Source organism: Myodes glareolus, chromosome 1 (genome assembly GCF_982192425.1).
Source record: "Myodes glareolus chromosome 1, mMyoGla1.1, whole genome shotgun sequence".
Classification (NCBI taxonomy): domain Eukaryota; kingdom Metazoa; phylum Chordata; class Mammalia; order Rodentia; family Cricetidae; genus Myodes; species Myodes glareolus.
In genome coordinates, this window is record NC_142026.1 from 56440052 (window position 1) to 56584230 (window position 144179).

Here is a 144179-nt window from a genome sequence, read left to right on the forward strand (position 1 = left end):
TTCAGAATATCCTCCATAGCGCAATTAAAAAAAAAACATTGAACTTTTGGATAGTAATATTTTCTGACATTTTCATTCAAAAGAAATTGTATGTATGTATTTTCAACCAAAAAGAAAAATCTTACCTGTAATGACCGTTGCTTGCCAGTAGGAGGTGGGGCACACCTGAATCCACGTGGCAATGGCGTTGATTCAGGAAGTAAACTCTAGAATATATACACTCAAATCCAGAGGTTAAATTAACAGATCACAAAACGTTAGAGAGCTTCTAGTGGCCAATAAACAAGGCAGCCTGGCCTACCCCAGCTGGGCTCTCCTGCCCTGTCGCTCTGTTCAACCCAATGCAGAGGGTCGTGACACAGCCACTGCACTGTTGCTAAAGAGGCCTAGTGCTTTGGGCCCCGTGTCCCTGTGCTGGGATTAAGGGTCAAGCTGCTTGCAGCACTCCCAATCAGTTATGGCGGATGGCAGGGGTTTCAAACAGCTTGCTGGAACTTCAAAGGGAGCTTGCACTGTGAGCTCTTTGACTTACGTTGCAAGGAAAAATTTAAAAATCCGTGCAGAACAGGGCAAAGTAGGCCGGCAGAGACTGTCCGGACCTGTGTATCCTGGGAGGTGTGGAGGTTATGGCTGAGGGAGGGCTCGTGCCAAGCCAAGCTGGCCAAGCCGAGCTGGTGGCAGGTAGCCAAGCCAGAGGCCAAGCTGGGGGCGGGGGGGGGGTGGGGTGGTTCTTAAACCAAACACTGGGCACCAAATAACGGCGAATCAATCCCACACCAGTTATGTTTTAAGGGGTTATTTATTTTGGGGGTAAAACTTACATACACCATAAACTGTTAGGAAGGGAGCCTAGTCGCTGGAGCAGGAGCCAGGAGCAGGAGCCGGAATCAAGCGCCGGAACCAAGAGGCCCGAGCCGAGCTCTGTGGCTCTTTTTAAAAGAGAAATATACCACGCCCCAGTGGGCTGGTATTTCAGTAGCTATTGGCTGATGGAGCGGAAGGCACTCCCACAGCACCGTGGGCTCGTGCTTCAGCGACTATTGGCTGAAGCAGCAGAAGATACTCCCGCAGCATAGCACTTGCCTCTTTATATTCAGATTTCATGAATACAAGCTTGAGGATTTAGAATCCAAGTTTGAAGATCTATCTATCTATCTATCTATCTATCTATCTATCTATCTATCTATCTATCTATCTATCTGAACATTTTGCCTCCGTGTGCATATGTTGCCCACAGAGGCCAGCAGAGTGCATCAGCCACTGCCCACCAGGAACTGGAGCGAATGATGGTTGTGAATTGCCATGTGGGTGCTAGAAACTGAGCCTGGCTCCTCTGCAAGAGCAGCTATTGCTCTTAACTGCTGAGTCCTTAACTGTCCTGAAACGTGCTTTGTAGACCAGGCTGACCTCAAATTCACAGAGATCCACCTACCTCTGCCTCCCAAGTGCTGGGACTAAAGGCATGCACCACCATCACCTGGCATAAGAACTAATTTCTTATTGCGATGAACCATGACTCAGAACCAGAAATGTTAACTTTCAGTGGTGTAAGTTTAGGATCCAAAGACAAACATAGAAATGTGAGAATCCAGAGTATTTACAGTACAGATTTTTTTCCCTGTTTGAGTCTTCTAGGACATTTTTAGCAATTTTTAAATGTACAAAGAGTATATTCTAAATGTTTTCATCACCTAAAGACAAAATAAAAGGCAAAGAGAGAATATTCAAATTAACAAAATCAGAAACAAAATGGGGCTACAACAACAGACACTGAAGAAGTCTACACGATTATTAGTTCATACTTCAAAACTTCTACTCCACAAAATTGGAAAATAGACCAAATCTAAGAACACATCAGAAAGGCCATCCACCATGATCAATCAGGCTTCATCACAGAGGTGCAGTGATGATTCAACATATGAAAATCTGTCAATGTAACCCACCATACAAACAAGCTGAGAGAGCTGGGATGCCTGCCATATCCTGGGGTATCTGGTTACTTCACTGTGACTTTGTGGAACTGTCTGGTGTTTCTTGGACCTGGTGAGGTGTTGATTGACTATCTAGACAGCCAGTTCCTAGGGTTCTTCATGGTCATTGAGGTTAGGGGCTTTTGGACTGCATTTGACTTCTGCTCTTAGTGTAGGGCCTGCCAGGCATTTGTAGTCAGTGTTGTGTTCAGTGATACAGTCAACAGGGAGTTGTGAAGTATCCTGGGCCCAGGATCCCCACATGCCCCACTCCGTCCTCTCACAGGCAGGAGGGAACACAGAGAGAGCCTGGCAGAGACACGCACCAATGCTATGATTTATCCTGGCTGATCCCACGGTGGTGTGGGAGACCATGGTGGGTAAGGGACAGACACGCCATGCAGAGAGAGCCTGAGTATGGAAAGTTTATTTAGTGGGTATTGGGAGGGTATAAGAGTAGGGGAAATAGAGAGAAAGAAAGAGAAGTGGAGGAACAGAAAGAGAGAGGGAAGAGGAGAGAGAAGAAGAAAAAGAGGGAGAGGGACAGAAAGCTGCCTCTTCATTTGTACTTCTGATCCTCCTCTTCACATGATGGCCATAACTTTTAATAGAAGTGTAATTACAGAATTAGCCTTTTCAGAACGCAAAGCAGTTGCCCATTGAAATCCTGAATATGTATCTATGGTATACGTGTTTTAATTTTCCAAATTCTGCAAAATGAAACATCCATTTTGCCAAACTTCATTTCTTTGTGAACTTTTAGGCTTTAGGGTTGCTTCCTATAGGCAATGGAATTTGATTATACAAGGAACAAGTAGGACTTTTTATTACAATTTCCTTGACTTTGCTAAGGGATGAAAAAATTACTACTGACATGATGTTTCTTTTTATTTATTTATTACATATACAATATTCTTTCTGTGTGTATGCCTGCAGGCCAGAAGAAGGCACCAGACCTCATTACAGATGGTTGTGAGCCATCACGTGGTTGCTGGGAATTGAACTCAGATCCTTTGGAAGAGATGTTTCTTTTTGAAATTCTGAGGCCTCCAGCATGTTTTCTATGAATAACTGACCAATTTCATCCTTACCTTGTGCTAGAGGGCCTGGCAGACTCGCATAGTATGATTTCTATTCCTGACAATTTCCTGTAATTCTATAAATAACAAAGTTAATTCTGATTCATCAGGAATAAATTCAGTGGTTTCAATGTGTAAAACAATTTTTTTCTGAATATTGAGAGTCAGTAACTATATTGAGAGGTTCGGCTAGCTAGTTAGTAGAAAATGAGACTCAATCTCATGGTCGTATGTTTGGGCCCCATGTTGGGCACCAGATAACCTGGAAAGCTTGGGGATTGTTTTATCTTTTATTAATATCAAATCCACGCACAATGATTACAAGGCAGAAGGAGAAATTTGAGTTGCACCACCACCCACTTCAACCATTGCCGCTGGGGAACCAACTCTTCACTGCTGGGTTGTAACCCCGTCTCCAAAGAGTGAATCAGATGAGAACCCAGCTGCTAGCCATGTGTGCTCCCGTGGCTCGCTGCCCGCTCACCTGCACTCAAGAGACTCTGCACCTCTTCTCTCTGGATTTTATTGGGTCATGCACCTCCAAAGAAGACCATCCACATTGGTCCAAGCCATCCCAATATCATTGACTTATCAGACCAAATTCCCACAACTGCCCACCTATTCACCTTAGGTAACTGTTAACCAAGAACATCAATCACTGACTTTCTCAGATTTTCCATTATTGAACCCTAATGCTCTCCAACTCTTTGCCTTTGAAAAAACACACTTGGCCCCAGACCCGTGAAGACTACTGTAACTGAACCCTTACACCCTGTCAGTTATGACATTTACAGAAACTTCATTTATTTCCACACATTCCCAACCCATAGAGTATCTGCCACCAATTCACGTGACCCTGCCCACCACCACAGGCCCTGCACCAGAATGAGACACCCATTCACACAATCTTTCGGTCTCCCTGACATTGGCACTTGTAAGTACCCACAATTGACCTAGTGGGGCCACTGTAGTCCCAGGTCAGCATCCAGTACAGTTTTGACTGTTTCCCCCTCACCAACCATTCCCATTTAGCCTGGATAGGCATCTTTAGTCCCAACTCAGCTGGCTCAGCTTCACTGTGGTTTAGATTCCTCCCAGCCTGAGCACCGGTGCATAGACTCAGTTGTGACTCTGAGGTTGTCAGCTTGTTCTCCACAGCGGCTCAATGAACAGGAGTCTGGGCATTCCGTGCTTCTAATGAAAGTATGATGAATGAGTCTGCCTGGCGGCCACTTGATAACAACCATGCTTAAATCCATATTGTACTATAAATCCTTTATTAGGCCAGGGGATTTGGCTATTTTAGGACAAGATAAGGTGCCTCTGTATCTCTAAACACAGATACTTGTACACTGTAGGAATCCAGCACTACTTTCTCTGTGAACAACATGGCAACTCCCACACCCTAAAGCTGAGCTTTCCTACTCTCCAACAGCTGGGAGGGTGGGGTTGGTCGCATATGTTTTTATTTTTTTGTTTTGTTTAATGTATTTGTTTTTGTTCATTTTAAAGAGGGTATGATGTAACTCAGGCTGGCTTTGAACTCTTGATCTCCCTGCCTCCATTTCTAAAGTGCTAGGGTTAGAGGTGTGCCCCCCATATCTGTCATCCCAGTCCCTTTCAGGCTGGGATAATAGTTTAAATGTGAACTGTCTGAGACTCAGTGAAAATCACCCTAGTGAAACCAAAGGAAAAGACTAAGTGCATGCATCAAAGACATCCACAATCAGATATTTCATCTTATAAATGAATTATACAGCCAGAGGACTGGACACGGCAGCCGAGAAGTTACCATGTGCAAAGAAAGCACAGAAAGCTATAATGCCCATAACCACTATTGCTTAGCCACTAGGAAATACATAGATAAGGGAACCTCAATAGTGTAGGTGGATTTTTATGTTCCACATGCCAGCTCCCAAATAACCACATGGAGACTCCTTCTCAACTGACAGCATAGGTTATTTCCTAATGAGCTCTTATAATTTAAATCAACCCATATTTTTATTTATCTACTCTCTACCACTTGGCTTTTACTTCTATCCCATTTTGTGTGTCCAACTCATTCCACATCTGTTTTACTTCTCTGCCTTCCTCCTTCCCAGCATTCTCTCTGTCCTGACATCCTGCCTAGATATTTGGCATTTAGCTTTTTATTAATCCAATCACAGTGACATGTCTTCACACAGTGTAAAGGAATATTCCACAACACAATGGAATTGATCCAAAAGTGTTCTGCCCCTTTATAAGTAATGTCAAGGTAGATTAAGCTCATGATTGACAAAGTCAGGGACAGTAAAGGCTGGAGGCCATCAGAGGAACCACTCCCGGGTAGGTACTGGACAGGGTGCACAACTTTTAACTTGCTATGATGCTGCGGTCACAAGACTGCCCCATGTTACTTCTTTCCTGTCATTGTGCAGGTCCCATGTTTGGTTACATCTTATCCCGAGGGGGAGTAGAGTACAAAATCATGAGCATCACATCCTTTTCCTCCTCCTTTTCTTTTGAAGCAGAAGACAAGGTCTTGTTATGGAGCCCTGGCTTGCCTGGTAGGTAGCCCAGATTACTTTCAAACTTGTGGCATTCCTTCTGCTTTAGCTTTAGAGTGCTGTTTACAGAACTGAACCAACCTTGAAAACACTCAAATGTGAAAGAACAGTCTTTTGTTGTGGGGATCTGCTGGGAGTGGGGAGGTGAGGGGCTAGGCCTCGGGGTGGGGCAGTGCTGGAGCTTGAACTCAGGGCTGTGTTACTCTTGTGCTCTACTGCCATTACCGGCCTAGTTTCAGCTGCAACAGTGGTTGCCTCTTGAAGTTGATGTGAATTTCTTTTCTGAAAAAGATGGTGAATGTGAGGACAGCAAAGGCATGCCTGAAGTAAGGAAGCAACTAATAAAAGCAAAACCAAACACCATTGTGATATCCTCTATCCTTTATTATGAAACAGTTTAGATAGAAAGATGGACAGAAGCACTAACCCAGACACCAACAAGCACTTTGAATTAGCTGTATTTGTGATACCCATGTTGGGCACTAAACGTAGCAGGCCATCTTTGGACCACCAGCCCACAAATAACAACCCAGGGGCTTATTATTAATTTTGAAAGGTTGGTTTTTAGGTTAGGCTTGTCTCAACTAGCTCTTATAACTTAAATTTTTAATCAGTTTTGCCTTGTGGCATTTTGCTTTTCATTCTGTATGACTGACTCCCTCTGTGTTTTGTTGACATCTGATGCATGCCTACATTCATGTCTTACTTCCTTTCTCTCTGCCTGGAAGTCCCGCCTATTCCTCCTGCCTAGTTACTGGCCATTCAACTCTTTATTAAACCAATCACAGTAATTTATCTTCGCACAGTATACAAATATCCAACAGCATATTTGCTTTATTTTTGCTTTATTTGTAGTTTTTCTTTGCATTCTTTCTTGATCTATTTTTTCTTTTCCCTCAAGGTCATCATTATTATGGATCTTGTGAGTATTTCCATAAATGCTTTTATGTTCTCCCTATATAGTATCTATTATGGAAAGTATATGAAGCATGTACTTGTATGTTTTCAAGCCTTGTGGTACTATGTCATACAAAATACTCTCTAATTTGATATTATTATTATACTTTTAAGACTTAACAATGTTGGTGGAAGTATCTTCCATTGGCTTCTATAATTTGCATTCTAAATTAAGCCTGCTTTTTAAGGTTACTTCCTTCATTCATATAAATACCACTGCAGTGGGCTTACATGTACATCTCATGAGACATGAAGACTTGGGTTTTTGTAGAGGGTTCAATGCAGAATTACTGGGTTCAAGACAACTCACATCCTCAACTTTACAAGATTTTGTCAACTGATGCTGCAGACAACCACAACAATGAATATCCACACATCTCTACACTTTTCCCATTAGTTTTTCTTTTTTAAATACTGGTTTCACTATGTATCCTTGACTGGTGTGGAACTATGTAGAGCAAGCTGGCCTCCAAGTCATAGAGCTCTGACTGCATCTGCCTCCTGACAGGCGTTTACCATATGCCTAGCTGCCAACATGATCTTGAAATAGCTCATTTTATTATGTTTTCATTTTGCACATCCCTTACTACTAGTGACATACAGAATCAATTTTTCTAACCTCCCCCTCCATGTCTACCTTTTGCCACCATCCTGGACCAACCTTTCATATGAAGTTTCCACCAACAGAGTCAATATGTTTCTTGCTATTCTTTTGGATTTTCACTTCCCAGCTGGGTGAGCGGTGGCTCACATCTTTGATACCAGCACTCAGGAGGCAGAGGTGGATGGATCTCTGTGAGTTCAAAGCCAGCCTGCTCTACAGAGTGAGTTCTGGGACAGCCAGAGCTATACAGAGAAATCTTGTCTGGAAAAACGAAAACAAAAAGAGATTGGATTTTCACTTCCCAGAATCTTGCAGGGCATTGTATGAAATTAAAGGCTACAGGTATTCCATTGAGGAATTGCAATGAATATTGTTGCAGAATATTTGTACATTGTGAAGATGTGTTTTTGACAAGGTGCCTTCTGATTGGTTTAATAAAGAGATGAATGACCAATAGCTATGTAAGAGAGGATAGATGGGATCTGGGGAGAGAAAGGAAGAGGAGAAATCTAGGTGCTCAGATTTCACCAGCAGACTTGGAGCAAGCAGTATGTGCTATAGTGAGGAAAAGGTAAAAGTTCCTGGTCAAAATGTAGATTAATAAAAGCAGGTTAATTTGAGTCATAAGAGCTAGTCAGGGGCATGCCTAAGCTAAAGGTTAAGCTTTCATAATTAATAAGGAGTCTCCATGTCATTAATTGGGGGTTGGCAATTCAAAGATACTCCAATAAGAAAATTTTCTATATGATATGAATTAGGAATAACCACCAACTCCAATAAATTTCCTGGGACTATACTATAGCTTATGCTCCTTAACTTATTTTCTTGTTATTTTACAGTTTTCTGGGTTTTAAAATGAAATTTTTTCCTTTTTCTTTTTTTTTTTAAATGTGTAACCCAGGCTGGCCTCGAACTCGTGATCCTCCTGCCTCTGCCTCCTTCAGCAAATCCTACCGGTGTGCACCACCACAACCAGCTAAAATGAATTTTTTTCAAGATAAGGTTTCTCTGTGTAATAGTTCCGACTGGTCTTGAACTCAGACATCTGCCTGCCTCTGCCTCCCAAGTGATGGGATTAAGGTGTGTGACAGCACACTGGGCACAAAATGTATTGTCTTTCTATCTAGTATTAATATTTCACACTGTGGAGGAGTAGCAACTCAATAGTTACAGAATGAAGGAGAACCTGTAGTTTTACTTTGGATTTCACTTTGAAAAGCACTGGATAAAAATTTGGAAACTTTATTTTTTTTCTAGGTATAAACAATTGACATGTTTTCAAAATTATCTCAATTAACCCATATAATGATTTAGGTGTAGTGTATTTTGATGGGAACTACTTATTTCTGCTTTACGTTTTTAGATTTAATTGTGAATTCTATTGCTATGATCTAAATGTAAGTGTTGAATTATTCTCAGTGAATTCTATCTTATTGGTTTACTCCATTCTCTTTAGAAACTTGATAAAACACTAATAATCAATTATTGTTTACTACCTGTGTCTATAATGATTATTCACCAAAAGGATGAAAACTCCCATTTATGTTCTAAAATGTTTAGGTTTTTCCAGTTCTGATCGGGTGCTTCCCAAAGAGGTTCAGTGAATCTTATTTCAGCTGTGAGAAGTAAATGAATTAAAGTATGCTACCTGTATTGAACAGTGCCCGTTGCCTAGCATGCACCTAATACATGTTAGGCATTACTATTTACTGAGGCTCTGCTATAGTTGATGTCCTATGTTAAGTACTCTGCATGTAAATTTCTCATCTCAGTATGGATTAATTTTCAACAGATACTTTCATTTAATACATTTCCACAATACAGTAGCCTTTAACATCCCTATTTTAAGATTAAAACCATGGGGTTTAGACAAATTAAATGAGTTGTTCAAAGTCACACAGTGCCACAGTAATGGCAGAGCTATGGTTTCCCAGAACTAAGCTCACAGTGTTGAGAAAAGTCTAGTGTCTAAAGCAGGCAGGGGGAAAATAAAACTGAATGATATGTTTGGATCATACAATAAAGAGTCTTATATACAATTTTAAGGGTGCTGATTGGTCTAAAAACAATAGCAGGAAGGGACAGTTTTAGGTGGAGATTTTTTTTATACCTTAAAAAAATTGCTGGGTATGGTACCACTCTTCTATAATCCCAGTACTTGCACTTGAGGGGCAGAGACAGGAAGGTAATGAATTGAGGCCAGCCTTGGCTACTTAGTGAGCCTAAGGTCTGCTTCCCCACCCCCCCCCACAAGATTCCACTTCAAAATAAAGTCATTTTGGGTACATTATTGGAATATCTCTTGAAGATAGTAATAATAGATACTGGAAAACCCATTAGAACAATATAGCAGTGATCAGCATTAAAGACAAAAAAGAACACAAATTTCAGAAATATTTAGGAGCTGGGATTTACAGGACTTGGTGATTGCCTGGATTGGGGGGTAAGAGTGACTCCCCGATGTGAACTCTCTGGTGATGAGCAAGATGTGCGTGCTGCCTGAAGGTTTTCTTACACTCCTTACACTCATAGGGTCTCTCTCCCGTATGGATTCTCTGATGCTGGGCAAGGGAACCACAGTAACTGAAAGCCTTCCCACAAACGTTACATTCATAAGGCTTCTCTCCAGTATGAACTCTTTGGTGCTGAGTAAGGGACGAGTCATTGCTAAAAGCCTTTCCACACTCAATACATTCATAAGGTTTCTCCCCCGTGTGAACTCTTTGATGTTGAGCAAGGTAGGCGATCTGGCTGAAGGCTTTCCTACATTCCTGGCATTTATAAGGTTTTTCACCTGTATGGATTCTCTGATGCTGAGCAAGGTGGGAATTTTGGCTGAAGGCTTTCCCACATTCCTTGCATTCATAGGGTCTCTCCCCCGTGTGTATTCTCTGGTGCACAGTAAGGTATGCACGAAGGCTGAAGGCTTTCCCACACACCCTGCACTCATAAGGTTTCTCCCCGGTGTGAACTCTCTGGTGTTGAGCAATAGACGATCTATTGCTAAAGGCTTTTCCACACTCGATACATTCATAGGGTTTCTCTCCAGTATGAACCCGCTGATGCTGAGCAAGGTAGGCAAACTGGCTGAAGGCCTTCCTGCATACCTTACACGCATATGGTTTTTCTCCAGTATGAACTCGCAGGTGTTGAACTAGATGCGCATTCTGGCTGAACGCTTTCCTGCATTCTTTACATTCGTAAGGCTTCTCTCCGGTATGAATCCTGTGATGCTGAACAAGGTTTGACCTCTGGCTAAAGGCTTTCCCACACTCCATGCATGCGTAGGGCTTCTCTCCAGTGTGGATTCTCTGATGGAGCCTGAGGGAGGAGCTCTGGCGGAAGACTTTCTCACAATCGGTGCACTTCAGAAGTTTCTTCTCTGTGTAGATGCTTTTGGGCTTAACAATCTTCAAGCTTTTCTTGCGGGCGCCTTGTTTAAATGCACTCTCCTCTCTGGGGGTTGTCTGTCGTGCATGAAGCAGTGTGTTCTGATAGAAACCTCCCCAGGATCTGTTATCAATCAGAGCTTCAAGAGCAGTGGTCTCTTCCTTGAAATATGCTTTTAGATTCTCAGATTGTCTCTCAAAACGATGCTCATAGCTCCATTCTCCCATCAAACTGGGACAATCAAGGCCAATACTTCTAAGTTCTTCAATTATCTTTCTGGATGACTGTTCTTCATAAAGTTCCTGCTTTGGGATTAATCCTTCAGTTACATACATAGACTCCCAATCTAAAAGGAATAAGAAAAAGTGTTTTCTTTATTATATACCAAGAAAATATGATCACGAAAGAACATTTGTAAAATGAAGCATGTAAACTTAGTATCAACCCCCCCCCAAAAAGAACACTTATTCTCAGAGTTCTGAAGTATATAACAAACTGAAAATTGGCCCTGAGAAATATGAGAAGTGACTAGAACTTCAAGAGCAGCAGCACAGCAAGCCACAGGGTGAGAAGGGAGCCTACGCCTGGACTCACAGGGTGAGAAGGGAGCCTACGCCTGGACTCACAGGGTGAGAAGGGAGCCTACGCCTGGACTCACAGGGTGAGAAGGGAGCCTACGCCTGGACTCACAGGGTGAGAAGGGAGCCTACGACTGGACTCACAGGGTGAGAAGGGAGCCTACGCCTGGACTCACAGGGTGAGAAGGGAGCCTACGACTGGACTCACAGGGTGAGAAGGGAGGCCTACGACTGGACTCACAGGGTGAGAAGGGAGCCTACGACTGGACTCACAGGGTGAGAAGGGAGCCTACGACTGGACTCACAGGGTGAGAAGGGAGCCTACGACTGGACTCACAGGGTGAGAAGGGAGGCCTACGACTGGACTTGGCTGTAATTATGGACACTGAAGTAGTCCGCATTCCCAGAATTGCTTTGTCGAAGGATATTCATTGAAAAATAATTATCTGATGTGAGATGCTCTTGTGGATGCTTTCAGTATCATGACCACTGCCTTCATTGATCTTGTCTCCTTAGCAGAGACAAAAAGCAATCAGGGAACTTTAATTGCATGTTAAATGTACTAAGTGCTACAGAAAATGGAAGGGAAGGCAGTCATGTATCTGTACAGAGTTCATCAAGGTCCTAAAATGACATTGACCATTTTCTATTTATTTTATGTTTTACTTCATTATAACTTAAATTTGTACAAAATAATCAACAGATAAAATTTTCTCTTACCTTGTTTAAAATTTTTATTACATTGTTAAACTTATTTTGCTGGTGGTGATGGCACATGTGTTTAATCCCAGCACTCAGGCGGCAGAGGTAGGCAGATCTCTGAGTTCAAGGCCAGAATGGTCTACATAACAAGTTACAGGGCAACCAGGACTACACAGAGAAACCCTGTCTCGACAAACCAAAAAAAAAAAAAAATTATCCACCATGTGGATGTCAGAGGACAACTTGCTAGAGTTAGTTCTTTCTGTCCACTATTTGGGTCCTAGAGATGGAACTCAGATTGTCAGGCTTGAAAGTAAGTGTTGCTCCCCACAGAGACATCTCAGCAGCCCCAGTTATCCATTTCTTAAGCTAAGAAGTAACTAAATGGGCTTTTGTTCTATTTAAACTTCATCTAGGGGATGGCTCAAGTGAGTAAGATCATTTACTGTTCTTTCCGAGGACCCAAAACTGGCTGCAAGCACCCAGGCTTACAACTGCCTGCAACTCCAGGTGATCATGGTGTCTCTTCACAGCAAGAGGAAAGTCACTAAGGCACGCAAACACATGTGCACACACATATACACACTTTAAAAATAGGATACTTTCTTGACTCCATATATGTGATGTTTCTTTATGTGAGGGATTCTTTAATAATAACACATACAATTTAATTCTGTATCATTTGATACTACAGTTACCCATCAAAATGTCTTCTCAGAAAATAGACTGTGGACATAAAACACTGGCTGAGGCGGTGTGGGATGAGAGAGGGATTTATGATGACAGAAAACTTGTCCTTCATGTTTCCTCAGTGTTTCCTGTCTGTCTGCAAATCCTTCCCGCACCACAAACCCAAGCTCTTGCTCCTTTGTTCCCCAACATTCTCCAGCTGCTATTGTTAAAGACGTCATCTTCCCCGCTACCAGAGTCCCCTCTCTCACCCTTTCTCTGGGGTTCCTTTTCGTCTATGCCATCTGCAGCTCTATCACATCTTTACGGCTGCCCGGCAATTGTTGAGTTATCTGTGTGCACATGCAACACTCTAGGACCCTGGGGTGGGGAGTGTGGGGGGGAGGCTGCAGCCTCTAGGACCCCGGGGTGGGGAGCGGGGAGGAGGCTGCTGAAGGTAACCATGTCTGAAGGGCAAGCTGAGTAATGCTGGTGTTGATTAGCGGAATGAGAATGCATGAACTGACAGAGAAGATGAGGCAGGCACTTGGGGAGACACCACTACCTCTGATCGAGGTTACAGCACATAGCAGAAAAGTCCACGGTACTTCAAATGTATTATTATAGCTGTGACAAAACAAAGAGGTGAAGCGACTGTCCTAGAATTTCACCACATGTGAGAACAGAATTTGAACCTGGTACCTCATTTACTCTCGGTATGGCCCCAGAGTTCAGCAAACCAGGAAAAGACTATTTAAAACCTTGACGTGAATTATGAAAGTGAGAAGCAACAGAAGTCGGAAAACAGATGGAGTAGGTCATTAAGAAGTAAGTCATCAAGAGGGAGGAGAGAGCAAGGTTGGCCAGTGGGGAGACTATCTGGGAAAGCCCCAGGTTTCTTTTAGGCCTAAGACATTTAGGAACCTGCCACAAAAAAGAACCCAGGGACACTTTCCTGAGCCAGGTTGAGCTGTCACCTTAAAAGGTCTCTGCCTTTCTAGACCCCACCCCCCACTCACCTGTGGACAAACTGCCTGTCAGTTCTGTCTTCACCATCCATGGCTCTTTTCCTTGTTCCAACAAGAATATCATACTTGGCTTGGCAAAGCAAAGCCCTAAGCATGTGGAAAGAAATGACTTGGTTATGCTGAGGGCAGCCCACAGCGCACATCTGGTACCAGCCATACCACAGGGCAGGCCCCATGCCCAGGAGGAGTTAGCCCACACAGAATAAATGCAATAGCAGTTTTCTTTCCTTTTGTTTGTTTTTGCCTTTTTTCTTACTGGTATTTTGTCTGTTCATTTTGATTTTTGTTTTTGTGGCTTTTTTTGTTGTTGTTGGTAGGTTCTTGATTGATCCTTTCTTTCTTTCTTTCCTTTCTTTCTTCCTTCCTTCCTTCCTTCCTTCCTTTCTTTCTTTCTTTCTTTCTTTCTTTGAATTCTCAGCTACTTCTCCAGGACCATTTCTGCCTGTGTGCCATCATGCTTCCTGCCATGATGTCAATGGACTAACCCTCTGAACTGTAAGCCATCACCAGTTAAATGCTTAACTTTATAATAGTTGACATGGACAGAGTGTCTCTTCACAGCACCAGAACAGTGACTGAAACAGAGGGAAAGATTTACTAGGCTTACATTTCTACATCTTAGTCCATCACTGAAGTAAGTCAGGGCAGGACTCAAACAGGGCAGGATCCTGGAGGCGGGAGCTGATGCAGAGGCCGTGGAGGAGTGCTGTTTAGTGCTCCACATGGCTTGCTTAGCCTGCTTTCTTATAGAACCCAGGACCATCAGCCCAGGGATGGTGCCACCAACAATGGGATGCTCCTTCCCCACGTCAATCACTAATTAAGAAAATTCCCTGCAGCCTGATCTTATGGAGACATTTTCTTAATTGAAGTTCCCTCCTTTCAGATAACTTTAGATTGTGTCAAGTTGATATAAAACTATTGAGCATACTTACCCAGAGACACCAGGATCCTGTAGTTCTCCAACATCACATGGCTGTACAAATGCCTTTGAGAAGAATTCAGACAATCCCATTCTTCCTGGGAGAAGTCTACCGCCACATCTCTGAAGGTCACCATCTCCTGAAGTGAAAGAAATGAAAGGAAATGACCTCCTCTCTCACCATGTTCACCTCGCTGACCCAGCACTGGGACAGTGGGCTCTCCCTGAGATGACACCCCAAAGACATCAGCCACGTTCCCTCTCGGGGCCCCTGTATTTCTCAGATCATTCCGAACAGTGCTCCGATGTAGTGGGGACCTAGCAGAGTCATTGCGTCATGGCTGAACATTAGAATGAAACGTCCTTTCTCACGGTATCTAACAACATTAGGATGTGATAGTTGGAGGTGCTTAGACCTGGAAGAAATCACAGCAGAGAACGGCGATCGCATTCTATGATTTACAGGGTTGTTTTTCTGAGGGCGTTCCCCATCTGTTGCATGACTGTGGTCACAAGACTGACCTGGCACACGTGGAGCACCTTGAATTATTGGGTATTGCAAACAGTGCACAGCAAGGGCAAACAGCACACAATAAGGGGGGGGTGATGATTTCCTTCAGAGAACATATAGATCAAAGGGACTTTGGTAAGAGGAACTTGTTTAACACACACACAAAAAATGACCTTTGTGTGGCAATCAATAATATGCTCTGAACGGCAGTTGAAGGTTCAGTCCATCAGAGGCTGGGCTTGCTTGCTGCCAGAGAGCCTAGATTGTACCCTGGAGTGAGTCTCCTTCCTTGATCCTCTTGAGCAACACAGAACAACAACACACCCACCTCAATTCCCTACTCCTCTAGCTATGCTCACTATATTTACTTATAGGTTATGTGGGAGAGGGCTTTGCCTGCATGTATGTCTGCACATCACATGAGTGCAATGCCCTCAAGGCCAGAAGAGTGTGTTGAATATCCTGGAACTAGAGTTACATCCGGTTGTGAACGGCAATGTGAGTGTTGCCAGTCTCTGCAAAAGCAGCCAGTGCTCCTAACCACAGAGCCATTTCTCCAGCCCCAGATCAGAGGTGCTGGGTTTGAACTCAGAACTTTGCATGTGTGAAGCAAGGTTCTTCAGTAAGTTACATCCTCAGCTCTGTACTTTAATTTATTTTATTTTTTTTGTGTGTGACATAGTTTAATGTATCCCAGGCTGGTTTCAAATTCTGTGTAGCTGAAGATGACCTGGAACTCCTGATCCTCCTGCCCTAACTCTCAAGTGCTGGGATAACAAGTATGCACTATCACACCTTGTTTCTGAGGTCTTGGGTTTAAGCTCAGGGCTTAGTGCATGCTAGGCAGACGCTGTTCTACAACTCAGCCCTCTGCTTGCTTCATTTATTTCCTGTCCCCTTCCCTGGTGACCGAAATGTAAGCACCACGAGGTCAGTGTGCTTTGCTCATGCTTCATTCCCAGGGTTGGGGTGTTGGGGGCTGCAGACCCCCGGCCCCTTGACTTTCTTTGCCTGCCTCAGACCCTTTGCCTGCCAGAGTGAACTGAGCAAAACAACTTGTTTACCTGTGCCTGCAGATGCTCTGAGCACAAGACCTTGATGGCAGGGGAGTAGGTTCTGGTGAGGCCTGCAGCTGAAAGATTCCAAGAGCTGGGACATGGCTATCAGTTAAGGATCCCTATATAAGCTTCCCTGGATCACAATAAAGTTGGCATTCTTGTTTCAAGGATGATCCATGTCCCCGTGTCTCTGTCTGTCTGTGTGCGTGTGTTTTAAACTCTCTAGCCTGGTTCCCTGCCTGGTTCACATATCATAGAGTGTAGAACAGATGCTGTGTTTTACAATGGAACAGAACTGGTACTTATGAGACATTCAAATACTCAATGGTCCAGCCAGACACATGCCTGTAATCCCAGTGCTTGGGAGGCAGAGCAGGCAGCTCTGTGAGTTTGAGGCCAGCCTGGTCTACAGAGGGAGTTCTAGGACAGACACCAAAGCTACAGAGAGAAACCTCCAAGAACAAAACAAGAAAAAACAAAACCAAACAAACAAAAATACTCACTGGACCATTTGAATGAAGAAGGAACATTTCAAGAATGGGATAAAAGATGGCCCACAGTTACGTGATACAACTCTGAGAATTGTGCTAGACTGGACAGAGTAAATAGTTTTTGTGTAGAGAAATAGAAGTTTCATTCATAATTTTTCTTCTGTCTCCGAAGCAGGGCAAAGTTCTTAAAAATCTGGAGCTAAGCTGTGATTCATTTGCAGTCCAGTTTTCTTTATGTGACCGCTGCTGATGAACCAAATATCCGTTCCATGTATGTGTTCTGAAACAAAAGTTAATAGCTCACCAAAACAAAAGCTGTGTGACCTGTTGTCAAAGCAGTAGAAAAGGATGTGACTTGTTTCATATTTTGTATGGGGTGTGTGTGTGTAACATAGAATCAAACTAAGGGCTTTGTGAATTCTAAGCAGTATTCTACCACTACCTTCTTCAAATTTGATTAAATTTTGTCCCCATAAAAACAAAACAAATTGTTTTTGTTTTAATTTTTAAACAAAAATTAAAATTAAACATACTTTTAATCCCAGCACTCAGGTGGTAGAGGTACTGTGATTTTTGAGGCCAGTTTGGTCTACATAGCCAGTTTCAAGACAGCAAGGGCAACAAAAAAGACCCTGTCTCAAAATAAAAACAGTAAAACCCAAGCAAACAACAACAACAACAACTACAGCAACAACAACAGACCTGTCTCAAACAAGGCAGAGCAGCACAGGCCTGGAATCATAATACTGCAGGGGCAGAAACAGGACAGAAAGTTTATGGTCAGCTTGGGTACACAGAAAGACCTATGTCAGCACACCAAGGGCTGGAAATGTAGCTCAAGTGGTACAGGACACGTCCAGTACAGGAAAGGCACTGGTTCTAATGCTCAGCATTGCAGTGGTACAGGAAGTGCTCAGCACAGGAAAGGCACTGGTTCTAATGCTCAGCATTGCAGTGGTACAGGAAGTGCTCAGCACAGGAAAGGCACTGGTTCTAATGCTCAGCATTGCAGTGGTACAGGAAGTGCTCAGCACAGGAAAGGCACTGGTTTTAATGCTCAGCATTGCAGTGGTACAGGAAGTGCTCAGCACAGGAAAGGCACTGGTTTTAATGCTCAGCATTGCAGTGGTACAGGACACGCCCAGCATAGGAAAGGCACTGGCTGTGATGCTCAGCATTACAGTGGTACAGGACACGCCCAGCATAGGAAAGGCACTGGCTGTGATGCTCAGCAGTTAGGAAAACTCCGAGTTCTAGGCTAGCCTGGGGCACATAAAAAGCTCATGTTTTTGTTGTTGTTTAGGAAGAGAGGAAAAGAAACTGTCTCAGAAAGTGAAGGATTCTAGAGGACCCAACATTCAGTAACAGTCCTTCTCTTATTTAAATACATGAGGTTGTAAGGGAACTGCTCCTGTTCTGCTTCTGCCAACAGTTGGGTTGGTGAGGTACATAAGCTCCCCAAGAAGTTTGCCTTGTCTCTATAAAACCATATAATAAGAAAGAAAGGGATACAGGGGTGACTCAGCAATTAAGAGCCCTTGTTGCTCTTGCAGAGGACCCAGGTTTGGTTCCAGAGGACCCAGGTTTGGTTCCTTGCACCTCCATGGAGCTCACAGCTGTGAGTAAGTCCTGTTCTAGGGATCCAACACCTTCTTCTGACACCTGGGGACACCACATGCACATGACACACATACATACATGCAGACAAAACACATATGTATGTAAAATAGTCATATCTAATAATGCATATACGACATCCATAGTTCTTCAAATCTTTTTAAGGATTTAATTGTGTGTCTCTCTGTGTGTGTAGACGAGTGCAGGTGCCTATGGAGGCCAGGAGAGGCTGTTAGAAGTCTCTTAGAGCTGGAGTACTGGCAGTTGTGAGCTGCCTGACACAGATACTGGAGACCAGACTTAGGTCCTAAGCAAGAGCAGTATATGCTCTTAGCTGCCGAGCCATCCCTCCAGCCCTCACCCTCTTTTTCCCAGGTTGTTCATCTATATAATCAACAAAAATAATCGCAAGGTCAACTGCAGGCATAGCTCAATGGTAAGAGTGCTTGCCTCCCTGTGCAAGGGCCTGGATTTGAGCGACGGCACTGCAGATTCAAAGAGGGCTTAAATCCCAAATTGAAAATTAATTTGACCCCTAACAAATGATGAAGTGTACTTGGCCTCTATGTTTCCATGGTCTACACATGCAGAGTCAACAAACTGTGATCAAAATATCAGAAGAAGCTGGGCATGGTGTGTAACATCTGTCATCACTGCACTCAGGATGCTGAGGCAGGAGGATTTCAAGTTTAAGGATTCAATCACGGTCAGAGAGAGGGGGTGAAACCCAAAAGGAGCAGGAAGAACGGAAGTAGAGAGTCATGACAGGAGAATATAGCAGCTATCCATGTGAGAGATGTCAGTTCAGAACAGAACAGAAGCTGGCTGATTCTGTGCTTTAAAGGCTGAACAAACCGCTCCGCGATGGAAGAGCAAGAGCTCCTGAGTTCACGTCCCCATTTTATACGCAACCCATTCCGTTTATCATCAACAGTGGGAGAGTGATCCTCCTAAACTGAGAATCAGACGTGACACTCTCCCACTCGTGGATTTTACTCAGTTTGAAAGTTGCTTGCATTTGAGGTGGTGATCACGCAACCTCATGAACACGTTCAGTAGGCGGTCAGAGATGAAAGTCGGGTTCAGGGATGCAATCTAGTCACTTGTGGTGGCGTGCACCTTCAGCCACAGCCCTCAGAAGGCAGAGGCCGGTGGATCTCTGCAAATTCAAAGCCTGCCTGGTCTATGCAGTGAGACCCCTTATGAAAATAAAAAGGTTTAGATGCACAGTCTGGAAGCTGTGGGCACACACATACACATACTCATGGTGTTTTAAGCTATGAGACAAGATGACATTCCCAAAGCAGCGAGCGTGGATGAAGGAGGAAGAGGGTCGAGACTACATCCTGTGGTACCCACTGTCAACAGGAACTTAACATTTGTTGATGCGTGGATGTTTAGAAGTAAATAGAATTAATCTGGCCTTTATCTTGTATACAGGGGAATAGCATGCTAGGAGGAGGGAATGTATGTGTAAGAGCACACATTAAAAATGTATACAGCACTACACACCTTTGATCCCAGCACTCAAGAGGCAGAGGCAGGTGGATCTCTTGTGATTTCTTTTACCGTTTGCTATATAATAAAACTCAGGGACGAATATAAGAATAACCCTGAGACAAACACGATGACCACAACACACACCATCACTGTCGGTGTCCTCCCACCCCCCCCCAGGCTCGAAAAGTTCCACTGTGCTGGAGGCCTTTCTCCCCACTGGGGAACTCTCTGTGAATCCCGCCTATTGGACCAATGACTGACTTCACTAACAAAATTCCCACAACAGATCTCCATGAGTTCGAAGCCAGCCTGGACTACAGAGTGCATTCCAGGACAGCTAGGGCTACACAGAAAAACCCTATCTCATGTATATATGGGTGGGGAGGTGGACCATAGTTAAGAGCATTGGTATGCTCTTCCAGTGGATCCAAATTCAGTTTCCAGCATCCAGGTCAGCACCTCCCAGTGCCTATAACTCTAGTACCAGAGGATCTGACTCCCTCTTCTGGGCTCTGTGGGCAGTGCCACATACCTGGCATACACTCACACAGATAAACACACATACACTTTAAAAAAAAAACTTTTGAAAAGGACAAAAAGATTAAATAAAAAATTTTAAGGATGAGTGAGCTGACTGAAAGAATTTCCCACAGAGTGAAAGAAACCAGATGCGGTCAAATGAGCTAGTCAGAATCGGAGTATTGGGAATCCCACCCAAGGGCTGTGGATGGCACCTGCTGGCTTCCTGAAATGGGTTCAGGAAGAAAGTTGATGCCTATTCACTTTGAAAGCAGGAAGGTAATGAAAGGAAGAACACACCACCTCACCTAACACACAATCTTAAGAAGCCAAGAGCCATTCTTTTTTTCCTCTCGACCCTCTCTTAAGAACTGGCAATCCCCAATAACTGAGATGGGGAAAGAACGTGAATAATTAGGTGTTCCTCTCAGCATCCCCAATAACCTACCATTTTAGGAGTTTTTCCCTTCCTGTTGCAACCTTCCCTCCAATAAAACCTAGCAACTTATTTGCATATAATATAATTCATGTCTAAGTCATTTCCAATTTGTTACTTGGGCAGCAAATATAAAAAGTTTACAAACAAAGAGAAATGCAATTGATTAAAGATACATACACCTCGAATAAATAAGCCATTAAGATTAAATGAAGTTGCTGAACTCGACCATTCTTCTGCACAATATGAGAGTGATTCAGAAGCCTGGTAGCATGCTGTCACCACTTGGGTAGCTTGACAAAAAAAGACACTGGGTGACAGTCTCAAGACCCTCACATACTCAAAGTCTCAAAGGCGATATTGCCAGCCACTGCCACACATATGCCACGATTAAAGACCCTGGGTGTAAACAGTATCAAATGTTCACCCTCTCCTACATTCCCAATTCTCAAACATTCGGGTGCCACAGGCTGGCATCACGAACAACGGTTTCACGCTCTAGTCACAAAGAAGCTGCACGTCCGTGCACAAGGGGGTAAAGAGAAAGGTACCAGATGTGGATTCACTCGCACCCTGTCACAGAGTGGACTCGCACATCAGGTGACAGTCTCGCCATACCGTAGCCAAAACTGTCCTTTTCCGAGGGCACCCAGAGTACCTGATGACCGGTGTTCGAGAGATGCGCGCTGGCCACTCCCAGGCCCACTCCTCACCAGCAGAACCAACTGCGGGAAGATTCCGTTCCTGCCCGGAAGCCTCTGGAATCTCCTCCAAACCCTCTGACCTTAGGTTGACGGAATCTAGCCTCAGGGGGAAAGGGCCGGGGAAGGAAGAGCCTCGGTTACCTGGGCTCCTGGAGGACACAAAGGGGCGACGGCCCAGCTCCCGCTGGGGCCATTGGGAAATGTAGTTCGGACCGAAAGTGCAGCAACACCAAGGTGTTTCGTTGCCCTGACAGGTTCAGTCCCAATGTCTCTATCACTGGCTTTCCATAGCCAAACCACATGTATGCAGACATTCATGCAAGCAGAACACCTATGCACATAAAATAAATTGAAGTATTTATTTATTTATTTTTACTTTGTATGTGTTTTTGCCTATATTTATGAAGGTTCACCAGGTGCCAAGAGAGGCCAGAAGAGGGCACTGGTCCCCAGAGTGCTCTTAATTGCTGAGCTATTTCTCTAGTCTTTCATAGATCTTTTTGCGGGATGAAGTCCAGGTCCTCAAGCATGCCAGGCAAACACTTTGCCACTCAGCCACGCCCTCAGTATCTTTTTGATCTGACTCTACACTTCATTTGAACACATAGCATTTTTCTTCAGGAAAAAATTCTTTCACAACTGGGATTTTGAGAACAAATACCAGATTCTCTGTGTCTTGTGTGTGTTTCTCCGAGTGTAACTCTGGAAAACATGATGTGCGAGGTTAGGCATACATTTCTGTGATCACTGTGTGATTGTGTTCACAGTATAATATTTGTGATGTTTAAATGTGCTGTGATGGGAACAGATCTGTGGGTAGTGCAACAGGACGAGTGTGGCAGATGCTGAAGGTTTAAAATGATGGATATACTTTTGTGTATGAAATTCTCCTCTGTAGTGTCTGGTTAGAAGCCAGAAAACAAAAGCAAGAATAAAATAAAATAAGGAGTAGGGCTGGGCATTGTGGTATACACCTTTAATATCAGTACCTGGGAAACAGAAGTAGGCTGATCTCTGTGAGCTTGAAGCCAGTCTGATCCACAAAGTCAGCAACGGCAAATTCAAGAAGCTTCTATTAGGCAAGGAAAAAGAAGTAAACTACTGCTTAGAATTCTATGCTCTATGTGAAGTAAAATAATGTTGCTTAAATACGGTGATAAAGGAAATATGTACACTATAATACCTAAAGCAAGGCCTGGAGAGATGACTTTGTAGTTAAGAGTACTTGCTGCTCTTGAAGAGGGCCTGTCTTCAATTCCCAGCAATCACCTGGAGTGACTTACAACCACTTGTCACTCCAGTGCCAGGGAATCCCATGCCCTCTTTTGGTCCCTCCATGAACTGCATGCACCTGGTGTAGAGGTACCTGGGAGCAAAATACTTACACAGAAAATAGAAATAAATAATCCTGGCCTAACAGTGCTGGCACAGGCCTTTAATCCCTGCACTCGGGAACTGGAGGTAGGAGGATCTCTGGGAGTTTGAGGCTGTCCTGGTCTACAGAGCAAATTCCAGGAGAGCTAGGGTTACAAAGAGGAACCCTGTCTCAAAAACCCAGAAGGGGTAGGGCTTAAAACAAAACAAAACAGAACAGAACAAAAACTTGTGCATCAAAGGGTATTATCAATAAGTGAAATGTGGTGGAATATTATTTTAACTGGGCCGAGATGTGTCACATTTGTTTATGTTTTGGAATATTATGTTAACTATGAGAAAGTGTTTTACTTTTATTTCTGCTGCATTGAACAATATCAGGTTGTGTTACATTTGTTTATACTGCATTTGGTAAATTTTGAAAACATGTTGCTGTTTCTACCTTGCCTTCGTAAGGCACCTGATTATTGGTCTAATAAAAAGCTGAATGGCCAATAGCTCGGCAGAAAAGGGATAGGTGGGGCTGGTGGGCAGAAAGATTAAGTAGGCGGAGAAATATAGGCTCGAGAAAAGAGGACAGAATGAGGAAGAAAGAGAGGGACTGGCTCGGGGTCAGAAGTCAGGCAGCCATCAGCCAGACCTGGAGACAGTAGGAAAGTAAGATACAGAAAGAATAAAAGGTAAAAAGCCACGAGGCAAAAGGTAGACAAACAGAAACTAGTTAAGTTAAAAGAGATAGCCAGAAACGAGCCTAAGGTAGGCCAAGCATTTATAATGAATAATAAGTCTCCGTGTCATAATTGGGAGCAGGTTGGAAGACTAAAAGTAAAAGCCTGCTACAATGAAAAGACAACTTACTCCTACAGCATGGGTGAGTGTTGGAGAAGCATGTATCTTATAAGTTTTTTTTTTTCCAAGGTGCTTGTTTTGTGGTACTGGAGATGGATCCCTGGGTCTTCTGTACACAAGAGAAAGTCTCTACCACCTGAACCCCCCCGTTAAGGGTTTAAATAAATATATGAAACATATGAAAAACTCCAGCCCATAAGACAATTACAACCAACTTAAAGAGAGCGGTGAATTTGAATGGACGTTTCTCCAAAGAAGATGTGCAATGTTCAGCAAGCAGCTGGAAAGTTGCCGGATCTGATTTGTAAGTAGATTACTAGAGAATAAAAGGTGTGGAGAGCAAGGGGAAAGATGGCGAGAGGATGGTCAAGTTGTTAGGAGGGTCAAGTTGCAAATGCAGTCTTGAAAGGCACCGAACCTCAGTCCCTGCTCACAAGCCCCACCCAGCTCATAAGTCTCCTTTTTCCCCTTTCCGTTTAACTCTGAAAATCTTTCCCGCGACGCTTCTTCCCAAGGGGTCCGCCTCTTTCTTGCTCCGCAGGGAGCCTAGCATTGACCTTGGCAAGTCAAAAGGCACCACAGCGACCTGTTATGGAAGAGCCACAAGTTTCTCTTGCCAGAGATAAGGAGAATGACTCCCTTTCTAGCAAGCAAGAACTTTCTTCAAACCGCTGACGGAATGGGGGCTTTTGTCTAAATGCCAGATCTTGAGAGAAAGACTTTCTTGGGCGACCGGACACGTCGGGACTAAATAAACTCAACCGTGCTTCCTGTTTAGACCAGACTTCTTAGCCCTGAGATTCTCAGCAGGAGCAGGGACTGCTTTTCCTTTGGGTGAGCGACAAGTCTCGGGCCGCGAAGGCTTCTGGGAAATGTAGTCCGGATCAAGAAAGCGGCGGACCCGTTCGGATTCTTCTCAGTTGCAAGCAGCAGACCCGGGCTGTGAAAACCAGGCGGGAGAGAAGCCGCTGCTCCAAAGACGCTGGGCCGTCTTGGCCGGTGCAGGCCTAAGCCGATCTCCCTGCTGGAGCGGGGCGCCCTCACCTGGGCACTCTCCGGGTTCGCTCACCGGAGGCCAGACCCACCCGGCGAGCCGCGGGGCCCTCTGGGAAGTGCTACCCAGCTTCTAACGGACCCAGGTTTGTGGCGCTTCTCCCCCGCCAGCCTTCTCCGCGCCGGCTCATGGTCCCCCCCGGGCTGTGAGCATTGGGCGGCAGTGGGGTGTGGGATCGCAGCCGGTGACCCGGTTCGGCGGTGATTCCCGGGAAGCCGCGAGCCCGGAGGCCCGCACTCTTTGTGCTGGGTGGGAGCGGGGCCCTGTGGAGCCGGGTGTGGATGGAGGAGGCGATGCCGGCCGTTTGCAGCGGCCATGACCTGGGCGTGATGTGGCTGCAATTTGCTCGTTATCCTTTATGTGCTTTTACGAACGTGGGTGCACATGTGCATGACTGAGATAACGAATGAAAGAGAAACTCTTTGGGTTCAAGTTAGGTAGGTAGGATTGTGTGTGTAAATGTGTGGAGACCGTGTTTGAACGAGTGTTGCATTTAGTCGTTTATAATAATGGAAAATGCGTTTCTATACGAAATAGTAGTAGCCCCAACGCTTGAGTATTTAACGATTTATTTTCGTGTATTGACAAGCTGTCTGTGTCATTCGCCTTGCTGCCCCCACTCCATTCCCCAAATATCAAGATACAGAAAAGCCCAAAGAACAAAAATTATTCAGTTCTACTAGTCACATAGGTCCTGTTAAATTGACTTTTTTACACTCTGTGAATATAAACACTTGCATTATGTGCTCATATAACGAGCATAGTGGCTTAAACGAGCAAGCGTATATATACAGTTATGTAGCCCACGTTTCATTTTATAATATGTTGTTAACCTAACGACATCAACAATTTCAAATGGCTACCGTTTCCATTTTCCTTGGTATACATATATACATTTGTCTCCCGAATAATTTGTGTCTTCTCAACCTCTTGAAGTAATAAACCAAGTTCATGAAGAACTGTTTGGCAATGCTCTAATATACCTTCTTCCTCCCTCCCGTGCTCTGGTAGGCTTTTCAAAGTGGAAGTGATATGGTAATAATCCTCATTAAAACCTCCCTCAATCTAAACTTTTCTTCCCAATGCAAGGTCCTAACATCCTACAATATTACTAAAATAATAGATGCATCTCTATCATTTCAGTAATATTGGAGTAGAGATACACCTTGGATAGCAGTAAATGCCATAAGTGATGGTAATCTTTATTAACTTTGTAGTTATAAAATACAATTTAGGCTGGGCAGTGATGGTGCACACTTTTAATCCCAGCACTCAGGCAGATCTCTGTGAGTTCGAGGCCAGCCTGGTCTACAAAAGCTAGTTCCAGGACAGGCACCAAAGCTACACAGAGAAACCCTGTCTCGAAAAACAAACAAAAATTAAATTGAGTTTGCAGTACTTGTTACCAAAATCAAGCATTTTGTGATTTGTTCTTCTAAAGTAGTGTTCTATTTTCAGCTTTCATTTCCAGAGTTCTTCCTCTGCTGAAAATCCTTTAGAAACTGAAAATTGATTGAATGTTGGACACCTATCAGTCACAGTTTTTGGTGCTTGGGATCTAGTAGTGAAGAGAAGAACCAGCCCCTCAGCTACCATGATACTCACATCACTGTGGACCAGATAATAAACAAAGTAAGTGAACCAAATATATCAAATGCTGAAAAACACTAAGAAAAAAGTCAAAATAGGAGGATCTTTAGAATCAGGTATTTAGTTTTTGATGACGTGGCCAGGGAGGGGATGTTGGAAAGGAGCGGTGAGGAGAGGATGGGAGGAAAGGGGGTGGGGACCCATATAGCCGAGGAAGGATTGCTGCATACAGGGCAATTGCAGCTTACAAGTTTTGAGGTTTTCCTGCCTGCTTGGATGAAATGCTGGTGCTGGCTGAAACAGCAAACAAGGAGGAAGACGAGTTCCAGATGTGAGAAGAAAGCTCGGTGGAGGGAGGAGCGCAGAGGAAATTGGGCTTGGCGCTCCATTGTAATGATTTTGGCTTTTACACTGAGTATTTTGAACATGGGAATAAATTTATCTGCTTAATGGCAGCTTTGGCTGCCCTGGTGGCTGGACAGCTGGAAAAGGAATGCAGAAAGGGTGGGGACAGGGTGAGGGAAGGAGCAGAAAGACCAGTTAGGAAACTTAAATGGTCCGAGGGAAAGACATTGGAGGTTGAGAGCAGCAGTAGTGAGAATGAGTGTTGCCTCTCACTCCAGTGCTCAAGCAGAATTGATGCAGAATGTAAGTATAGCAAGGTAGCACAATGTTTATTTGGTTAAGAATTTGATTTTTTAAGAATAGGCTACCCTTGAACTCATAAAGACCCACTTGCCTTTGACTCCTAAGCATTGTTATTAAAGGTGTATACCACTATACCAAGCAAAAGTGTATCCCATTTTAACCTCACTTTTGCAAAACTTTTTCAAAGTCACAACAGCCATTTTATATTTGGCAAAGACTTTCTCAAACAATAAATATATATTTAAAGTAAAAAGAAAAGAATTTGATTTTGTTGTTGTTGTTTTGTTTTGTTTTTTGGAGACAAGGTTTCTCTGTGTAGCCTTAACTGTCCTGGAACTCAATCTGTAGGCCAGCTGGCCTCCAGCTCAGAGATCCACCTGCCTCTGAGTGCTGGGATTAAAGGTGTGCACTACCACGGCCTGGCTAAGAATTCAGTTCTTGAGAATGGAGGCGAGTCTTATTCAAGGAGCTAATGAGATTCTAGTTTGGGATATAGTGTGTAAAGTGTGATATATCACGTTGGCAGCTGCATATACAAGTGTGACGTTCAAGAGACCTAGAATGGGGGAATTATCAGCGTATAAATCTTTCTGAAAATCCAAAGGATAAATGAGATCACTTAGAGTGGATGGAAAAAGACAGAGGTGAAAGACTGATTTGGGCGTTACTCTAATGACTGACATTTGAGGGTTAGTGGAGAATTAGCAACAATGTCTGACAGAGACTAGCTAGAAAAGTCAGAGGAAAAGAGGTGGATGTATTAGAAATGAGTCTATCTTAATAAAAACTGTCACACACTACAGATGACAAAGGTACTGAAGACAAGAAAGAGTCATTGAATTTAGCAACATAAAATTCATTGGTGAAAAAAATTCAGTGGATTATGAAACCAAGGAGAACTAGAGAAGAAAAACTGGAGAAATCAAATCCTGGTAGTTCTTAAGAAATCTACGTCCCCACATCCCCCAAAAATCAAAATATGCTGGATGAAAGAACTATTAAAAACCGAGGGAGGAATGTGTATGTGCTTAATGAGACAGAGCTGATAGGATCAGATGGCAGAGTACGCCTTAGTGTGAAGCATGCTCACACTAGTAGGAGGAGAGAAGGAACTGGACAGGAGACAGGCCAGCAAGCAGATGGTTGACAAGAGCCTGCAAGCTTTATCTCCACACTCCTTCAACTTTATAGTCAGCTGAAGAAGACCCGGCCTGACCCAGCTGAGAGACTGGAAAGAGGTGTTAGGGGTTTGAAGAGAAAGCAAAGCAAAGCAAAACAAACCCAGATCAGCACTGAAGCCAGCAGGAGTGATGTGAAAGAGAACAAGGAGGCCTTGCGTTAAAGTGAGTTTATTGTATTTTCTGAGTGTGAACTTTTAAAAAAGCTTTATTTTTATTTTATGTGTGTGGGTGTTTTATCTGCATGTATGCCTGTGTATCACGTTTGTGCAGTGTCCTTGGGTCCTCCGGACCTTGAGAGCTGTGTATGTGCTGGGAATCCAACCTGCAAGAGCAACAAGTGCCCTCCCTCTGAGCCATAACACCACCACCACCACCACCCCCAGCCCCGATTGACAGTTTTGAACTGAGCAGATGAAATGCGAGACTAGGAAGGCACTGAAAGACATTGAGAGATTGGTGGAGCCACGGAGGGGTTGGGATGGGCAACAGGAAGGAGATTTTTCAGTTTTGGTTGTCAGACATCTCATAAACAGAACAGAAGGAGCTGGACGTGATGGAGGCAGGGAGATGACCCGTTTTAGGTTAACCTGGGCTACATGGCAAGACTCAACAAAACAAGTAATGATTGGCCTGTCATTGTCACTATTATTTCTTCTGCCTTTACAAACTGAAATATTTTCCTAAAGAAAGAAAGCTCCCTCATCAATTATTTAGAGACAGTTTGTACAAGAGAAAGGGAATAAATGGACTATACCCTCCTCCTTTATAGGATTTAGGGACATTGAATTGTTTCCAAAGTGTGTCTGTTTGTCTGTCTGTCTTTCTCTCTTTCAAGACAGGGTTTTACTGTGTAACAGGTTACCCTGGAACTTGCTCTGTAGTCCAGGCTGGCCTCAAACTCGCAGAGATTCTTCTGCCTCTGCTTCCTGAGTGCTAGGATTAAAGGTGTGCCACAATCACCAGGCTTCCCCACCCCAAATTTATTTTTGGTTGCCTACTTGCCTTTGTGCTCCCAGGTGTATGCAAGTGCCTTTAGGGGCCATAGTCCAATTCCTTGGAACTAGTTATTTACAGGTGGTTGTAGTTACCTAGTCTGGGTGCTGGGAACTGACCCTGGGTCCTTTGCAAGGGCAGCCTGTGTGCTTAACCACTGAGCCATTTTCTGGCTAGCCTCTGGCATCTCTTCCTAAGCTTTTGTTTGTATTACCATTATATGCTCATTGATTTCAACATACTAGTGTTTCAAGTTTTTGCAATTACTTTCTATCTGAAATTCAAATTCCTTATCTTCAGCAACCCCTCAAAATGGCTTCTGAGTCCCCGATAGATTTTTATAATTTCCTGTATTTGTGTTATCGCCAGCTATTTACTTTGAACATTTCTTGCTCTAGGCATGAAGTCAGTATTTTATGCATGGTGTCCCAATTTCTCTTAATGAGAAATAGCATTTAAGACTGTAATTAGGGCTGGAATGATGGCTCAGGGAGAAATAGCATTTAAAACCATAATTAGGGCTGGAGAGGTTACTCAGTGGTCTATTCTTGCAGAGGACCTGAATTTGATTCCCAGCACCCACATCAGGCAGCTCACCACTGTTTGTAGCTGTAGCTACAAGGGATCCTACACTCTGTGACCTCCTTCAGTGTGCATGCACAGCCTAAGTAATAATTAAAAAGAAAATAACTTTTAATCATATTTTTAAAAAACCATTGTTTTTATGATTTAGACAAAACACTGTGGTTTCCAGAGGGGCACAGTGGCAGAAATGCTGCAGGTCCCCGAGTGGTGGCAGTGGGCAGCCGGCCACGAAGGCAGCTGGTCTCAGACAGGGAGCTGCATGGCGGGTGAGAGACAAGAGACCTCTTAGACATGCCATACAGAGAAAGTGGGAATTTATTTAGTGGGTTATGGGGAGAAGGGAGAAGAGCAGAGAGTGAAGCAGAGAGGGGGGAAGGGAGAGAGGTTGGTGGCGGGGAGGAAGTGGGCACGGCTTGTCTCTTAAAGGGACAGGACAGACCATTACATTTATTATAATGCTTATTACTATTGGTATGGTCATTATTTCTAAGTGTGTGTGTGTGTGTGTGTGTGTGTGTGTGTGTGTGTGTATGTGTGTGTGTGTGTCTGTGTGTGTGTCTGTGTACAACACTAGGATTTAAAAAAAAGTTTAAGATATCTATATGTATATTTACCCACTTACCACCTAAAGTATATAATTTATTTTTAAAATACAAGCTAGGTGTGGTATTGCAGTCCTTTGATTCCAGCACTAGGGAGGCAGAAGCAGGTGTATTTTTGTGAGTTCCAGTCTAGCCTGGTCTGCATAGTAAGTTTCAGGCCATGTTTTTTGAGATAGGGTTTCCCTGTGAATTTCTCTGGCTGACCTGAAACTCACTATGTAGTCCAGGCTGGCTTAGAACTCAGAGATTCTCCTCCCTCTGCCTCCTGGGTGCTGGGATTAAAGGCATATGCCACCACTGCCTAGCCTAAATTTTTTTTAAATAAAATATATACAAAGGTTGTGTTTCACTATAATACAATTTTAAGCCATTTTTTGTTCCTGCTAGAAGAAACATACATGCCATGTGCAAGTGTTACAGCTCTGGAGGGAAAGATACTTTGACTGTCAGAAGTCGGGCAGTACCTCCAGATGTGAAGGGAAGGGATCCTGGTTACCTGCAGCAGGGAGGAGGAAGGCATCCTGACTGTCAGAAGTCGGGCAGTACCTCCTGCTGGGAAGGGAAGGGATCCTGGTTACCTGCAGCAGGGAGGAGGAAGGTATCTTGACTTCCTGACAAGCTGTGTTCTGGAGAGGGATGGTCTCTCTGCAGCATCTCTGTGGCAATCCCGCTCACTCTCTACCAGAGTCTGGAGCAGTTGAGCTCTGCTCCACTCTCCTAAAGGGGTTTCCCAGCAGAGGTGTCCATTGCTTCTCTGTTCCACTCTACAAAGAAAGTTTCCTAGCAGAGATTCTGCTCTACTCTGGTTAAAGAAGGTCTTTACTCAAAACTCTTTCAAGAGATTTATTTGGGAAAAAGGAATTCAGGAGAGCGACTGACTCTACCAGGGTAGAGAAGGGCAGCTGCCAACTGATTATAGGGCTTCTTAGGAGTGGAGATTTTTTTTCAAGGGAGAAGATTTCAGGGTGGGAATTGGTCAGATTTTAATCTCCTGGATCTTGGACAAGCTCAGGCGGGCTAGATTTTGTGTTCGGAGATTGGTTGATTTCATCCTCGGTTGGTCAGGGCAAACTTGGCTCTGGTTATAGCACCAAAGTATGTTTTTTTTTCACTAGCCCTTTTGAGCCATTTGGCTCAGGAGTAGGGTGAGTTTCCTTCACTGGCTCTGGTTTCCGGACTGAAGTTTGTTTCTTTGACTCTGGTTTCAGGATTGGGTGTGTTTCTTTGGTTCTGGTTTCAGGGTTAGGGTCTGTTTCTTTCTCTGGCTTTAATTTCAGGAACAGGGTATGTTTCTTTCATTGGTTCTGGTTTTATGTTGTGGTCCCAGACACAACATGAGGAATGGGAATAAAGACACAACTCACATGACTTTATCGGGAGGGAGTTTTCAGGGATCCCTCATGGAATCCTGAGTTCACATCCTGAAAATTTACCCACATTTATTCTCCAAACAGCTTTTATACCAAAATATAAACTGAGGGGAAAATTCATTAGCATTTTGTTTCCTAGGTAACCAGGAGAATGACTGTGGTCACGTCCACACCTTTCTCTGCCCATTTTGTCACATCTTCCTATCTATGCCTGCTCTGTCACATAGACTAAATTAACACCTCTTTCCCAGGCAACCTCCAAATTACAAGGAGAGAGCAGCCTGACATTGCCAGATCCTGACCCTTTGTTTAGGATGGCGTGACAGGTGCAAACTGTGGCCTGAAAGTCTGGCCGCCATACAATGTAAAAATATGGGCCTGTATACTATGACCCTACAATCCACTCTGTCTTATTAATTTTAATAAAAACTGTGCTTCTGTAACAGGACAGTGATCACATCTGCCTTAGGCAAAGACTCCTTCACTTACCAAGACTAACCCATCAAGGGAAACAGGCATTCCATTCATGCGAGCTCCTGTCTTAGGCACCTGGGGAGATGCTTCAAAACCTTGACTGCCGACCTCTGTGAACAAAGGAGATTAGGGAGAGAGATACCTGTGGGCTCTGTGTCTCAGAGCCATACTTTCTAGTCAGGAGAGATCATAATGTTTTATGAACAATCATGCTCCTAAAGGCTGTAGTCTCCTAATTAAAGGAGAGGGGAATGGTCTGAGTTGAAAATGTTTCTTCAGCTGCTCTAGAGCACCTCTTAAATTTCTTTACATTGTATCAAAATCTAAAATCTTAACATATTCATTAAACCCAAACATTTACAGGGCATGTCAAACTTTTCTCAACATCTTGTAAGCAATTACAAACATTATCAGGTCAATACCGTAATTCTAGAATGGGAATTAACAATAAATCCACAATTTAACATATCACAATCTTCTTAAATCCATATTAATCAAAAGACAAGAAAAGCTTTTCTGATGGGTGAGAACAATGACATTGCTGCTATCAGATACCAGTTCCAGTCTCTGAGCAGCAGTTAAATCCTCAGGCTGCCCCCCTCTTGAGTGAAGTGCGCCTTCAGTCATTAAGGAATTATTTTGAGTCTTTCTTTCCCTGAGGGGAGAGCTTAGGTCTTAGTTCTTAGGTCCAATATTTTAATCAAAACGAGTTTTGTGTCCCAAAGACTAAGCAGTCAAATATTCAGTCTACATTTCAACTCCAAAACAAACAGGATTCAGGCTGAAGAAAATTGCAGTCATCACTGTCAGTCATCTCAGTAGGGCCTGAATGTCTGGAAGCAGCTCAGCATCCTTCCCCCAGTGCAGCATGGCTCCCTGCAGTGCAGAGTGGAAGCAGCAGGTCCCGCAGACCAGGCACTCCTCTCTGTGGGGGTGGGGAAGGCTGGACCATGGATTCCTCTCCAACTCCTCTGTGGGGGCATAATCAGCTATGATGTCATCGGGTCTGCCACTCCTTTACTGTATATGCAGTCATCTCATCCAGCTTTATTTCTTTCTGTGAAAAAGCACAAACACACCCTCGACCCCCAAATTAATACAGGGTCAGATCTTTTTATAATTCATTGCAAGGTGTCACCATGCCAGCTCTGTCTGCAGCGTTTATCCTTTTCAGTTGTTTTCAAGGAGCCGCGGGCGCGCCCCACAGTGCCTCCTCATTACTAACCATACATGCAGTCCTTCCATTGGCTCCACAGTGCCTCCTCATTACTAACCATACATGCAGTCCTTCCATTGGCTCCACAGTGCCTCCTCATTACTAACCATACATGCAGTCCTTCCATTGGCTCCACAGTGCCTCCTCATTACTAACCATACATGCAGTCCTTCCATTGGCTCCACAGTGCCTCCTCATTACTAACCATACATGCAGTCCTTCCATTGGCTCCACAGTGCCTCCTCATTACTAACCATACATGCAGTCCTTCCATTGGCTCCACAGTGCCTCCTCATTACTAACCATACATGCAGTCCTTCCATTGGCTCCACAGTGCCTCCTCATTACTAACCATACATGCAGTCCTTCCATTGGCTCCACAGTGCCTCCTCATTACTAACCATACATGCAGTCCTTCCATTGGCTCCACAGTGCCTCCTCATTACTAACCATACATGCAGTCCTTCCATTGGCTCCACAGTGCCTCCTCATTACTAACCATACATGCAGTCCTTCCATTGGCTCCACAGTGCCTCCTCATTACTAACCATACATGCAGTCCTTCCATTGGCTCCACAGTGCCTCCTCATTACTAACCATACATGCAGTCCTTCCATTGGCTCCACAGTGCCTCCTCATTACTAACCATACATGCAGTCCTTCCATTGGCTCCACAGTGCCTCCTCATTACTAACCATACATGCAGTCCTTCCATTGGCTCCACAGTGCCTCCTCATTACTAACCATACATGCAGTCCTTCCATTGGCTCCACAGTGCCTCCTCATTACTAACCATACATGCAGTCCTTCCATTGGCTCCACAGTGCCTCTTCATTATTAACCATACATGCAGTCCTTCCATTGGCTCCACAGTGCCTCCTCATTACTAACCATACATGCAGTCCTTCCATTGGCTCCACAGTGCCTCCTCATTACTAACCATACATGCAGTCCTTCCATTGGCTCCACAGTGCCTCCTCATTACTAACCATACATGCAGTCCTTCCATTGGCTCCACAGTGCCTCTTCATTACTAACCATACATGCAGTCCTTCCATTGGCTCCACAGTGCCTCCTCATTACTAACCATACATGCAGTCCTTCCATTGGCTCCACAGTGCCTCCTCATTATTAACCATACATGCAGTCCTTCCATTGGCTCCACAGTGCCTCCTCATTACTAACCATACATGCAGTCCTTCCATTGGCTCCACAGTGCCTCTTCATTACTAACCATACATGCAGTCCTTCCATTGGCTCCACAGTGCCTCCTCATTACTAACCATACATGCAGTCCTTCCATTGGCTCCACAGTGCCTCCTCATTACTAACCATACATGCAGTCCTTCCATTGGCTCCACAGTGCCTCTTCATTACTAACCATACATGCAGTCCTTCCATTGGCTCCACAGTGCCTCTTCATTACTAACCATACATGCAGTCCTTCCATTGGCCCCACAGTGCCTCTTCATTACTAACCATACATGCAGTCCTTCCATTGGCTCCACAGTGCCTCTTCATTACTAACCATACATGCAGTCCTTCCATTGGCCCCACAGTGCCTCTTCATTACTAACCATACATGCAGGCCTTCCATTGGCAGAGCCATTTGAAAATTTAGCATAACATCCTTTAAGGGATCTTTAGCTATACTATTAGCAAAGTATAGTAGTGCAAATAGCAGCAGCGGTCAGCTGGGAAAAGATTATTACTCTGGCTTTTTAATTGAACAAATGCAATTGTCCAAGAATCACTATTTAAAAAATATCAGTTATCTATTGCTTAGTATAAGAAACATTGACCATAGTAAGTTCTCTGCTAAAATATCTCCTAGGTTCATCCTGCTCCTCTGTATTCAACGAGCTACTGCTTCAAATTAAGAGTTTAATATCTTAACTGGCAAAACCAGGAAGATGCAGCCATAAAAACATTCTGTTTTTCCATAAAACTGACGTAGAATAAGTTTTGTACTTAACATACACACTTGCCATAGCTGAATTATGATTAATTTAACTCTACCAGCTTGAGTACCTGTCTATAGTTTTTTTGTAAGCTGTCTATTGGAAATTGGGTCATTGCTCCCTTTAAGAATTTTACTTTGTAGTTCAAGATCTCCCATAAGAATATTATAATTAAGACATTAGCCATTGTATGTCTAATTAAGTTTGTAAACTGTCTTCCTTTTAAGTTGCAAGACTGCCTAACTGATAGGAAAGCATATTCAACTAATGATGCTGGCATAACTTGATATTAACATATAGAAGAATGAAAATAGATCCATATTTATCACTTGGCACAAAACTGAAATCCTAATGAATCAAAGGCCTCAACCTAAAACTAACCACACTGAACCTCATAGAAGAAAAGTTAAAAGTACACTTGAATACATTGGCACATCAAATACGGCCCCAGTGGCACAGACATTGAGAGAAACAATAAATAAATGAGATCTGAAACTGAGAAGCTTCTGCAAAGCAAAGGACATGGTCATCAAGACATAATATCAGCCTATAGAATGGAAAAAGATCTTTACTTATCCATTCCAAAATATACAAAGAATTCAAGAAATTGGTCATCAAAAGCACAAATAATCCAATAAAAGTATATGGTACAGAGCTAAACCAAAAACTCAACAGATGCTCAATATCCTTAACCATTAGAGAAATGCAAATCTAAACAACTCTGAGATTCCATCTTATCCTTGTAAAAATGACCAAGATCAGAAAACACTGCTGATAACTTGTGCTAGAGAGGTTATAGGGTAAAGAAAAACTCCTCCGTATCTGGTGGGAGTGCAAATTGGCATAGTTACATTGGATAGTAGCAGGGCAATTACTCAGAAAATTAGGCAGCAATCTACCTTAAGACTCAGCAGTACCACTTTTGGGCCTATACACAAAAGATGCCCAACCATACCATAAGGACATGTGCTCAACGAGATTCACAGCAGAAATTATTTTGTCATAGCCAGAACCTGAAAACAACTCAAAAGCTCCTCTTTTACACAAATGATAAATGAGAGCCATCATTCTTTACAATAGCCACAAATACCACAACATATCTTGGAGCAACTCTACCAAAACAAGTGGTATGATACGAACTTTAAATCTTCGAAGAAAGAAACTAAAGACATCAGAAAATGGAAAGATCGCCCATTCTCTTGTGAAGGTAGAACCAACATAGCAACAAATGGCAATTTTATCAAAAGCCATCTACAGATTCAATGCAAATGCCAATTAAAATTACAGCAAAATTATTCATAGACCTCGAAAGAACAATCCTCAACTTCATATGGAGAAACAAAACTCAGGATAGCCTAAATAATCCTGAAATCCTGTACCTTCAAGGAACTTTTGAATGCCTGACAATCTCTGACTTTAAACTTCATACAGAGTCACAGTACTGAAAACAACTTGATATTGGCATAAAAACAGATATGAGGACCAAAGGAACTGATGTCAATCCACCTTGGATATCAGTCCACATGCCTACAAACTACAGATTTTTGACAAAGGAGAAAAATTGTGAAATGGAAAAAAGCATATTTAACCTGATTTTTTTTTAAACGTACATTTAACTGTTCTGAAACTGCAGTACGCGGAGGCTACCTTTTTCAAACCTGCCTGTCAGCTTGTAGCTGAAGAGGGGCCACTGTTGGGGAGCAGGTCATGCGCCCTCCCTCTGCCGGCCTTTCTGCGATACTAGGGACCAGGCAGTGACCGTTCCTCATTCCCCGTTCTGCCTAGGCACAGGCCATGCTTTCTAAGTTTATAAGTCCCATCAGAGGCCAGTGGCTTACACATTTACAGGCTCTCTGGTGTCTGCCATCGTGGCTGCTCTAAGGTTGTAGCATGCCATCACAAGCTCTGGCAGGTGTAGCCATGCCTGTTTTTAACTATCTTTTTTATTTTAACTTGTAATCATAAAATTAGGAAAATTCCCGAATCCTCTCCTCTGTTCTATTGACCAACTCTGAGTGCTGACTGTGGGAGGTAAAGTTAGCTCTCTCAGCTGTCTCCTGCTTGTCTTTCACCCACAGGTGGGTTAGATTCAGCTGGCTACAGTGTGGTGGGTCAAAACTCAGCTACAGCGCATGTGCATGGAACTGCAGTGGTAACATAGGTGATTGTAAAAGGAACGAGCAGGCTGCTTTCCACCCGGCTCACAGCTAGCTTTACCTGAAATAATTACACAAGAACTGTATTCATTTAAACCTTGCCTCGCCCATTAGTTATAACCTCTTATTGGCTAGCTCTTACATATTGATTCAACCCATTTCTAATAATCTGTATCGCCACTTGACTGTGGCTTACTGGGATGAGTCTAACCATCATCCATCTCGGAGAGGAGAGCCATGGCGTCTGTCTCATTGCCTTCTTCCCAGCATTCTGTTCTGTCTACTCTGCCCACTTAATTTTCTGCCCTATTAAAAGGCCAAGGCAGTCTCTTTATTAACCAATGAAAGTAACACATAGACAGATGACCCTCCTACATCATTTCCCCTTTTTCTGTTTAAACAAAAAGGAAAGGCTTTTGCTTTAACATAGTAAAATTACATATAGCAAAAGTTATAAAGCAAGAATTACAGTCACAATATTTATATTTATTTTATCTTTTATCATAACTAAGGAAAACTATAACTATCCATTCTTCAACTCCATCAAAGACTCAAGAAAGGATATAATATTACCTAAGTAAACAATAAGTAAGCAACTTCCAAAACTCTAGCAATGACAGAGACATCTCGCTGCCTGGACAGTCACCCAAAGTTCTTTTGTACCATTGGTGCATCCATCTTCAGCCTACAGACCCATAGTATCCAGCAGACATTTTCCTGAAGCAGAAAATTTCAAAGACAGTTCAGTCACTTTCTGCTGTGTCCTGCAGAATGTGTCACAGACTCTTTCATGAATCAGGAACCCCGAAAGACCATCTCACCTTTAGGCAAGTTTAGCAGTCCTCTCTCTGTGGGTTCTCTGTGTCCAGTTTATACAACAGTCCAGGCAAGAGCAGTTTCTTGCCCAAATGTCTAACCAACTCCATAAGGAACCTCTTTGATGCCTATCTTCCTCTTGAAGTAGCTGGTGCTGCCAGGAGCAGACGTGTCTCATTGTCATGAAAAACCCTAAGTTATTAAAACATTTAAAATGCCATATTCTGTAGTCTTTGAAAGATATGAAGAATGCCTATCTAACTGAAATATATCTCTCTATATATAGAAAATCTAACTAACATGACTACAAGCTTGACTATTATTGATGATTATCCATTAACAACCTATATTTCCTAATTATACATTACATTTTTAAATGCACTACACAATCACAATACCTTAAGATCAGAAATACATATACATGTAACAAAATTGACCTTAAAATCCATACCAATGCAAAATTATCCATATCTATATCATATCCCCCTTTAAATGTAAAAGAACATTTATAAACAATATTTGGGAATATGAACGTAGTTATTTCTCTCCAAACTTCTTCCTGCTGTATAGGGGCGCTGTTAATCAGGTCTTTCATGGTATAACTTGTCTACTAGTTTCATCTCAGTCGGCAGTTGAGTGAAGTAATTTTTTGTAGGTGTTCACAGCAATCTTTCAGGAGGGTGTGGTCTATCATACCATACTGGGATAGAAGCAATCCACAGGGTCTCATCCTCTGTGAAAACAAAAGAAGAACCTCTTTTCCAAAGCATCATATCCTTAGACCCAAATTCTGAAGTCATAATACCCTTATGATATCCATTCTGGTTTAGCTTGGCAGCCCATACAATGAAATGTCTCTCTGTACTTAGCTCCTTCACAGTCAAAAATTTTAAAGAAAACACAGTGTACATAATCCAGATTCTCTGTGAATTTTCCATTTTTACGTGGCTTATTTTTCTTTATTTCTTTTAATCTATAACTATCTGTATTCTGTCTCTTTAAAGACTTTACCCTTTATTCTCTTCTTTTTCTTTCTTTTCTTTTTTTAAAAATTTATTTATTAAAAATTTCCACCTCCTCCCCGCCTCCCTTTTCCCTCCCCCTCCCCACTTCCCCCTCCCTCTCTAGTCGTAAGAGCGGTCAGGGTTCCCTGCCCTGTGGGAAGTCCAAGGTCCTCCCCCCTCCATCCAGGTCTATAAAGGTGAGCATCCAAACAAACCAGGCTCCCACAAAGTCAGTCCATGCAGTAGAATAAAAACCCAGTGCCATTGTCCTTGGCTTCTCAGACAGCCTTAATTGCCAGCCACATTCAGAGTGTCCATTTTGATCACATGCTCCATCACTCCCAGTCCAGCTGGCTTTGGTGAGCTCCCATTAGATCAGTCCCACCATCTCAGTGGGTGGACGCACCCCTCGTGATCCTGACTTCCTTGCTCATGTTCTCCCTCCTTCTGCTCCTCATTTGGACCTTGGGAGCTAAGTCCAGTGCTCCAATGTGGGTCTCTGTCTCTATCTCCATCCATCACCAGATGAAGGTTCTATGGTGATATGCAAGATATTCATCAGTGTGGCTATGGAACAAGGCCAGTTCAGGAACTTTATTCTCTATATTCTTTTTCTTCTCTCCCCCAAGCCTACGTACAGTCATCCAACACTGTGACCCATTTAGAGGTCTTTTATGTCTGAATCTGTCCTATTGTGAATCTGTAATTTTTTACTGTCCAGGAACATTTTTTGCTTTGCGCTTTTAAATCGCTAAGTGCTTAAGAATCTAAGCTGTGACATTCCTAGGTCAAAAACAGGTACTGTGGACTTGCCCCGCCCATCCAACATGGCGGAGCTGCTTGTGACTCTGAATCAGTTGCGCCTCTGAGCTGCAGAAAGGCAGGCTGCTCTGGATGTTGGCTCCACCTCTCTTCAATTCAAAATGGTGAATGTATCATTTCTGCTAGCTCTGGGGCCACCAGGTAGGAGCCGCACTCAGCGGTTTAACTCTGAGACTGAGCGTGCAGCACAGAAACTCTTTTCATCCAAGTTACAGCCAAATTTGCCACGCAGAGCACTGCGCAGGCTGGAAACCTCTCTCTGTATGGCAGCAGAAATCCGCCATGCTCTCCCACCTGCCTAAGCCTGATCCCACAGTCTGCCCAGGCGGGGAGCGCTGAGCCATTGGCATGGTCTCAGAGTACTTTAAAATGGCTCAGCTTTTTTTCTGCCGCTATTGCTGAAACAGGAAATCTCTCTATGGCACGTCCTAGCAAACAGCAAAAAGCTGTGTTAAATTCTCTTTCCCTTATTTTTAAGCCCTCTCAGGTTTTTAAGTGGATTTAGTTACCACGTTGGGTGCCAATCTGTAGTGATAGGAACGGCGGGCTGCGTCCTGCCACCTGGCTCCCGGCTTACTTTACCCAAAATAATTACACAAGAACTGTATTCATTTAAACCTTGCCTCGCCCATTAGTTATAACCTCTTATTGGCTAGCTCTTACATATTGATTCAACCCATTTCTAATAATTTATATTGCCACTTGACTGTGGCTTACTGGGATGAGTCTAACCATCATCCATCTCGGAGAGGAGAGCCATGGCGTCTGTCTCATTGCCTTCTTCTCAGCATTCTGTTCTGTCTACTCCGCCCACCTAATTTTCTGCCCTATTAAAAGGCCAAGGCAGTCTCTTTATTAACCAATGAAAGTAACACATAGACAGATGACCCTCCTACATCATGTGATCACTGGGGGGGGGCTACATTTCCTTCATTCTTCCTATCCATTCAGCAGCTGCATCTCCACTACCATGACAATTACCGACTCTAAATACCTCTGCCTATGTTTCTGCTCCACTTTAACTTCCTTTCACTATCAACATATATAACTGGATGCACTTTCCTTATCCCATATATGTAACTTATTATTTACAAATTTTTACTCCTGATTATTATTTTCCTGCTTCTATGCTTTAAATTTTATATTTCTGAGCGCTCATTTCTCACCTTTCCACCTGTGGTGCAATTTTCTCTCGCAACTTCCTCATGTTCTCCATATGTCTGATCATTTCTCTGGTGTTTTTTAGGGTTCACTGGCCAGTCCCACATTGCAGGGTGCCACTATGTCATAGTCCAGGGCCAGCCCAGACCTAAATTAGTTCTCGGACCAGAAGGGAGTTGTGGAAATAAAGATACAACTTACATAACTTTATCGGGGGGAGTTTTCAGGGATCCCTCATGAAATCCTGAGTTCACATCCTAAAAATTTCCTGTATTTATTCTCCAAACAGCTTTTATACCAAAATATAAACTGAGGAGGAAATTCATTAGCATTTTGTTTCCTAGGTAACCAGGAGAATGACTGTGGTCACATCCACACCTTTCTATGCCCATTTTGTCACATCTTCCTTTTATGCCTGCTCTGTCACATAGACTGAGTTAACACCTCTTTCCCAGGCAAACTCCCAAATTACAAAGAGGGAGCAGAGCCACATTAGTGTATCCTGACCCTTTGTTTAGGATGGCATCAGTTTGTCTGGAAAGGCTAGGTGACCACTTCCTGTGTGGCCAGGTACGAACTGTGACCTGAAAGTCTGGCTGCCATACAATGTAGAAATATGGGCCTGTATAATATGGCCCTACAGTTTCAGGGCCAGGTTGTGCTTCCTTCATTAGCTCTGGTTTCAGGGTCAGGTGGGGTTTCTTTGGCCCTTTACCCTACACCTTTCTAATTGTGTTTGTTTTTCCTTTGGTCACTGTTTTCCTTTTCTAACTCCTTTATTTGGTATTCATAAGTATAAGTAATCTCTGGTTTTACTCTTTGATTTATATTTTTTTAAAAAAACGTAAGAGTATTGTCCCAAATTTTCAATATGTATTTTTTAACTCATCTTGGTTTACTTTGAAGCAGAGCCGCCTTGTCCTGTTCCCAGCACAGGAGCTGTTTAACTGAGTGGTCTATCTCTTCTTCCTGCATTTTATGGCACATTGGTCACTGACTTCATTCATCCCTGTGCTATAATTAGCTAACACAGTGATATAACTGTTGTTTGAAATAAGCGTTTTTCTCTAGATCAGCTAATGAAGGACCCAAGGAAGTTTTTCCCATCATATGGTTTTCCCTTGTCATTTTCCCATCACTACTATAAGCATTACAGCTTGGATGAAAAGGTTTCCTGGCAGTTGGAAGCCAAGGAATACCAGAAAGTCACACTGCACAACAAACCTCACACAAGAGGTTTGTTCGGAGGGGAAAAACAGGAGGGTGACTGCCTCTGCTTGAGTGAAAAGGAGCAGCAGACTGAACAGGATACAGGGCTTGTATGAGTTACGTGGGAAGGGGTGGTGGATCTTTTCAGGGTGGAGATTGGTGAGATTTCATATTCAGAGGTTGGGCTTTTTACTCTGTAGAGTAGGGGCAGAGTCTAGCAGTTACGGGGAGTTAAGAGTGTTCTCTAGGTGGAATCTGGCAGTTAGACGACCTTGGGCGAGGGGCCTGGCCACTTGTCTGGCTTAAAGGGGCTTACATTCCCCCTTTTTGTTTATTATTGATAAACAATCGGGCCATGGAAAAGGGGGTAATGTTATCATTAGACTACTTCCTGGTGAATCATTGCCTCAGAGTCCTTTGGGTGAACTTGATCTTCACTGTCGGTATAATCGGAGCTACTGGCCTCTGGCTCTGTAGCTAGGGACTAGTAATCCTGTAATAGCAACTGATTAAAATTCTGGTTAGAGATCTATTAAATCTGTTTTTGAAGAAATCTAGATAAGAAGTTTGTCAGGCAGGGTGCAACTAGTAGGAAGCAGGAGAAGCAGGAGAAAGGGGGCTAAGAAGGTCGTATTCAATTCCATGTTGGACTGTCAATGTATGAGGTATGTCAATGTCTGAGGTATGGAGCTGTTTCTTACATTTTTGGAGATTCATCTGGAGCTGTCAGATCTTGTCTTTTACTAAACCTGACTGGTTGACATAGAAGCAACATTCCTCCCTGAGAAAGAGACAAAGACCTCTTTCTGCTCTTAGTGAATCTAATCCTCATCGATTTTGTAGCACTTAGGTAGCCCAGTGAATCTATGTGGCCCTGGAGGGTAAGGATGCTCTGAGTCACCCGTTGGAGATCCCGATGAACTCAGAGTAAAGTGATGGTAGATAGCTAGGGAGGTAGTCAGTCCTGGGTTTCGGCACCAAAATGTAAGTGTTACAGCTCTGAAGAGAAAGGTTATAACCCAGCTCGGAAGGAAAAGTTCTCCTGGCTGTCAGAAGCCAGGCTGTACCTATAGCTGTGTTCTGGTGGGGGATGATTTCCCTGCAGGAATGTTGCAATCCTGCTCCTCTCTGAGAAAGGCACTGCAGCTCAGCTCTGCTGCACTCTGCTGCACTCTGCTGAGAGTGTTTCCTTGTGGAGATGTCTGTGGATTCTCTGTCGCTCCACTAAGGGAGTTTCCCTTCAGAGATGTCTGTGGATTCTCTGCTCCTGCAAAAGTTGTTACTTCTCTGCTCCACCCTGCTAAGGGGACACCCCCCCCCCAATGTAGCAGCTTGCTCCTGCTCCGGTGGTGAAACTTATTATTTCTCTGCCCTGCTCCACTCAGAGGCAGAAGGTCTTAACCCAAAATTTATTCAAGAGACTTATTGTGAGGGAGGAAGCCAGGAGAGTGTTTGCCTCTGCCAGGGTGGAAAAAGGCAGCTCCCAACTCAGTAGGTACAAGGCTTTTATAGGGCTTCTTAGGGGTGAAGTTTTTCCAGGGTGAAGAATTTTCAGGGTGGAAATTGGTCCAATTTCAATCCCTGAGCCTGGACAAGCTCAGCGATTGGCTGAATTTTGTGTTGAGGGATTAATTGGCTTTCATGGTCAGGTGCAGAGTGTGTTCCTTTGGCTCTCGTTTCAGGGTCAAGGTGTTTTCTGGGATTTTTGGTTGTTTGTTTGTTTGTTTCTTTTTTATATCTCTGGTTTCAGGGTCAAGGTGTTTTTGTTTTGTTTTTAAATCTCTCTGGTTTCAGGGCCAAAGTGTGTTTCTTTCACTGGCTCTGGTTTCAAGGTCAGGTGTGTTTCTTTGGCTGACCCTTTTACCCTACAACTACAGTGTCCAGGCTGGTGTCCACCTTCAGATCTTCTTGCCTTTGACTGCAAGTTCTGGGATTTACAGGAGTATACCACCATGACCAACTGAGAAACCTTGCCATGCTTGAAGGAAGATCTGCTTAATAAACTCCCTCAGTTTTTGTTTGAGTTTCTCCATGTCTGTCACTGTTGAAAATGGATAGACAGTTCTGGATTGGTGGTTTCTTCTTCAGGCAGACATTCCCTGCACTCTGTTTTATGTCTGTGGTTACTTTTAAGACAACTATAGTTCTTTCCTTTTTTCTGTAGAGATATGGTATTGGTGTTTTGCTGGCCTTCTTTTTATTTTCAGTATGCTGTGTTTATGTATGTGTCCCCCCCCCGCCACACACACACATTCTGTTCTCTGAGCTTTTTAGAGTTGTGACCAGATCTGCTATCAGTTTATAGCATTCCTATATATTATTGCTTAAAATACTTTTCCTTTTGGCAATCCATTTGCATTCATAATATCTATGTATCATATGCTTTAATATTGCCTCATAGTTTGGTTGTTTTCCATTGTTTTGTGTTTATGCTTAGAAAGTACCTATTGACATATCTTTAAAATCACTAATGTTTTCCCTTGGCGTATTAATTCTGCTGGTCAGCACAAAGTCATTGTTTCTGTTGAATGTTTTTTTTTTATTTATAGCATCCCTTTTCCCCTAGATTCCATCTCTTTGCTTGTTTCTCCCAGTTCCCGTTTTTCCATTAGCAACCTCAACATACTAATCATGGAGCTTTAAAACTCATTTCACAAACTTTTCCTCATCTTTTCCTTTGAGTTATTGTGCTGTGTCATGAAATGCTGAGTCTTATAGTAGTCCATACCATAAATGCTTTGTAACACTAGGGAGCCTAACAGGTCAACAGATAATACTGTTGCAGAGTGATAAATGCCACAGTGTGGGAGCTTAAGGGATACAGGAGTATAAGTAAGTCCACATAGAGGAATATGCCTCCCCAAAAGTGAGGTGATCTTGACTTAAGAACAGGGCTTTGGTAAAGGGGCAGCAGACTGGTTGGAAGTCAGGGTGTGGTTTCTAGACACGGGAACAGGATGTGCAGTTTGTTTAAAGAAGGGCATATCCTTGTATATAGCTGGAGTTTACCTTCAGGAGTGAAAGAGCCTACAAGGTGTTTAGAAACAAATCTATACAAGGAGCCACTGAATAAATTTAAGCAAGAGGACATTTTATAAGTATAATTTAAAATGTATGTATATTTTAAACCTCATATATGTATGTATGAGGTTTTGCATGTATGTACATGTACCATGTTTGTGCTTTGTGGCCTTGGAGGATGTTGGAGCCTTTGCAGCTGGAATTGCAGGCAATTACGAGTGCCCAATGTGGGTGCTGGGAACTGCACCTGGGTCTTCTGCAAGAATAGCAATGCTTTTAACCACTGAGCTACTTCTCTAGACACAGTATAAAATCCTTGATTAAATCATGGATTTAAAAAATTAATTTTGGAAAGGGTGGCATTAAAATAGGGATGTCTGAACTAGCAGGTTTAAAAAATATGAGCATATGTGTATGGGTTGTGCCGTTGGGGGGCTGCTCACAGAGGCCAGATGAGGGCATCAGCTTCCCTGGAGCTGGAGTTACAGGCAGCTGTGGGTGAGCCGCCTGCTGTGGTTCTGAGAACTGAACCCGGGTCCTCTGGAAGAGCAGCAAGAATTCTTAACCACTGAGCCATTTCTCCAGCCCCATGACTGTATGGATTCTATTATCTCACCAATGTTTAGCATTACATTTTGGCGTACTAGTGGTGCTGTGTTAATGTGGGAGAATTTCTTAGTTTTTAACAGGTACAAGAGTGAAGTTCAAGTATTTTAGAGAAAGTACGAGAAGAAATGTATCAGATGGAAGCAAACACTCTGAGTGAATGTTTCTACAAGCACTTGTGTAGTGTTTGTAAAAGTGAGATTGAGCCAGGTGGTGGTGGTGCACTCCTCCAGCTCTTGAGAGGCAGGCGGATCTCTGAGTTAGAGGCAGCCTGGGCTACAGAGTGAGTTCCAGGACAGCCAGGGCCACAGGGAAACCTTGTCTTGGAGAAGAGTTAGTGAAAATGAATACAAATGAAGGGGAATTGAGCAAAATACATATATAAAAGTTCATGACATAGCTAGAGGTAAGGAGGAGACATGTCAGCTATTTTAGGAAGCCCACCCTCTTTTAGCCTCCCATCCGGAGGGAGCACTTTGCACTTTGGTTAACAAATATAAGCGGGAGCTTCCTTCTCAAATGCAAGGACTCTGAGTATCTCTGCAGGGCAAGAGGAAGCTTATAAGCAGACTCTTGTTCTTTCATGTGAGCTTTGTTTCGAAAAAATATTTCTGTTTAAAGAAGAGCTTTTCTTTTATTGCTGTGGATTGACTGAGTGAGTGAGCAATCGAGAGATGACCTCATTCTACAGCCAGGGTGACCTTGACCTTAAGGAGACCATCCTGTCTCAAGTTCCCAAGTGCTGGGAATACAGGCATGTTACCACTCTCACTAAAACAGCACGAATAGACATGCTTATGTGCGTGGTGCGTATACATATAAATGCATGTATATATTCAAAGACAGACAAGTGACGTCGAGTGAGAAGGAAGCCCATTTTCCGCCCCACACCTGTTCCTCTTCTGCCGAGGCCAGTCTGTTTTTCCCAGATGCTCCCTGATGGTGTTTACCAAAGCTCTGCACTGCCCCTGACACTGCCGGCTTTGTGTAGCAGGGGAAGGTATGGGGCAATGCACAACTCAAAAGTCAGGCACACCCCATCATTTAAAAGTTAACTCAGCTCATATCTGTTGTTAATGACGGGTGGAGTGGCCGGGGTGTTATCTTAGGGCTAACTCTCAGTTTGCAGAGGGATGCTTGGTCTTGTAAACAGAGCAGCCAGTTGTAAAATGAAATAACCCACTGCTGTCAATAGATCCTTAAGCAGCTGAGAAAATAACCTACTGTGGATAATCGATCCTTAAACTGCTAAGGAAGCTGTTGGTAGTTTGTCTAGGTTTACAACTTTATATGTCTTTCTTTCTACATTCTAATTTCTTGTACCTATATTTCTATATTCTTATTCTTATTTCTAGACCCTTCAAGGGGTCTGCTACCCAGCTCCCAAATCAGTATCTCCCCCCCATACACACACACACACACACACACACACACACAGAGAGGCTTATGGTTACTTATAAATGCCTGTCTGTAGTAGCTTGACTTGTGTGTAGCCAGCTTTTCTTAAATTATCCTGTCTACCTCTTACCTCTGGGCTTTTCCCTTTTCTTACTTCTGCACATCTTACTTTCATTCATACTCTGTGTCTGACACCTTTTCTCTCTTTTTCTCCTCCTATTCTCTCTGCCAGTCCTGCCTATCCTTTCTCCTGCCTTGCTATTGCCCATTCAGCTCTTTAAACCATCAGGTGTTTTAGACAGGCAAAGAATCACAGCTTCGCAGAATTAAACAAATGCGCCATAAAAGAATGCAGCACATCTTTGCATCATTAAAACAAATGTTTCACAGCATAATCAAATGTAACACATTTAAAAATAATATTCTCCAACAGAGTACTTGGGACCAGACTAGAAGACAGCCTCACTTGCCTTTCCAGAATGAAAATGCAGAAACCTGAGGAACTGTAGTGGGCCATGATGTGTCCAGTGCAAAATAACTGAGTGCTGATGGGCTACAAATAGGATGAGAATTTGGCACTCAGTTATTGAACTTCTGGGCCCTTCCCCCCTGTGTACAGACACTGTTTTCATTGACAAGGAGATCAAATTATGTATATGGATTCAGTACCTGTGCTGGTGTTTGTTTCTCTGAAAGCATAAAAATAAATCTGGTCATATGACAGCAGCCAGGTTCAACAGTTCGGGTGTGATGTTCAATTAATGTTTTCAACCTTGATAAGATCTAGAACCACCTGGGACATGGGCCTCTAGGCACACTTTAGGGGGCTCTCTTGATCAGGTTAATTGAGGTGGGAAATGTTTGAGCTGGGGGGGATGGGAGGAGAGGGTGTGAGGGGTTCCCTGCGGGTGTCATACAGGAGCCGTGCAGAGATGAGAATAGAAAATCAGTGCAGATTGACTTCTTCAACCTAATCAGACCTCGGAGAGTCTGAGCCAGGCTGTGCATTGCCAGGATATTTAAAACAGTGCAGTTTGGGAGAAGTTTCCAGGCAACAAACAGTTCAGTTCCAGGTGCACAATAAAGCTTAAGGGGTGACTACATCGGGACTCCACGGTTTGTGTGACCGTGAGGGCTGGTTCTTTAGCTAAAAGGCCTAGAATCTGGTGTGGCCTCTGGCCGATGACATAGAGGTCACCAGGCCACAAGGTACCAGTGACAGCTCGCCTAAGGGAGGAAGGAGTCTGGAATAATCATTCTGGGGAATTAGGGCAAGGTCTGTCACTCAAAGAGAGCAAAAAAGAACACTCAGCTTTGTGGATGGAATACAGGTATTTGATTTTTATCTCCTCCATCTGGGCATGTTTAACATTCTGGGTTCTCTTAGTGCTTCTCTGTGGGTACAGGGTCCTCTGTGCCCCCAGCAGTGCCTTTAACTGAGCACTTGGGCGGCTGAGGCAGGCAACAGAGAGCTCACATAGTGAGTTCCAGGACAACCAGGGATATACAAAGAAATGTTGTCTCAAAAAACAAACAGAAAAAGGAAAAAAGTTTTAATTTTTATCTTTTATTTTTTTTTGAAACAGGGTTTTACTATACAACTCTGGCTATCCTTGAACTCACTGTGTGGACCAGGCTGACTTAGAACTCACAGGGATCCACCTGCCTCTGCCTCACAAGTGCTGGGTTCAGAGGTGTGCACCACTGCACCTGCTGAAAGTTTTAAGTCACAAAAATGAAAGGGACCCCTGTTATGGTTTAAGTAAAATCTGAGTCACGATACCAGTGTTATGGTAAAAGTAAAATGCTGCAGGTCCCTGAGTGGCTGCAGTAGGCAGCAGGTCCCCAAAGTGGTGGCAGGCAGTGGGCCATGAGACCACACCACAGAAGTGGCGGCAGGCAGTGGGCTGCGGGCCCTGAGAGCAGTCCCAGGCAGGGAAGGCACAGTTCCCCAAGTGGCTGCAGTGGGCCACGAGGGGCAGCAAGTCCCAGGCAGGGAGCTGCATGGTTAGTGAGAGACCTTGATGGGTCAGCCAGTCCCACGAGGAGAGACAGATAGATGGGCACACCACGAGACCACACCACAGGTCCACAAAGGCGGCTGTCCTGGGCAGGAAGCCATCTACAGGGCAAGAGATAGGCATGCCATGCAGAGTGAGGTTGGATATTTATTTAGTGAGTTATGGAGGCGAAAGAGGAGGAGGGAAGAAGAAGGGAGAGAGAGAGAGAGAGAGAGAGAGAGAGAGAGAGAGAGAGAGAGGGGCAGGAGCCACACCAGCAGCTACCTCTCTGAGAGAGACAGAAAAGGGAGGAACTCAGACTGGAAGCCGAATAGAATATCAGCTTGCCTAGGCCAAAGCGGGGAGGGAGTAGGCGTGACTTGTCTCTTAAAGAGACAGGACAGATCATTACAGCCACATGTAGTGGCTCATGCCTTTAATTCCAGTTGGTATCTCTGAGTTAGACATCAGCGTGGTCTACTAGCATGGTCAGGCTAGCCAGGGATAGTTATTTAGTGAGATCCTGTCTTAAAAAAGAAAAGGTGGGGGGGGAGCGACATCAGCAAGATGGGGGAGTAGGAAGCCTTGGGTCTTTTCCTTTCCTTTCCCCCTAGGTCCTGTGGGACTGTGAACGATCTGTGTCTCAGCAGTCTCCATCAGTTCTGGAAGAGGCTAGCTACGCAGGAAGAGAGGAATGGCAATTTAGGCTTTAGGTGTCTGACCTAGGGGAAGCAGACAAAGACTATATTCCTTAGAAGGACAAGAGTCAGAAGGCCCCAGATTCCCTGGCCAGGCTGTCTATCTGTGTGTCTGTCTGTCCCAAGGCCAGTCCATGAAGGCTGGGAGTGATTCTTGCTTTGTCTGATGCACAGACATCAGAAGACAGAGTCAGAGAAAATGTAAAGTCAGCAAAGATTTTCACAGAGACATACAAGATTAATTGCCTGAAACCAATTCTGGGGAATCAGAGCTAAATGGCTTATCTGACACAAAATTAAAAATAAATCTTATAAAGAAGCTCACTAGGGTCAAGAGAACAATGCATGCATAAAGAGAATTTAAGCAGACAGAAATAAGAGGTACCATGGAATTTCTAGAGTTGAAAAACATAGCAACTACACTGAAAAGTGTACAGTAACAGGGTTCATACTAGGTCAAGAGGAAAGGATCAGCAGATGCAAAGACAGGTCCCTGAGAACAGTTCCAGCAGAAGCAGAACAACCTAGAATCAAGAAGCCTGGGTAGTAGTAAGGAAATCATGGAATCTCAGGAAGCCCCCTGACTAATGTGTGGGTATATACTCATTGCGTGCGTGCGTGCGTGCGTGCGTGTGTGTGTGTGTGTGTGTGTGCGCGCGCGCACCTGTGTGCTAGAAGAAAGGGAAGGGTAACTGGGTGTGGTAACACATGGTGTGTGTGTGTGTGTGTGTGTGTGTGTGTGTGCGCGCGCCTGCATGCTAGAAGAAAGGGGAGGGTAACTGGGTGTGGTAACACATGATGTGTGTGTGTGTGTGTATGTGTGTGTGTGTGTGTGTGTGTGCCTGCATGCTAGAAGAAAGGGGAGGGTAACTGGGTGTGGTGACACACACCTTTAATCCTAGCACTCAGGAGGCAGAGGCAGGTGGTGCTCTGTGAGTTCAGGCTAGCCTGGTCCACAGAGTGAGTTCCAGGACAGCTGGGGCTATCCAGAGAGACCCTGCTCAAACAAACAAATAAAAAATAAATTAATTAACATGTGAAGCTGTCAAAAAAAAAAAAAAAACAAACCCAAAACTAGGTAGCTCTGACTGGCCTGGAACTGACTCTATAGATGAGGCTAGCCTTGAGAGAACCACCTTGTCTCTGCCTCCCGAGTGCTGGAATTAAAGGAGTGCATCACCACACCCAGATAAATCTATTTTATTTTTACTGGAGCACATCACTAGATAGCATATTTGGTACCTAAGACTCTCTTCCCTTATAGGGAATTCAAGAAGTTTGACAAACCCAGCAAGAAAAAAGTGTTCAGCCAGGGGCTGTGGGAGACTGAGATCAACCCAGTCCAGGCTTCCAGTTGCCAAGTCCAGAAAGGAGCCATGTGGAAGTGCTGGGGCTGGAAGGCACCTAGGGCCATGGTGATAGGAAGGGCAAGGTGTAGCATGTCAGTGATGAGGGGGACCGGCCACAGACGGGTGACTCAAGGAGAAGGGGGGCTGCTGGAAGTCTTCCCTAAATGCCTTATGAAGACAGGGACCCCAGAAGGGGCAGATAAGTTAAGTGGACACCCTGGAGTGTGGGAGGCCCATTCTGTGCAGGTAGAGAATTGCGTACCCTCTGGGTCAGACTCCAGCTGGGAGCCTCCTACCTAAGGAAGGAGAGGCAGCCAAGGGTGAGCCAGAGAGCATCTCTGCGCCTATCTGCTGCTGTCCTGGTGTCCCTGGGGAAGCTGCCAATCGCCTAATCCTTGGGGAGCATCTTTCTCCTGCTCCTCCATGCCATTCATTTCTTCCGCTGTCCTTTGGGGACTGTTCTGGCTCTCACCTCCTGCCCCACCCTGTACCTCTGCTTTATGGGATGAGGTGAGGCCAGTGTGTCTTTCTGCTTAAATCTGTTTCTCTGGATTTATTAGAGTGACTTACAGGCTGGCCCAGCTGGTCCAATAATGAATGGCTAACTAGAGAAAGTCCAAGGATCCAGTAGCTGTTCAGTCCACAGGGCTGGATATCTCAGCTGGTTTTCATTATGTGCCAGAATCTCAAGGAAGTAGGCTCTAATGCCAGTGAAGGAATGAACTTGCTAACAAGAGCAAGCACACGAAGAATGGCAGCTTCTGTGGCCTGTGTAGGCTGCCAGCAGAAGGTGTGGTCCAAATTAAAGATGAGTCTTCCCTCCTTGAAAGATCTGGATGAAAGGTGCATCTAGACTCTGGGCTGGGTTGGGTAGGTGCAGACAGGATGGAGCGTAAGCATCAGGGTTGGGGTCCTGGGACCTGGAAGGGGCAGTCCTCCACTTGAAGGAGGAGAACAGGAGTGGCGTATCTTGACTGGCAGTCCCCTTCCCATATTTATTTTGCCATCTGTCTACATTGAGGAAAATAAGCCTGTGAGAGAGGTTCCCTTCCTCAAATCCTTGATGATTGTCAACACCCATTCTTCCTTTCGTGTGTGTGTGTGTGTGTGTGTGTGTGTGTGTGTGTGTGTGACCAGAGAAGGCCACTGGATTCCTTGTCATGGAGTTGGAGTTACAGGCATTTGTTAATCACTGAGTCAAATTTTCAGCCCCTCACTGTTCTAATCCTGTAATTCCCCTAGGATATCTAATTCCTTTCTGGTTTAGATTTTTTTTTCTTTTTCTTTCTGTTTTCCTATGGAAAATAAAGATTTAATTCTCTGAACTGCCAGTACTTCTGATACACCTAACATAAACCTTCCAGTCCTGGAAATACATCACCTTTCTTGGTACGTTCGCGTTTAATTAATTCTTTTGTAAATGTCTCTGTCCACTGAGAGAGCCTGTGTGTCTTAGCAGTTTCCCAATTGTCCTGGCCTACGCTTTTGGAGCTGCAGACACAGTCCCGGGTCTCCTCACAGATGTGGCCCTGCTCAGCACACCCCACTCTCAGCCCCACATTGCCTGCCTAGTGACCCTTGTGGTATTGGTCCCTCGCCAGTATGACTATTGTCCCACTTTCTCTTGGATCCAAGAATGATTGTAAGTTGTAGGTACATAATGCTGAACCCACAAAGGCAGCTCTGCTCTAATGACTTCTGTTCTTTTTGCCAGCTCAGCCTGCTCAAGTCGCCCCCAAAGAAGAGGAAATGACAGAGTCCGAGGTAAATCCAGCATCTTGTCCTCTGCCTACGGGCACAGTTCAAGAGCACTCAGTCACCGTACCATGCATTTAAAAGGCTGCATACAGAAGACAGAAACATTATTTTCTCCAAAGGAAGTAGTGTCAGAAGATTAAAACTATGGAGGATCAAATGTGGTTGTTTGAAGTCCATTCAGAGAGGCTAAAACTGGGCCTCACGTTTTGGTTTCATTCTTCTTCTTCTTTTTTTTTTAAATTATTCTTTTTTGTTTTTCAAGACTGGGTTTCTCTGTGTAACAGCCCTAGCTGTCCTGGAACTTGCTCTATAGATCAGGCTGGCCTCCAGCTCAGAGATCCTCCTACTTCTGCCTCCTGAGTGCTGAAATTAAAGGTGTGTTCCACCAGGGTACAAGCTGATGACATCACTTTCATTATATATAAGGCCCAAAGCAACAATTTCCTCGCAGAAACAAGCCTTTTGTTGTCACATGGGTCAATGAGAACAATGCTGTGTGTGGCTCCTTACACTTGATAAACCTACATTTTTGTTTGTTTTGATTAAAGATAAAACAGTATTGTCAAAGTAGTCCAGAATCAGAAGGAACACAAATAAACATCAGTAGCAAAATAAAGACAGCCTGGCGTCATGTGCAATGGGCACTGAGCAGTGGTAAGGGAGTGTATCTAAACACAGTGTGCAAGAGCTGTGCAGCAGTAAGGGAGTGTATCTAAACACAGTGTACAGTGCTGTGCAGCAGTAAGGGAGTGTATCTAAACACAGTGTACAGAGCTGTGCAGCATTAAGGGAGTGTATCCCTATGCTCATCAACACAGAGAGAAAGAATTTGGAGACATCAGTACATACCAACTGCCTCCATTCTTATGACATTCAGACTTGCAAAAGGTGTTAGAAGTCAGAATAGTGGCCCGGGTGTCAGGTATATGTTCATAGTCAGGTACTTGGGAGGTGAAAAGAGCAGAAGGTCAATGTCAGCTTTGGCTGCTGAGCAAGTTCAAGGGCAGCTTGGGTGATGAGAACATTTCCTGCTCAACATCAGCACAGTCAGAATAGTAGTTAGCTCTGAGAGGGTGGAAGGTTACCCAAGAGAAGGCATTAGGTCGCGTGGAGTACTGAGGACAACTTTGTTTGACTTTATTTGGTGGACAACCGTGTTGTAATTTATAAAATTGTCAGGCTGAGCACACAAGACTTTCTGCTATTGAATTGTCAGATATAACCCTCCCTTCATAGCATCTTTATTTAAATTGAGGTAAATACTGAAGGATTTTTTTCCCCCTCAACTGTGTTTCTTCTAATTTTTGCCTCAGGCACAGTGAGATAATTTTCAAGTGAACACAGTACGATGAGGAGACAACACTAAAGCCATTTTAAACCCAGGTCCCATTTTTGTGAGCATCTAACCTAGCAAGTACCCCACCCCAGGCATCTTACCCCATATACCTGAAAATTCTGAGAAAGGCCACAAATGGCCCAAATTCTGCCTGGCTGTCCGGATACCTGAAACAGCCAATCAGAAGCTAGACAAACAAGTTTTAACAGTTACCAGGTGTTTTTGTGGAAAGTTACAAAAATGCACTCTTGACTTAGAGCCACCTACAACATAAGCATAACTCCAAGGCATGTAACTCCCCGCTTTCGCTTGTGGTTTCTCCCTTTAAAGACCCCCTGCACTGAGAGCCAGGGGCCTTTGTCCCTCACCTACTGTGTTGGTGTGTGGGATGAAGCCCCTGTTCCCAAGCTTGTAAAACTATAAAGAAACCTTGTGTGATTGCCTTGGAAAGTCAGCTCCGTGGGGGTCCCATTGGGGGTCCCACAACTCAGGCATAGCACAGCCAGCACAGGGTCAAGAAATAGAACGAGAGGGCTCAGAAAGTAAAGGCACTTGCCACCAGATTTGAAGACCTGATTCAGTCTGGGCCCCATGTGCCGGATGGAAGGGACTGAATCAAATAATCCATGTGATCTGTCTGTATCTGGCTTTATTTACTTAATATTATGATTGTCAGATTTATTCATGTTCAATTGTTATATCTAGTTATAGCTCACATTCTCTCAACTAACAAATTAGCTTGTATTTATGCATATTGCTGATAGCCATTTAATTGGTTTTATTTTTAGAAATTATAAATATGAAAAATGGGAAATTTCTTATAAATGGCAGGCTGTGTATAAAGTTCATTGTTTTCTAAAGTGATTGTCCAAAATGACATTGTGTCGAAGAGACTGTCACCTCAAGTAACCTTCTTGATTGTTGTTGTTGGCTTGTCTGTGGTGTTGGGGGTTGAACACAGGGCATCATACATGAGCACTCTACCCCTGAGCTAGGAGCCGCCCCCTTTAAAATTTAAATAGAAGGTTCAGTGTGCGTGGGCATGTTAAGGAGCCCATAGAGTCTCAAAGAGGGAGTCAGGTCTGAGCTGGTATTGCAGGCAGTGTGAGCTGCCTGGTGTGGCTGCTGGGGCTGAGCGTGGTCCTCTGTGAGTTCTCAGTCCTGAGCCTCCCCCAGCCCTGATGAATAGTGGTCCTCTGTGAGTGAGTTCTCAGTCCTGAGCCTCCCCCAGCCCTGATGAATATATTTTCTCTATTTACAAGCTTGCCTTTTCAACATAATAGGGATTCATTTGTGGTAAAGGAGAAACTCAAAATTTAAATACATAAAAATCATATTCTTGTCAGGCATAGTGGCTCATTTATACCTTTAACCACAGCACTCAGGAAGCAGAGGCAGGAGGATCTCTGTAAGTTACAGGTTACCTTGTCTACATAGGGAGTTTCAGATCCTGTCTCCAACAAATCAAAAGTACAGCAAAACCAGAAAACAAAATCACAGTCTTCTTTTATTATAGTCACCCAAATTAGTTAATAAAACATGACAGTGAGCCCAAAAGTAGAGTTCTTCTAGAGACAAATCAACATCTCACATGTTACCTCTTTCATAGTAGTTGCCAAGGCCATTTTGCTACAGCAAACTTAAAAAAAAATTTAAGCTTATTTGTATGTGTCTGTATATGTATGAGCATATATTACATGTGTGTGCAGGTACTCAGATGGAGTAAGAAGGTGTCTGTATTTTGTGTGTCTGAGCATGTAGTACATGTGTGCAAGTACACGGATGCAGGAAGGTGTCTGTATATGTGTGTCTGAGCATATATTACGTGTGTGTGTGTGTGTGTGTGTGTGTGTGCAGGTACACGGATGCAGGAAGAAGGTGCCTGTATATGTGTGTCTGAGAATGTATTACATGTGTGTGCAGGTACACGGATGCAGGAAGGTGTCTGTATATGTGTGTCTGAGCATATATTACATGTGTGTGCAGGTACACGGATGCAGGAAGAAGGTGTCAAGTGTGATCCCCTCTGTGTCTTGCTGTCTGTTCTTTTGAGGCAGGGTGTCTCCCTGAAACTGGTATTCTCTCAGGTGGGCTGGAGCCCCTGGCTTTACCCTCCTCAGAGCTGGGTTACAGGCATGTTTGGGATATCTGGCTTGTTATATGTGCTGTGGAATGTGAACTCAGATCCTTGTGATTGAGTAGTAAATGTTCATAACTGCTGAGCCAATCCACCAGCTCTAATGGAGATTTTTCCCCTTTTATTGCAAATAGATTTTTTCTCATATAATATATCCTGGTTATAGTTTCCCCTCCTCCTCCTCCCAACTCCTCCTCACCTCCCCTCCCATCCAGGTCCACCCCTTCTGTCTCATTAGAACGTAAACCAAGCTTCTAGTGGATTATATATGATATGATGTGATAAAAAACTAGCACATTGAAATAGGACAAAACAAACAGGAGGACAAGAGCCCAAGAAAAGGCACAAGAAACAGGTATAGACACAGAGACACACTCATTCACACACTCATGAATCTTGTGAAAACATTGAACTGGAGACCATAACATTTACCCAAAGGACCTGTAGGGTTAAAAGAGAGAAAAAAGATATAAGTAAGATATACATAAATAAATAAAATAAAAAAGTAAAATTAAGTTGGTCATGGTGGCATACACCTTTATTCCCAGCACTCAGGAGGCAGGCAGATCCCTGAGTTCAAGCCAGCCTGGTCTACAGAGTAAGTTCCAGGAAAGCCAGAATTACATAGAGAGACCCTGTCTCAAAAAACCAAAACCCAAAAAAGGCAATAAATAAATAAATAAATAGCAAGAAAAAAAGCAAAAAGCCCTGACACAACATTATGAGCAAGGAGCCAGCGGTGCTGTGGGTTCCTATTCTGTCCGTTGTTTACTGCTGGGCGTGCTGCTGCCCCAAGAGCAATTGGTTTCTGCAGTGCGGCGAGACCCTGGGAGATGTAGTTATGATAGATAATAAATATGCATATCAAAATTTATCCCTGCTTTTAGGTTTTCCTCCTGAGTGCTTTTGAGGGATGAACTAGTGACTTTTTGGATTTTGTTTGCTTTTACCCTTTTGGCACCCTCTGTTGGGGAAACCCCCTGCTGAGCTTTCCATTTGGTTGCTCTGTTCTTCATTTCCAGATTTCAGTTTGGGTTTTCTTTAGTACTTCTGTCTTCTTGCAGAATCCCTCTCTTATGTCATGTGTCTCCGTCCTTATTGGAATCAACTGTTTGTGTTTTCTTAGAATTCTTTTCAAAAGTTTATTTTATTCTCTAAGTTCTTTGAACATACATATCCTTCTTTTAAGTTATTTTTGGGGTGATTTCATCCAGCTCACTTTCATTGGATGCCATAACTATAGAGTAGTAATTTTGAAGGAGTTAGATTGCCTTGGTTTTTCATGTTACTTGTGTGTATATTGTGTTGTGACTTGTACATCTGGAGCTAGATTGTTGGTTGAGTTTATTTCTTTTTTAACTTACCCTTATTGTTTCAGAGTGGGCATTTGTGTGTTATGAATGTCTCTTTATGGTCTTCACTGTGAAGGATACTAGGTTATTGTTATCACCTGGTAGAGACAGGGGTGGCGGCAAGCGTCTGGGCAGGTGTACTAACCTCACTTATGGAAGGTGCAGGCCAGTTGCTTCCCAGAAACTGTGGTTACTGGTGTGACAGTAGGTAGGAGTGAGGCTTCCCGGACATGCTGAACTCACCAGGACAGCAGGAAAGGCTAGAACCTCCCTAAAATGCTGTGCCCACTGGGGGAGCAGGTAAGGCTGAAGTCCCAGGCACACTTTGCTCATCAGGTGTGATGCCATTTTTCTTTATGACTGAACAGAATTCTACTGTGTATACATACCACTGACTCTACTTTCTGTTAAATGATCATAAATGGACAGAATGTTGCTAATATGGTATTTGTTTTATTTTGTCTAGAAAATGGGCACTGTTTTTATAACCTCTTTTTTCTGAATGATTTCTGAATGAGATTCCTTATGTTTTTTCTGTGTCTTTAAAATGGATTAACTTCAGGTTGAGTGTTCGTGTGTTGTTACAGGGAACCGTGACATTCAAAGACGTGGCTATAGATTTCACAGCAGAAGAATGGGAGCGATTGGACCCTACTCAGAGGAGCCTGTACCGGAGCGTGATGCTAGAGAACTACAGCAACCTTGTCACAGTGGGTGAGATGGTGTCCTTTCCCTAGTCACAGTGGGTGAGATGGCATCCTCTTCCTAGTCACAATGGGTGAGATGATATTGTTTTTCTAAAATAGGTGAAACTTCAGAATGTTGGTGAGGTCTGCCTTGAGATGCCTTTGTTACTGGTCCCGTCCATGCTGTTACTTCAAAGCAGAATCCTGATGATATTTGAGGGTCTAGCATTCCCATAAGTTGGAACACCTGGCTTCCCCAGGCCTATCTCATTTCCTGGGTAGGTTTTTGTTACTGGTTTATAAACCAAAATTGGTGTCATCTCCCTCAACAGGCTCTCCACTCACCAAACCTGAGGTGATTTTCAAGTTGGAACAAGAGGAAGAACCATGTGTGGTGGAGAAAGAAGTGTTAAAGAGATACTGTCCAGGTTAGTGGGAGGGAAGCAGCCCAAATGAGGAGAGAGGATCAATAAATGGTTAATCAGTCTAAGATGTTTCCCAAGGTGTTTTCCTAAAGCATGTAGACTTGTGGAATAGCAGTTAGCGTGAACTTGCTTATAACTGTGATGTCATTGCCCTTTAAAACTTTTAATTATGTTTTTATTTGTGTGTGGGGGGGGGTATATGTATGCATGCACATGTATGTGGGTGCATGTGTGCTGTGGTGCACATGTTGAGGTTTTAGGACTAGTTATACAATAGAACTTGGGTCGTCAGGCTTGGTAGCAAATGCCTTTTATCTGTTGAGCCATTTCATCAGCTCAAGGTGTTATTTTCAATACTATTTATTTGTGTGTGTGTGTGTGTGTGTGTGTGTGTGAGTTGTTTTTGAGTGTATGCAGGTGCATGTATGTGTGAAGACAAGCATGTGGAGGCCAGAGGATAACCATATTCTAAAGTTCTGGAAGTTAGTACTGTATTATATCTTTTTGGCAGCACACAATTGAACTTATAACATCTTTCTTTTCTATTATTGTTCTTATTGTATTGAGACAGGGTCTCATATAACCCAAGCAAGCCTTGAACTTGCTATATAGCTGAAACTGACCTGTCTGCCTCAACCTTCCAAGGGCTGAACTTTTAGGCATAGTCTACAATGCTTTGCTTTTATGTGTTCATTTTTGAGTTTTCGTGCAGTGTTTGGATATTTCTTACTAATTTTTTCTTAGTCTTTTGCAAATTACTTGATAAATATAGTTTTCTTTTTATGTTCCCTAAATAGCTATTTATGTATATAAGAAGGTTGTTAAAATTAATATTCCTTTCTTTCACATAAAACAAAGGTAATTGAATTTCTAGATATCTGCTTCTATTCATATTTTCTTTCCTGGAATTTTCTTGTAAAAACTGAGGACATAAGAGATACATGTCGGGTTGGAGTGATAGCTCAGCAGTTAGGAGTACTGGCTGCTTTTCTGGAGGACCCAAGTTGGATTCCCAGCACCCACATGGCAGCTTACTGTGACAGGATCATGGGCCCTTTGTTCATCCCGCCCGGCTAGCATACACCCGAAATAATCACACAGAAATTGTATTAATTAAATCACTGCCTGGCCCATTAGCTCTAGCCTCTTATTGGCTAACTCTCATCTTGATTAACCCATTTCTATTAAATCTGTGTATCACCACGTGACTGTGGCTTACCAGCAAGATTCTAACCTACATCTATCTCAGGCAAAAGATTTGTGGCATCTGTCACTCTGCCCTTCTTCCCAGCACTCAGTTCTGTCTTCCCCGCCTACCTAAGTTCCTGCCCTATCAAAAGGCCAAGGCAGTTTCTTTATTCAACCAATGAAAGCAGCACATAGACAGAAGGACCTCCTACACCAGCTTACAACTGTCCGTTAACTCCAGTTCCACGGGATCTGATGCCTTCTTCAGGCATCAACAGGCAGCAAGCATGCACACGGTACACTTAAATGCATACAGGCAAAACACCCATATATATACAGTGAAAACATTTTTAAGATTAAATTAAAATAGGAGATATGGATTTGAGACTTGTTTACTTGTGGGAATATGTTTTCAAGTATACTTGGTATTTCAATATTGGAAAAAAATCTTCAGTGATATTTATTTGCTATTTATTTTAGGAGAAATTTGGGAAGTTGATGAGCACCAGAAAACCCAGAACAAACTCTTGAGACAAGTTTTCAAGGAAACAGTGACTGATGAAGCCAGTGAATGTCCTAAGAAATTTGCAAATACATTTTCTCCAAATGCAGATTCCATTCCTTCCAGACACAATCTCTGTGAACATGACTGCTTTGGAAAGTGTTTAGAACATAATCTTGATGATCATAATAATGCAAAATGCCCAATAACAGAGGAACACTTTGAATATGATGATGCTATGAAATCATTCAATAATAGCTCACCCTATTTTGTAGTGACCCCCTTTAAGTGTAACCATTGTGGAAAAGGCTTTAGTCAAACCTTGGACCTTATTAGACACTTGAGAATTCATACTGGTGGGAAACTCTATGAATGCCACCAGTGTGGAAAAGGATTTACCCTCAAGGAAAAACTTATTAATCATCATAAACTTCATAGTAGGGAACAGTGTTATGAGTGTAATGAATGTGGGAAAACTTTCATTAAAATGTCAAATCTCATTAGACATCAAAGAATTCATACTGGAGAGAAACCGTATACATGCAAGGAATGTGGGAAATCCTTCAGCCAGAAATCTAATCTCATTGATCATGAAAAAATTCATACTGGTGAGAAACCCTATGAATGTAATGAATGTGAAAAATCCTTCAGCCAGAAACAAAGCCTCATTGCACATCAAAAAGTTCACACTGGGGAGAAACCGTATGCATGCAATGAATGTGGTAAAGCCTTCCCTCGAATTGCTTCCCTTGCTCTTCATATGAGAAGTCATACAGGAGAAAAACCTTATAAATGTGATAAATGTGGAAAAGCCTTTTCTCAGTTTTCCATGCTTATTATACATGTAAGAATCCATACAGGTGAGAAGCCCTACGAATGCAATGAGTGTGGAAAAGCCTTCTCTCAAAGCTCAGCACTCACTGTGCATATTAGAAGTCACACAGGTGAAAAACCCTATGAATGTAAGGAATGTAGAAAATCCTTCAGCCATAAGAAAAACTTCATTACACACCAGAAAATTCACACTAGAGAGAAACCTTATGGATGTAATGAATGTGGAAAAGCTTTTATTCAGATGTCAAATCTTGTTAGGCACCAGAGAATTCATACCGGAGAAAAACCTTATATATGTAAGGAATGTGGCAAAGCTTTTAGCCAGAAATCAAATCTCATTGCTCATGAAAAAATTCATTCTGGAGAGAAACCCTATGAATGTAATGAGTGTGGGAAAGCCTTCAGCCAGAAACAAAACTTTATTACACATCAGAAAGTTCATACTGGAGAGAAACCTTATGATTGCAATAAATGTGGTAAAGCCTTTTCTCAGATTGCATCCCTTACTCTTCATTTGAGAAGTCACACAGGAGAAAAGCCTTATGAATGTGATAAGTGTGGGAAAGCCTTCTCTCAGTGCTCATTACTTAATTTACATATGAGGAGTCACACAGGTGAGAAACCTTACGTATGTAATGAATGTGGGAAAGCCTTCTCTCAAAGAACTTCCCTTATTGTGCATATGAGAGGCCATACTGGTGAGAAACCCTATGAATGTAACAAGTGTGGAAAAGCCTTCTCCCAAAGCTCATCCCTCACCATCCACATACGAGGTCACACAGGTGAGAAGCCCTTCGACTGCAGCAAATGTGGAAAAGCCTTCTCTCAGATCTCATCTCTTACTCTTCATATGAGGAAACACACGGGAGAAAAGCCCTATAACTGTATTGAGTGTGGCAAAGCTTTCAGCCAAAAGTCACACCTTGTTAGACACCAGAGAATCCACACTCACTAGATATTCCATGAACACTGTGAGTGTAGGAACTGCCTTCCAATGAAATGAACACCTGATAGTACACTACATGATCCATTCTAGAGCAGAAAGCTATGAGTACAGGAAAACCTTGTGAAGAACCCACATATTTATTAGAGAATTCTCAGTGAGACCACCAATTGTATGAGGAAACTGACTGAGGAACTGTGAATAAACTGATACCTAAATCTCATTTCAATCTGAAAGTATCTGCTGAGTATCAACATACTTGAGCTCCTTGTATGAAGCAAGATAAGAAGATAAGCAAGATAAGAAACAACTTTTGGAGGCAATATGAGACTATGAAAAAGTAGGTTTTGTACAAGAATGTGTCAATAAGAAAACCTAATAATTGGGTGACATGTCTACAAAGTTGCAAAACTTGCTGATGGTTACAAAAGAATACCTGAAAAATCAAGTTAGGAAATTATAAAAATACAAGTACTGTTCCAATTTTCTACCTCTGTTATACTTCCACTCAAAATTTACACATCGGTTGTTATGAAATTCATAAACTGGTTTCAGAGTAACACAGCAAGGGTAAGGACGAAAAATAAGAACCAAACTTTTTTTTGACAAAACAAGTAGGGAAGATGCTCACTCCTAGATATCATTACATTATTTAAAGTTTTCCTCATTTAAATTCTTTTGAGTGAATAAGCAAACTATTGGAAATAAATTAAGGATTAGCATAGAAATTCAAGACTTGGCCATTTCATGTGTGGGTAATGCTACTGAAATCATTGGAATGAGTCTAGCCTATTCAATATGTATAAAATTTATATGACCCAAACATGTTACCCCCCTCAACCATACAAATATGACTCAGCTCATAGGGTGCTTGCTGCCAAGCCTGACCCCTGACTTTGATCCCCAGAATCCACATGGTAGAAGGAGAGAACTGACTCCCATAGTTGTCTCATGACCTCTAATGGCATACCATGTCATGCATGTCCACACACATACATACACACACAGACACACATACACACAAATAATCCAAATAGATAAAATCCGAAAACTATGATAGAAATTAAGCAGAATATGTCACTTTAGATTAAGAGTATTAAAAATAACCCCACAAAGATGGAATAGTCTATTTTCTTTTAGTGTGTAACCCATGTATGTATGCAAAGAGAAATGTATCAGTATGTTCCCAGAGTCATGGTTTGTTTTGCTCTGAATTGTAACATTTCCATCAGCAAATAGATCGGTATGTTTATTTCTATGATAGGATACTATGCTGTAAAATATACAAAATTCACATGTGATTACATGGATAGGCCACAATATTTTGAGAGGAAAGAGTAAAATACACAATAAATAATGGTATAATATTTATAACTTAATAAACTAGTTCAAAGAACAGTAAGGATATTATTCATGATCCATTTATGGTATTAGTTGCCTTTGAGGATGTAGAAGGGTTTTGCGGGAGTTGTTACATTGATCTGTAATACTTCTTTAATAAAAGGATGAAAGCGAATATTACAGAGCTGACAAGTCTGATTGTCAAAATTTAAGACTTTAAAGCTTTAGTTGCCTGCTTTTTCTAAAGTAAGTCAATAGGTGCAGGATGCGTGGCCTTATAGAATTGATTTTAAAATATCATTTATGTGTTATTTTTATTTAATCTTTATATAAACAAGACTGATTGAAGATGCTTTGTTTACTGCAATGGTTGGATGTTTCCTTAAAGACTCATGTGTTGAGAGCTTGAACTCCAAAACATGTATTCAGGAGTGATTTGATCTTCGTGTTCAGACCTCTTCAAATGTTTAGCCCACTAATGGATTCCTAGTTGATAATGGATGGTGGAAGCTGTAGGAGGTGATACTTAGTAAGAGGAAGTAGGTCTTCTGAGGCATGCCTAAAAAGGGGGTGATACCTTCCCCTTCAATTCAGTTGATTTTCTTAGGCCTTCTTGTCATAGTAACAGAAAGCTGGCTCAGAGTCTTTGTAACATTAATTGGGATAATGAGAATCATCAGTATATAACATTTAAGGCCAGCTGTAAAACAGTAAAGCCTGCTGTCTTTTACATAGTTCTTTCCCTAGTTGAAAGCAGTAGAAAAGCAAAAACAAAATATTTTCTGGAATATTTGACTCTCAATTTTAAAAAAGAAAAGTCCAGTTGCATTTGGGTTGGTTTTGAAGAGGAGAGGAACTGTGCACAATGCCAGATAAGGACTGGTTCCCGGATCACAGCAGGAGCAAAGTTCGGTGTATCGCAACAAAGCTTTTTCGAGTGTCTATATTCTTGTTTATTTTTATTTTTATTCTTGTTGTTAGAGGTTTTGTGGGTAGTGTTAAGACACCTCTGTAGCCCAGGCTGGCCTCAAATGTAGGTAGGCTTTTTCTTTTCCACCTGCCAGTTCCCAAATAACTGCTATTCAGACTCTATTAATTGTAAATGCTCAGCTGATATCTCAGGCTTATTACTAACTAGCTCTTACAACTTAAATTAACCCATTTCTTTTTGTTTGTTTTTTGTTTATTATTATTATTAAAAATTTTCACCTCCTCCCCTCCTCCTATTTCTCTTTCCCTCCCTCCATTCCCCTTCCCCCTCCCTCTCCAGTCCAAAGAGCAGTCAGGGTTCCCTATCCCGTGGGAAGTCCAAGGTCCCCCCCCCATCCAGTTCTAGGAAGGTAAGCATCCAAACAGACTAGGTTCTCACAATGCCAGTACATGCAGTAGAATCAAAACCTAGTGCCATTGTCCTTGGCTTCTCAGTCAGCCCTCATTGTCAGCCACGTTCAGAGAGTCCGGTTTGATCACATGCTCCATCAGTCCCAGTCCAGCTGGCCTTGGTGAGTTCCCATTAGATCAACCCCACCATCACAGTGGGTAGGCACACCCCTCGCAGTCGTGACTTCCTTGCTCATGTTCTCCTTCTGCTCCTCATGAGGACCTTGGGAGCACAGTCCAGTGCTCCAATGTGGGTCTCTGTCTCTATCTCCATCCATCGCCAGATGAGGGTTCTATGGTGATATGCAAGATATTGATCAGTGTGACTATAGGATAGGGCCAGTTCAGGTGCCCTCTCCTCAGCTGCTCAAGGAACAAGCTGGGGACATCTCCTTGGACACCTGGGAACCCCTCTAGAGTCCAGTCTCTTGCCAACCCTAAAATGGCCCCCTTAATTAAGATCTATACTTCCCTGCTCCCATATCCACTCTTTCTCCATCCCAACCATCCCATTCCCCCAAGTTCTCCCCATCCTCCCCTTCTCACTTCTCTCTACCCATCTCCCCTTACCCCCACCCTCAAGGCTCTGGAATTTTTGACTAGTTATCTTGTCTACTTCCAATATCCAGGAGGATAATTACATCTTTTTCTTTGGATTCACCTTCCTATTAGGTTCTCTAGGATCACGAATTATAGGCTCAATGTCCTTTATTAATGTCTAGAATCCACTGAGTGAGTACATACCATGTTCATCTTTTTGGGTCTGGGTTACCTCACTCAGGATAGGGTTTTCTATTTCCATCCATTTGCATGCAAAATTCAAGATGTCATTGTTTTTTACTGCTGAGTCGAACTCTAATGTGTAGATGTCCCACACTTTATCCATTCTTCCATTGAGGGGCATCTAGGTTGTTTCTAGGTTCTGGCTATTACAAATAATGCTGCTATGAACATAGTTGAACAAATGCTTTTGTAGTATGATAGGGTATCTTTTGGGTATATTCCCAAGAGTGGTCTTGCTGAATCCTAGGGTAGGTTGATCCCGAATTTCCAGAGAAACCACCACACTGATTTCCAAAGTGGTTGTACAAGTTTGCATTCCCACCAGCAATGGATGAGTGTTCCCCTTACTCCACATCCTCTCCAGCAAAGGCTATCATTGGTGTTTTTGATTCTAGCCATTCTGACAGATGTAAGATGGTATCTCAAAGTTGTTTTGATTTGCATTTCCCTGATCGTTAAGGAGGTTGAGCATGACCTTAAGTGTCTTTTGGCCATTTGAACTTCTTCAGTTGAGAATTCTCTGTTCAGTTCAGAGGCCCATTTTTTAATTGGGTTAATTAGCATTTTAAAGTCTAGTTTCTTGAGTTCTTTATATATTTTGGAGGTCAGACCTTTGTCTGTTGCAGGGTTGGTGAAGATCTTCTCCCAATCAGTAGGTTGCCTTTTTGTCTTAATGACAGTGTCCTTTGCTTTACAGAAGCTTCTCAGTTTTAGGAGGTCCCATTTATTCAATGTTTCCCTTATTGTCTGTGCTTCTGGAGTTATACATAGGAAGTTGTCTCCTGTGCCCATATGTTGTAGACTACTTCCCACTTTCTTTTCTATCAAGTTCAGTGTGTTCAGATTGGTATTGAGGTCTTTAATCCATTTGGACTTGAGTTTTGTGCATGGTGATAGATATGGATCTATTTTCATTCTTCTACAGGTTGACATCCAGTTCTGCCAACACCATTTGTTGAAGATGCTTTCTTTCTTCCATTGTATACTTTTAGCTCCTTTGTTGAAAATCAGGTGTTCATAGGTTTGTGGGTTAATATCTGTGTCTTCTATTTGATTCCATTGGTCGACTTCTCTGTTTTTATGCCAGTACCAAGCTGTTTTCATTACTGTAGCTCTGTAATAGAGTTTGAAGTCAGGGATGGTAATGCCTCCAGAAGTTTCTTTATTGTATAAGATTGTTTTTGCTATCCTGGGTTTTTTGTTTTTCCATATGAAGCTGACTATTGTTCTCTCAAGGTCTGTGAAGAATTTTGTTGAGATTTCTATTCTATGTGTTGCCACATGGCTCGTGGCTTTATCTGTCCTCCAGCGTGTCTTGCTCCCTCTGTGTCTCCTTGCAACTCCTGATTCCACCCTTCTTCCAGCATTCTCAGTTTGGCTCTCCTGCCTAACCTTATCTTACTCAGCTATTGGTTAATCAGCTGAAGATGGATGCTAAAAGAAATCCCACACTAGCTCAGAATTGAGTATAATAAAGAGTTATTTATTTAGGGGTAGATGCACAGATCACAGTCCTCTGCACGAATGGGCAACAGAAACTGAATACAGCAGCCGGAAGAGAGAGGGAACATGTACTTTACATCAGCATTTATAGTATAAGAGGCCATGCCCAAGTGGGCAGGTAACTTAAAGGCTGCTGGCTGTAGGATTTCCTACAGCATATTCCCTTTTTTAAAAATAAGAGTGTTCTAAGCCTAATACAAAATTATATACAATAAGAACAAATATCAGGCATAAAAATTAGAATTACAACCAGCATAAACAATATCAAGCAAGAAACATTTGATAAATGTTTCAATAATTATCCTATCCTGAGGAGTTTAAGTCTTGTATTATAAATAACTTGGCCAAGTTATGAGGGGAAAGTAACTAATGACTAGTCTTCAACCCCATCAAAGACCCGAGAAGGGAAACAATATTACTTGAGTAAGCAGGAACTGCAATCAAGCAACTTCCAAAATGTGCAACAAATGACAGAGACTACCTGGGCAATCACCCAAAGTCTCATTTGCAATGTTGAAATAATCAACTTTAGCTAAGGCTTAGAGTAACTGACAGACCAATTTCAGAGGCAGGAAAATTTTCAAACCATCTTGGCAAGATTTGACAGCCTTTTTCTTGTATCCTGCTTGTCCCATCCGGACATCATGCATTTTGTCAGTGGTCGAGGCATGGGCAGTTCCTTGCCCGAAGGCCACTTTTGTCAAGAAGAAAATAACCTCCAAGTGAAGTGTCTTCACTGCTGAACATTCTCTTGGGAATAGATCGGTGCTGCCAGGAGCAATCATGTCTCATGTCACCAGAGCCCTAAGTTATTTAAATGCCATATTCTATAGTTCTTTGAAGTGGTTGAAGAGTACCTATCTATGCAGAATACAGTCTCTATATCTGAAGAGCCTGATTAGTCTAAGTATGACAAACATGAATGACTATTGACCTGTAATTTTAAATACCTATATAATTTAAAGACTGAGAGTTCATATTAGAATACTAAACAATCTTTAAACAACTGTGCAACAAATGAGGACAATGACCTCAAAATGTAAACAATATATGAGTACCTTGATCAGAGGTAAAATGTATATTGCAATATGATAAATATATCCTAAAATTGTATCAATTTACAAAATATCTTAAGCAGAGGTAGAAACATGCATGCATACAATATGACAAAATAACTTTGCCTAGGTACACAAATATTATAAAAAATAGGAACATATTCAATATAATTTAAGTTTGTATCCATATATAAGGATCTATACAAATATAAATTGCTTATAAAAAATAGCTCACAATTATTCACTAATCTATTATCCCATCCAATTTCCTTTTTTTCGAAGAGATCCCTGAGACTACATAATTTCCCCCAATCCCTAACTCTATACTAATTATAATCAATCCCTAAATGATGTCCCTCACCCTGAGGACAAACTTTGTTGGGAGAGAGCACGGTGTCTTCTAGAATCACTTCCAGCAATAATGGGGATGATATTATTTCTATGGGATCCTGTGAAAGTAAAATGATGGTTGAGTTTCAAGATTACTATCTGGTATAATCGCACATAGTCTCTGAGTTTTTGGTAGGGTTTTTTGAGGTTCCTGTTTGGAGTTCTGATTAGAACATTGTAAAAAAAATTGCACCATTTCAGCTAACCAAGTTGGAACCAACCATCTTGAGCAGATGGTACCCAAAACAGGTCTTATAGTAGTGCTATCAGCATCATGACGTCATATCAACCAGGTGGAGCCATTGTTGTTGGGCCCCATCTTCCTGGAAACTTCAAAGATTAATGCAGGGAAATTCATTGTTTATTGTGGAAAGCTTAAACATTATTTATGTAGACATATTCAATGAAAGGTATGATAGAGACAAAAATAGATATGAAGAAAAGTAAAATTTTTTCTAAATTCTTTATTCTTTCTGTCCAATACCATGGCTCCTGACATGAGACAGAAACTCTGAATTTTTATTTTAACAACATGTTTGAATTCAGAGGACAGAGCTGTTGTTCACCTCCAAAGCCAGCTTTGATTTTTAAGTGAGTTATGACTATTATTCTAGTTAATATTCAGAGATTCAGCTGGGCAGTGGTGGCACATGCCTTTAATCCCAGCACTTGGGAGGCAGAGGCAGGCAGATCTCTGTGAGTTCAAGGCCAACGTGGTCTACAAGAGCTAGTTCTAGGACAGGCTCCAAAGCTACAGAGAAACTGTCTCAAAAAAAATCAAAAAAAAAATTTCAGAGATTCTTACCCTCAAATGATCTGTCCTCATAAGTGATAATTGTCTTTGTTTGGTGATCCTATTTGGATCTTTTCCTCTTTAGGCATCTAGATGTCCAGAGTCTCTTGACTTTCTGAAGATAACTATTTTCCTGCAAATACAAGAACAGAACCCTGCCCCAACCCTTATGAGGTTTCTTTACTACCTGTATGGTTGTCAACTCTGTGGATGAGTCATCATTTCTCTTTCTAAAGAGATTTCTCTTTTTCAAACCAAATTTTTATTAATTTTGATTTGATCTGTAACTTTTCTTCTCCTGTGGAAACAAGAACAAATCCCTTCCCAAATGTAGCATATATGGCTTCCATTGTGAGGTCAACACAACCTTGAAATACACCCACTGGTTTAATTCAGAAGACTTTTCTATTATCCAATGTCTCTTTGCTGCTGTTGTTCCTTTCTCATTAGCATTATGAAAATTCAAGGTTAGTAAAGCATCATGTAATCTATTTCTGGGAATATTTTCCATCCCTTTCTGTTTGTTTAACATATCCTTTATATATTTGATTTTTTTATAACTGCCTGACCTGTAGGATTGTTTGTTATACCTGCAACATGCTTTATATTATAATATGCAAAAAACTGTTTCATTTTCTTAGAGACATATGTTGGACCATAGTCTGTCTTATTTGTACAGGTATACCCATGATGGCCATAACTTCTAATAAATGTACGATTACTGGATCAGTCTTTTCTGAGCTCAGAGGAGTTGCCCATTGAAAATCTGAATAAGTGTCAATGGTGTGGTGTACATATTTTAATTTCCCCAAATCTGCAAAGTGGAACACATCCATCAGCCAGATTTCATTCCTTTGAGTACCCTTTGGGTTACTCCCTGCAGGTAGCAGTGTTTGGTTATAGAAAGAGAAAGTAGGACATCTCTTTATAATTTCCTTAGCTTGTTGCCATGTAACAGTAAACTCTTTTTTAAACCTTTGCTATTGACAGGATGTTTTTATGAAATTCTTAGGCCTTCAACACACTTCCAATCAATAATCAATTGATGTCTGCTTTACCTTGTGCTACAGGACCTGGCAGACCCATATGGGATCAAATGTGTGTTATGTATATGGTACAAAGCCTATTCCTGATTATATCTTGAACCTATATGTATAATGAAGTCAATTCTGTATCATCTGGCATAAATTCAGTGGTTTCAATATGTAAGATAACTCTTTCTGCATATTGAGAATAAGTAACTATATTAAGAGGTTCATTAAAATCCCTTAGAATCATGAGAATAGCATATAATTCTGCTTTTTGGACAGAATTAAAAGGGCTTTGTTCCACCTTACATAAATCTTCAGATTTGCAACCTGCCTTTCCTGATTTATTTACATCACTATAGAATGCATGGACTCCAATTATTGGTGTGTCCCATACAATGTGGGGAAGGATCCATGTAGTTCTCTTTATAAGGTTAATTCTATCACTTTTGGGATAATTGCTATTAATCTCTCCTAAAAAATAGCACAAGCTCTTTGACAAGGTTCATTGTCATTTAGTTTTATCAGTAGTAAATGGCACTATAATCTCTGCTTGGTCTATACTTGCTAGTTGATGAAGTCTCAATTATCCTTTTATAATTAATTCAGAGACTTTTTCCACATAAATTTTTAATTTTTTACTTGGTTTATGTGGTAAAAATATCCATTATAAGATAATGTCTTCCATTTACATTAAAATTCCTGTAGGGGAAATTCTGGAAGCCAATATGGCTAGAATGCAATTAAGATTTGGATTGGCCCTACCCACACGTGTCTCCTGTAATTTTTCTTCAATGACAATTCCTTTTCTGCTTAGGCTGTTAATTCTCTGGGACTATTTAAATGTTGGTCACCATCTAAGGTTTTGTTTAAATGAACTATTAGATTAGGTGTTATCCCAACAGCTGGTTGTAAACTGAAAATGTCTCCTAGCAATTTTTGAAAGTCATTAGGAGTCCACAATCAGTCTCTCCTAATTTGTGCTTTTGTATTCTAATTTTCTGTTAACCTATTTTATAACCTAGGTAACTGACAAAATCTCCTCTCTGTATTTTTTCAGGAGCAATTTGTAATTCCCATTTTGGCAAAACTTTATTTCTTCAAACATTCTTTATAAAGTATGTGTGCTTGATTTAGGTAGAAAATGTCTTCCATGTAATGGTAAATTATAGATTTAGGAAATTTTTTATGTATTATTTCCAAGGGCTGACTTACAAAGTATTGACATAGGGTGAGCTATTGAGCATTCCCTATGGAAGGACAGTCCACTGGTACCTCCTAGTAGGCTGAGAATTATTATAAGTAGGCACTGTGAAGGCAAATTTTTCTCCATCCTTTTCTTGTAAAGGTATAGTGAAGAAACAATCTTTTAAATCAATAACTTTAAGTAGCCATCCTTTTAGTAATAGAGAAGGCAGAGGAATTTCAGATTGTAGAGGGCCCATCAGTTGAATTGCCTTGTTGACAGCTCTTAGATCTGTCACCATTCTCTATTTACCAGATTTTTTTTAACAACAAATACAGGAGAATTCCAAGGGCTAGTTGACTCCTCAATATGCTGAGCATCTAATTGCTCCTGTACCAATTGTTCTCAAGCCTGCAAATTATCTTCAGCTAGAGGCCATTGCTTTAACCATATTGGCTTTTCAGTTAACCATTTTAAAGGTAGGGCTGTTGGTACCTCTAAAGGTTTGCTAGCTGCTTTATGTTCTTGTACAGCCTGAATGGCTGATGACCTTTGTGTATAGTACCCTATAATATCCTTCCCAGAATTATGAGTTTCTGGGACTGCAGGAATGTTAATCTGGGTTCCATTGCTGCAGCAAGTCATGATCCCATAAATTCACTGCAATATTAGCCACGTAAGGCCTCAGCCTTCCTCGCTGTCCTTCTGGCCCTATGTATTCAACCTATCTTGTGCTTTGTTTCACTTGAAATAGGGTTCCAATTCCTAGAAATTGAACATCTGTCTCTTGAAGAGGCCAATTTGGATGCTAAAATGGAGTAATGATACTCACATTTGTACCCATGTCTATCAAAACCACAATTACAATGCCATTTATATGCACTTTTAGTTTTGGTCTTTGATCATTTATAGAAGTCTGCCAGATTATACATTTTCTATTTTCTATTGGAATTTTTTGATTTATCTTCCATATTTATTCCATCATCCAGAACAGTATTTTTTTTACAGAAGGCTCTGAGTTTTTTTATTTTCCTGGTGAGACATGTCCTCCACAGTGACTGGGAATGACTGGACCACTTTTGACTTGGGGGCCTGCGAGAGGCCCTCCATGGACTTTCCCGATGATATTGGGTTGCCTTGTCTGTCTTTTGTTGATCTACATTCCTTGGTCCAATGTTGGTCTGTGCCATACCTTCCACATAGTCCAGAAGGTTGATACCTTTTTTGCCATTTCCAGAGGAGATATTATTTCTAGAAATTCCTTATCTACAACCCTTCTCAGATGTTCTATTCTACCACAGTTAAAACATTTGGTATTTTGATGTCTCCTCATATCTTTAGAAATGGCTTTTCCTAACCAAGATTCAGTATTATAGTCAAATGTCTCAATGTTCATTGTATGCATGATCCATTCATCCATTGGTGCTGATATAACCTTTAAAGGCCCAAGTATCTTTTTGCATTCCAGGTTGACATTTTCAAAAGCCAGAGATTCAGTAAGTACTCATCTAGCATCTGGGCTTGTTACTCCCATTTGTACAGCCTTAGTTAGTCTTTGTAAAAAGTCACTAAAGGGTTATCTCTGGCCCTGTTTAACTCTGATATATGATTCAATTCTTTTTTTCTAGTTATTGAATCCTGTGCCAATCATTTAAGGCTGTTTTGTGGCATTTGTTCATTGTAAAGAGCTTGAGTCTGTGGATCAGCATAAGTGCCTTCACCAAGAATTTGATCTTGGGAAGTCTCAAGGCCTTTTGCTTTTCCCTGTTGTTCTAAAATTTTTGCCTCTTCTCTGAAATAACATTTCCACAGCAGTTGGGGCCCATCATCCAAGACTGCTGAAACTAACTGAAGCCAGTTGTATGGGGTAACCTTAATGCTAGAAGCCCATGTCTTTACCATCTCCCCCCAAAAATGCAGAATGCAAGCCATGAGTTACTACTGCTTGCTTAATTTCTTTTAGATCATTTTAATCATTCCTATAGGTATCCATCTACCTTCTTTGGATACTTTTGGGCATTTAGAACTTGATGCTTTGTCAGAGTAGAGTACAAGATAGGAAGCTGAAACCCTGGGTAAGTCATCTCTGACAAGTACTGGCAATGTTAAATCCTGTCCTTGTACCTTCTCTCCATGCTTGTCAGCTCCAATAATTTCCTCAATTGTTTCAAATCTTTTTACTTTTGTCTTTTTTAAAAACCAAAATCTTCTGACCTGTATATATTTCTAGTGATTTCTTTGAGGCACCTAGGCTCTGGTTCTCATTCTGCACATGTGATTCCAAGGTCTGAAGTTTTTCCTTTAAAGATAACATCTCATCCTTGGACATTATTTGGATAGTGTGCAGATTGCCTTCCTGGAGAGATACTCTATCATAACTATCATAACCTATCATAACTCTTTTAACAGATTTTGATTGTCTAATTCAACAGTATGAATTCTTTCAGATAATTTCTCAGTACCCTTTGACCTGGATTAAATTTTGTCAAAGTAATGTTATCCTTTTCAATAGTTTATTTTTTTCAGGTAACTTTTGATTTTTGATGGTATCAAATCCTGTCAGCTAGCTGTTCATTATTAGTCTGTAAAGACTGTATCATTTATAAAAGTGCCTCATTCATGACTCTGTTAGTAAACTATTTTCTTAAGGATATAATATAAAGAAAAAACTGAGTTACAATATCCAATAAATAGATGTGTCACAATAACCATATGAGCCTTGCAGAAGACAATTTATAGTATCAACAAAAAGATTACTAAAATTTTCTATGATATTGTTGTGTGCCATTTTATAACTTTCAAAGTTATCGATTTATTAATAAAAAATATTTACCCATGTTGTGAGGTCTGGTAAATTGTTTTAGGTATAATAATCTTTATTGTCCAGCAGGTGTCATGGTTGCAGAGAAGTGACCAGCAGCAGCACAACGGGAGGTGTCACGAACAGTTCTGTACCACTTTGGTTTTCCACCTTGTTGCTGGTTAAATTCTGACAAATATGCTTTGGTTGACAAATTAAAAGCAAATAATCAATTCCATACATGAAGCAAGGAGCCTAGAACTCAGGAGCAGAGAGCACAAACCGGAAGCTGTGCAAGTCGCCATGTGGCAGAGAATGCGGCAGTGGGGTGGGGGAATGTGTGTGAGTCACCACGAGCACTTAGCTCTGCTGTGGTGGGGTTTTTTCAAAAAATCGCTTAGTAGGTGAAAGTGAGCCAAGCAGGCGGGGGTGGGAGACCTTCTTGTCTGTGGAGCATTTGGGCCTTTTAGACCAATCCACCCAGTAGGTGTGGAGTTCGGATCCACGTGGGGCACCAAATGAAGATGGAGGCTAAAAGGAAATCCCACATTAGCTCAGAATTGCACATAATGAAGGGTTATTTATTTAGGGATAGATTCACAGATCACAGTCCTCTGCACAAGCCGGGTGGTGGTGACACATGCCTTTAATCCCAGCACTTTGGAGGCAGAGGCAGGCAGATCTCTGTAAGTTCGAGGCCAGCCTGGTCTACAAGAGCTAGTTCCAAGTCAGGCTCCAAAGCAACAAAGAAACCCTGTCTCAGAAAACCAAAACCAACCAACCAAACAAACAAACAAAAAAACAAACAAAAAAAACAGTCCTCTGCACAAACGGGGAACAGGAATTGAATCTAGCAGCCAGAAGAGAGAGGCAATGTGTGCTTTACATCAACATTTATAGTATAAGAGGCCACACCCAAGTAGACAGGTAACTTAAAGGCTACTGGCTTTAGGATTTCGTACAGCAATCAGCTTCTTTATTAAAGCAATAGAAGCAGCACACAGTTCAGAGGAATATTCCGTATTTCCCCCTTTTGTCTAATTTGTCTATAAAGGAAGGTTTTAACTTCAACACAGTAGGATTATATACAACAAAAGTCATCAAGTAAGAATTACATTTACAATATCCAGTCCATTTTTATTTGGCAAATTTAGAGAAAATACTCTTATTCTCTCTTGATGAATCCAAAGCTCTGTACCTAATTTACTTTCTAGCATAAGTAATGAAAACTATATCCCTATCTGGTCTTCAACTCCATTAAAGATTCCCGACTGGTGAAATGTTACCTAAGGACAGGGACATCTGGGTACCTGTACAATCACCCTAGGTTCTTCTGTAATGTTGGGATATCCAACTTTGACCTATAGATCTAGCCTATCTGACAGATATTTTTGAGAAGCAGAGAATTTTGAAGCACTGTCAAACCTTGTCTAGACAAAGTTTGGTAGTTGTTTTGCATCCTTCTGGTCCAATTTTTAGATCATACTGTTAGCAATTGAGGCAAGATCAGTTTCTTTGCCCACATGACTACCTTTGCCATAAAGAAATCTATCTCTGGGGACTGGAGAGATGGCTTAGCAGTTAAGAGTACTGGCTGTTCTTCCAGTGGACTCAGGTTCAATCACCAGCACCCACATGACAGCTTACAATTGTGTAAATCTAGTTTCAGGGGGATCTGACACCCTCAGACACCAATGCAAATAAAATATTTTTAAAAAAGAAATCAAACTCTATATGGAGGCTCTTCAATGCCCATCATCTTCTTTTAAAGTAAATGGGTACAGTCAGGAGGAGACTTGTCTTGCTGTCATGAAAAACCTTGGGTCATTAAATGTACTCAATGCCATATTCTGTAAATCTTTGATGTGTTGAAGACCATCTGTCTAAAATATTTGTATGAACTTGAAAACATACCTAACATGACTATGTAACTAATTTAGAATTTTTTTATCTTAATTATTTTTATTGCATATCTGTAATCATTTTTTGACCACATGAGCCTTTAAACTGCTAAGCAGTGTGGCTAGGATCTCTGCCTCTATTTTGGCAGTTGGCTCTGACTGTTTTAGTTCCCCAAGAGCCTAGCTTCATGGCAGAGTTATCAGGTGACAAGAGTCACATTTACTGCCCAAACTCTGGAAAATTTTTGGGTCCATGCTGTCACCAAGTAGTGCCCCGCCCACTGCTCATTTATATGGGTCAGCCAATGGCTTAGCAGAGTAAAGCCAGGCAGGAAATCTGAACAGAGATAGAGAGTAGGCTGCATTGAGGAGATTCCATGTAGTAACATGATGCTCCAGTAAGATACAGCCTTGTGGCAATACATGTATTAATAAAATGGGTTAACATAAGATGTAAGAGCTAGCTAGGAATATGCCTGAGCCATTGGCCAAACAGTGTTGTAATTAATATAGTGTAACCAGAGACTGCTTGTTCATTTCCTGGCCACTCAGACCTTAATAATCACATAGAAACTATTAATTACAACATTGCTTGGTCAATAGCTTACGCTTCTTTTTAACTAACTCTTACATCTTAAATTAACCCATTTCTATCACCATGAGGCTGTGGCCTACCAGTAAGATTCCTAAGATTTCAGCATGTCTTCCTCCTTTGGCAGCTACAGGGCTTTTCCCTGACTCCACCTACTCTCTATTATATATCTCTCTTCTGCCCTAATTTTACTCTGCTAAATCATTAACCCAAAAAGCTTTATTCATTAACCAATAAAAACAACACATATACAGAAGGACATCCCACATCAATATAGTGTGATTATTTGGGTCTGGGTTACCAGGAAACGGAAGTGCAGTCTCTGTTTACAGCTTACAAACCCCATGTATGCATCTGGTATCAGGGCCAACCCATTTTTTTTTTTTACCACTAGCACTGAGCTTGGAAGTAATCTCTTAAAGGATCTGTGTCTCTGCTTGTCTATCTGAGAAAATGCAGTTACCAAGAAGCCATGTTTGACTCTTTTTTGTGTGTGTTTAGAATCCTTTTATAGCTTATTCATGTCTTATGTGGAAATTTCAGTCCCATGTTGGAATGCCATTTGTAGGCAGACTTCTCTTTCCCACCCTCCAATTGCAAAATAACTGACATGGAGACTCAATATTAATTATAAATGTTTGATGTAGCTTGGAGTTATTACGAACTAGCTTTTACACCTTAAATTAACCCATTTCTATTCATCTATGTGTTGCCATGTATCTTGTGGCCATACCTATCCTCCAGCTTGTCTTGCTCCCTCTGGATCTCCTGGTAACTTCTGACTTTGTTCTGCTTTCTCCAATCATTGTCAGTTGGGCTCTTGTTAGGGGCTGCAGACCCCTGGCCCCTTGACTTTCTTTGCCCACCTCAGACCCTTTGTCTGCTGGAGTAAACTGAGCAAAACAACTTGTTTACCTGTGCCTGCAGGTGCTCAGAGCACGAGACCCTGATGGCAGGGGAGTGGGTTCTGGTGAGGCCTGCAGCTGAAAGATCCCAAGCGCTGGGACATGGCTATCAGTTAAGGATCCCTATATAAGCTTCCTGGAGCACAATAAAGTTGGCATTCTTGTATCAAGTATGACCCATGTCCCCGTGTCTCTGTCTGTCTGTGTGCGTGTGTTTTTAAGTCTTCAGCTTAGTTCCTGGCTCGTGTACCGTCCTGTCATGCTGGTGCTACAGGCTCTCCCACCTAACCTTATCCTGTTCAGCTTCTTTATTAAATCACAGTGACATATTGTCACACAGTGTAAAGGAATATTTTACACTCACACTGACAGCAATTCTACTGCCTCTACCTTCTGAGTGTTTATGGGCATGCACAATTGTACCATGTGGTTTCTACAATGGATTTGCCACGGGTCCCCAGCAGCTTGCTGTGGGGTCGAGACCACGGGGCAGGTCCACAAATCAAGGTGGCTGGTCCCCAACCATGTGGCAGCTGACTGGTCCCCAGCGAGAGGTGTGGGCAGGCAGCGGGTGGGAGGCATGGATGCTGTGAGTCTCCAGGACTGCTGGGGACCCAAAAGCAGCCAGTCTCAGAGACCATGCAGTAGGGAAGGTGGCTGGTCCTGAAAGGCCCCCAGTGTGGGGAGACTCTCACTCAAGTCTCGGGATAACACAATCCCCCCCCCAGTAACTCTCGAGAGACCATCCTTGCTGCAATCACACGAGGTTTAATCGACAAGGTGGGAACCAGTGCACTGGGGCCGAGACTCATAACCCACGCAGGGGAAGAGTTCAACCCCGAGTAGCTGGGAGAAGGGGTTTTTAAGGGATGTTCTTTTTTAAAAATAATGATGATGGGATGGCCCCGCAGCTCGCAGAGTCCGGCAAGGATGGCCGTGAGTCCCTGCAGCGCCATGTGGCCGGGGGAGTCAGACAGGCGGTTACAGCGGATAAAAGGCTCATAGGACATAGTATTATTTAAAGAAGAGGGAGACATTTATTGCTTAAAGGAGAGAAAACAGAGAGAAAACAAAGATACACGTACATACGAGATGAAACAAACACACACGCATGCATACACACACACACACACACACACACACACACACACACACACACACACACACACACGCGCGCGCGCGCGCGCACAAAGTAGAAGGTTAGACATTACAGGTTGAAGGAATTGGGGCGGCGAATTCTCAAGACTGCTTCCGGCTGATTTGTGGGCGTCGTCTTTGGGGGGGTGTGGGGGTGAGGGAGATCCGAGAGAAGCTGGGTGCTGGTCACGTCTTGGCATAGCTGGTCTCTGTTTCCGACAGGACAGGTGTCTGTGGCATGGAAATGTCTGGTGTCCCTTGGACCTGGTTAGGGTATTGGCAGGAAAGAGGACAAAGTTAAATTGAGAAAAAATTTTAGGACCAGGGTACTGAGAGGTTTGTATCTGACCTGATTACGGTGTTTTTTTTTTAAATTTGGCTCCCTGTAACTTATAAGAAAAACAGAAGTTTTAGACATATATATTATATTAAGAACTCCTTGGGTTTGTAAAAACAGAAATTATAATGAAAAATATTTTTATTTGGTGAGACAACCTGGCAAAACCTCTCAGCTATCAGACTGTCAGAGATCTTTGAGAAGGATAAGATTTTACTTGAGTTACTGATTAAAAAATGACAGAGAACTTACTTGGTTGGCACCCAGAGCTACTCTTTGGTCCTCCCTGGTCGCTGAAGGTTGCATTTGACCTTTGTTGTTTAGTGCAGAGCTGCCAGGCTTTTGAAGACTCTGTGGACCAAGAAATCTTTAGGAAGACAGGACTACCTTACCTGCGCAGCTAGACTGTCGATTCCAGGGATTATGTCCACATTTGGAGGTCTCCAGTTTAGGTGATAGGCAGTTTTTGCCTAATGGTCAGCGCTTGGCAGTCAAAGCAAACTGCAGATGGACGGTGGTCAGTGACGTGACCGTCTGTCTTTTGTCTTCTTGGAGGAAACAGAGTGTTTGCTAGGAGCCAACCTGTCTCTTTTGGTTATGAGAAGTTTTTTAAATAATTAAACATTTAAATATTGCATTCCCCAGATCTTTGAGCAGTTGAGGGCTGATTATTAGGTATAGTTGTATTATAGAATCTGTCTGGAAGATTGGGTTTGAGTTTGACTGTATTGACTCTTAATAAGTAAGATCCACATTTGTAAAAAGACAGACAGAAAGAAAAAAAAACTGTTTGTAACATTAAGATCAGTGGCAGAACTGACAATGGTAAAAAACAGCTTAAAAGTACATACCAGTTTATGATTTTGTAGTCTGAAACGAGATGAAATGAACAATCATTATATATAGAGAACAGGAATTAGGCAAAGTTTATGTTTCTGATGGGCCCTATCAGAAAGCATGTCACTATGCAAAACACCTGTAATCACAGCTAAGGAGGGGATTTTAGTGAACACTGAGGAGGGGGAGGGGAAAGCGGGACATACATAACAGTGGGAGGGCCTGGTGATCTGGCTCTCAGTGAATCTAGCAATAAAGTCACCTGACCCCAATGAACATGGCGGCGGCCACATGTTGCGACTTGAATGGAAAGACCGCGGGAATTTTAAAAGCCAGGGGCCGCCTGGTTGTTATCCAGAGTCTGAATCGTGAAAAACCCGCATAAACAGACAATTTAAGGCATATTTAGGCTGGTACAACTTGCTTTCCCAGGTCAAGAGCATGAAAAACCTGCAAAAAACCATGGCATCACCCGCAAAAAACCGTGGCATCTCGAGCCTATGGGGAACGGCTCCCCGTTTAGGTGAGATGCAAATCGACCACCCAGGACATGTGGGGGAGCGTCCTCAATTCCACATGTGGTGGGTATTGGCCGAACCGGATCAGCCAATTACGACCGCGAGAAAGGTTGGAAGGAAGAAAAGACTGAAATAAAAAAGAAGAAGCCTGAGAACCCTGGGTCCCCAGGTGCAGGAATGCACGGGCTTAACAGAGGACACAAGCCGTAATGGATGCCAGCGACGGGGCAGAAAGTACCCCTCCCCGAGCCCAGAAACACTGGGAGGACCGGTCAATCACGGGTTAAAAGGCTCAGATAAGCTGGCTGGAGTGAGGAAACTTACAATTAGAAGCCGGTGTTGTTTGTAGAAATGTGGTCCAGGCAGTTGGCGGGGTTGTGAAGTCCCTTGGTCCAATTCAATCCCGGAAGTTGGTGGTCAGAGTCCCGAAGGAAAGGTGAACTCTGGCCTTTGGCGGGTGAATATCCGAGTCACGGCACCAAAATATTGTTCTTTTTAAAAAATAATGATGATGGAATGGCCCCGTGGCTCGCAGAGTCCAGCAAGGATGGCGGTGAGTCCCTGTAGCGCCATGCGGCCGGAGGAGTAAGGCAGGCGGTTACAGTGGATAAAAGGCTCATAGGACATAGTATTATTTAAAGAAGAGGGAGACATTTATTGCTTAAAGGAGAGAAAACAGAGAGAAAACAAAGACACACGTACATACGAGACGAAACACACACACACACACACACACACACACACACACACACACGCATACACACACGCGCGCGCGCACGCGAGAAGATGGCGGCGGGAGGAGGGTCAAAAGTGGCTGGGATGGGCGTGGTTAGTTCTTAAAGTGTACCAATGGAATAATAGAAACCACAGCCCATCATCTGAAAGGGGTAGGGAGGGTGTCACAGAAAATTCTGAAAATACCAGTGAGGATCACAAGGGGGGCAACTCCCTATTCCTCAAGGTTATTCTCAGGATTACAATCTACTTTTTTCTTCAGCTAGTTCCTGAAACACTGAACCAGCTAATTCTAGATTTCTGATTCTTCTCTCCCTGCTTAGATTTTTGGCTCTATTTTTTCCTGCTGGGGGGGGGGTCTGGATTTATCCAGGTCTTTCAGCTACGGAGGGCGAGAGGGACGAATAAGCACATCATGTAGAGTAAAGTTGGACATTTCTTAGCGGGGTTATGGAGGGGAAGGAAAAGGGGGAGAAGGGGGGAGAAAGACAGAGAAAAAAGAGAGAGAGGGGTGGGGAGAAGAGAAGAGACAGAGAAGGGTTAAAGGAAAAGTGGGGAGAGAGGCAGAAGCTGCCTCTTTGAGAGAGGGAGACAGAAAGAGAGAGCTCGGGCTGGAAGCTGAAGATCAGCCTGCCTCAACAGATGGGGGAGGGAGTGGGCGTGGTTTGTCTCTTAAAGAGACAGAACAATCATTACAGTTTCTGAATTCTTAAATAGAAAGGCATATCTTGGAAATTTATGTGTGCCAGGGAAAGGCTTGGCGATTGTAAAAAACAACAACAACAAAAAACTCTCTTCTTGCTGTTGTAAGTTTTGCACTGAACCTTAGGAAGAAGCTTGGATATTCCAACTTACTTTTTAATTCAGACATTGCAGGATTAAGACTTTGGCTTTGGTTCTCATATATTTCAGTTCTGCAACTGCAATGCTAGAAAATCAGTCTGAAGCTAATGTTTAAGGGTTGGTAAGAGGGTGCAGTGGGTACAGGATGCCCTGAGTTTCTTCCCCAGAACACACATGGTCGAAAGAAAGTCAATCTGACCACATGTGTGTTGTGGCACACACACACACACACACACACACACACAAAATGGTCACATTTTCCTATTATAAGCAAAACAACGTAAGTACCTATTAGAAATTAATTTTAATCACTGACTGAATATTAATTAGGAATATCATACAGAAAGATTGACTGTGCTAAATTATCCCAGAATGAAATAAAGCTTCATGACAATGTGTCTGAAGTTTATGAGATAAGAACATAACAAATACAATACTCTACAAAGATACATGTAAAATGACAAGTTATGAAAGTCAGAGAGTTTGGGACTTGTTTCTTGTTCATTCAAGGTTATTGTGCTTCTACCTCAAACAAAGGTCCTACCTTGTAGTAAATCAGAGAGTTCTGCTCTCTCAAGGCTATTGTCTACAGGTGTGGCTAGTTGCCAGACCTTGTGCTCCTGAAATAGGGAAGTAGTTGGTTCCTACCTCAAACAAAAGTCTAAGGCTCCAACTAAGTCCCAGTTCCCTTTATGAAAATAACTTGGGATTCCACCCAGGGAGTGGTTTGCCTACAGAGTGTTTGGTCTACAGTGTGAGTCTAGGACATGAGTGATGAAAGTAGCCCATGACTTTCAATTTGTATGTTAATGCAGTCTTTTGTTTTACTCCTACCTTTTAAGGTCAGGGGTATATTAACCAGTTGGAAATTAAACTGGTTAATTTAATTAATTGGTGAATTTTCAGTACTCACTGAAAAATTCCCTCCCGGTACTATCTAAACGTTTCTGTGTTTTATTATTTTCATTCGCGTCTTTGCATTCTTTACTATATTTCTAAATTCCCACGCCTCCACTCTTAAGAATGTATTTTTGTCGAGGCTGGCCCCCAACAGTATGGGTTTTACCTGCATGTATGTATATGTACCACATTCATGCCTGATTCTTGAGGAGGCCAGAAGAGGGTGTTGGATAGCCTGGAACTGCAATTATAGACAGTTTTCAGCCACCAAATGGGTGGTGAGAATCGAAAGTGAGTTCTCGATGCTCTTATTAATGAGCCACTGCTCCAGCCATGATGTCAGAATTTAAACATATATGCCTTGGCATAGATGAAATCTAGCTCATTTTAAGGACATATATGGAAATGATACTTCTCAAATCCATTGTAGTAGTTGTCATTATAGGAAGAAAGGATAGACTAGAAAATTGATGAGGAAGATGTTAATAAAGAAAAATGTGGCTACAAAAGAATATATGTATGAATATCACATAGGCTATCTCTGTAAAAGTATATGTTACAGGATATTTGTTTATACTGTGTGAAGATGTGTCATTGTGATTGGTTTAATAAAAAGCTGAATGGCTAATAGCTAAGCAGAACAAAATAGTGAGACTTCTGGGGAGAGAGAGGAACTCTGGGAAGAAGAGAGAAGGGGAGACACCAACAAGACACCGAGAAAACTGGACATATAGAAGGAAAGAGGTAAAAAAAAAACTATGTGACAGAACATAGATTAATAAAAGCAGGTTCATTTAAAATATAAGAGCTAGTTGGGAGTAAGTCTAAGCTAAAGGCCAAGTTTTGATAATTAATATGTCTTCTATGTCATTATTTGCAGGTTAGTGATCCCCAAGAAAGACTGACTCAATTGGCATCCAGTGTGGGGTTCTCAATTGGTTTTCCATTGACTGTTTCTCTGGCAGCAGCCTGGCTGCTCAGGTTGTAAACTGGCAGGAATTCTGTTCCTGCAGATACTAGTTCTGTTGCTGCTGCCAAATATATAACTTTTAATTAAATTTCTGTCATTCTATGTATCAATAATACTTGGGAGTCAATGACTGGGGTGAAAACCTGCTAGCTAAGAGAGGCTGAGAAGCAACTAGTTGACCTCTCTTTGCTGGCATCTCTGAAGGAGAGCAGCCTTCCCGCTGCCAAATGAGAACAAACCATGCCCCTCAAAGCCACTCCCTTCTACTTCTTGTGTGTCTCTCTGTCTTCCAGATACCCTTTGGCTCTCTATGACTTTCTATCAACTCAGCCTCTTGACCCAAAGTTGATTTTACTTAATTAATGCAAATACAAACCCAGGGTTCACAGTATGATCAAATATCACACAACAAGTATATGATATGACCCAACAACAATGCTGTGACCAGATAGTAGTTCAACAGTCCCCCTGGAGGGGACACTTGTGCTTCCCTGGCACACTGGCTTCTTTGTGGACCTTAATGAGTAACTGTGTTTTTCTTCTGGAGAAGGGATCTTTCTGCCTCTGAGTCTTAAGATCCCACTATCTATATGGACAACTGCATGGATGCCTCTGAAGGGACTAGACTCTGCTGACTGACTAGAGCAAAAAACACCTTTCTTTGCTCAGCTGCCTACATTTTAGTACCAAGCATAGTTAAACCTTAAATGATCTATTCACAAAACAGGCAGTCCTACTTAGGACCAACAAGACTTACTGAACTCACCAGGCAATCATGGACAATCAGATAGGTATCTTAATTGTCTAGCAGCAGAAAAGAGTGGAGTCTGCTATTGCTGACACCACTTACTTATATTAACAATCCCAGAGGCAGTTGGAAAAAAAATCAAATCTGCCTACAAGCAAGTGGTTGTCTCCTATAAATCATTTTTGACATTTTTATCTGGCTAAATTAAAGCAACTGGGACTCTTGACTGAGATCTATAATCCAGAAAGGCATGACCATACTTGACCTGGTTTGGATATCTGCTCCACCTAGAACTTAATGTTAATTTCCTTTTGACAGAATTAGAAGATCAGGGCTCTGCCTTCATGAGTGGACTTTAATTATCACTGCGTTTGGCTTGCTCGCCTCATTTTCCCTTTGTGCTCTTCTGCCATGTAATGACTTCTGTCATATGATATCCCAGGAAGAAGGCCCTCTGTAGAAAATGGAACAATTAGCCAGTTCACTTGTTAGGTATAAGAAACTCAATCATTGGGTGGTAGTGGCGCACACCTTCAGTCCCAGCACTTGGGAAGTAGAGGCAGGCGAATCTCTGTGAATTTGAGGTCAGCCTGGTTTATAGAGTAAGTTCCACTAGGGCCAGGGCTATACAGAGAAACTCTGTCTCAAAAAGACAACAACAAAACAAAACAAAAAAAGTATGAAAGAAAGAAAAAAAACTTTTAGTACCCTGTTAAAGTGGAAAGTATCCCACTTTGAACCTGATTTCTATGAAAGACAGTCTGCTGAAATCTATACTGCTGTGGGACAATGGTCTGTACCCTGTCACTTATATTTAAATAAAAGCTGATTGCCCAGTAGCCAGGCAAGAAATATAGGCGGGGTGACCAGGCAGGAAGTAGAGGTGGGGAAATGAGAATTCTGGTATGAGGGTAGCACATTCTGCAGTCGTGACCCAGCCACAGAAGAAACAAGATGTGAATGCCTCGCCGAAAAATTTACCAAGCCATGTGGTTAATATAGACAAGAATTATGGGCTAATATAAGTTCTAAGAATTAGTTAATAAGAAGTCTGAGCTACTAGGCCAATCAGTTTATAACTAATGTAGACCTCTTTGTGAATCATTGGGACTTAACGGCTGATGGCTCTAGGATCTGGAGGGACAGAAACCTCTGTCAACACTATACAATTACAGTTAGTCCTGAATAAATGTCTTATTTGTGTATGTAGGGCAGTTAAGTGGATATAAACAATGTGACCACAGTGCAAAAGTATGGTGTGTCCATCCGCCAGCTTTGGTGAGGGGATTTTTGAAAGGCTTTCAATAGGAGGGAATGTGCCCATGAGTATTTAACATAGGTGACACTTACTCAATAGTTTAAGGTTCCATTCTCAAATTTCCATAATAAATCTGCATAAAAGTCATTTTTATACTACACTTGATGCAGCAAATGCTCTTGGTTGACTGCTGTCCCGCACTTAAGGCAGAAAGCTGGGGGCTGAAAAGAAGATGTGAAAGTGGAGAGTGCATGCTAGACTACAAGCTGGTTCTGAAGAGGATGAGGTGGACCAAATAGGTCATCAACAGCCCCATTCTGACGAAAGCTGAATTGAATGCTATATCAATGCCCAAAACTCATGTCCATCTCTACATTGTCAATAATATTGACAAGAGCACACACAGCATGCAGAAAAATGGGGTACACAACTGAACAGAGAATTCTCAACAGAAGAATTTCAAGTGGCCAAAAGATACTTAAGGTCATGTTCAACTTCCTTAGCGATCAGGGAAATGCAAATCAAAACAACTTTGAGATACCATCTTACACCTGTCAGAATGGCTAGAATCAAAAACACCAATGAGAGCCTATGCTGGAGAGGATGTGGAGTGAGGGGAATACTCATCCATTGCTGGTGGGAATGCAAACTTGTGCAACCACTTTGGAAACCAGTGTGGTGGTTTCTCAGAAAACTGGGAGTCAACCTACCTCAGGATCCAGCAATACCACTCTTGGGAATATACCCAAGAGATGCCCAATCATACTACAAAAGCATTTGTTCAACTATGTTCATAGCAGCATTATTTGTAATAGCCAGAACCTGGAAACAACCTAGGTGCCCCTCAATAGAAGAATAGACAAAGAAAGTGTGGCACATATGCACATTAGAACCTGGAAACAACCTAGGTGCCCCTCAATAGAAGAATACACAAAGAAAGTGTGGCACATATACACATATACCACACTCAGTAGTAAAAAACGATGACATCTTGAATTTTGCATGCAAATGGATGGAAATAGAAAACACTATCCTGAGTGAGATAACCCAGACCCAAAAGTATGAATATGGTATGTACTCACTCATTAATGGATTCTAGCCATAAACAAAGGCCATTGAGCCTATAGATCATGATCCTAGAGAAGCTAAGTAATAAGGTGAACCCAAAGGAAAACATATATAGACCCTCCTGGAAATTGGAAGCAGACAAGATCGCCAGGCAAAAGTTGGGAACATGGTGGTGGGGTTAGGGTTGGGGGAAGGGGAGAGGGGGAGAGAGAAGGGAGAAGAAGAGGGTTGGGGAGAGCTTATGAGGAGTGGGATTGTTGAGATGGAGGAGGGACGGATATGGGAGCAGGGAAGAAGATATCTTAACTAAGGGAGCCATTTTGGGGTTGGCAAGAGGCTTGGCTCTAGAGGGGTTCCCAGGTGTCCACGGGGATGTCCCCAGCTAAGACCCTGGGAAGTGGAGGAGAGGGTGCCTGAACTGGCCTTGTCCCATAGTCATACTGATGACTATCTTGAATATCACCATAGAACCTTCGTCCTGCAATGGATGGAGATAGAGACAGAGACCCACGTTGGAGCACTGGACTGAGCTCCCAAGGTCTAGTTGAAGAGCAGAAGGAGGGAGAATATAAGCAAGGAAGTCTGGACCGTGAGGGGTTGGTCCACCCACTGAGACAGTGTGCCTGATCTAATGGGAGCTCACTAAAGCCAGTTGGATTGGGGCTGAACGAGCATGGGATCAAACTGAACCCTTTGAAGGTGGCTCACAATTGAGGCAGACTGAGAAGCCAATGATAATGGCCCTGGGACTTGTTTCTACTGCATGTACTGGCTTTTTGGGATTCTAGTCTATTTGGATGCTCACCTTCCTAAGCCTGGATGAAGGGTGGAGGGTCTTGTACTTCCCACAGGGCAGGGTACCCTGCCCTCTCTTAGGACTGGAGGGGGAGAGGGGAGGGTGAGTAGGGGAGCAGGAGGAAAGTGGGAAGAGGGGGAGGAAGTGGAAATTTTAAATGGTATTATTTATAAAGTAATAAAAAATAAATAAAAATTAAAAAAAATAAAAAAGTTTATCCAATTCTAAGATAATATAAATGATTTTAATGCAGTCTCTTTAGAAACAAATAACTGGAAGACAGTCGAGAAATCTGAGGGAAAGAAACCTAAAGCTGTGCAGAGTGCAAGATGCCGCTACCCCAGCTCTCGGAAGGCAGAGGCCGTGAGAACTCTGTGAATTTTAGGCCAGCCTGGTCTGGAGGTCATCCAGGTCTGCACAGTGAGAGCCTGTCTCAAACACACAAAACAAAACAAAAAACATAGAAAGCTCTCCCGTTAGCTGGTTGTTGGGTAAATAACTGCAGAAGTCCACAAAGAGAAAATGCTACAATTTTTTTTTACATCAATCAGCAGTTGTTTGGATCATATCAGGAATGACAACATGCAGTCACTGTGTGTTATGAAATGCCATACATACATCAGAAGTGACGACAGAGGAACATGGTTGATCTTCAACTCAATTCTGAGTAGAAAAAAAAATGAATCCAAAGCATAATACCATTGATCTAAATTTTAAAGTCACAACCTAGGGTCTATTCGCTTTAGGGACGGATGCATTTAAGTTTGGTGCAAAATGTGTATGCCTGTAGAGAACGAAGAAAAGTGGGGTGGAGGAGCCGGACTGCGGTGGTGCACGCCTTTAATTCCAGCACTCGGGAGGCAGAGATAGGCAGATCTCTGTGAGTTCGAGGCCAGCCTGTTCTACAAGAGCTAGTTCCAGGACAGGCTTCAAAGCTACAGAGAAACCCTGTCTCGAAAAACTAAAACCAAAAAACAAAAGCAAAACAAAAACAAAAAGTAACAAAAAGAAAAGAAATGAGGGGATGGTGGAGAAGAACCAATGAAGAAACGATTGTTGAACCATGCTATTTGAAGATGTGCTATGAAGTTAAGATTTAAGAAAATCAATGCTGAGTCAAGCAGTCAAGCATGGTGGCTCATACGTATAAATCCAACATTCAGAAGCCAAAGACAGGAGGCTCCCCAAACATTTAAGGTGAGCCTGAGCTACTCAATAAGATTGTCAAAAAAACAAATAAATAGATGCAAAACTAAATAAAACCAAAGGCAGTGTTTTTCTCTTCTTGGCTTCTGTTAATAGATGGAGTAGGTGGTCCCCCTTCACATTTCAGAGAAGGCCCTGTCGGGAATGGAGGCAAATGCCGTCAGTTCCATTAAGATCCCATTCTCTTTACAGGATACTCACAAGCCATTGATACAAATTATTTTAAAATACTCATTTTTGCCAGGCAGTGGTGGTGCATGTCTTTTATCCCAGGTGGATCATTATGAGTTCAAGGCTAACATGGCCCACAGAGTAAATTCTAGGACAATCAGGCCTAAACACAGAGAAATCCTGTCTAGAAAAAAAAAACAAACAAAAAACCAAAATTAAATATCAGAGCCTGCACCAACACAGTCAGCCAGAGAACCTATAGGAGGCACTGAGGCTAAAGAAATGTTAGATTAAGAGAAATTGAAACAGAAAGCACAGGATAGATTCTGGATGTCTGTTGCTCAAGTCAAACAACCTGAGTTTATTTCTCAGCCAGCATATATACTATTACAAAAGCAGATCAAAGAACAGTATAATCAGTTAACCATGCCCTGAACTGTTCTTAAGAGAAAGAAGCTAGTAGCCTCATTGTCACATGAGTCCCGCTAGCAGCAAACAGTTTCAATTTCTCTCTCGATGTTCCTAAGGTTTGGTGTCAGCCGTATACATTCTGCTAGATAGTGTGTTCATTTCTCATGAGCAAAATGCTCTTCCCCATGGGTTTAGCCAGAACATTTTCACAGCCTCCTAGGATATCTGGAGCAAGCAGACCAGGGAAGTTTGAATGCAAATGACTTTTAGTCAGAATGCACTCCAGATGGAAACTGAGTCACATGAGGGCTACCACATAACTAGCTAACTAAATAATTATTATTTTTAATTATATATAGGTGTATGTGTCTGAAGGTAGGTATGTACACATGTGTAGGTGCCCATGAAGGCCAGGCACATCAGATCTCTTGAAGCTACAGTTACGGACACCTGTGAGCCACCTGACATGGGTGCTGAGGGCTGAGATCTCGGCCTCTGAAAGAGCAGTGAGAGTTCTGCTCACTGAGCCATCTCCCTATGCCACCACAGATTAACTCCTGCAGGGGAGCTCTGCCAAGGAGCACCACTAGGAACTTCCAGCGCCCTTCTTTACTGTGCGATGGACTAATGGACACGAAAGTAGTTGTTCAACAAATAAGATGCAACAGTTCTCTCAGCTCCATGAGGGACGTGTGCTCAGTTTTCATGTCGTTGTCACACAATGGTCCTCCTTCAGGAAAACAATCCTCCACACAGAAGATTTGAGATTTTCCCACATGGATAGGAAATGCAGGGTGTGTAAGCTGCTGTTCTAAGAGGCAAAAATCTAATTCAAATTCATGCAGAAAAGGGAAATGTATTGCAGTATAAAAATGAAAACAGGTAACAGATACCATGCATGAGTGTGTCTCGATCAAACAATGTCATCAGAGTTCTGCATTTTGTCTCCACTTTTCTCTCTGTTAGGCTGCTCTTTGAGAAGATTTTCTGCATGAGGTGGTAAAAAAGGATACTGGAGAGTTTCAAAACCCAAATAAACTTGCAATTCCAGAACGCTTTGAAAATGTTTCTACTAACCATAACATTATTTCTAAAAAGTTCTAATGGCACAGACAGGGCCATCTGCCAATCTCTTCTTGATTGATTGATTGAGAGAAAATAATTGGCCAGCCTGTGACCAAACTAGAGTGGCCCCTGATTATCACCTTCATTAGAATTGTAGATCTTTTATTGTTTTTATTGACTTATATATTTTCTCCACTCCCCTCTATTCCTCCCCCTCTCTCTCTACCTTCTTCCACAATCTCCACACTCCCACTTTTCTCAGGAGATCTTGTCTTTTTCTCCTTCCTATTTAGATCCATGTATGTCTCTTTTAGGGTCCACTTTGTTGTCTAGGTTCTCTGGGGTTGTGAATTATAGGCTGGTTTTCTTTGCTTTATGTCTAAAAGCCACTTATGAGTGAGTACATATTATATTTGTTTTTATGGGTCTGGGTTACCTCACTCAATATGATGTTTTCTAGATCCATTCATTTACCTGCAAATTTCAAAATGTCATTATTGTTTCCCGATATGTAGTACCTCATTAATAAATGTACCACATTTTCTTTATCCATTCTTTGGTCAAGGGGCATTTAGATTGTTTCCAGGTTCTGATTATTACAATTAATGCTGCTATCAACATAGCTAAGCACATGTTCTTGTTGTATGATTGAGCATCCTTTGGGTATATACTCAAAAGTGGCATTGCTGAGTTTTGAGGACAGAGACACAGGCATGGTTCAACATATAAAAAAAAAATCTGTCAATGTAATCTACTATATAAACAACCTGAAAAAAACCCATATGTTCATCTCATTAGTTGCTGAAAATGCCTTTAACAAAATACAATGTCCCTTTATAACAAAGGTCTTGGAGAGAACAGGGATACAAGGAACATACCTAAACATAATAAAGGCAATATACACCAAGCCAACAGCCAATAACAAACTAAATGGGAAAAAACTCAAAGTGATCCCACTGAAATCAGGAACAAGACAAGGCTGTCCACTCACTTCATATCTATTCAATATAGTATTTGATGTTCCAGCTAGAGTAATAAAACAACAAAAGGAGATCAAGGGCATACAAATCAGAAAAAAAAATCAAACTCTCACTATTTGCTGATGATATGATAATTTACCTAAGTGACTCCAAAAATTCTACCAGGGAACTTGTATAACTTATAAACACCTTCAGTAATATAATATAGCAGTACACAAGATTAACTCAAAAATCAGTAGCCTTCCTTTATACAGATGATAAATGGGCTGAGAAAGAAATCAGAGAAATTGCACCCTTCACAATAGCAACAAATAATATAAAATATCTTGGAGTAACTCTAACCAAACAAGTGGAAAACTTGTATGGCAAGAATTTTAAATCTTTGAAGAAAGAAATTGAAGAAGACACCAGAAAATAAAAAGATCTCCCATGCTCTTGGGTAGGTAGAATTAACATAGTAAAAATGGCAATCTTACCAAAAACAAATCTACAGATTCAAGGCAATGCCCATCAAAATCCCAGCAAACTTCTTCATACCTCAAAAAAAATGGTACTCAACTTCATATGAAAAAGAAAAAACCCAGGATAGTCAAACAATTCTGTACAATAAAGGAACTTTTGGAGGCATCACCATTACTGACTTCAAACTCTACTACAGAGTTACAGTATTGAAAACAGCCTGGTGTTGGCATAAAAACAAACAGAAGTACCAGTGGAATTGAATCAAAGACCTGAATATCAATCCACACACCTGCGGACACCTGATTTTTGACAAAGAACCAAAAAAGATGAAATGGAAAAAGTAAAGGATATTCAACAAATGGTGTTTGTATAACTGGATATCAACATGTAGGAGAATGAAAATAGACCCATATCTATCACCATGCACAAAACTCAAGTCCAAATGGATCAAAGACCACAACATAAAGCCAGCCACACCAAACCTTATACAAGAGAAAGTGTGTTCAAGAGTACATTTGAACACATTGGCACAAGAAATCACTTCCTCAGTATAACACCAGTAGCACAGACACTGATAGCAACAATTAATAAATGGAACTTCCTGAAACTGAGGAAGTTTCTGTTAAGCAGAGGACATGGTCAACAAGACAAAATGGCAGCCTACACAGTGGAAAAAGATCTTCACCAACCCACATTGGACAGAGGGCTGATCTCCAAAATATACAAAGAACTCAAGAAATTGGTCATCAAAAGAACAAATAATACAATTAAAAAATGTGGTACAGGCCTAAACAGAGAACTCTTAACAGAGGAATCTAAAATGGTTGAAAGACATGTAAGGAAATTTTAAACATTCTTAGCCATCAGAGAAATGCAAATCCAAACAACTCTGAGATTCCATCGTACACCTGTAAAAATGGCCAAGATCAAAAACATTGATGACAGTTATGCTGGTGAGGTTGTGGGGTAAAAAGAACACATCTGCATTGTGGGTGGGAGTGCAAACTAGTACAGCCGCTTTGGAAATCAGTATGGCGGTTTCTCAGAAAATTAGAATTGTAGATCTTGAGGGTGGGGTATAGAACTGACTTTTTTTATAGTAAATAAATAACAAACCTCACAGATGTTTACTTCTCAGCCCACATCAAATGCAACATCATGAGATGAAGGCTCTCCATGTGAACTGCATTCAGAGAACATTATCCAAATAGAATTTGCTGGTACTGAATAAAGACTGGATAACGAGCAAATGTTATACTTGCTGTAATCACAGGGCCTCTCTATTACAAATTCTCTGATGGCCCCTAAGGGCTGAGGAGCAGCTGAAACTAGTCCCATACTCACTACTTTTATAGGGGTTCTCTCCAGCATGAATTCTCTGGTGCAGCCTCAGAGATAAGGTCTGAGGGAAGGCTGCCCCCTATTTGTTACATTCATAGGATTTCCCCCATCTGAATTCTCTGATGCTAATTAAGGTATGAACCATAACTGAAGGCCTTCCCACCTGCACTGCATTCATAGGGTTTCTCTCCTGTGTGAATCCTCTGGTGTTGATTAAGGTGTGTACTCTGTCTCAAGGCTTTGTTACATTCTTTACATTCATACTGTTTCCCTCCTGTGTGAATTCTTTGGTGTTCAATGGGGAAGGCATAACAGCTTCCACATAACAGTCCCACATTCATTGCACGTAAAGGGTTTCTTTCCAGTGTGGATTCTCTGATGCTGAGCCAGGTGGGCACTCTGTCTGAAGGTTTTGTTTCAGTCCTCACATTCATATGGTTTCTCTCCAAGGTGAATCCTCTGATGCTCACAGAGAAAGAAGTCAGGTTAATGGCATTGCCACAATTATTGTAAACATATGGTTTCTCTCCACTGTAGATGCTCTGAGTTTGAGTACAAAATGAATCACAGTTAAAGGCATCACCACGTTCATCATATTCATGGGGAAAATTTCCAAAATGAGTGGCTGGATGCTGTGAAAGTAAGGAATGCCAAGTTAAGAGATTGGAAAACATTGCTTTCATAAGGTTTCCTTTTTTCTCTATTCAAATCTGTTGAATTCATATTCATAACACATCAAAGATTCTTTCTCAGATTAGAGTTTTTATATTCAATTATGAGAGCATTTGAAGGAATATTTTATCATAACTATCAAATTTATGTTCTTGCTTTCTTGTGTTAAAAGTGCAGACTTCTGAGAGAGGCTTCTCACAGGATTGTGTAGGCATAATTAAGGAGAGCCATAACAGCTCAGAATAAAAGATAGTAAGTATTTATTTGTTTGTAGAAAAAACTCACAATAAAGGTAGAGAACTATGGTCCTCTGTGGGCAATGGAAGTTGGGAACCAAATCCCAACCAACAAACAAGAGAGTATGAACAGCGCTTCCTGTCTGCGCTTATAGTATCTCAGACTATGCCCTAATTGGCCAGTTCCCAAGGGGCTATTGACCGAGTGAATTCCCACAACACCTCCCCATTTTTATCCAAATAAGAGGGTTCTACACCTAATATACAATTATATACAATAACAACAAACATCAAATATTGTTCAGGAAAAAGAAAAGGCAAAAACATACACAAAAAGTACTACAACCAACATAAACAACATTGAGCAAGAAACACATGCATGCTAAATGTCCAGTCTAAGGTAATTAGCAAATAACAGAGGTTATTTTAATAGCTGCCCTATCCTGAGGAGTCTAAGTCTTTTACTAAAATGTCCTAGCTGAGTTATGAGAGGAAAGTAGCTATGACTATCTGGTCTTCAACTCCATCAAAGACCTGAGAAGGAAAATAATATTACCGAAGTAAACAAGAAGTGCAAACAAGCAACTTCCAAAAGGTGCAAGAAATCACAGAGACAGCTGGCTACCTGGACAAACACCCAAAGTCTCATTTGCAATGTTGGGGCAATAATCTTTAGCTAAGGCCTAGAGTATCTGACAGACCATTTTCAGAGGTAGGAATATTCAAAAGACTATCCTACCCTGTCTTAGTAAGATTAAACAGTTACTTTTGCTTGTATCCTGCCTGTCCAGTTTAGACACAGTGCATTTTGTCAGTAGTCAAAGAAAGGGCAGTTCTTTGCCCAAAGGCCAGTTTTGCAAAGAAGAAAACCAGCTCCAAGTGGAGTGTCTTCAATGCTTAACATTCTCCCTGGAATAGATCAGTACTACCAGAAGCAATCATGCCTCAAATCAACAGAATCCTGATTTATTTAAATGCCATGTTCTACAGTTCTTTGAAGTGGTTGAAGATTACCTATCTATTTGGAATACAATCTCTGTGCTTCTAGAGAACCTGGCTAGCCTAAGTATGACAAACATAGGAGACTATTGACTTGTAACTCTTAAAACCTAAATAGCTTAAAGACTAAGGCTTCATATTATAAAATCAAACAATCTTTAAACAGATGTGCAGTAAATGAGGACAATGACCTCAAATGTAAACAATATATCTAAGTATCTGGATCAGAAGTAGAAATGTATAGTGTAATATAATAAATATATCCTAAAATGCATCGATATACAAAATATTTTAAGCAGAGGTAGAAACATGCATGCATACAATATGAGAAAATGACTTTGCATATATAACAAATATTGTAAGCAGAAATAGGAGCATACTCAATATAAAAAATATAATTTGAATTTGTATCAATATACAAATTATCTTAGACAGGAACACAAAGATAATCTTACTTATGTAACAATATGCAAGAATCTATACCAATGCAAATTGTCTATAACTTGTAGTTCACAAGTAGATATACCAATCTACCTATTATCCCATTGCTATAGGAACTCCTTCAACCAGTAGCCTTTAAGATACCAGTCCACTTGGGTGTGGCCTCTTATACTATAAATGCCAATGTAAAGCACACACTCACTGTCTTTCAGCTGTTGAATTTAGTTCCTGTTCCTTGTTTGTAATCTGTGAGTATACCCATAAATATATAACTCTTTATTATACTCAATTCTGAGCCAGTGTTGGATTTCTTTTTAGCATCCATCCTCATCCCATTCCATCTATTTCCCTTTTTTTTCTTTCCCAGAAGAAATTCCTGAGCCTACTTCATTTCTACCCCCAACCCTATGCAATTTGTAACCAACCCCTAACAGATGACAACTGTCCCTAACCCTGAGGACAAATTCTGTTGGTAGAGGGAACGTTATTTTCTAGAATTTCTTTCAGCTGTCATGGGGAACAACGTTATTTTGATGGGATCCTGTAAAAATGAAAATGAAGGTTAAGTCTCAAGATCTTGTCAATAGTTCCAGAGTAGTCAGTAGGGTTTTTCTAAAGTTTTTATTTGAAGTTCTGGCCAGAACATTGTAAGAAGGTGCACCATCTTAGCTAGCCAAATTGGAATCATCTTGAAGTTTGTAACCCAAAACCAATCTTAGAGTTGTGCTATCAGCTTAATGACATCATATGAACCAGGTGGAATCATTGTTATGGAGCCCCATCTTCTTTCTGGAGACTTCAGACATTACTGTAGGAAAATTTACTGCTCACTTTGGAAAAATTAAAAATTATTCATAGCAAAACAGAAAGATTAAATTTTAATAGACATATATTTAAATAAAGGTACCATACAGACAAAAATAGGTATGGGGAGAAGTAGAATTTTTGAAAGCAGAGTTTTGATAACCTTAGTCACTAGATTTTTATCTTCCTTCTGTCACACACCAGGTGGCTCTTCTGATATGAGACAGAAACTCTGAATTTTTCTTTTAACATGTTTGGATTTAGAGAAGGAGAGCCACAGTTCAATTCCAAAGCTAGCTTTGATTTTTAAGTGAGTTGGGAGTACCAGTATACTGAGAAATTAGGAGATATATATATATATATATATTTAAGTAGTAAGATTTTTACCCCGCAGATACTATTGGCATCATAAGTCAGATTTTTCTTTGCTTGGTGATTCTTTTTGGATAGTTATCTTTTCTTATTTAGGCATATAGATGTCCAAGGTCTTTTGACTTCTCAAAGGTGAGTATTTTCTATTTTCCTGCAAAGACAAGAACAGACCCCTGCCCCAACTTTTGTGAGGTTTCCTTACAAGTTGTAGGATTGTCACCTCAGTGGATGAGCTGCCATTTCTCTTTATCGAGACATTTCTCCTTTTCAAACAAAATATTGATTAATTTTGATGGTACTTATAGGTTTTCTTATTCTGTGAAAACAATAGTAAAACCCCTTCCCCAACATAGCATATCTCCTGGTTTCCACTCTGAAGTCAACACATCCTTGAAGTATACTGGCTGATTTAATTCAGAAGTTCTTTCAATTGTTCAATGTCTCTCTGCAGCTGTTGTTCCTTTCTCATTAGCATTAAGAAAATTCAAGGTTAATAAAGCATTATGTAATCGATTTCAGGGGGTATTTGTTATCCTTTTCTGTCTATTTGGTATATCCATTACAGATAATTTGATCTTTCTATAACTACCTGACATGTAGGATTGTGTGGTATACTTGTAATATGCTTTATATTATAATAAGCAAAAAACTGTTTCATTTTCCTAGAAACATATGATGGAGCATTGTTTGGTTCTATTTGTGCAGGTATACCTATAGTGGCTATAACTTCTAGTAAATGTGTGATTACTGGATCAGCCTTTTCTGAACTCAAAGCAGTTGCCCATTAAAATCCTGAATAGGTATCAATGGTGTGGTGTAGGTATTTTACTTTTCCAAGTTCTACAAAATGGAATACATTCATCTGCCAGATTTCATTCCTTTGAGTACCCTTTGGGTTACTTTCTGCAGGTAGTGGTGTTTGGCTGTATAAAGAACAAGTAGGACATCTTATAATTTCCTTGGCTTGTTGCCATTTGATGGAAAAGTCCTTTGTTAAACCTTTGCTATTGACAAGATGTTTTTTGAAATTCTGAGACCTTCAGCACATTTTCAATTCATAATTGATTGAATTTTGCATTACCTTGTGCTAGAGGATCTGGCAGACCCATATGGGATGAATCTGTGTTATGTATATTGGATGAAGCCTATTCCTGATTATATCTTGAACTTGAATAAATAATAAAGTCAATTCTGTGTCATCTGGTATAAATTCAGCAATTTCAATATGCAAAACAACTCTTTCTGCATATTGTGAATTGGTAGCTATGTTGAGAGATTCTTTTAAACCCCTTGGTACTATGATAACAGCATATAACTCTGACTTTTGGACAGAATCATAAGAGCTTTTTTTCATTTTACTTACATTTTCTGATTTGTAACCTGTCATAGCTAATTTATTTGCATCAGTATAGAATGTAGCATGTCCAGTTATTGATGTGTCCTGTACACTCCAAGGAAGGATTCAATTAGTTCTCTTTATAAGTCAAATTCTCCCAATTTTGGGATAGTTGTTAATCTCTTCCCCCCAAAAAATACTACAAGCTCTTTGTCAGGGTTCACTTTCTTTCCAAAATTTATCAATTTTATTATTATTAAAAGGTATTATGGTTTTTGCTGGGTCTATTCCTGCTAATTGATGAAGTCTCAGTTTTTGGTTTATGTGGTAAAAAGATCCATTTTAAGATAATATATTCCTTCTGCATTAAAATTTCTGTAGGGAAATGTCTGGAGGGTAATATGACCAGAATACAGTTAAGATTCAGATCCACACAATCCACATGTGTCTTCTGTAATTTCTCTTCAATCAAAGTCAATTCTCTTTCAGTTTCAGCTGTTAATTCTCTGGGACTATTTAAGTCCTTGTCACCATCTAAGGTTTTGTTTAAATTAATCAGGGTTTATTCTAGCAATGTACTGTAGATCGGAAATATCTCCTCGCAATCTTTGGAAGTCATTAAGAATCTGTAATCAATCTCTCCTAATATGTACCTTCCGTGGTCTAATTTTCTATAAACCTATTTTATAACCTAAATAAGTAAAAGAATCTCCTCTTTGAATTTTTTGAGGAGCAACCTATAATCCCCAACAAGGCAAAGTTTTCTTTACTTCTAGAAACATTTTTTCTAAAGTATCTATATTTGAATCAGATAGTAAAATTTGTTCATGTAAAGGGAAACTATAAATTTAGGAATTGCTTATGTATCATTTCCAATGACTGACTTGCAGATAATGGCACAGGTTGGGGCTACTTAACAGGATTGTGTTCATTGTCTCTCTCACCGGTATAGATGGCCTTAAAAGTTGTCACTTGTCTGAAATGTCTCTCCTTGTTTTCCTGATGCTGCTTAAGCTCATTCTCAAATGTTCAGACTTCTCTTAAACTGAAGACTCCAGCCCTACAGCTTGGTGGGCTTTCTGTTACAATCCTTTGGGATATTGCTTCTTCATCACGGAACGACTTTGGAAAAAATTCCTTGATTTCACACAAAGACTCACAGTCTGTGTTAGTCTTCTGCTGTCACTTTAAGAACTAACCACGCCCACCCATCCACTTCTGACCTCCCCCTTCGCCATCTTTCTCTCTCTCTTGTGTGGTTGTCTCCTGTCGTGTGCACACGTTTCTCTCTGTCTCTGTGTCTTTATGTCTTTATATTTGTCTATCTCTGTTTTTTTTGTTTTTTTTATTTTTTTAAGTAATAAATGTTTATCCTTATGTTTATTTACTATGTCTTGTGAGCCTTTTATCCACTGTAACCGCCCGCCTGACTCCCCTGGCCGCATGGCGTTGCAGGGACTCACGGCCATCCTTGCCGGACTCCGCGAACCGCCCGGGACATCCCATCATCATATTCTTTTTAAAAGAACAAAAGTCTGAAAAATATCAAGAGCTCAAATGTCTATCTGTTGTGGGATATTTGTACACTGTTTGAAAATGTATTGCTGTGATTGGAAATTAAAGAGCTGAATGGCCAATAGGCAGGCAAGGAGGATAGGTGGGATTTCCAGGGAGAGAGAGGAAGAAGAGGAGGAATCTAGGTTTGGGATTACACCAGTAAGATGCCAACAAGACACAGAGGAGTTGGACACATGGAATGAAGGAAAGGTAAAAAGCCACATAATAATACATAGATTAATGGAAATAGTTTAAGTTATAAGAGTTAGTGGGACGAGCCTAAGCTAAAGCCAAGATTTCCTGATTAATAGACAGTCTCTGACTGGTGGGACAGAGAAAGACTCACTACATCTGTATACACATGACTTTAACCTACCGCCGATTGGAAAGATAGGGCGAAAAGTTTCATTTGCATGAACACACATGAACTCTTTAAGTTTTTCACTATCCCCTACACAGAATAGTCTGACAATTATTTTCATGGTATTTACATCATACTGGGTGTCATAACCTAGAGATGCCTTAAAGAAACATCAGAATGTGTGTGGGTGATGTGCAAATGCTATGTTATCATATGTAAGGCACTTGAGCATCTGAAGAGTTTGGTATCTGAGAGTATGAGTCTTGGATCCAAAGCCCCACATAAAGCAGGGACAACTGTACTGACAAAGCAGAAGCCCATCTATTATTGGCATGGAACTTAGAAGTTTCTATTGGAAACTCTGCAGGGAAAGGTCTGGGTCTACGTGGAAACTCCAGGAAGAGGAGACTGATTGCCTACACTTAGACTATAAAGTAAAGCATAACCTGACACACACTTACAGGCTGGAACAACTTTTTAAAAAGGCTTAGGAGCTAGCCAGAAATGCTAGTACATGCCTCTAATCCTAGCACTTGGGAGATAGTAATGCAACTGTTTGTTTTTACTCTTTTGGCTTTTTGGCGTGGGGTCTGCCACCCAGCTCCCAAATAAATCCCACATGGAGTCTTATTCTTTCTTATAAATGCACAGCCTTAGCTTGGCTTCTTTCTAGCCATTTTTTCTTAAATTATCCTATCTATCTTTTGTCTCTGGACTTTTTTCCTTTTCTTACTTCTGTATATCTCACTTTCATTCTTTTTTATTTTATTTTTTTTAAAAACCTACCTTTTTCATTTTACATACCAATTCCAGTATGTAAATTCCCTCCACTCCTCCTGTTCCCTCCACCTTCTTCCACACCCCACCCCACCCCACATCCATTCCTCAGAGATGGTAAAGGCACATTGCTTTGGGGAAGATCCAAGGCTCTCTCTACTATATCTAGGCTGAGAAAGGTAGCCTGCCAAAGAGAATGGGCTCCAAAAGGCCAGTACAAGCAGTAGGGATAAATCCTGGTCTCACTGCCAGTGGCCCAGCAGTCTGCCCCAGCCATACTGTTGGGACCAATTGGGTTCCTGGCCTTCAGCTGCTCTTCCCTACTAGAGCCTTCTAATTGAAGTTACTAAAAGCTGTGCTTTGCCTAGAGGATCAGAGGATGGAATTTTCACCTGTTGGCCATTGACTGCTGGGTATTTAACCCTCTATTGTGCTATTAAAGATGGCCTTTGTACCAGTGATTGGTGGTCCGTGTGTTGGTCTGTCTCTGCGTGTGTTTCCTCAACCTCCAGCCCCTTGCCTGAAGCTCGCAAAGGCCTAGTTTGGTCCTCTGCTGGCTCCTTCCTTCTGGCTGGAGTTGGTGAGCTCCCATTAGCTCAGGTGAACTGTTTCAGTGGGTGTCCCCATCATGGCCTTGACCTCTTTGCTCATATTCTCACTCTTCCAACTTCTCGGCTGGACTTTAGAAGCTCAGCCCAGTGCTCTGCTGTGAATTTCTGCATCTGCTTCCATCAGTCGCTGGATGAAGGTTCTATGGTGACATTTAAAATAGTCATCAGTCTGACTACAGGGCAAGACCAATTCAGACACCCTTTCCACTATTGCTTAGGATCTTAACTGGGGTCATCCTTGTGGATTCCTGGGATTTCCTCTAGTGTCAGGTTTCTTGCTAGCCCCATAATGGCTCCCTAAATCAAGATATCTCTTTCCTTGTCCTTCCCCTATTCTCTCAAGTTCTCCTGCCCCTCCCCTTTCTTCCTCCTCCTCTCCTTCCACCCTCCTTTTTCCCCCCACCCCATGCTCCCAATTTTCTCAGGGATCTTGTCAATTTCCCCTTCCCGGGGGACCTATATATGCTTCACTTAGAGTTCTCCTTGTTACTTAGCTTCTCTAAGGGTCATGGACTATTGTGATAGGGGAGTTCAGCCAATCACATTCTGTTTTTGGGGCATACCGCCCTCAGGCTAAAGCCTGCCTATAAACCTAGCAAGCGCGCTCCCACTAGCTCTCTCTCTTTCGCCTGGCTCCTGCGCCTGGACGGATGGATCGTTTGAATTCTGGTGTAAGCTGTTGTCTTACTTCTGTTTATTAAAGCTGTATATTTTGTATTAAGATAGTCTGGGGATTTTTCATTACCAATCGCCCTGCGACATCATCTGGTGTCCGAACGTGGGCCTTTTTCCCCCACGTGGCGCGGGCCTAGCGGCCTGAGCGCAAACCGCACCTAGGGTCTAGCCAGCTCCTAGCCGCATTCGCGGGGCCGCGCAACTAACTTCCTTGGCTTTTGCTACCCCCATTGGGCACTGTCTTCCCCTAGTGCTCAATCTGTGAATTTAACCTCTGGATTTGAGAGTATATATTTTAGAATTTGTTTTCCGGGCCGGCACCATTGCCACGTGGATTCAGCTGTGCCCCCGCCGCTTACTGGCAGGCAAGGGTCATTACAGGTAAGATTTTTCTTTTCAGTTGAAAACAAATAAATAAATACAATTTCTTTTGATTGAACATATCAGAAAATATTACTATCCAAAAGTTCAATGGCCTTTTTAATTGTGCCATGGAGGACATCCTCCATGAGGCTTTTAATATTCCTCTTACTTGGTTATTTCTGGGACTTGTCGCTTTTCTGGTATTTGGATATTTTATAAGGATGATTCAGTCCTTACAGATTGAATATACAATGCTGAGAGCAGAGATTAAAACCTTAAGGACAATTCAGACTGACACCAACCTCCTCAAAAAAGAGTTTGGAGTTTTCAAAGAGGAGACTAGATCAGAGTTTGGAGTTCTCAAAGAGGGGACAACCAAAATGACTCGTAACCTCCAGTCCGTGACTGTAAGTGCTGAAACATTAGCTGAGAGGATTAAAACCACTGAATGTGAAAATCGGACTTTATCAAAAGGGTATGATAGATTAATTGACAGGATTTCCATACAAGAAGGCACAGTACATGCCATGAGGATTATGTCCAAGGAGGATATGGTATCTCTAACGGACAAGCTCCACGCCTTAGAATTATCAATGAAGGCGATAGTGTCCAGGGAGGAAATGGTGTCTCTGACGGACAAGCTCCATGCCTTAGAATCGTTAATGAAGGCTTTGGAGCATAATACTGGACAGGAGATTCAGGACTTACAGAAGGCAATGGTGAGCAGATTTAATAAGATTGAGGAAATCATAGATTCTGATGAACAGGAGCAAAAGGTAGAAAGGCAACATTTACCTCTGAAAACTCTGAGTTTACACAGAGTTATACCTGCCTTTCCAGTAATAACATCAGAAAAGATAACTGGCTCCAAAAACCCTAAGGTCATTAAAGAACATACATGGGAGCCCATACGTATGAATGATCTGAAAGAATTTAAACAAGTAATTGTGAATTATGGACTATATTCATCTTTTGTTAGGGAGATGTTAAAATCCTGGGCTCTGAGCAGCCGGGCTACCCCTCAAGATTGGAATCAATCAAAGTCAGCTATCCTCGAGAACAGACCTTTATGGCATTTCAAATGCCTATTCAAACAAGAGGCCACACTTTTACAATAACAAGAATCAGCGAAAGGAATGGAGGTTTCTCTAGATCAAATTCGAGGGGAAGGACTTTACTCTGATCCTCAGGAACAAGCTCTTTATGATGAAAACATTTTATCCATATGTGCTACAGCAGCTCTAAGGGCCTGGGACAGGGTTCAAGACTCAGGTCAGAGAGTAGAATCGTATATCAGGGTCAAACAGGGTCAGAGAGAACCCTTTAGTGACTTTGTACAAAGACTAACTAAGGCTGTACAAATAGGGATACCTGATCCAGAAGCAAGAAATATAGTTATTGAGTCTTTGGCTTATGAGAATGCCAGTGTAGAATGCAAAAGGATCCTGGGGCCTTTAAATATCAGATCAGTGCCTTTGGATGAATGTGTTTTACATACAATGAATGTTGATACATTTGATTATGGCAATGAAACATGGGTGTAAGAGGCAATTTCCAAAGGTAAAAGGAGACATCAGATTACAAAATACTTTCATTGTGGCAAAATGGGACACATGAAAAGGGACTGCAGACAATGGAATTCCAGGAATAATGCTTCTTCTAGGAATAACAGGAATAGGAGGACTCAGCCTTCAGGTTTATGTAGGAGATATGGAAAGGGCAGGCATTGGACAAATGAGTGTAGGTCAACAAGAGATAAACAGGGCAACCCGTTGCCATCGGGAAACTCAATGGGGGGGGGCCTCACACAGGCCCCCATGGCAAATGTGGTCCAGTCATTTCCAATCACTGCAGAGAACATGCCCCTTCAGGGAAATTAGAATGCCCCATGCCTGCTGTTAAAAGCAATAACGACCTGAAGGATGAGTTAAATGTGGTGAATGAATCAAGAAATCTAAGAGGACAAAGTAAATGTATATTCTGGCAGACTTCTATAAATGAACAAAGACCACAGCTAGGAGTGTGTGTAAATGGCAAATTTATTACTGGCTTACTGGACACAGGTGCAGATGTAAGTATCAATACTCCAGAATCTTGGCATCCGCATTGGCCTCTTCAGGACGTAGATATTCAGTTCCTAGGAATTGGAACTCTATCTCGAGTAAGACAAAGCACGAGATGGGTCAATTGTATAGGTCCAGACGGACAAATAGGAAAACTAAGGCCATATGTAGCCAATATTGCAGTGAATTTATGGGGCCGTGACCTATTGCAGTAATGAAATACCCAAATTAACATTCCTGCTGCTTCCAGAGCCTATATTCCTGAGGAAAATATTACAAGATATTACAGATGGCAGAAACCGACCATTAGAACTATATAAGAACACAACACAATTGATGGCCCTTCAGAGGTACCAACAGCCGTGCCTCTAAAAGGGTTGACTGAGAAACCAATATGGACCAAACAATGGCCTTTAGCTGAGGAAAAGTTACAGGCTTTAGAACAGCTGGTACAAGAGCAATTAGATGCTCAACATATAGAAGAATCTATCAGCCCTTGGAATTCTCCTGTATTTGTTAAGAAAAAGTCTGGTAGATGGAGAATGGTGACAGATCTTAGAGCTATCAAAAAGGTTGTTCAACAAATGGGCCCTCTGCAATCTGGAATTCCTCCGCCCTCCCTGTTACCAAAGGAATGGCCTCTTATAGTTATTGATCTGAAATATTGTTTCTTCACTATACCTTTACAAGAAAAAGATAGAGAAAAGTTTGCCTTCACAGTGCCTACTTATAGTAACTCTCAGCCTGCAAGGAGGTACCAGTGGACCATCCTCCCACAGGGAATGTTAAACTCTCCCACCCTGTGCCAATATTTTGTAAGCCAACCATAAAAATTATACACAAACAGTTTCCTAAGTCCATAATATTCCATTATATGGATGATATCCTGATCTCTGATCAAAACAAAGATATCTTAGAAAGGCTGTTTGAAGAAGTAAAAATAGTGTTACCTAAATGGGGATTGCAAATTGCTCCTGAAAAAATTCAGAGGGGAGATTCTGTTAATTATTTAGGTTATAAAATAGGTTTACAAAGAATTAAGACACAAAAGGCACAAATCAGGAGAGACCGGTTACGAACTCTTAATGACTTTCAAAGATTATTAGGAGACATCTCCAGCCTACGACCAGCTGTTGGGATAACACCTGATCTAATAATTCATTTAAACAAAACCTTGGATGGTGATAAAGACTTAAACAGTCCCAGAGAATTAACAGATGAAGCAGAAAAAGAACTGACAATGGTTGAAGAAAAATTACAGGAGGCTCATGTGGACAGGGTAAATCCAAAGCTTAGTTGTATTCTTGTTATATTGCCTTCCAGAATTTCTCCTACAGGAATCTTGATGCAAAGAGATGACATTATCATGGAATTGATCTTTTTGCCACATAAACCAAGTAAAAAATTAAAAACTTATGTGGAAAAAGTCTCTGATTTGACTATAAAAGGAAAATTGAGACTTCGTCAATTAGCAGGTATAGACCCAGCAGAAATTATAGTGCCTTTCACTGCTGATGAGGTAAAAAAATTGTGGGAAGACAATGAACCATGGCAAAGAGCTTGTGCTAATTTTTTGGGAGAAATCAATAACAGTTACCCAAAAAGCAAAAGACTTAACTTTATAAAGAGAACTTCTTGGATCCTTCCTCGAATTGTCCGTGATGCTCCAATAACTGGAGCCTGTACATTTTATACTGATGCTAATAAATCAGGGAAAGCAGGTTACAAAACAGAAGAATTGAGTAAAGTGGAACAAAGTCCTTATGATTCTGTCCAGAAGGCAGAATTATATGCCATTTTTATGGTGCTTAGGGATTTTAAAGAACCTCTTAATATAATTACTGACTCACAATATGCAGAAAGAGTTATCTTGCATATTGAAACTGCTGAGTTTATACCTGATGATACAGAATTGACCTCATTGTCTATCGAGGTACAAGACATGATCAGAAACAGGCTCTGCCCTATGTATATAACGCATATCCAATCCCATACGGGTCTGCCAGGTCCTCTAGCACAAGGTAATGCAGATATTGATCAATTATTGATTGGTAGTGTGCTGCAGGCATCTGAATTTCATAAAAAAACATCATGTCAATAGCAAAGGCTTGAAAAAAGAGTTTTCTATTACATGGCAACAAGCTAAGGAGATTGTAAAGAAATGCCCTACTTGCTCTTTTTATAACCAAACACCATTGCCTGCAGGGACTAATCCAAAGGGTATTAAAAGGAATGAAATTTGGCAGATGGATGTGTTTCACTTTCCAGAATTTGGCAAATTAAAATATGTACATCACACCATTGACACATACTCAGGTTTCCAATGGGCAACTGCTTTAAGCTCAGAAAAAGCTGATTCAGTAATCACTCATTTATTAGAAGTTATGGCCATCATGGGTATACCTACACAGATAAAGACGGATAATGAGTTTTTGCTTATTATAATATTAAGCATGTTACAGGTATACCATACAATCCTACAGGTCAAGCAGTTATAGAAAGATCAAATCGAACTGTAAAAGATATGTTGAACAAACAGAAAGGGGTGGGAAATATCCCCAGGAATAGGTTACATAATGCTTTATTAACCTTGAATTTTCTCAATGCTAATGTGAAGGGGACAACGGCTGCAGAAAGACATTGGATATTGGAAAAGTCTGCTGAAATAAATCAACCAATTTATTTCAAGGATGTGCTGACCTCACAGTGGAAACCAGGAGATGTGCTGCATTGGGGAATGGGTTTTGCTCTTGTTTCCACAGGAGAGGAAAAATTGTGGATACCATCAAAATTAATAAAGGTTCGGTTTGAAGAGGAAAGCCTCTTGGAAGAGATAAATGATAACTCACAAGGATAATAATCACACCAAAGGTAAGAGAAATATAAAGGTTGGGGGCAGGGTTCTCTTCTTGTCTCCACAGGAGAAGACTCATTTTCAAAGGATCCAAAGGACCCTGGATAATTGAATATAGAAACCGCCTATGACCAAAAGAGGATCAACAATGAATCCAAATAGTTTAGGTAAGTATTACTATTTTTTTAATATGTACTAATGTGCATTTATTTATAAATATGTAGAGCTGGTTTTGGAGTTGGACAATGGCTCAGTCCCTCTTCATTTCCAAGCCTGTTGATAAGAGATATCCCAGAGTTTCTGTCTCATGTCAAGAGCCAAGATACGAGACAGAATAACTATAACTGATAAATTGTCTTTGCCTTTCCCCACATCTGTTTATATATATAAACAGATATATGTGTGTGTGTGTGTGTGTGTGTGTGTCTGTATATGTCTTTGTAGATAATGTTTAACTTTCCCATGACAAACAATAAATTTTCCTGCAGTAATCTTTAAAGCTTCTAGGATGAAGATGGGGCCCCACAACATCAACTCCACCTGGTTTCTATGATGTCATAATGTTGATAGCGCTAATTTTTTTAGACCTGTTTTTTGGTACCAGCTACATAAAACAGTTCCGGATGATGCACAATATTTGACAACACTCTGGCCAGATCTCCTCAACTTATTCAGAGACTATTTACAACTCTCTCACACCAAATGTTTATATGGGAATTTTACCATCAATTATTTTCACAGGACCCTCTAAGAGAAACGTCACCCCCATGACAGCTGGAAGCAATTTTAGAGGACGACGTCCCCTCTCCCAGTAGAATTTGCCCTCAGGTTTAGGGACACCATTTAGGGGTTGTTTATAGTTGATATAGGGATGAGGGAATGGGGGAGGTATTTTGTAAGCTCAGGGGTGTTTATCAAAAAAAGGGGGGATTAATTGGTAATGGGATAATAATATATTGGTATTTGTGAGTTATTGTTTTTAGAAAATTGTATTGGTGTTTATTTTTGTACATTGATATATTGAATATTGTATGTGAGCACGCTTCTACCTCTATTTGTATTTATATATATACATATATTTACACTCCTACCTCTGATTAAAATATTTATGTACATTGTTTACATTTGAAGGTCATTGTCCTCACTCATTGCACAGTTGTTCATTCTCTTAGTCTTTAAGTTAGATAGATAGAAATCCATAGTCATATATGTTTATTATATTTATATTTAGGCTAATCAGGTTATTTAGATGCATAGAGATCATAATTAGTATAGATAGTATAATCTTCAACCTCTTCAAAGAGCTGTGGAAAATGGCCTTTAATCTAACTCATAGTTCTATAGTTAATGGAAGAGGGTCTATGTGTTACTTTCATTGGTGAATAAAGAAACTGCCTTCGCCCTTTGATAGGACAGAAAATTAGGTAGGTGGAGTAAACAGAACAGAATGCTGGGAAGAGGGCAATGAGGCAGACGCCATGGAGCCAGCCACCAGGTCAGACATGCTGAATCTTTCCCGGTAAGCCACACATCGTGGTGCTATACAGATTATTAGAAATGGGTTAATCAAGATGTGAGAGTTAGCCAGTAACTAACTCTCTAGAGATAATGGGCCAGGCAGTATTTAAATGAATACAACTTATGTGTTATTACTTCTGGGGCTAAGCTAGCCATGAGGGAGCCGTGCAGGATGAAAAGCAGGCCTGCCCTCAGCTCCACACTACATATGGCACCCAGACGTGTATGACTGAATCCACAGAAAGCCTGAGAAAGCTTGGAAAAGAATAGAGTAAAGCATGGCTTCTTGGTGGCAGCAATTTCTCGGGTCTGCTCTGTTTGCTAGAGGCAAGCAAGCACTCTCATCTAAGAGAGGCTTCCTGACTCAGCTTTAGCTGCAAAACTTTGTAGCTACTTTAAGAGGTCCTGCCGTGAAACACTTGAATGGTGTTGATGAAAAGCTGAATGCATGCTTTTCAGGTTTTCAGCTGTAACAGGAAAAAAACTGCGCTGTTTTAAAATGCTGGCTTTCTGGGCCATCCTGCCAGGGAAAATTCTGCCTCTTTCAGGCAGGCAGTCCGACTGAGTGTGGTCTGTGAGCAGAATGCTGCAGCTTGCTTGCTAGCAAGGACCTTGAAACGCCATAGAGTTGTGGCAGTGAACTGCAGCTCTGGCTAGTATCTCAGCCATGAGGCTGGAAAGCTAAGGAATGGGCTGAATCTAGCCGTCAAAGCCACAGCTCTCCATATTGCTTAGTAAATTAAAGGCTCATGTAGTCAGAAAAAGAGAGATATACAGTAAAGAGAGATTCAAAGGGGAAGAAAACCTCTAACTGGTTTACAGTATGTTAAAAAATATATGCAGGCTAAAGGTTAAAGTCATTAAAAATAAAAAGAAACAGGGAGACATAGAGTGTGGTGGTACACACCTTTAATCCCAATGCCTGGGAGGCAAAGGTATATTGACCTTTGTGATTTCAAGGGGCAGAGGTAGATTGACCTCTGCGACCTCAAGGAGTGGGAGTACAGGCCTTTAATCCCAATGCCGGGGAGGCAGAGACAGATCTCTGTGAGTTCAAGGACAGCCTGGTCTACAGAGTTATTCCAGGACAAAGATATACAGATAACCTATCTCAAAAAGCCAAAAGTTAAAAATATAAATAAAAGAAATAGAGGTTGAAATAAAGCCATATAAAGATGGAAAATACACAGAGAATCTTGATACTGTATGCTATTATGCTCTCTTTGAATTGTTTGAATGCTGAGGAAGGAGCAACAGCTGCTAAAAGATATTTGTTTATAATTGCTGCTGAACTAATTCAAGATCGATATGTTGAAAATACCTTGACTTCAAAATTTGGATCTAAGGCTATGATGCTTTGGAAAAGTTCTTCTTTTGTTTTCACAGAGGATGATACCCTGTGGATTGCTTCTATCCCAATATGGTATGATAGACCACATACTCCTGAAAGGTTGCTGTGAACACCCTCAAGAAATTACTTCATTCAACTGCCAACTGAGATAAACCTAGCACACAGGTTATCATGAAAGACCTGATTAACAGCGCCCCTATTCAGCAGGAAGAAGTTTGGAGAGAAATAACTACGTTCATATTCCCAAATATTGCTTATAAATGTTCTTTTACATTTAAAGGGGGATATGATATAGATATGAATAATTTGCATTGGTATGGATTTTAAGGTCAATTTTGTTATATGTATATGTATTTCTGATCTTGATTAAGGTATTGTGATTGTGTAGTTCATTTAAAAATGCAATGTATAATTTAAAATATAGGTTATTAATGGATAATCATCGATAATAGTCAAGCTTGTAGTAATGTTAGTTTGATTTTCTAGATGTGCATAGATATATTTCAGATAGGCATTCTTCATATCTTTCAAAGACTACAGAACATGGCATTTAATGTTTTAATAACTTAGGGCTTTTCATGACAATGAGACATGCCTGCTCCTGGCAGCACCAATCTACTTCAAGAGGAAGATGGGCATCAAAGAGGCTCCTTATGGAGTTGGTTAGCCATTTGGGCAAGAAACTGCTCTTGCCTGGACTGTCGTATAAACTGGACACAGAGAACCCGCAGAGAGAGGACTGCTGAACTCTCCTAACGGTGAGATGGTCTTTCAGGGTTCCTGATTCATGAAAGAGTCTGCGAGACATTCTGCAGGACACAGCAGATAGTGACTGAACTGCCTTTGAAATTTCCTGCTTCATGGAAATGTCTCTGGATACTATGGGCCTGTAGGCTGAAGATAGATGCCCCAATGGTACAGAGGAACTTTGGGTGACTGTCCAGGCAGCAAGATGTCTCTGTCATTTCTAGAGTTTTGGAAGTTGCTTACTTCTTGTTTACTTAGGTAATATTATATCCTTCTGGAGTCTTTGATGGAGTTGAAGAATGGTTAGTTATAGTTATAGTTTTGTTATATGTAATTTTATTATGTTAAAGTGAAAGCCTTTCTTTTTTGTTTAAACAGAAAAGGGGGAAATGATGGAGGAGGGTCTATGTGTTACTTTCATTGGTTAATAAAGAAACTGCCTTGGCCCTTTGATAGGACAGAAAATTAGGTAGATGGAGTAAACAGAACAGAATGCTGGGAAGAGGGCAATGAGGCAGACGCCATGGAGCCAGCCACCAGGTCAGACATGCTGAATCTTTCCCTGTAAGCCACACCTCGTGGTGCTATACAGATTATTAGAAATGGGTTAATCAAGATGTGAGAGTTAACCAATAACTAACTCTCTAGAGATAATGGGCCAGGCAGTATTTAAATGAATACAACTTATGTGTTATTACTTCTGGGGCTAAGCTAGCCATGTGGGAGTCATGCGGGACGAAAAGCAGGCCTGCCCGCAGCTCCACACTACATATAGTAGTGAGACACAATCGCTCCTGGCATCACCGCTCTACTCCCGAGAGAACGTTGAGCACCAAAGACACTCCACATGGAGCTTGTCTTCTTCCTGGCAGAACTGGCCTTTGTGCAAAGAAAAATCCCATACCTCAACCACTGACAGAATTACAGAATATCCTAAATGGACAAAAGCAGGATTGTCTTATCTTGCCAAGACAGGGTGAGAGAGTCCTAAAAGGTTTCTTGCCTTTGAAAAATGGCATGTCAGTTACATCAGGCCTTAGTCATAGTTGGTTAACTCAACAGTGCATACGAGACTTTGGGTGATTGCCCTGGTATTCAATTGTCTCTTCCATTCGTTGCACATTTCGGAAGTTTCTCGCTTGTACTTCTGGGCTGCTTGAGTAAAATTATTTTCCTTCTCAGATCTTTGATAGAGTTGAAGATTAGATAGTTGTAGTTACCATCTTCATTATTTAGACTCCCTGAGATAGAATGTTTAGCAGAACTTTTGTTATATGTTTCTTGCTTAACATTGTTTGTTGTTTGTAACTTTATATTTATTATTTGCTTCTATTGTATATAGTTGTATTTGGTTTGGTTCTGTCTTATTTTAGAAAAAGGGGGGAGATGATAGGGGAGTTCAGCCAATCACATTCTGTTTTGGGGGCGTGCCGCCCTCAGGCTAAAGCCTGCCTATAAACCTAGCAAGCTTGCTCCGCTAGCTCTCTCTCTCTTTCGCCTGGCTCCTGCACCTGAACGGATCGTTTGAATTCTGGTGTAAGCTGTTATAAGTCTTACTTCTGTTTATTAAAGCTGTATATTTTGTATTAAGATAGTCTGGGGATTTTTCATTACCAATCGCCCTGCAGCATCACTATTGGCTCGTTATTCTTTGTTTACATCTAGTATCCACTTATGAGTGAGCTCATACCATGCTTATCAAGGAAGTGGGACCTCCCGAAATGGAGAAGCTACTGTAAAGTCAAGGACACAGTCAATAAGACAAAAAGGCAGCCTGCAGAATGGAAAAAGGTCCTTGTTTTATTCTTAGTCCATGGCTGGCTGTGTAGCTGGGTGGCTGGCCCCACTAATCCCCCTCTCCTTCTTCTCTTGCTCCTTCTTCTTTCCACCCAGATTTCTCTTCCTATTTATTCTCTCAGCCAGCCAGCTCTTTAATAGACCATGTGGCCTTTTAGACAGGCAAAGAATCACAGCTTCACAGAGTTAGGCAAGTGCTTTGTAAAAGAAGCAACACATCTTTGCATCATTAAAACAAACGTTCCACAGCATGAACAAATGTAACACATCTTAAAACAATATTCTATTCATTTTAACACAGTAGCAGTTGGATCTCAGTGATCTTAAGGCTAGCTTGGTTTACACAATGAGTCTTAGGCCAGTCAAGGCTACATACTGAGGAGGAAAATATTTAGAACTATGCTATTCAATATATTAGTCACTATATGTAACAACTTAAATTTTTATTATTTTATAGCTGTTTGCTTTTATGTGTTTTGCCTGTATATATGTCTTTGTACCACATATTTATATGCAGTGCTCACAGAGGCCAAAAAAAAGGGTGCTAGGTCTTTGAGAATTGGAGTTACAGACAGTTCTTAGTACCAATGTGGGTGCTAGGAATCAAACCTGGGTCCTCTGGAAGAGCAAACAGTGCTCTTGACCTCTGAGCAATGTCTCCATCCCCATGACAAATTTAAATTAACTGAAATTAAAATTATTTAGTCCTTTTATCCCTATGAACAATTCAAGTATCCCGAAGCCAAGTGTTGTTATCAGTTACTGTGCCGGATAGGGAAAGCAGATATTACCATCAGCACAGAAAATTTTGCCAGACAGCATGGGATAGTGATCCAAATTAACATGGCAAAGATCTTATAGTTATTAAACAAGGAAAAGATAGGAACAAGACAGGTCAATAAAAAGGGTAGGGAATCAGCCAGATGGTGGTTGGCGCATGCCTTTAATTCCAGCACTTGGGAGGCAGAGGAAGGCAGATTGCTGTGATTTTGAGGCCAGCCTGGTCTACAGAGTGGGTCCATGACAGCTAAGCCTACACAGAGAGAAATTATAGCCTGATCTTTGTTGTAGTTTACAAATTTTAATACTTTTAGTATCATGTACGTATTCATGTGTCTGTTTGTCTGGTACATGTGTGTAGGTGCCCACAGAGGCCAGAAATGGGTATAAAATCCTTTGAAGCTGGAATTACAGAACTGTGGGGCACCTGACATGGATGTTGGGAACCCAACCCAGGTCCTCTGGAGAAGAGGCAAGGACTCATAAACTGCTGAGCCATTTCTCTAACCTCAGTCCTGATCCTGATTTATTGTTATTCTTACCATTTACCCCACACATTTTATTTCTTGTCTCCCCACACAGGATGGCAAGATCTAAGATAGTTAGGGTTTGTCTGGCTCCCTGATGTATTCCAGGGCGAGAACAATGCCAGCAATACTGTAGGTGCTGAGAAATGACTGTATCAATGGATATAAGCCACATTGCGTAACCTGTAATGTGCATAGTGACATTTTTCATGTTGCTCGTGTTAGCTTCATTCGAGCCTCGCATACTTAAATGGTAGGTGTTATTCCTTTTGGTCTCTGGTCCTTTTAAGGGGCAAGCCACACCCACTCCCAATGACTTCTGACCTCTCGTTGCCATCTTGGCCTCTTTCTGTTCTCTCTCTTGGCGTGTACACATGTGTTTCTGTCTTTCTCTCTCCCTTCTTCTATTTCTGTCTTTCTTTCTCTCCTTCTCCCTTTCTCTCTCTGCCCCGTCCCCTTTTCCTCCATAACCCCCTGAATAAATATTTCAATCCATTCTACATGTCCATGTCTCTGTCTCCTACCTGCCTGTCATGTGCCTGCCTGCCCACAGCCAGTCGCTCTCCCAGGACTCGCTCCCGCTGCTCTGTGAGCTTGCCACCTGTTCACATGGCCCCTGGGGATCTTGCAGGGACCCACGGCTGTCTCTGCCAGACTAGCGGCTGCACTGCAAGCCTCCCGGGTGCACGCCAGCATTTTTTAAGGAATATTAGTAGGTACTACTATCTTCATTTTACTAATTCCTAAAATTGATATTCAGAGACTTTAAGAAGATATTAAAAACTTCTGTGTGTGGATACTTTGCCTCCATGCATACCTGTGCATAATCTCCACACAGTGCCCAAGACCAGAAAAGGGCTGTCTGGGTGCACTAGGACTGGAGTTTATGGTTTTTTTTTTAAGTTATTTATTTATTTTGTATACAGCATTCCTTCCATGCCAGGTCTTATTAGAGATGGGCTGTGAGCCACATGTGGTTGCTGGGAATTGAACTCAGGACCTCTGGAAGAGCAGTCAGTGCTCTTAACCACTGAGCCATCTCTCCAGCCCTGGAGTTTATGTTTTGAGTGCCATGTGGGAATCAAGCTTGGATGCTCTAAGAACAAATGCTCTTAACCACTGAGCTGTCTCTCCAGCTGCCAGTTCGAACTTCTAAGGTCCAAGTGCTGTATGATTTAAAAGCTGGTCTTTCTCATCTCTGTTAGCGTGACAAGTGGATGTGGAAAATTTCACAAGACCTCACCCCTAAATAAAGAGCTGCAGGCTACGCCAGGTTGGGGTGGGGGTGACGCACACCTTTTATCCCAGCACTCGGAAGGCAGACGCAGGCAGACCTCTGTGAGTTCGAGGCTAGCCTGATCTACAATCCAGGACAGGCTATGAAGAAACCCTGTTTCGAAAACACACACACACACACACACACACACACCGTCTCGCGGTGTCCACCGGATACACACACGCCACACCCTGTCTCGCGGTGTCCATTGGGTACACACGCACACACACGCAAGCACAAACACACACTCTCTCGCGCGGTGTCCACCAGGTACACACACACACACTCTCTCGCAGTGTCCACCGGGTACGCACACACATACTCTCGCGCGCGGGGTTCACCGGGTACCTGCACCGTTAGCCACGCTCCTTCTCCACTGGCCCTCACCTCCCCGCCCCACGGGCGTGGAAACGGGTTCTGTGACCCAGGCCGTGACGTCACCGGGTGCCCAGCCAGAGGGCGATGGCGCACTCGAGATTCTCAGCTAGAGGCCGTCCGACCCCCAAGAACTACCAGCCCCAGAGTTCTTTGCGGGGCAACCCTTTCCACTTTGTGCCTGCGCTTCAAGATGCGCGGCAAGTGCGAGCGCGCAGGGACCTGTTAGCAGCTCCAGACGAGTTCCCTGGTGTGGGTGGGTTTGTGTGAGACGATGGTAAGGTTCAGCGAGGGCGTGACAGTGATTGGAATGCCTGCGTGTGCTCTTTATGCATGACCATGGCTACACACCATTGCGCGTGCGCACCAACGGGAGTTGGCTTCTGTCAGTTTACTGAGCTTCGGAATTTGAAATCTGTTGCTTGACTACTTCGAGCGTATCCTGCCAAACTGCAAGTCACTGCGGGTGTATGGGGTGACTTTCTTACTTACTTTGTTGTTATTTTCTGTTTTTGTGCCTGCCTCCCCGACCCCCCCCCCCCCCCAAGGTTTCTCTAAGCTGCCTTGGCTGTCCTGGAACTCACTCTGTAGACCAGACTGGCTTCGAACTCAGATCTTCAGCCTCTGCCGCCTGAGTGCCGGGATTAAAGGCGTGAACCACCACCACCTGACTGTCTTACTTAAAGAGTGACCTTTTCAGTCCGTGTTACTGCCTTGGGTCTTTTGTTTCAGGGCTTGTATTTAAGGGGTGCGTGAGTGTGGGGTTTTCAATTGTTGCATCTTCAAAGTTGTTGGGTTTTGTTTTAAGTGAGGTCTTAACTTATTTGTGTGTCTGAGTGTTTTGCCTGCCTGCACGTATATGCACCAGGTGTTAGAAACTGTCTTGTGGGTGCTGGGAACCAAACCTAAGTTCTCTGCAAGAGCAACAAGTGCTTTTAACTGCTGAGCAATCTCTCCAGCCCCTTAAATGAACTTTTAGAAAAGTAACTACCTGTATTATAGAAAGCAAAACCAAGCAGAGGGTAATCTCCAGTTAGCAGCAGTTCACTTGGACATGTCTTTCTTCTAGGGCCTGATGTGTGCACATGAATTCCATTTTAAGTAAACAGGGTCAACTGGATTCACCAATTCAAAAGTCCTAAAGCTGGCAGGACAAGGTGGAAACGTTAAATGTTGAGTATTCTAAAAGATTTCTTTAAAATCATGTTATTAGAGACAGGGTACACAGATCACCATGATATCAAGCTCCCAATCACCCTCCATCAGCATCTCTAGGCACTACAGGTATGAGCCACCAGAACCATCTAATCACATTTTATATAACTACATCATCCTCCTCCAATTCCCTTTATTATGGGATAAGATGTAGAATAGGGTGTTGTGTGATATTTTCATTGTTTTGACAAATAAAGCTCGCTTGCAGTTAGAGGGCGGAGCCAGTCACTAGCTGACCATAGAAGTTTGGAGGACTGTAGAGAGAGGACTAGGAAGTGGTCAGGCAGGGCTGAGACAGAATCTTGGCCCTTTTGGATGAAGGAACAGAAAAGATAGGAACTGTGACTGTTCTTCTGCTTCTCTCATCTTTCAGGTTTTTACTCCAGTTTCTGACTCCTAGTTTTTATTGATAAGATTAGATTAACACTTCTATAGGGATTCATTTCTTTAACTTGCATCCAAAATAAAATTATTTTAATACCCAGATATTTAATCGTATTGTTACTGTCTCTGTGCCTTCCCATTCTTGTCGAAGAATATGACTTGCTGCAAAGCAGCATCTTTTGCGATAAAACATTCCATCTTGGAGGATGTTCTATAGGGAGATGAAATGTTCTTCTGTGCAGGAATGCTCCTTACAGATCAGGAAGTACACAACCCAAAAACTTTAAGAAATCTTTGAAACTGAGTAGACTTATCAGCTCCATCCTTTTCCAAGGTTATACAAGCAGTAAGGACGGACCTTAACTGAGCAGCCTGGAAGAGGTAATGTCCAACTGATTCACCCATCCTGGGATGGGCGTCTTGGGATGCAGCTATCTCTAAGTTACTTCTGCTCTTGTAGTTAATCCCACACACACACTCCTGCATGAAACTGCAATAAAACTCTGGTTCACCAAGCCGACTTCGATAACATCCTCACTTTGGCTGTCACTGGTTTCCTATCAAAAGTGAATAGATGCTTGCTCCTGCTTCTTCCAGGAATACTGCCACACAATACTTGTATGTTTTCTGCTTTGGGGCAATAAAGAAAAGCAATGTCATCTCTTCCTGCTGTTTTGACAGCTGTGACTTCAACTATCTGCCAAAACCTTACAGAATTTCAGACTGACATTATTTGAACAATATGAAGAATTAAGTCTGAAGCTGGGTGTAGTGCCCATATTTTTAATTCCAGAACTTAGGAGGCAGAAGCAGGCAGATCTTTGTTTTTCAGGATAGCCTGCTCTACATAGTGAGTTCCAGACCAGCCACAGCTACAAAGTAAAACATTGTCTGAGAGAGAGAGAGAAGAGAGAATGAATGAGAATTAAGTCTAAATAAAGACTACCACACATACCTGTTTTCCACTTGTAATTCAACAAGTGGTAGAGGAAAGGCTTTATTTCATATAACTATTTATTTTTCTATCACAAATCCTTCAGTTTTGATAAAGGTAAATGGCAGATAAAAGTACATCCCAAGGCCAGGTGGTGGTGGTGCACACCTTTAATCCCAGCACTTGGGAGGTAGAAGCAGGCAGATTTCAGTGAGTTTCAGACCAGCCTTGTCTACAAAGCAAGTTCTAGGGCAGCCAGGATTGTTACACAGAGAAACCCATCTCAACAAAACAAAAAAGTACATTCCAGAAGCTAGGAGAAGTGGGCTAACAATAAAACACTTGCCTAGAATTCATGAGTGAGGGGCTGGACCATAGCTCAGTGATACAGTGCTTGCCTAGCACATATAAGGCCCTGGTGTCTATCCCCAGCACTACACACACACCTTCCAGGAATTATAAAGAAAATTATGACACACTATGCTAATGATAACAGAGAAACCTTTCATTAGGCCTATACTTGTATGCTAGGAGTAGATGTACAGTCTTTATAGTTGAGTTCGAGTGTTCGCTGCAAACCACTGCATACGCATGACTGCACATGTAAGATAAAGAACAACTGCTCACCATGTGTGAGAAAATAACACTTTGCAAACACTTTCTGGCATGACATTAGGATTAGGGCTAATGAAAAGGAAGAGCATAATAATGGTGAATAAACATAGCATTAAAAAAATGCTTTTGATTTTCAGAGAAATAAAACATCAAACATCCAAACATAAGTTTGTGGTCATATTAATGGAGACTTCTTTTATAAATGCAAAAATTTAGAAGCAACCATAACATGAATAATAGTCATTTAAAAGATACTTTGCATTGCTGGAAAAGCAATTATTATGTTTCTAGCATGATAAAAGCAGATGAAGGAAGAACACAAATCTATGACTGCCCGTCCTTAGAAGTGAAGCCCAGCAGAGTTAGTTACAATCAATACAGCAGTTCAATCGATGGTTCAGCTTTGGGTTTTCTAGTTTTCTCATTTTTTTTCCACTTACAATAAAAAGTAAAGCTCATGAAATACCGCAAAAAGACTGACATGCCTCAAACCAACACTGGAATTCTACAAGGAACTTAAAATGACTACAGGTTACACAATTAAAACACTGTGATATTAGTGCAAACAACAAAAACAGTTTAGAAAATGATAAAAGACAGTCCTAAAACTATAAGAAAATATAAACAACGGTATGACAAAGCCCAGCAATGGAGAAATAAAGGACGATTAGGCACCTAGCACTGGGGTGGGAGAAGAGAGCAAATGTAGACTCGAAATCCCTAACCTACAGTTATGATTGAAAATATAAATACCTAATCAACCACGTCAAGAAAGTAACTCTCAAATATGAATTTTTATCATTCATTAGCATGAATTTCCTGGTGGCGAGCAAGGTCCGAGTCACTACTGAAGGTCTTCCCACATTCCTTACAGCTATAGGGCTTGTCCCCACTATGAATTCTCAGGTGGCGGGTAAGGTTTGAGCACTTATTAAAGGCCTTGCCACATTTATTACATTCATAAGGTTTTTCATCTGAGTGGACTCTCTGATGTTGAAAAAGCTGTGAGTTCTGGGTAAAGGCCTTCCCACATTCAAGGCATTCGAAAGGCTTCTCGCCAGCATGAATTCTTTGATGCTGTCGAAGTTGTGAGCTCTGAGTGAAGGCCTTCCCACACTCCTTACACTCATAAGGTTTCTCCCCGGTGTGGATTCTCTGATGGTTTGTAAGCGCTGAGCCACTACTAAAGGCCTTCCCACACTCCTTGCACTCATAGGGTTTCTCCCCAGTGTGGGTTCTCTGATGCTGAACAAGCTTTGAGCTCTGAGTAAAGGCTTTGCCACATTCCTTACATTCATAAGGTTTCTCACCTGTATGAACTCGCACGTGTTGGAAAAGTTGTGAGCTCTTTGTAAAAGCTTTCCCACATACTTTACATGCATAAGGTTTTTCACCAGTGTGAATTCGCTGATGGTCGATAAGATTTGAACAATAGCTAAAGGCTTTTCCACATTCCTTACACTCATAAGGTTTCTTACCAGTGTGTATCCTCTGGTGCTGAGAAAGGTATGAGCTACAACTGAAGGCCTTCCCACAGTCTTTACACTCAAATGGTTTCTCACCAGTGTGAATTTTCAGATGACGAGTAACATGTGAACCACAACTGAAGAATTTCCCACACTCTTTACATTCGTAAGACTTTTCACCAATATGAAGTCTCTGATGTTGAATAAACTGTGAGTTCTGAGTAAAGACCTTCCTACATTTCTTACATTCATAGGGCTTCTCATCATTATTAATAATTTGTTGTAGGGTAAGAAAAGTCTGTTGAACAAATGTGGGCATGTACTCACGACTGAGTACTTCTTGGCTTAAATGATCATTTTGATATTGCAATTGGCTTCCACATTCCAGAACATTTCTGAAACTGGAGTACTCAAGGCCATGCTTCTTAAGTCCCATTAACTCCCTCTGGCACGATTCTATTTCATAGACTTCCTTCTTTAGAGATAGTAACTTGCTTTCACACATTGACTCCAGAGCTGAAAGGCAAGAAAATAGAAAATGTTCTTTTCCCTTCCTGTTTGGAAAAACTGAAAACTTTTATAATGGAAATGGAAAAAAACTAAAACGAAAGAGCATCTACTACCTAGAGGTGATTATCACAGGCGCGTAAGGAGATCTGTCTAGCACAGAGCTTCTCAGCCTTCCTCACGCTGCAGCTTTAATACAGCTCCTCATGTCGTGGTGACCCCACCATAAAATTATTTTCATTGCTGTTTCATAACTACCATTTTGTTACTGTTATGAATCATAATGGAAATATTTTTAGAGACAGTGTATATATCTACTATATATTTAGCTATATCCATGGCAAACTCCTGGATATTTCGTAGCATAATAAATAACAAATTTGGTCTTTTGTTTGTTTGGGGTTTAGATAATAAAGCAAGGTCTCATTATCTAGCTCCAGCTGGCCTTGAACTCAGAGATCCTCTACCTCCCAAGTGCTAGGATTAAAGGAATGTCCCCTGAGATGAAGTCTTACTATGGAACTGGCTGATTTTGAATTCTGGGATTGGTCTTGTCTCAATCAATTTAGATAAAAAAAAAAGGGGAAATATTGTGGAATAATCTTTTTGTACACTGTGAAGATATGCCACTCTGTTTGGTTTAATAAAAATGAAAAATAGTTAGGCAGGAACTAGGGGACAGAGAGGACACCAGGAAGACGAAGGGAGGAGACGCTGGGATGCAGAACAAGCAGCATGGGCATTTACAAAGTAAAGTAATCAAGCCACATAAAAGAAATAGATGAATAGAAATGGGCTAATTTAAGTTAGAAGAACTAGTTAGAAACAAGTCTAAGCTATTGGTGAGCTTTCATAAGTAATAAGTCTCTGGGTGGTTACTTGGGAGCTGGCAGACGGGACAGAGAAGTCTGCCTACAGCCAGGATAATGAGAAACATATAGTAGCATATTAGTCTTTGTCCTGGTTTTCTGCCACAGAGCTTCAAAGCTCCGGGCCTCTCTGAATGACAGCAGTATCTTTGTACTGCTACTGAGCCAGTTCACTGATAGGTCTCAGAGAGAGAGCCTCAGGACTGGTTCTGGAAGGACGGGCTGGTAGTTAAGTCTAGCAGAGGACCCACACTCGGTTCCCAACAGCCACAGGGCAGCTCACACCTGACCTGTGACTGTTGGTCCAGATGGACGAACTCTTCTGCCCTCTGAGGGCAGCAGTCCACATCTGTACACACACCACACACTCGGTTTATTAGAAGGCTGGGGTTTAGCTATTGGACCTCTGGATGGAGGAAAGACTGAGGTGTAAGTTATGTAATCAGACCTATGTAAAAACAACGAAAAGCTTGTGACCTGAGTCCGATCCCCAGGACCTACATGATGGGCAGAGAGCCAACTCCAGTAAGCTGTCCTTTGATCTCCTCACACTAACCTCATACAACAAAAAACAAATATATGAAACTAAAAATAATTTTTTTTTAAAGAACTTGGTTTTCTCACTAGACATAGCTTTCTTGGCAGACACTTTCAAAATAAATCTCACAGGTGCTGTTTCCTCGATCAGCAGCGAGTTACCCCTGCAGGACTACGCTGCTGAGTCTTTCTTTCTCACTTACCTGAGCACAGGCCTCTTGTAAGCTCTTTGCCAATCATCCAGGGCTCTTTGCCTTGCTCCAATAAAGAGATCACCTGAGGCTTGGGAATGTGAAGTCCTGCTTACAAGAAAAGATATGGGACATTGTTATGCAGTGGGAATCAGATCCAATCCCTCGATCACCAAGCAAGAGATGCCATGACAGGAACAGCCAAAGACGCAGATGAAGCTTCAGCCACGGCCCACTGGAGCGGCCTGCTTCCCGGGCTTCTTTTTCAGCCCAGCTGAAACCATGTGCAAACAAGGAGCAGGAATTCAGGTGGCAAAGTTGAAAAGCAGCTGAGAAATTCACTGAGGAAGGAGCAGACACTGCAGAGAAGGCTGAGTTGTTGGTACGGGCGCTCTTACCCACTGAAAGCAGGTTGTTGTAGGTCTCCAGCATCACATCTTTGTACAAGTCCCTCTGAGCAGGGCCCAGGCACTCCCACTCCTCCTGAGAGAAGTCCAGGGACACGTCGCTGAATACCATCGATTTCTGAAACAATAAACACACACCCTAGCTGTATGATACAAAAACTCCTCCTGAACCTCTGGTGCTTGTGCTGTGGGGTTCAGAAAATGAGCCATTACTCTGATATCACCAAGAACCAGTACCTCTGGATTCTCTGTTCATTCAGAAACAGATGACAGAGCCAAGCATGCTAATGCATGACATAATGCCAGCACCAGGGAGGCTGAGACAAGAGCACTTTGGCAGTTTGAGTTGTCAGCCTGGGTTATATAGTGAGATAAAGTCTCAAAACATCAGGACTAGGGAGTAGTCACTGGTAGAGTCCTGGTTTCAATCCCCAGCATCAAGAAAAAAAAAATCATTTCTTATTAATACAAATTATTTTTCTGGTGACCAAATGTTTTGATTTCTGATTTATAATCTCAACAGCTTATATACACTGATGAGACTGATTCGAACCATCCCTTATCATACTTGTTCTTATTTCTGAGAAAAATAAAATGAATCATTCATATAGAAAGTCATCATGACCAGGTAGTGGAGGTGCACACCTTTAATCCCAGCACTCGGGAGGCAGAGGCAGGAGGATCTCTCTGAGTTCGAGGCCAGCCTGGTCTACAGAGCCAGTTCCAGGACAGCTAAGGCTGTTCCACAGAGAAACCCTGTTTTGAAAAACCAAAAATCAGCATGACCCACAGTTCCTACTGAACTTCAATTAACATATTTTTAATTACCTAAGAGTCTCGAAGGTCTGTACCAGCCACTAATGATTCCCAAAGCCCCATAAGCTAGGATATCTTTCAACATTTGGAAGTACCGACCCCATTTCCCATTCTCTCACTGCAAAATACTAGTTTGTAGACATGATTTTGGCTTCTCCATGTGTCTAGCAAGCTAAGTGGCTCATTGCCACCTCATCAAGTCACAGACCAGGCAGGACAAGCTCATTCTGTAATTCCACTTTCACTTCCCTCAGTACACCATTTCCTGTCTATCACAGTGCTTGGAAAAATGTCAAGACAAGACGATCAGTTATTTGCTGAATGAAAATATTAATGTTGTTTGAAAATCAGAGGTACTAAGTGGTGATGCAGGATTAGCAAGAGAGTCAACAGGGACCAAGATCTGGGCAGGAATCCTTATCAGCCCCAAATGTCAGCACAAGGAAAGCAAGTGCAGCCTTCTGAGTGGCTGGGGTTACAGGTATTCACAGCACTGTATCTATCTCACATGAGGAAGAATGGAATGCCAAGGAGTAAGACTATCATTCCTTCAGCCATGGTGTGAAGTACTGCAGGATACCGCCAGTCTTCCTCAAGGCTGCTCTAGAGGCAGGGTGTTTCAGAATATTCCTTTACACAGTGTGAAGATGTGTCACTGTGATTGGGTTAATAAAGAGCTGAATGGCCAACAGCTAGGCATGAAGAGGTTAGGTGGGACTTCTGGGCCACAAAGGACTAGAAGGAGAAGAAAGGTGGAGTCGCCAAGCTGGATGCAGAGGGAGCAGGAGATGCACAAGGAGAGGTAAAAGCCACAAGCCATGTGTTAACACATAGATTCATAAAAATTGGGTTAATTTCAGTTGTAAGAGCTAACTAGAAACAAGTCTAAGTTAAAGTCAAGCTTTCATAAGAAGTCTTCGTGTCATTATTTGGGAGTTGGTGGTAGAAAGACTTGCTACACAGGGGAGGTCCTGAGAAAGTAAGGCTGGGTAAGGAAAGAAATACCCAAGAAACTGTACTAGTCTTATAACTGCTTAAAGCAGTCAGATAATAACTAACTCTACTTTCCTCATTAGAATCTTCCTTGGTGGGACTATGGAACAAATACTACCTATACTGTTAAGGAATATTCATTTATACTGCAAAGATGTGTCTGCCTATGATGCTTTCTGATTGGCATAATAAAGAGCTAAATGGCCAATAGCTAGGCAGAAGAGAATTGGCGGGACTTGCAGGCAGAGTGAGAGAAACTGGGAGGAGAAATCTAGGCATGTGGATTAGTCAGTAAGACGTGGAGAGGAAACAGACAGTGCAGGATAGAAGAGAGGTAAGGCGACATGGCAGGATGTAGATGAACAGAAGTTATAAGAGCTAGTTGAGAGCCGGGCAGTGGTGGTGCGCGCCTTTAATCCCAGCACTTGGCAGGCAGAGGCAGGAGGATTTCTGTGAGTTTGAGACCAGCCTGGTCTACAAAAGCTAGTTCCAGGACAGGCTCCAAAGCTACAGAGAAACCCTGTCTTGAAGAACCAAAAAAAAACAAAAACAAACAAACAAAAAAAAAACACAAAAGAGAGAGAGAGAGAGAGAGAGAGAGAGAGAGAGAGAGAGAGAGAGCTAGTTGAGAACAAGCCTATGCTAAGGACAAACTTTCATAATTTCTTAATAAGTCTCCATGCTATCTGTGAGCTGGGAACCCAAAGAAAAATCTGAGTACACTATACTTTATATGACATTGCATTTTATTTTACTTGAGACAGGCCTGGAACTTGTTATGTAGACCAGGCAGGCATTGAACTCACAGAGATCTGTCTGCCTCTGCATCCCAAGTACTAGGATTAAAGGCCTGTGCTATCTCCCCTAGCTATTTTTATTATGAACTATTCCCTTTTTCTCTAGGGAAGCTTCCTGTCTAGATGTGTACTTTCACCAACTACAGCTGGAAGTACAGACTGATACAACCACTTTGGAAAGTCAGCATCAGTTCTAGTGGGATGCACAATAACCTACCGGCCTGCAATTTTACTACTAGGGATACACCTAAAAGAAGCACACAGCAGATGTACACTGAAAGACACAAAATGCCCTGTTCATAATAACCTTACTTTGAAAACAACTCAGTACTCAGTAATGGAATAGGCTCTGCCTACAATGAAGAAAAAAAATAAGTGGGTTTTTTTGTTTGTTTGTTTGTAGTTGGGTCTTCTATGCACCACAGGCTGGCTTGGATTCACTATGTAGCTCAGGATGGACTGAAATTCATGCTCCTGTTGTCTTAGCCTCTTGAGTACTAAGATCACAGATCCCACCTCATCTGACTTCTCACATTAAAATTTTAAAAGGAAAATAATAATGAACAACTCTCAACTACATACAGCAACATGGGTGAATTTCACGTTATTTATACCACATATTATTACATAATACCTTCAGGAACATATGAAATATAATGCCAAGTAAAAGGAACTAACAAAAAAGACAGACATTCTCTGATTCTGCTTATATATAACAGAGTATGAGCAAAATTAATCTAGAGATACAGAAGACAAAGACTAGTTTTGGGAGAGGCAGAGAGCAAGTAGAGAAGAATAGGACTTTTGGAGGGCTGGTGATGTCCTACTTCCTAATCAGATGGGAACTCTGCTTAAATAAAAGTGTGCATTCAAAAAATCTATCCCATGAAGACTTGCTACTCTATACTTTCAAAATGTATGTATACTTCTTACATTATATTTTTATTTTGTTCATGAGTGCAGGTTAGAGATAACCTGTGGGAGTGCCAGTTCTCTCATCCCAACATGCGGGTCACAGGAACTGAACCCAGGGCATCAGACTCGGCAAAAGGCACACTTTGCAGACTTATTTTCCCCCAAAGACAGGATTTCATTTGTCTGCGCTGGCACTGAGCCCACTATGTAGCCAAGGATTGTTGTAGGAATTTAGTAGAATCACTGTATGGGGTAGATGTTGTAAAAATAAAGCTGCTGGCCTGGCCTGTCACCTGTCCCTTTAAGAGACAAGCCCCTCCCACTCCCAATCTCTCCCTTCCCTCAGAGGCAAGTGGATTTCCTAGTCTCTGCATCTCCCTCCCCTCTCTCTTTCCACTCTTTCTCAGTCTCCTCATAGCTCTCTCCCCTTCCCACCCCCAATAACCCTTTACTCTTATACCATTCCCAATACCCACTAAATAAACTCTATACCCAAGCTCTCTCCAGTGCTGTATCTGTCTGTCTTCCACCCGCTGCAGCCTGGGGTCATGAATCATGCAGTAGGTCTTAGAACAGAACAGCTGTTTTTAGAGATACTTTGATCTTGAAGATTCCTTGTAGAAAACAGTGTCATTTCCTGTGCTCTGTGGAACTGTTTTGCTGAAGGGGCTTTGCGGCCATCCCATGACTTTGGTCACAAGCCACCATGCACACCTTAGGCTCTTGTATTATTGTGTACTGCACACAATATATAACAAAGGACTGCAGTCATGGAGCCTGTGATGCTCTCCTTCAGTAAGACATGTAAATTAAGATTTGTGTAACTTTCAATAAACACATGCCTTTGTTCAGCTGTTTGGAATTTAGTTCATCACAGAGCTTGGACCTTCCTGCTGTCACATAAGATTTAAATTTCATTTTGGGGGTGTTTTCTTTCTTCAACTGACCTGAGTTACATGTTATACCCTGACAAGGATGACCTTGAACTTCTTGTCTTTCTACCTCTGTAACTGCCAAGTTTTGGAATTACAGGCGTGCACCACTGTGACTACTTAATGTGGAGTTGCAGAACTGAACCCAGGGCTGCATATAAACTAGGCAAACACTCTACCAACTGAGCTGCATCCCTAGCCCTGTATGTATAATCACCTCCTATCATTCTGTCATTAGATTCACCCAATACCAAAGCCTCGAAAGGTAGTAGACAGAATGAGTTTATCAACTACTGTTGAAAATTCAACTTGCAAAAACCGTATTATAAATTGGTACATATCATATGATCCAGCCATTGTTTCCCTCATGCCTTAGGAAAGTATTCATATGTGTGCCAGGATATTTGTAAAGATATTTTAAAGCAACTTGGTGCCCACCATCTGTCATAGATCCACATAAGACCTAAAAAAGCTTTAAAAAAGTTCTAACACACAAAAAATGGAGCCAGATGCAGCTTCCTAGTCTCAGTCTCATGCCAACTACAATGCAGAGATGCATATCCCAAGAGTTGCCTGGGAGCTAAGCAGTAGGGCAGGTTCCCACAGTCTCTCCCAGGAGCAGAACAGAGAGGTTTCTCCCCGCTGCTGCCAGCTCCACCAACACACTGCATGGCTGGTATAGAATTTTTGCTCATACAGACAGAAAAGGTTACAGATATGCAGTGAAGACAGATCCAGACAGAAAAAAAAAACTCTAAACGGGTTACAGTGTGTTTAAAAATATAAGTAGGCTTGAGAGAGAGAAGAAAAAGGGTAGAAAAAGTCCTTTAAGAAGAAATAGAGTAATAAAAAATATAATAAGCCACATAAAGATGGGAAATACAGAGTCTGGATCCTGTATGTTATTGTGTTGTCTTTGAATTATTTGGTTGCTAAGAGACATTGGATTATGAAAATCACTGGATTGAACCAACCTATATATTTAGAAAAAAGATCTTCAAAATTTAAGTCAAGAGATATGTTACTTTGGGAGAGAGGTTCTGCTTTGGTTTCCAAAAGAAATGAGAGGCTGTGGGTTCATTCTGGGTTAAGGGAAATCAGGTTTGATCGAGGAAGACCCCCTGAAAATCCTGGTTACAAACATAAAAAATAAATCTAAAAGAACTACAAGACACATGGTACATATTTTACTTGCTCAAACACATAACAAAAAAAAATCTTTAACTGACTTGTGTACATTGCACAATCTACACTTATACTAACACAGATATGTATATTACTTTTAAAAGGTTATATATTTTCAGAGAAAGGGGACCAGACACCAATGAAAAAGATGGCCCAGATAATCCAGCATCCATTAAAGCTTCCTGCCTGCTGTCTGTAATGATCCAGTCTTAGAGAATACTATAGCCAGGACTTAACAATTATCCTGATTTTCTCAAGGTTCCCTTAAAGATGTCAGTGTCCCCAGTCAACAGGAAATAGCTAGAAAACTATACCTACATTCTCAAAAAATGGGTTATAGATATTATCACTTAAGGGGGGGCTGGTTATTGTTGTGTAAACTGTGCCTTGTAAGTTTCTCAGATTCCCTGACCACCAAACTATGTAGAATATAGGCCTGCATATTTTGGCCCCCACAGGTTACAACTTATTGGTAATGGTCAGAAAAAAAGCTGAACAAAGGAGATTAGATCCAGGGATCTCATTATAGAAAGAAAAAGAGGGCATATAGAAATGATAGGAAGAAAGGGTAGATTATTGAGTCTACTTTAATCCAAAAAACAATTATAAATCTTGAATATTTTACATTGGTATGAATTTTGGTTTATTGATACATTTTAATTTTGTTATACTGTGTGCATATTTCTACTTTTGTTTGAACAATAGTTCTTATGAATCTCATTTAAAATGTATAATTTAAAAATACAGATTAATAGTAGGTCATCTATAATAGTCAAACTTAAAGTCATGTAAGGTATGTTTTCAAGGTCATACACAAATATAGTTAGATAAATAGATGATCTTCAAAGATGTGCAGAATATGGCATTTAATATGTTTAATAACCTAAGGTTTTTCATGACAGAAAGACACATCTGATCTACTTCAGAGAAGATGATGGGCAGAAAAAACTCCATATGGAGTTTGCTTTTTTATGCAAAAGCTAGTCATGTGGGCAAAGAAACTGCCCTTGCCTCAATGGCTGACAATATACTGTCCAAACTGGACCAGCAGAATGCCAAATAAAAAAAAAGGTGACTGCCAAAAAGCTAGTCATGTGGGCAAAGAAACTGCCCTTGCCTCAATGGCTGACAATATACTGTCCAAACTGGACCAGCAGAATGCCAAATAAAAAAAAAGGTGACTGCCAAACTTTGCCAAGACAAAGTAAGCAAGTCCTTCAGAATTCCCTGCTTCACAGGAGTCTGTAGCTATGCTAGGCCTGTAGGCTAGAGCTGAATGCCCCAATGTTACAGAGGATCTTTGGGTGACTGCTCAGACAGCAAGATGTCCCTGTCGCTAGGTAACAGTTTGCCCTTCTGGGGTCTTTAATGGAGTTGAAGACGATAGTTATGGTTTTATTTGGTTATGATAAAAAGTAAGTTGATACAAAACTTTGGACTCATAAGATAGATGGTAGAGTATTTCCTTTAATTTTGCCAAATACAAATAAACTAGATATTGTAACTGTAATTCTTATTTAGTAACTGTTTTGTTATATACAGTTTTACTATGTTAAGGCTAAAACCTTCCTTTTTAACTAGATAAAAAGAGAGAAATGCTATGGAATAATCCTTCTGTACACTGTGAATATGTATACCTCTCATTGGTTAATAAAGAAGCTGACTAGCCTATAGCAAGGTAGGATAAAGTTAGGTGGGACAATCAAACTGAGGACACAGGGATGAAGAACGGTGGAGTCAGAGGAGATGCCAGCTAGCCACTAAGGAAACAGGACATGTAAAAAATGAGGTAACAAGCTATGAGTCACATGAAAATAATAGATAAAAGTATGGGTTAATTTAAATGTAAGAATTAGCTAGTAAAAATCATGAGCCATTGGCAAGCATTTATAATTCATACTGAGCCTCTGAGTGATTATTTGAGAGCAGCTGTGGGACAGGAAAATTCCACCTACAGCAACCTTTTGATAATAATTAAAAACTGAGAAACAATGTCCAAACTACAGTTGTTGTGGCATTATCTTTTTGTACACTATGAAGATTTGTCACTTGGATTGGTGTAATGAAAGATGACCAGTCAACAGCTCAGCAGGGATGAAGCAGGAAACCAGCATTAAGGTAATAAAGCCATGAGGCAGAAGTAATCAATAGAAATGGGTTAAAGTTATAAGAGCTAGTTAGAAACAAGCCTAAGCTATCAGCCAAGCTTTCATAATTAGTAATGTCTCCATGTGATTATTTGGGAACCTGCTAGTGGGACAGAAACATCCCTCTACATGTGGTTATCTGTAATAAGGTTACTCTAGTTTTTTTTTGTTTTTTGTTTTTGTTTTTGTTTTTTAAGACAAAGGGTCTCACTGCACAGTTCTCAATTAACAGACCAGGGGCTAGCCCCAAACTTGCAGAAATTGGCCTGCCTCTCATCTAGCAAATATGGAATTTTTAATGAAAGGAAAGACTCAAATTGTTAAGCTGAACTTGGCATGGTAGCTCATACCTAGTGCTTAGGAGGCTAAAGCAAGAGTTTGATTTCAAGTTTGAAGTCAGCCTGGGCTTCACAGTGAGACCCTGTCTCAGAACTAAACACAGCCAACACAAATGACTCAAAAATGGGGTTGAGTGATGGCTCGGTGGTTAAAGGCTTCCTGCTCTTGCTGAGGACCCATGTTTGGTTTCCATCTCTCATACAGTGGCTCACGACCTTCTCTAACTCCAGTCCCAGTGGATTCAACACTCTGTTCTGGCCTCCACAAGCAGTGCATATATGTGGTGCTGCACACACATACATACATACATATACACATACATACATACAAAACAACCATACACATAAAATAAAAATAGATAATTGTTTTTAAGTATGGTGGCTTACACATGTAAGTTTAGTACTTGGGAAAGTGGAGGCAGGAGAATCAGAAGTATAAGGGAGTTTGAGACCAGCCTGTAGGGTAAAAGGGACAACTGGAGCAGGAAACCAACCAATCACTGAGCACCTTGACTCTGAGTCCAGAGTCAGTGAAAGAAACACACCCTGGATCTGAGACCTGAGCCAGGGAAAGAAACATCTTTATCCCTGAGCCCAGGACCAAAGACACATGTCCTGACTCTGAAACCAGTGTCAAAGAAACACACTTTGTTCATAGAATCAAAGTCAGTGAAAGAAATATGCCTGGTCCTAAGATTACAGTCAAAAGGCTAAAAAGGACCAGCGAAAGAAACATAGTTTGGCTATGAAATCAGAGCCATCTATGCTACTGACCAACTAAACTAGCCAATCCCTGAACAGGGAAAACTAACCAATCCCTCTTCTCCCTGGGATAACTCCACCTCTAAGAAGCCCCATATAAGCCTCCCTGCAGGTTCAGTTAGAGGCTGCCTTTTATCCCTCCTTGGCAGAGGCAGTCACTCTCCTGGGCTCCTCCTTCCCAAATAAATCTCTTTCTCAAAAGAGTCTTGGGTGGCAATCTTCATTCGCTGGTGCAGAACAGAAGAACCTGGCTGGGACGTCCCTTAGGGGACTGAGCTGAAAATCCTTGCTGAGAAGCTTCTTTAGCTTCTCTGAGCAAGGCAGAGCAGAACAGAACCTTGACTGGGCACTCCCTAAGTGGGACCGAGCAAGCCTGAGCAGAAAAAGTAACAACTTTTTGCCATAGGGGCTTCCCCTTTAGCAGAGTGTTAGCAAAAGAATTAACATCTCGGGCTGGAGAAGAAGCCAATAGCTCTGCTCAGATGTTCCCTAAGGACACAGCTGTAGTGGCTCTCCCGGAGAAAAGCAGGATTGTTATATACTACCGGGAGACCAACCCCAACTGCACCCCAGCTTCAGGCAGCGTGGCTTCCAATAGAGTCAGGGCACCTTTCCTCCAGAGCTGAGCTGTCCTATTGTGGCTCTATCCTCCAGAGCTGTCCTATTGTGACTCTACCCCTCCAGAACTGTCCTATTGAGGCTCCACCCCTCCGGAGCTGTCCTATTGTGGCTCTACCCCTCCAGAGTTGTCCTACTATGGCGTCCCAGGACATCTTTGCAGCTCCACAGTTGTAGCACATTCCCCTACACAGCCTGTCTCAAAAAAACAAAACAAAGCAAGCAAACAACAACCAAACTACACAACTGCCATGCATAACTTTTAGTGGAAATATATGAAATGGTGGGTGCTGTAAAGATCCCACCCTTGAAAATAACACGAGAAGGAAACTGAGCAGAGGTTGTTTCCGTACAGGGAAAATTTAACTCAGCTCTGCTTCCAAAATTCTTTGAAATAACCGTGTTTGAGATGTATGTTTGGAAAGAAACAAAAACTTTACAAGTTATGTTTCCTAAATTAACATGTGACCATTACACAGAATGACGTCAGAGCAAACACAGGAAGTGTGTCCATGCAGAGTTTCCCACCATTTTCATGAATGGAAAATTTGAAAAACCAGGTTATTTTATGAGTCAGTGTTAAGCAACACCATCCCAGAGAAAAGCAAAAGGGAAAGCCCAGTGCACCTTGTTTTTGGCTTGGTCCACAGCCATTCCTCTTATCTCCACTGGGTACTTCCAGAGGGGCAGAGCTGGGGAAGAAAGAAGGAATCATGAGGTCCTAAGTCTTTTAATAAAAGGTCACCCTGGATGCATACCTGTCACCCAGGGAGAAGAAATCTAGGCTGTCATGAGTATTCCTAGAGTCAGAAAAGGAATGAAGCCTATGCTGTTCAAGACTGGAATTGGTCCTTAAGACACTGGGGTCTTTTAGAACAGAAAATTAGAGTCACTTGGTCAGTCAGTCACATCCCACACCTACAAACCCACGGCTGCAGTCACTCACTCCACTCCAGGGATCCCATATATCCTCACACCCACACCTAACTCAAACAACAGCCTAACCTGAGTATACAGCCACATCCACACAGTTACAGAACCCTAAAATACAACACCAGAGAAAACCACGGTGCTACAAATGGTTACAATAGCACACTCACTGCAGAGTAACACAACAGTGACAATCCCCTCCAGTTCACCTCATGAGAACTATACAAAATCACACATTTAGCAGAACACAACAGCCTCAAGAGAGACACAGTCAGCCTGGCAACGGGACTCATCTTCCAACCATACTTACTATATCACATGAAGTTACATAATCACACTCAAACATCTGCAGAGTTACAAGCACCCACACACACACACACACACACACACACACACACACACACACACACACACACACACACACACATCTCCCCCTCAAGTTAACAGTCTTGCAGGCGTAATTACTAACTCTCTGATAGATCCCTCATTAACAAGTTATGCCGTTACACACCATCAGTCCAAACACACGGGGACGCAATCACACACATACACACACACGGTCACACAGTTATCAGTCACACACAGCTCTGAGAATGCTCACTGAGAAACTTAAAAATCACACCCGCGCACTCGCGGCGCCCTAGGGTCACTTCAGGTCACACTCACGCACAGCCAAGAGCTCGCTACTGCTCACCCGGCTAGACCAACTCCTACCAGCCTGACAGCTCGGATACCAACTGGTATTTCCCTTCAGAAGCCAAGGCCGCACTTGCGGAGCCTCACAAGGGTCTAGGCCGCTCCCCGTGCACTTTCCCTTCCCCGGACAACGAGGGTCCCGCAGGCAAAGAAGGGGCTGCTTTGAGTGCGCGGAAGTTTCTGGGAAATGTAGTCCGCGGTGGGACCCGGCGGGGGAAAATGGCGCCCGCTCTCGGATTCCCGCCAGGGCAACGCCTGAGGCAGGCTGAGGGGCTCGCTCAGCACGTGCAATTGCGTGCGCAAGTTTCCTAGACACAGGCACAAAGTGGGACCGAAACTCTCACAACACGCAGGGCTGACATCCTGGACAGAAGCCCCCTTCATGGTAAGGAGCCGACCTCGGGAAACCACTGTTTTCTGAATAAGACAGTGAAGGCCAGGTTGGCGCCGGAAGTTGTGTTTCGTCGCATGTGTTTCTGGGAAATGTAGTCTAGGGACGGAAACTGCGTGGCACTAGTTCCCCCTGGAACAAAGTTGCTTCAGTGATTTCTGAAAGACCACACCCAGTGTCTGGATGCTGTGGGCGTTGGAACTCACTGAAGGAATGTTTAGGATATCGATAGGTCTCCCGTTTTGCCTTCCTCAGTATAGGGTTTACATGACTCATTTAGGTGGCATATAAAAAAAGACAAGGAATATTAGTTATTAAAAAGTATCAGATTGAGGAAGAATTGTGAACGAGTGATTGCTCCTGAGTAGGTATGGGGTTCTTTTACAGTTTAGTTTTTTATGTAGGCTGGATTTGCAGTTCATCTTATCCATTGTTCCGTGTCTCAGATGTTTAGACTAAAGGTGAACTTCACCCTGTAGTGAAACAAACAAACAAACAAACAAACCCCCACACGTTTCGTTTGTTTTAGTTTTTCGAGACAGGTTTTCTCTCTGTAGCAGCCCGGGCTATCCTGGACCTAGCTCTGTAGATCAGGCTGACCTCCAACTCACAGAGATCCACCTGCCTCTGCCTCCAAGCACTGGGATTAAGGGCTTGTGACACCACTATCCGGTGAAAATATTCTTAAATTAGGAAATAGTGATGTGTGCAAAACTCTGTGAACACAGTAAAACAATTAAGTTGTGTGCAGCAAGAGCTTCTATAGGGAATTGAACCCAGGAACTTGTGCATGTAACGTGAGTCCTCTGATGTCTTATTATAGTTATGTTGGATTTTTAAAAGAAAATCAAGAACAAATTCCACAGGAGTGGAACTGAACGAAACTCCTAGGACAGAGAGGGCCTGAGGAAACAAGCTCCACCGGGAGCAGAAGCCAGGAGCAAATCCAACCCTGGGAGCCAACCCAGTCCTGGGACACTGGCAGACCAGGAGTGAGCCAACGACCCCACTCAGAGTCTGTCCAATGGAACTGGAGTGGGACTGAACCAGTTACCTAAGACACAGAGAAAACAAGCTCCACCAGGAGCAGAAGCCAGGAGCAAAATCAGTCCCAGGACACGAGCGGATCAGGATTGAGCCAGCCACCAGATCAAGAACCAGCAATCACCACCAGAACAGGTCCAACTCCAAGCCAGGGACTTCTGCAAGAGGAGATCTAGACCAAGATTTACAGAAACGGGGCTGGAGAGATGGCTCAGTGGTTAAGAGCATTGCTTGCTCTTCCAAAGGTCCTGAGTTCAATTCCCAGCAACCACATGGTGGCTCACAACCATCTGTAATGAGGTCTGGTGCCCTCTTCTGGCCTTCAGGCATACACACAGACAGAATACTGTATACATAATAAATAAATAAATATTAAAAAAAAAAGATTTACAGCAGCCTAGGCCAAAGTAGGCCTGAGACAGCAAACTCCAAGGGAGCAGACCAAAGCACAGGAGCACTGAGCTATCTCCAGGAACAGGAATAACCAACGGGGTAACTAGAACTGTGACACGGACTGTACTATGAGGAACAACCATCTGAGCTTTGGATTCACTGGCACCTGGAAGATTATTCAACAGAATCTCAGACAGCCCCAAGTACCTAGTAGAGGAAAAGATGAGTAGAAAAGGTAAGATCACATGCTACACCACAAAGAGCAACACAATACCAGTAAAACCTAAAGACCCTACAAAAGTAAGACCTGAACAACCAAATATGGATGAACCAGAAGAAAATGGTCTAAAAAATGACCTCAAGAGAATGTTTGAAATTCTTAAAGATGAAATGAGAAATTCTCTTAGAGAAATGGAGGAAAAAAACAAACAAAAAATTGGAAGATATCAGCAAATCACTTAAAGAAAACCAAGAAAAAGAACTCAAACATATAAAAGAAACTATTCAGGACTTGAAAACTGAGATAGAAAAAATAAAGAAAACACAAGCCAAAGGAATGATAGAAACAGAAATCATGAGAAAAGAGCAGGAACCACAAATACAAGTATGATAAACAGAATACAAGAAATGGAAGAGAGAATCTCAAGCACTGAATATAAAATAGAGGAAATAGACTCATCTGTTAAATAAAAACATTAAATCTAACAAAAGCTTAACCCAAAATATCCATGAAATATGGGACACCATAAAAAGGCCAAATCTTAGAATAATAGGTATAAAAGAAGGAGAAGTTCAATTCAAAGGCACAAAAAAAATATTTAACAAAATCATAGAACAAAACTTTCCCTACCTAAAGAAAGATATGCCTATGAAGACACAAGAAGCTTACAGAACACCAAATAGACTGGATCCCAAAAAAATTGTCCTCTTGCCACATAATAATCAAAACACTAAACATACAGAGTAAAGAAAAAATATTAAGAGCTGCAAAGGGAAAAGGCCAAGTAACATGTAATGATAGACCTATCAGAATTACACGTGACTTCTCAGTGGAGACAATGAAAGCCATAAGGTCATGGTCAAGCATTATACAGACATAAATAGACCACGGATGCCAGCCCAGACTACTATACTCAGCAAAACTGTCAATCACCATAGAAGGACAAAACAAGATATTCCATGACAAATCTAGATTTCACCAATACCTAATCACAAACCCAACCCTACACAAAATATTAGAAGGAAACTCCAACCTAAGGAAGATGGCTACAACAAAAAACACAGACAATTGATGATTTCATTACAACAAACCCCGAAGAAGAAAAAAATTCACAAATCAACATCACCAACGATGAAAACTAAATTAACAGGAGATAGCAACCACTGGTCATTAATATTCCTTAATGTAAATGGATTCAACTCACCCATAAAAAAGGCACAGGCTAACGGATTGGATATGAAAACAAAGTCCATCCCTCTTCTGCATACAAGAAACGCATCTCAACCTCAAAGACAGACATCGTCTCAGAGTAAAAGGTTTGGAAAAATATACCAATCAAATGGGCCTAAGAAACAAGCAGGTGTAGCTATCCTAATATCTAACAAAATAGACTTCAAGCTAAAATCAGTCAAAAGAGACAAAGAAGGACATTTCATATTAGTCACAGGAAAAATCCATCAAGAGGAAATCTCAATACTGAAATCTATGCCCCAAATACAAGGGTACCCTCATATTCAAAGAAACACTTCTAAAGCTTAAATCATATATTAAACCACACACACACTAGTAGTGGGAGACTTCAACACTCCCCTCTCACCACTGGACAGGTCAATCAGACAAAAAGTGAACAGAGAAATAAGAGAACTAACAGATGTTATGACTCAAATTGACTTAAAAGATATCTATAGAATATTCCATCCAAACAGAAAAGAATATACCTTCTTCTCAGCACCTCATGGAACCTTCTCAAAAATTGACCACATACTAGGTAACAAAATAAATCTCAACAAATACAAAAAAATGGAATATCTCAATTTACCTTATGAGATCACCATGCTTTAAAACTAAAAGTCAACAACAATACCAATTCCAGAAAACCCACAAACACATGGAAATTAAACAATGCTCACCTGAATCACCAATGGGTCAAGGAAGAAATTAAGGGGGAAATTAAAGACTTCCTGAAATTCAATGAAAATGACCACCCAAATTTATGAGACACAATGAAAGCAGTTTAAGAGGCAAGTTCATAGCACTAAATGCTTACATAAAGAAGCTGGAAAAATCCCATACTAGGGAATTAACAGAAAATTTAAAAACTTTAGAACCAAAAGAAGCAAACTCAAGTAAGAGAACTGGATGGCAGGAAATAATCAAATTGAGAGCTGAAATCAATAAAATAGAAACAAAGAAAACAATACAAAGAATCAACGAGACAAAGAGTTGGTTCCTTGAGAAAGTCAACAAAATAGACAAGCTTTAACCAAACTAACCAAAAGGCAGAGAGAGAATATCCAAATTAACAAAATCAGAAATGAAAAGGGGGACATAATAATAGACATGGAGGAAATACAGAGGATTATCAGGTCATATTTTGAAAACCTGTACTCCACAAAATTGGAAAACTTAAAGGAAATGGACAACTTTCTGGATAAAGATCACTTACCAAAATTAAATCAAGATCAGATAAGCAAGTTAAATAGACCTATAACTGCTGAAGAAATAGAAACAATCATCAAAAGTCTCCCAACCAAACAAAGCCCAGGACCAGATGGTTTCAGTCAGAATTCTACAAGACTTTCAAAGAGGAACTAATACCAACACTCCTCAAATTATTCCACACAATAGAAACAGGAAAACACTGCAAAACTCTTTTTATGAGGCTACAATTCCCTGATACCCAAACTACAAAAAGACAATACTAAGAAAGAGAATTAGAGACCAGTCTCACTCATGAACATTGATGTAAAAATACTAAATAAAATTCTAGCAAATCGAATCCAAGAACACATCAAAACCATCATCCACCATGACCAAGTCAGCTTTATCCCACAGATGCAGGGATGGCTCAACATATGAAAATCTGTCAATGTAATCCACCATATAAAGAAGCTGAAAAATAAAAATCACATGATCTGAAAAATCATGCTGAAAAAGCATTTGACAAAATACAACATCCCTTCATAATAAAGGTCTTGGAGACAGCAGGGATACAAGGAACATACCTAAACATAATTAAGCCAATATACTGCAAGCCAACAGCCAACATCAAACTAAATGGGGAGAAACTTCCAGCGATTCCACTGAAATCAAAAACAAGACAAAGCTTCCACTCTCTCCTTGCCTATTCAATATAGTTCTTAAGGTCCTAGCTAGAGCAATAAGACACCAAAGGGAGATCAAGGAGATACAAATTAGAAAAGAAGAAGTCAAACTCTCACTGTTTGCTGATGATATGATGGTTTACATAAGTGATCCCAAAAGTTCTGCCAAGAAACTTCTAAAACTCATAAACACTTTCAGAAATGTAGCAGGATACAAGATTAATTTAAAAAAAATCAGTCACTCTCCTTTACACAGATGAAAAAAGGGATGGGGAAGAAATCAGAGAATCAACACCCTTCACAATAGCCACAAATAGCATAAAATATCTTGGAGTAACTCTAACCAAACAAGTGAAAGACTTGTATGATAAGAACTTGTCCCGCGCTACCGTCTCGCCAGCAAGAACGACGCGGGGCACTTAGGATACTTCTGCAGTAAAGCTTTAATGCCTCTTGAGAGGGAGAGCATCAGCTTCCAAGGCGGAGACCCCGAATGAGGGGAACCCAGCCCTTATAAAGGAAACAGTCCTCGCTTCTGACGTGTCACTCTTGGATTGGTCCACTGCCCATTATCCCAGATGATGCCTCGGGAGTAGGCAGGGACGCAGTGGTAGAGAGTTACCAAGCACGTGCGCTGGGATTAAAGGCGTGTGCTACATCACCTTGAACTCACAGAGATCTGCTTGTCTCTGCCTCCCAGGCATTGGGACCAAAGGCGTATACTACCACGCCTTGAGGTCACAGAGGTCAATCTGCCTCTGCCGCCCAGGCATCAGGACTAAAGGCGTGTACCGCCACACCTTGGGGTCACAGAGGTCAATCTCTACCTTTGTTCCTAGAAGCAATGGAGAATGTGGTCCGGCCCTCCACAAGAACTTTAAATCTTTGAAGAAAGAAATTGAAGAAGACACCAGAAAGTGGAAAGACCTCTCATGCTGTTGGGTAGGCAGAATTAATGTAGTAAAACTGGCATGGGCTGGAGAGATGACTCAGAAGTTAAGAGCACTGACTGTTCTTCTGGAGGTCCTGAGTTCAATTCCCAGCAACCCACATGGTGACTCACAACCATCTGTAATGAGATCTGGTGCCCTTTTCTGGCCTGCAGGCATACATGGAGGCTGAACACTGTGTACATAATAAATAAATAAATAAATAAATAAATAAATAAATAAATCTTTAAAAAATGACAATCCTACTGAAAGCAATCTACAGATTCAATGCAATGTCCATCAAAATCCCAGCAAAAATTCTTCAAAGACCTCGAAAGAACAGTACTCAACTTCATTTGGAAAAGCAAAAAATCCAGGATAGCCAAAACAATCCTGGGCAATAAAAGAACTTCTGGAGGCATCACGATTCCTGACTGCAAACTCTACTACAACAGAGCTACAGTACTGAAAACAGCCTGGTACTGGCATAAGAACAGGCAGGAGGACCAATGAAACCGAATAGAATACCCAGATATCAATCCACACATCTTTGAACACCTGATATTTGATAAAGAAGCAAAAAAATCAAATGGAAAAAGAAAGCATATTTAAAAGTGGTACTGGCATAACTGGATATCAATATGTAGAAAAATGAAAATAGACCCTCATCTATCACCATGCATAAAACTCAAGTCCAAATGAATCAAAGACCTCCAACATAAAGCCAGTCAATGTGTTCAATGTGGGAAGTACATTTGAACACACTGGCACAGGGAACCACTTTCTAAATATAACCCCAGCAGCACAGACACTGAGAGAAACAATTGATAAATGGAACCTCCTGAAAATGAAAAGCTTCTGTAAAGTAAAGGACACAGTCAACAAGACAAAATGACAGCCTACAGTATGGGAAAAGACCTTCACTAACCCCACATCAGACAGAGGTCTGATCTCCAAAATATACAAAGAACTAAAAAAATTGAACACCAAAAGATCACATAATCCAATAAAAAATGGAGTATAGACCTAAACAGAGAACTCTCAACAGAGGAATCTAAAATGGCTGAAAGACACTTCAGGAAATGTTCAAATCCTTAGTCATCAGAGAAATGCAAATCAAAAAAACTGTGAGATTCCATCTTATACCTGTAAGAATGGCCAAAATCAAAAACACTGATGACAACTTATGCTGGAGAGGTTGTGGGGAAAAGGGAACACTTCTGCATTGCTGGTGGGAATGCAAGCTGGTACAACCCCTTTGGATGTCAGTGTGGTGATTTCTCAGAAAATTAGGAAACAACCTTTCTCAAGACCCAATAATACGACTTTGGGTATATATCCAAAGGATGCTCAATCGTGCCACAAGGACATGTGCTCAACCATGTTCATAGCAGCTTTGTTTGTCATAGCCAGAACGTGGAAACAACCTAAATGCCCCTAGACCAAAGAATGAATTAGAAAAATGTGGTGCATTTACACAATGGAGTACTACACAGCAGAAAAAAATAACGACATCTTGAATTTTGCAAGCACATTGATGGAACTAGAAAACATTATTTTGAGTGAAGTAACCCAGACACAGAAAGACAACTATCACATGTACTCACTCATAGGTGGTTTTTAAACAAAAAGCAAAGAAAGCTAGCCCACAAACCACAATCCCAGAGAACTTAGACAACAATATGGACACTAAGTGAGACTTACATAGATCTAATCTACATGGGAAGTAGAAAGTATAAAAAGACAAGATCTCCTGAGTAAATTGGGAGCATGGGGACCTTGGGGGAGGATTGAAGGGGGGAGGGGAGAGGCAGGGAGGGGAGCAGAGAAAAATGTAGAGCTCAATAAATATCAATAAAAAAACAAGTCCAAAAAACAAAAAGCAAAAAAAAAGAAAAGATTAAAAAAAAAAAGAAAGAAAGAAAATCAAGTCCACTGAGGTACAATTTAGATACAATAAAAGACACCAGTTGTATGGGTTTATTTTTAAACACACCTTTAAAAGGCTTCTTTCCCGTAGTAGGTGGGCTGTGGTGGCCAGGCGAGGGCATCAGATCTTCAGGAACTGGTCTTATAAAAGGTTGTGAGTAACCATGTAGGTTCTGGGCCTGAACTTAGGTCCTCTGGAGGATAGAAGTACTCTTAGTCACTGACCCCCTCTCTGGCCCAAGAATGCACTAATTTAAAAGTGAGCTGTTTGATGAGATTCAACATGAATATATGGCACCGTCGTCATATTTATGACCTAGACCTTGTTTGTTTGTTTTTTGTTTTTGTGTGGCCCTGGCTGTCTGGAACTTGCTCATGTATGTTTTGTCACCTGTCCCCTAGCCAATTCAGAAGAGTCTTTTGGTTCAAGAGGCGGGGTTTATTTTGGGGATGCACATTACTGAGAGAAGAGGCGGAGTGTGAAGTCTGGGGCCTTTTTGAGCTGTAAATGAGCAATGGCAGGGCTTGTTAGTGGCTTGCTATTCAGCTCAAGTTCCCCTTTTGTTCTTTAATATTTGTATGTGAGATTTTAATAAACCATTAAGAAATGTTTAACACTTGTGGGCCAGGTTGGCCCTGAACTCATAGACATCCACCTACCTCTGCCTCCTGAGTGCTGGTATTAAAGACGTGTGCTACCATCACCTGACTCTGCCTAGATTCTTTTTATACATCAAGCCCCACCTTGATTTTCTGTGGGCATCCACAGAATAAGTGAGTCATTCTTCATGAAGAGTTCCTTACAAATGAAATCACAAGTTGCTGGGCGGTGGTGGTGCACGCCTTTAATCCCAGCACACAGAGACAGAGGCAAGTGGATCTCTGTGAGATCGAGGCCAGCCTGGTTCACACAGTGAGTTTGGGGTTCCAGGACATCCAGAGCTATATAGGGAGATCCTGTCTCAAATAAACAAATGGAATTACAAAGTAGGTATACTTTTTTACCTTGTTTTTGGCAAGATGTTTATGGGACTCAAATGTACTCTTTTCTAAGTGTTTCTTTTCTTTGCTGAATGAGATCCCGTTTATGACTTCTGTGTCTGAGCTTGCGTGTCCAGTCACACGTTCGTGGATGTTTCCCTTCTCTCCAGATTAGTTGATTTGAATAAAGCAGATAGACATCTGCTTGCAATTCTTTCTATAAGCATGTGCTTTCACTTTTCTTAGGAAATATGTGGTAGTAGAATCAGTGAATCTTATAAGCAAATATTGACGTTTGTAAGTAATTACCAGACTGTTTTACGAAGTGGTCATACTATTTAATTTCACCAGCAATGTAAGAAAGTTTTATTTGTTCCATGTACCATTAAAACTATTGTCAGCCTTTTAAAAAGATTTGTG

At 41.7% G+C, this 144179-nt stretch overlaps 3 protein-coding genes and 1 long non-coding RNA gene across 12 annotated transcripts; 1 reads left to right on the top strand and 3 right to left on the bottom strand.

Annotated features, from left to right (window-relative positions):
• Positions 1-5961: 5961 nt before the first annotated feature.
• On the bottom strand, positions 5962-21445 carry LOC125403619 (uncharacterized). 3 transcript variants are annotated; one of them, XM_085693148.2, is made up of 4 exons: positions 21199-21445; positions 14462-14588; positions 13518-13613; positions 5962-10895 (listed from the first exon to the last, which is right to left on the bottom strand). In XM_085693148.2, the coding sequence occupies exons 2-4, from the start codon at positions 14583-14585 to the stop codon at positions 9571-9573; spliced, it is 1545 nt and encodes a 514-aa protein (XP_085549274.1). In that variant the 5' UTR covers positions 14586-14588; positions 21199-21445; the 3' UTR covers positions 5962-9570. The 3 variants fall into 3 exon arrangements, with proteins under 3 accessions (XP_085549274.1, XP_048295090.2, XP_085549239.1); XM_048439133.3 differs by having other exon boundaries at positions 21239-21376; XM_085693113.2 differs by lacking the exon at positions 13518-13613 and having other exon boundaries at positions 21239-21376.
• A 1788-nt stretch (positions 21446-23233) lies between these two features.
• Positions 23234-64098, top strand: Znf569 (zinc finger protein 569). The gene is made up of 7 exons (XM_048438743.3): positions 23234-23338; positions 23577-24646; positions 26020-26193; positions 53136-53185; positions 58592-58718; positions 59023-59118; positions 60784-64098. Exons 4-7 carry the CDS (start codon positions 53171-53173, stop codon positions 62592-62594), a joined length of 2049 nt encoding a protein of 682 aa, XP_048294700.1. The 5' UTR covers positions 23234-23338; positions 23577-24646; positions 26020-26193; positions 53136-53170; the 3' UTR covers positions 62595-64098.
• A 14889-nt stretch (positions 64099-78987) lies between these two features.
• LOC148123360 (uncharacterized) lies at positions 78988-83814 on the bottom strand. Its single transcript, XR_015738051.1, has 2 exons — positions 79966-83814; positions 78988-79640 (listed from the first exon to the last, which is right to left on the bottom strand). It is a non-coding gene; the product is annotated as an uncharacterized LOC148123360 (long non-coding RNA).
• Positions 83815-119065: 35251 nt separating this feature from the next.
• Positions 119066-135074, bottom strand: LOC125403624 (uncharacterized). Of its 7 annotated transcripts, none has more exons than XM_048439190.3 (5): positions 134787-135074; positions 133770-133834; positions 123631-123757; positions 123245-123343; positions 119066-121644 (listed from the first exon to the last, which is right to left on the bottom strand). In XM_048439190.3, the coding sequence occupies exons 2-5, from the start codon at positions 133794-133796 to the stop codon at positions 120461-120463; spliced, it is 1437 nt and encodes a 478-aa protein (XP_048295147.2). In that variant the 5' UTR covers positions 133797-133834; positions 134787-135074; the 3' UTR covers positions 119066-120460. The 7 variants fall into 7 exon arrangements, with proteins under 7 accessions (XP_048295147.2, XP_048295120.2, XP_048295112.2 ...); XM_048439163.3 differs by having other exon boundaries at positions 134856-134961; XM_048439155.3 differs by having other exon boundaries at positions 134811-134936.
• Between the last annotated feature and the right edge of the window lie 9105 nt (positions 135075-144179).

What these genes read in the sequence shown, in the direction of transcription:
- Znf569 (XM_048438743.3), top strand. An exon ending in CAGCAACCTTGTCACAGTGG is followed by an intron (nt 58,719 to 59,022) that starts GTGAGATGGTGT and finishes CTCCCTCAACAG; the next exon opens with GCTCTCCACTCACCAAACCT. An exon ending in GTTAAAGAGATACTGTCCAG is followed by an intron (nt 59,119 to 60,783) that starts GTTAGTGGGAGG and finishes TATTTATTTTAG; the next exon opens with GAGAAATTTGGGAAGTTGAT.
- LOC125403619 (XM_085693148.2), bottom strand. Translation starts at nt 14,585, where the DNA reads ATGGTGACCTTCAGAGATGTGGCGGTAGACTTCTCCCAGGAAGAATGG. An exon ending in CAGGATCCTGGTGTCTCTGG is followed by an intron (nt 13,614 to 14,461) that starts GTAAGTATGCTC and finishes CCACATGCTTAG; the next exon opens with GGCTTTGCTTTGCCAAGCCA. An exon ending in GACAGGCAGTTTGTCCACAG is followed by an intron (nt 10,896 to 13,517) that starts GTGAGTGGGGGG and finishes TATTCCTTTTAG; the next exon opens with ATTGGGAGTCTATGTATGTA.
- LOC125403624 (XM_048439190.3), bottom strand. Translation starts at nt 133,796, where the DNA reads ATGGCTGTGGACCAAGCCAAAAACAAG. An exon ending in TGGACCAAGCCAAAAACAAG is followed by an intron (nt 123,758 to 133,769) that starts GTGCACTGGGCT and finishes TTATTGTTTCAG; the next exon opens with AAATCGATGGTATTCAGCGA. An exon ending in TACAAGAGGCCTGTGCTCAG is followed by an intron (nt 121,645 to 123,244) that starts GTAAGTGAGAAA and finishes CTTGCCTTTCAG; the next exon opens with CTCTGGAGTCAATGTGTGAA.